At 42.0% G+C, this 121,896-nt stretch overlaps 3 protein-coding genes and 1 long non-coding RNA gene across 7 annotated transcripts; 3 read left to right on the top strand and 1 right to left on the bottom strand.

Moving 5' to 3' along the window:
* Positions 1–402: 402 nt before the first annotated feature.
* On the top strand, positions 403–46,012 carry nfat5b (nuclear factor of activated T cells 5b). Of its 3 annotated transcripts, none has more exons than XM_030078107.1 (14): positions 403–640; positions 18,799–18,924; positions 29,058–29,715; positions 30,718–30,907; positions 32,462–32,652; positions 32,759–32,931; positions 34,268–34,402; positions 34,494–34,546; positions 35,154–35,286; positions 36,489–36,563; positions 37,814–37,917; positions 38,408–40,268; positions 41,146–41,395; positions 41,581–46,012. In XM_030078107.1, exons 1-13 carry the CDS (start codon positions 568–570, stop codon positions 41,382–41,384), a joined length of 4,011 nt encoding a protein of 1,336 aa, XP_029933967.1. In that variant the 5' UTR covers positions 403–567; the 3' UTR covers positions 41,385–41,395; positions 41,581–46,012. The 3 variants fall into 3 exon arrangements, with proteins under 3 accessions (XP_029933967.1, XP_029933958.1, XP_029933976.1); XM_030078098.1 differs by having other exon boundaries at positions 38,405–40,268; XM_030078116.1 differs by lacking the exons at positions 403–640; positions 18,799–18,924 and adding exons at positions 27,630–27,756; positions 28,412–28,474 and having other exon boundaries at positions 38,405–40,268.
* Positions 33,152–53,049, bottom strand: LOC115378029 (uncharacterized). Its single transcript, XR_003930095.1, has 3 exons — positions 52,945–53,049; positions 48,869–48,875; positions 33,152–33,162 (listed from the first exon to the last, which is right to left on the bottom strand). It is a non-coding gene; the product is annotated as an uncharacterized LOC115378029 (long non-coding RNA).
* On the top strand, positions 47,679–55,449 carry kars1 (lysyl-tRNA synthetase 1). 2 transcript variants are annotated; one of them, XM_030078128.1, is made up of 15 exons: positions 47,721–47,782; positions 48,576–48,743; positions 49,047–49,191; positions 49,313–49,478; positions 49,591–49,684; positions 49,813–49,999; positions 50,855–50,980; positions 51,179–51,298; positions 51,666–51,828; positions 52,655–52,828; positions 52,964–53,049; positions 53,149–53,234; positions 53,581–53,707; positions 54,143–54,286; positions 54,734–55,449. In XM_030078128.1, the coding sequence occupies exons 2-15, from the start codon at positions 48,604–48,606 to the stop codon at positions 54,806–54,808; spliced, it is 1,833 nt and encodes a 610-aa protein (XP_029933988.1). In that variant the 5' UTR covers positions 47,721–47,782; positions 48,576–48,603; the 3' UTR covers positions 54,809–55,449. The 2 variants fall into 2 exon arrangements, with proteins under 2 accessions (XP_029933995.1, XP_029933988.1); XM_030078135.1 differs by lacking the exon at positions 48,576–48,743 and having other exon boundaries at positions 47,679–47,782.
* A 1,763-nt stretch (positions 55,450–57,212) lies between these two features.
* Positions 57,213–62,500, top strand: gcshb (glycine cleavage system protein H (aminomethyl carrier), b). Its single transcript, XM_030045604.1, has 5 exons — positions 57,213–57,430; positions 59,215–59,294; positions 61,224–61,287; positions 61,403–61,534; positions 62,072–62,500. The coding sequence occupies exons 1-5, from the start codon at positions 57,280–57,282 to the stop codon at positions 62,164–62,166; spliced, it is 522 nt and encodes a 173-aa protein (XP_029901464.1). The 5' UTR covers positions 57,213–57,279; the 3' UTR covers positions 62,167–62,500.
* Positions 62,501–121,896: the final 59,396 nt, after the last annotated feature.

The following is a 121,896-nucleotide window of genomic DNA, read 5'->3' as shown; positions in this document are numbered from 1 at the left end:
TTATGATGTGCATTACTATATGCATGTGTTATATGTTTGAAGGCTCCAGACGTTCAATAGCGAAGTTCCTTTAGCACACAAAATGCAACTTTTAAAACTTTTATTTATTTATTTATTTATTTTTTGCAACCAGAAATATATTTTGCATGCAGTAACATGTGTACAGGTCTCTGGACTGTTTATTATTTTATCTATATTTGTAACAATGCCTTCCACTTGCAGCTCTCCCTCTTGTCTTTCCTCCAAAAAAACTGTAAACTCATCCTTTTTTCTTTTTTCTTTTTTTCTTTTTTTTTTTTGACCATTGCGTCATGCGTGGGGGCGTGGCCCGCAGCGCGAGTTGTTTGGCAGTCCGCTCATAAACATGAGTCGCGGGGGGACGGAGGAGGGCCGACAGCGCGCGGTGACGTTGTACATGGTAATTCACTTTTAACGGACGCGTGTGGCATGTAACGGCAGTCGTTGACCAGAAGTTGAAACGGTGTGTGACAGAGAAAATAATCCCGCTGAGCGACGTCACGTTGTGTACCAGTGAAGGTGTCCGATTTCCCACTCAGAGGCACTGCGATGCCCTCTGACTTTATATCCCTTTTCAGCGGGGACCTCGACCTGAATTCTCCCAGATCCTTGTACTCCAAAGGTAACGCCGCTGCTTCACGTCACGCTGTCTTTCACCCCGTTTCACACTGAAGTTACTGCCCTTTTCTTTATTTCACTTTGTGACTTTGTTGTTCGTGCTTGCGTAGATAGCAGCTCATGCGTGTGCGCGCGCGCGTGACGTTCAGCCTCGTAGTGTCATTCATCCCACATGCTGTCACGCGCGTAGGCTGCTAACATGTCTGCTGAATCCAACTTAACTTTTGGGCTCTGTTTCCTCGGATGCGCTTCATCTTTTACTAGAGCACTTTGTTTTGTTTCCGCGGAGGAACACTCTGATTTCTCTCTCTCTCTCTCTCTCTCTCTCTCTCTCTCTCTCTCTCTCTCTCTCTCTCTCTCTCTCTCTCTATTTGCCTCAAAGCCCTCGGCGGGCACCGGTCAGACCAGTTTACTGATCTGCCGAGGAGCACTGCTGAACATTTACTGTGGATTTGTTTTCATGACTTATGCCCCCACACCCCCCTAGTCAGTCCTTATTACTGTACAGTGCTATTGCCAAGTGTTCCTGTTAGTGGCGCTAGTGAGCTCGTACACGTAACACAGTGTCGTCATCAATATGGGAGCCACAATCAGTCCTCTGGTGTAATAGCATCAATGTTTTATATACCTTTTTGAGTTAATGTAGTGGAGCCCCCTAGTGGTGACCCTGCCTGCAGACTGTTTGTTTACACGAGCTTCATAATGTTAGTTAAGTGTGTTAATCTACAAAAACCAGTCTGCAAACCTTAAAGCACCCACAAGCCACACAGACAAAAAAAAACCCTGAACTTTCCGCATACCAGTGTTTTTTCATGTGTTAAAGCATCTAATTAGCAAGACAAAGTGAACGCTGCACGCTACAGTGCTGTATGGCCTTTAAAAAGGCCTTGATGTGCAGCTAGATGATGAGGAAAATATCTTAGCATCAAGAAATCTGTTAGCGCACCACCAGTCAGAAAATTCTGTGTATCCATGAGTGCAGATATAAACCTATGTTGGAACGATTGTGCTTAGACAAAATTCAAATGCATTGAACTATCGTAAGGTACCTTATTAATCTTTGACAAGATTCTGGCACTAAATGTCAATGACAGTCGACAAGCTGGACCGCTTGGGATGTCCGCTGTTAGATCCTGATGTTAGATTGTAGATCAGATGAGGGTATTATGTGTGATGTGTCCCATTTTTACTTGAACATGTAGAAAAGCTGTGGCTATTTCAGAAATATAACTAAGGAAATGACCTTTGACCCTTTGTAGCAAATGTGACTTTTATTGATATCACTTTTATCCAGAAGACTCAGTCCTGGATTATGTCCAGTCCTGTGTCTCAGCCTGACTGGACTGGACGGAGACTTCCATGGTGCCTTTCGTTCTCCAGTGGTTTAGTGCTAGAGGCACCGACAGCGGGCATTTTGATCTGTCAATGAACCAAGAAGTAACAGCATCCATCATCCTAGATTGTCTTTATCCATTAGAGTTGTAAGAATTGCACAAAACAAAAACAATTGAAAAACTTTATTGCCACTGTGTGCTATTCATTGACCTCCCAGCCAAACCTGCAGTTCTCTTTCAAGACAGCAGAAGGCGCAGTGATCAGCTGTATCCTCACAGGAAGTTGTTTATTTTCGTGAATCGGTAGGCCTACTAATACTATTATTGTTAGTATTATTGGTGATTTTATTGTTAATATCAGCATTAAAAATAATATTTGTAGTAGTATTAAGTATAATTGGACTCGACAATCCATGTTTTGAAAATGAAAATGTAACAATAATTCACACATTGTGGGCAAAGAAAAGCTCTGCTGGGCTAAAAAAAAGAGACATATAGCTTAAAGTAAATATTATAATACACAAATGTAGATTGTTTTGGGAGAAAAATACTTGAGCCTCCCTGTGGTGGCAGCTAAGCATTGTTAAGGAACAGGTCTGGCAAGCACAGCCCTCGCTCTTCATCACTTTCGCTGATTTACTCACACACGCTGTTAGTTATGGGAAAGTGTTCACTTTTTTCCAGTGCAGTCTTCATTGCAAACCACGCAGGCCACAGCTGACTCATTTTCCCCACATCACACGAAACCATTTACAGTGGCTGGTATCAGATGCGTTGGAAAAAAAGAGAGAATTGGTTTGTATCACTTTTCACTGAAAGAGTACTTGAGCATAAAATGTAAGGATACAAATATTGATGTCATAATGTGACATAATACAATGTCATATTATCATTTATGTCATATCTGTCAATTTGGTGGTTAATCAATTAAATGTCTAGTTTACCAACAAAATATAGCCTGTCCTTCAGAAAAGTGCGCTTAAATTTGAAAGAATAAAAATGAGTTGATTTATTTATATATGTAACCATTGCTACATTTTTTGTATGTTGCATTTAGTTTATAGGCCACACCAAGTATTGCAGCACACCTGTAATTACCACAGAGCTGATTACTAAGACGTACTGGAAAACACAAGGCTTAATCTGTAGAAACGTTCACCCTTGAGCAACCATCGCTTTCAGAAGTTAAAGATAGTAATGTAGGTGAGGATGTAGCCTAGTCATTTTGCTGTTTTAACAACTTTGGCCTCCTTGCAGGATGAACAGTGGCTTAGCTCATTAGCCTGCGAGCTAACCTGTCTTGTGGGGCTATTACACTGTCGAACACATCAGCTTACATGACTGGGCAGTTTTCTGTTCAGCTGTTTGTGCAGATCAATCACTCCTACGTGTGCTGTTGCACCTTTGCACAATGAAGCACCGTGTTGCTGGGCTTCTGTTTACAGTGCTCTCATACTTTGGATGCTTTGAGGTGTTTGGTTTTTAACACACATGAGATCGAGCTCGCTGCAGCCAATATAAAATAATGCCATCACTGTGAATTTGCAAAATCAGTGAAGTTACATGATCAACAGAACCGATGATGTGTGTCAATCTTTGCATCCCTGCAGCTGAGTCAGATATCTATTGCTTATGTTTTTATTTATGTTGTGAGGCATTCATAACTGGGTTTAATAAGTGCTGTTTAAACCAGGTTTAAATGATATTGTACAATCAAACACCTCTTAATCTGCTTTTGGATTTTGTGCATATGTTTATTGAGGAACTATATTATTATAAAATACAGATTCTTACAGCATGATGACAAATGGGTCCCGTTTCAGAGGTGCTAAAAAGTATTTCAGAAAGGATTTGAATGTAGGTCATGGTGAGTCAGGTGACTGATTATCAGCGCAGAGTCCGCTTGATCATCTTGAGCACTGGTGTAAATTTGCCAATTCCTCAAAATTACCATTGGTCTATAGTCCCTCTTGTTTGCTTACTAATCACCCTATTGAGGTGTTATCAACCACCATTAATCAGTGTGATTTGGTTTGGCTATGGATAAGAGGTGAAATAGGTTTTTCTATCTCGACATGAACGCCGACTGTACCTTTGTTGTCTGGGATGCCTGTTTGGTTAAAAAGCTGAATCCCATTCATAATTTAATCCCTCAGATCCTCAGCATTGATAAGTGGTTTAGTGAAAAGAACAAGAGGACGCTGGCGTTTTTCTTGTTATATACCCAAAGCCAGCTGAATTTATAGACTTGATATAATCTGTCAAGACAGTCCGATCAGAGCCAGTATTGTTTTGTGTTTTTGTATTTTTCAGAATGTTACTTTGGCTGAAATTTAAGAAATTTTTTGCAAGTCCAAAGGCCATTCATTACCAAGGAAACTACATAACAGCAACAGGATAACAATACTACTCACACTACCTTTTGTGGTTAGGATGGCCTTGTGGGGTGATGGGTGTTAGACTGTCGTAAGACTTGTTCCCAGCAGGTTTACATCAAAGGTACAGAGTGTGATGGCTTTCCATCAGCTTTATCAGCCTTGGTTAAAAATTGCGGGACCACAGATCTCCACATAGTTTCGTTTTTTATATTGACACCCACCAAAGCCCAGTCAATCATTAACCATCTGGCTGCTCTGTGTGTAAACCTGGGCTTAAATAGCACTCTATTAATATTGACTCTGCTATGTTAAGCAAACTTAGCGGCATGTGCTTAAAAATACTTGATTGCCTTGAAAGCTCGTAGATTTCTGATGATGAAAGAGACAAGAGTGTAGAGGGAAAACAGGAGAATTCATCAGATGGACTCTGACATCAAATCCTGAGTGTATGAGGGGACAGTATGAAACTTTAGGCACACCTTGTTCTGAATGTTGACATAATTAGCCAGTGCTTCTGCGATGAAGATGCCACTTTTATCCAGAAGTTTGCTTCACTGTTGCTGAAGCAGAGCTGTGGTTTTGCAGTGTTCCACCAGTATGAAATCCTTGTTCACTTGCCTGTGTTTAATTTAAGGTCTCGCCCAGTATGACTGTTTGCATCTCAAACACCTGTCCACATTGGTTATAATAGTCCATGGTTGCCATACATGTCTAGTGTTGCCTAGAGGTTATTATGACCCTGACAGTAGTGAAATGACAGTGTGTGTGTGTCCTCCAGTGAAATATGGACTAGTCTTTGCATATGTTGCTAAAATATTCCATAAAAATATACGAATGTAGTTCTATGCATGTTCGCCAGTGTGAAAACTGACAAGAGCAACGGTTTTCCCGCTTGCCTTAGTAGAAATATTAATAACGCATTAATACAGCCACTCTATTGAAGCAATAATCCAAGAGCAATGTATTCTGACCATTTTGCCCAAGGTCAGTTTGAATTATGCTGTTAATCACACTGACAGTGTTACGTCTTTTTATGTGCGCCCCTTCATATCGCCGCTGCTGACTTCCACTATAATCACAACTGGCTGAGTCATTACGACACACGCTTGATCAAACATAAAAACGTTTGCACCGACCCCATGCAGCTGTAACACAGGTGAAGGGGGTTGTCTTCCTAATCAAATTAAAGTTTTTAAAGTATTGAGAAGAAAAAGCTTGGATATTATCTTAACACATCCTTTATTGACTGGAAATAAATTTTATTATTTAACAGTCAAAGAAGAAGTAGTGATAGTATTTGATATTGCATTTTATATTTCCTTCTTGAATCAGTTATAAATGTGTCACCGAACATTTTCATGACATACATTTGTATAAATTAATAAAGTATGAAGACATGTTTCCATCCATGAAACCTCAGTTCAAAATTTTCTAATTTTCTATGGCGCTTTTCAAGATGACTTGTTTTATCTTTGCACTCTTAAAGAAGAGTCAAATTTAACTTTATCTCCAAACAGGAAAAATTCCAAACTTGGTGTCAGTTTGCTTCCATAACTTCCTTTAAAACCTCTTTGGTTAATGGTTAACATTAACTAAACCTCAGTAAAAAGACTAATCAGTCCCCGGTCAAAACATCACCTCCTCCAGTATTTTTAGTGCACACTTGTGACTTTGTTTTGGCCGAGGCAACTCTATGCATGAGTGCTTTAACCTCTAGAAGCCCTAGCAACTGAACCTTATACTGAAACACGCTAATTGGATGCAGTTTTTCTCATCAGTGGTGCAATTTTGTCATATTAGTTTTATTTTAAAGGCGGTTTCTTCTTTGTACTTTTTGTTTTATTCTTATCCTTACAAATGACTTCCATAAAGATTGTCCCGCTGCCACTTTCATGACACTGCTGTAAATTGTATGCACTGCCAATTGTATGATCCCTCTGTTGTCTCCACTGTGATTTTACAAGGTTCTTTCTCGAAGCATCACTTTTTCCTCGTTACCAAAGTTGCACTTTGCAGCTCATGATAGCAAGTTTGTTTTTTCTCAGCGCCAAGTGAGAAAACCCTTAGCAAGCATGCAGTCAGTGGATTTTTATGTGACTCTAATTGACTACAAATGGCTTTATTCACACCCTGTCCTATAGAAACAGTCTATAGTTGCAGTCTGTTATCTTGGTTTAAAAACAACACAGTTTTGTGTGCAAAAGGATGTTCTGTTTACCTGCCAGATATAGTTTATCTGGAAGATTTTATGTATATAATGTTGTATTCATTCCACCCAATCTTTCATCCTGTGCCAAGAATTTTTTATTATGTTTATAAAGTTAGCCTTGGTATTTATAGGACAACCTCTGCTTCAGGTCACTGGGCTTGTGCGCAAAGCACAATAGTATTAGTAGTAGCTGCCAACGGCCTGCTTAAGGTGGTTATTTCATGTTTTATTATTGGAGGAAACCCTCTGCCAAGTCTCAGGTGTTAGAGGAAGTGGTGGAGGCCATGATGCCTAAAGCCCCTGACACACCAAGTCGACGTTCGACCTTTGGCTTCTGTCTGGCTGTCTTTGGTCATCTGTGGCCGAAGATTGTCTATACCCTGTGCGATGTGTCCCGCAACCTCAGGCCTTGTGGGCACTCCTCAGCGACATCCAGGCTCAGCAGCAGAGGCCATCAGAGATCAAGCTTTCTAATCAGCTGTTCAGTCTCAGTGAATCAAGGCACAAGAAGATAAACGGAAATCCAGTTTTCTTGATATTGGGCTAGCTAGCTAGTGTTATGTTATAAATGTATACACCATGGGTAAAGACTGTGATGGAATGCGACTGATTAATCCAGGCAGTGGCATTTCTTGACATACATCATGACTGCCAACACTGGCCTGGGTAGATCCAAAAACACTTTTTGGTCTTCAGCAATCTAGTGGTATCAACGACCTGGATAACGTTCCCACACAGGTTAAATAGCTGGGACTCCCCACCAGTCAGTCAGAGCTGAAGAAGCTCCTTGGGTGAGAAGTGAAAAATCTTCAAAATCTACAAACAAACCACTTGCCCTTGATTCAGCTCTCCTTGGATAACCCCTGTTATAGTGGCAACTTTCTATCAGTCATATTGCTGATTTGTGTGTAAAGAAACAGATTAATATTTAAATATATTCAGAGCGGTGTGATAATGACAGGCCAATGCTAATGGATGTTCATTTATCTCTGCAGTTCTGAGGCTTCTGGTTCACGTTTTTTAAGACTGCTGCCACGTCCTGGCATGGAGAGTCTCTGAGACTACATTTTCTTCTCTCATGCAGGAACAGTGCATGCATGACCATCAGCTGTAATCTGTGCAGTGTTCTCAAGGACAACTTTTAGTAGGTGACATGAAGCGACACAATGATCTGACTATATGCCTCGGTGGCCGCTGTTTGTTTGAAGTCAGCATAGCGCGCCCCGGGGCTTCATGTTGTGCCTCTCTGCCTCCTATCTGCTGGTGGATAATTTGTGACGCCCCTCTGTGAAAAGCCCAAAGCACCTGCAAGATCTAACATCCCCACACCCAGGATTATCCTGCAGAGCGAGATGCATTTGAAGAAAGACATTAAATATTAAAGGAGTTAAATCTTGGCGTCCAGGAGTCTTTCCACTGGCAGATGAGCAGCAGTGGTTTAGGTGTCAGGATAAGCTCACAACTAGTCTACACACACTGCAGATCCCACGTCAAAGAGCAAGGCACCTTATTCTGAATTTGTTTCTGTCCCACTGCCCCACTTACATTCATAGCTGTTGAATATTGTCTGTCAGCCATCACCACATGATATCTGCCTCACTTGTCTTCCCTCTCCTGCCGTGGATGTTTTCAGACACTGTAGCCGCACATGATAGTTTCAAAGACCTGACCCAGATTTATGAGTGGCGGAGCTCTGAAGAGGACAAAGCTGTTCTGGTTGACTCTGTTTCTGCCTTGGGTGTGAGACCCAATCACATCACAAGGTTTCCTAGCAGAGGCTCATACAGAGAGGCATGTCAAGTTCTTCAGAAATGCTGAGTATCTTTGGCATATAGGAGACAAACATTCAAACACCCTGCAGCCTTGTGGTTGCACTGTCTCAATTTCCTTTGTTTTCATTTCTTTTTCCTGAGTCATCTGTTGCTTCCTGGGCAGACTGGCAGGGGTGGAATGAATAACAGCATTGGATTGCCCTATTTTCTTCTGTATCCTGTCATTGTTGGTTTTCTTTCAAGCTGTTTGAACTGATACTTGAGTTAAGAGTTTGGACACCGAGAGAGCATCAGATGCCAGTTAGGGTCAAGGCAGGGAGGAAAAAATGATAGATCCTTTATACCTCTGAAATATTGTTAATGCTCCACAGAAGGCAGAAGGAACCCCAAGTCATGGGCCTTCATGACATGTTTGTGCGCTCGTTGTTTACTTGTTAGCTGATACATTTATCAAAATGATAGCATTTTGATGACAGCACATGTAGCAGTCAGGGAAACAAATTCAGCTAATCGACTGGACCCCAGCAAGACTAGCTCGTCCTACCTTTGTGACAGCTAATGGGGATCCTTTTAACAATAAACAATAAACTGACAGGCAGAGCCTTAGGTTTTCCGAACATGTATGACTCACAAAACATGACAGACATTGTGAAACAATATCTCTGTTGTACCACATGTACATGTTTAGTTTTGAGTGTCTCTCATTAGTTTTGAGTGTCTCATAGAATTTTGTCATGTTATTAATATGGGGCCCCTTTTGCTCTGCTGGCAATTTAGTTTAGATTTGAAGTGAGTGGACTGAAGACATGTTTCAACTCTCAAATTGACTGAATGTCTAAACAGGGACTGAACACAACAGAAAAATATGAAGATTACTGGTATTTTGAGACTATATTTGCACTGGCCTTAAGTGCCAAATTTGAAATCAGAGACTTATATTTTTAGTGTGTGTATGTGGGTTATAAAAGTCAGTTAAAGGTTTGTTTCCAAGTTAAAATTGAACTCATCAAGCATTTGCAAATATATGCCAACCTAAAGTGCACATTCATTCATTCATTCATTCATCTTCTAAACCGCTTATCCTCACTAGGGTTGCGGGGGGGTGCTGGAGCCTATCCCAGCGGTCACAGGGCGAAGGCCCTAAAGTGCACAGACATATGAATTCCTCATCTTTTAACAATGTCACTTCAAAATACATTTTCAGTGTAAATGTAAACTAGCAAGAAATGATAGAATAGGTATTTTGTAACTGTTCTATGCAGAATGACTGGGAACATGTTTTTGAATGACGCCCATTGTTGCCCTGTTTGTTGTGTAGTCTGACCAGCCTTACAGCCAGATGTGAAGCCTTTAGTCTGAACCGCCCTGGTGAGGCAAGACCGGAGCGCCCGTGTTATCTGTCGAGGCTTTTAGCCAGAGTGGCTCGAGTCATTCTTCAGTCTTGATGGTAAATGCGGGTTTGCAGCTCTTACACATAGATAGCATATTGTAAAACTTGACCGTCAGCTCATTTTATACCTACCAATGAAAATAACAGGTGTTTGATGAAACTGTTTAAGATTTTTCCTGTTGTTGTAAGGCACCGCGAGGTGTGTTTATCTTGTGACTACATCATAAAACATTTAACTCGACACAAGGTTGTCCTCATGTGAGGTTGTCCTGCCGAATGTGAGGTTGAAATCAAAGGCCCCCACACACTGGAATGTTCAAACAAGGCAAATCGCGGTTATTGGTTATTGTTAACAGTAATTATTAGGAGGTAATTCTTCTTTCTTCTTATTATTATAGGGCTGGGCGATATGGACAAACTCAAACATTACAACATATTTGACAGAATACGTATTGATATTGTGGTGATAACTACTGATGCTTTCATGAAATTTTTACAGACAAGATTTTTGATCAACAGATATTAGTGATGTGGATATCATGACCAAGCAGGTAGAGGCAAATAATAGAACAGCTACAACAGTCCAATAAGTTCAGAAAATTACAGCCTTTACTGTAATGCAGCCCTTAAAACCAGGAAAAGACAAGAGTTACGCCATACTGTGATATTATGATACTCAAAATCTCAGGTGATATTTAGTCTCGTATCACAATATTGTTAGAAATATCAGTATATTGCCCAGCCCTATATTATTATTTATTTATTAGTGTAGTACTTCATGCCACTGTATTTTTATTTCTTTGTTATCTTTCAAAAATTTCAACTCAGCATATTTCCACATGTTTTCAGATGTGTTCATCTTTAAACTGTTCAGGTGATTCTGGTTCTAGCCAAATGTATTTTTGATTTTATACCTTTTTAATACTAAGTGGAATCAAATAAATTATCAGTAGCTGCTGTAGTAGTACTGTGTCAGTTATCAGTGTTATTATTAGCATTATCAGGTCGTTAGGTATGGCTCACACCTGTATGTATCATAGATTGACTAAGAGGGAGTGTTAATGAGCTGGGAAAGGATCATCAGCAGATAATGACGGTGTTCCTCTGCCACTGTCTGAGCAAGCCTGAACCTGCTTGAATAGAAAGTTGACTGTTCATCTATATCTTAAAGTTTCTCTCAGTTTCTGCTTGATCACCTTGTATTCCCGTGTAAATCATTGTTCCCCCATTTGTTAGGATTTGGGTCAAAGTGGTTCTACGAGATTACTGTTGATCTTCATAGACAGAAGCAACAAACTGGCTCCTTATGGTTTCAGTTAAATTAACATAAATGATTAATTTAAGGGCATTTTCACTTGACCAGATGGCACACTGTAGAAAATGACAACCGAAACAGAGCATAAGAGCATTAGATATGACAAAGGTTGTGATCTTGATCCAAATCTGCAGAGCACGTTACATATTAATAATCTGGTACCCCTGGGGAAATTTAAAGCCATGTTAAAAGTCCATGTAATTTAGGAATGAAACTGCTTCATTTAAGCTGGATTTAGCCTCTTCTTCCTGTGTGTTTCATGTGTGCGTAACCTATCTGTTATGTTTGATTCTGTTTAAAGTGTAGCTGTTACCCTATCCTGGCCAGGTCTCCCTCTAAATAAAGATTTCAAAAAAATCTGTCTGTAGTCAAATCAAGGTTTATTTAAAGCACAATACTCACACCAAAGTGTCTCAGTACACATTACAGCAGTAAAACAATAAATAAGCATTGTGAGGAACACAATGTGATGATGCAATACATTTATAAAAAAATAATGAATGACCAAAAACATAAAAAAAAAAGTAGTAATGACACCAGGATGCCCTCAGATGACGTCCTCTTTATCTTAGCTCTGCTCCTTTTGCTGTAAAACAATAAAATAAAGAGCAGGTTAGTTGTGCTTGTGGTGGTGATGCTGGCTGGTTGTTGACCATCAGCTGATCCACATTCTGCTGTGGTTTTGCCTAATTAATCAGCAGACCTCCCAAATTCTTAATTAACAGCGTGCACCAAATCCTCTTAAGTGATTACTAATACTGAGGGTGCGGTCTCAGTCGGGCTCAGAGAGGTGAGGCTCAAGGGCAAATCAGCACAAATTTGGGCAACTGCAGGTCGTCATGGTAATCAAATTAGCCACGAGGAGAGGCTGTGTAATATCTCCAGGCTCAAAAGGACAGAGTCTGGATTTTGCTGCCAGGCCTGAGCAGACTTGCTGTTTTCTGCTGCTTTTTTGTTGCAGGAAGTGACGGTTTTAAAAAGGGCTTTTTAGTTTACAAAATGCAGGCGTTAGGTCTCTGGGCCTGAGTCAGGTCTGTGTGAGTCTTGAGAGCATCAGACCTTGCCAGTGCAGGCGAAATGTTGAGCTAATGCCACCTATTTTATCTGTTTGCTCCCACATTCTTATCAGTAGAGTCAACAGCTTGCATCAAAAATCAAAAGCAAATCCAAGGGGTTTCCAAATATGGAGCTCTGTGACACCGCAAGTTATTTTTAAATCATGTTAGCTAGCAATAACTCCACTGGGCTTTGTACTGTCGACGGATGGCTGGAGTGTTTCTCTCCCTCGCCTGCTTGAACGATGACGTCTGACTCTGGATTTCACGAGTTATTGGGTAAAGAGTTTGGGGACCTTGGCAGTTTTCTAGACACAAATGACTGGCATTGTTGCATCATTAACCGCAAACCATTTCTCCTCTAATAATCACTTGCATGAGCATGTTCTGCCTGTTGTTGTTTTTTTTTCCCCCCAGGTAAAGTGGTGTGAAATAATTTGTACATTCTCAGTTGCTTATATTATATAGCGATATACTTACTACACTATACTTCCTGTAGCTTACATTGTCGCTTCATTCATTCATCGTCAGTTCCAGGCAAATGGAGTTGGCGTGGCACTTGGCTGGTGATGTCACACCGCCAGTGAATGTGTGCGTGCTACATTGCTGCAGAGTTTCCTGTTGCTTCAGCATGGTTTTCCTGAAAATGCCTGTCTCGGCACACTAAACTAATTGTTGAGCAGTTTTCCTGTTCTGATTGGTTAATATTTGGGTGTGTATGTGTGTGTGGTGTTTTCTGATTAAAAACAGCACAGTCGGTCATGCAAGGTTCTCGTCAGTACCAGATAGACAGACTGTACCTGATTTCAATGATGATTTTGCCCAGGATGCTGTGCATTCCAATGTCTATGAGTAAGCATGGCTCTTTTTTGGTGCATGAGCATGTGTGTGCAAGTGCGTGTGCATGTGTGTGTGTGTGTGTGCGCTTGTCCTGTGTAAATACTTTGAATTCCAATGATTTCTGGGGTCTCGCTTCCATGTCAAGCCGAGTGTCTCCTTCTTCCTCCTCCTTTTTTAATCAATAAACACTTTGGAAAATTTCTGCATCGGCGAGAACCTGAGCATTGCAGAGCAAAAAAATTGCTTAGTGCTTTTCATACTCGAAGGATATATTAAATTCTGTCTTACAACAACATTGATTCTTTGTTGCTCTACTTTGTTCTGTGTTCTGAGAAGGAATGAAAGGAAAACTATGTGTGATATGTTTTTTTTTTTAAGGTCATTTGTTGGAACTTAGGTGGTTTGGCCCTGACGGGAGCTTCAGTGGGCTGTTTTGTAAATTCAGGATAGTGGTGGGTGTTTGTTGAAAGCAAGCCATGTAATCTGATGCCTGGAGGTGGTCCCTGGTCACTTCAGGATTAGCTGGACTGAAAGAGCTGCATGCCACAAAGCCTGAGCCCGGTGTGACACCAGTGACTGCCCTTAGCCTGATCCAAAGCCTGGCCGACTTTGACTTTTGAAAACGCCTCTGGAGGAGGAATGTAATGGTGTGAGACTGTTTTGATGAGCACTATTGTTACCGTACAATGTTAGAATGCTAAATTACAAAGGGAATGTAGGGATACTGCTCCCATTAGACTCTTTAGCCTCAACTGCAGATTTCCTGCTGACAAAAGTTGAAATATACAGTACTTTTTCTTCTTGTCAGCAAGCTTCAACTCCAGTTTTCTTCTTAGTTTTCCTGCAGTCCAAATGGTAGGCTGAAATGTAGGCTTTGATGAGCAGCTAGGCCAAGTAGACAGTACGTATCTCTGAATATACATGCATCCCTTGAGCATTTTTTTTCTCTTTTTGTTTATAAGGGCTCAAATGGATTCAGTGTTTCAGGTACATTGGTGATGGTGTTGTGGGCCACAGCGGTCTTTGCTGTGCAGTCTGTCTGGACAAAAGGTTGATCACGGTGCAAAAAGGGTGGCTCACTAATCATGCAAACCTACTAAACTCTAAGGACGGCATGTGGATAATGTTCATGCTTGATCGTTCTCAGTCTGGCTTTGGAGTTGCTCTGCACATCGTCCCCCCTGCCTGCCCTGTTTTCCTTTAGAGAGCTAAATAATGTGGCCTTTCAGAAGGGAGCTGTGGTACTCCTCACCTTTGCTGTCAAGCAGCCAAACATATTCAGTTGTGTCAGACTCGCCACAACAGACACAGGACATTTTCTATGAAAACCAGCTGTACACAAATACAGCCAAATTTCCCATGCAATATCTCCTCCCCTGGGAGTGTGGTAATTCTTGTTAGTTACATCACCAGGCAAACAGTTTGTCAAATACAGCGATGGCATCATGTTGTTGACGAGTTTCCTGAGTGCAGTGACTTAATGCAATTAAAATGCTTACACTAATAATGTTCACCTTTTGCAGACTGATCATTTCTGACAAAATCAGTCATCAGTGAAAATGCTTCTGCAGTGAGTCTTAATATCAAGACAGAAGCTGTATGTGACCAGTGCTCCACCAGTGGCTACTAGTAGTGTTATTATGTAATTTGTGGATTTATCCACATGTTGTTTGTGTCCTCTGGGCTCCCCTCTAGAGAAAATGTGATTTGAACCGGCCAAGTGACTGATAGACATTTCAGAAAAGATTTTGACATCTTTGAGGAGTATTGGTGGATGATTAGTGAGAAAAACACTTCACTCTTTGTGTGTGTGTGTGTGTGTGTGTGTGTGTGTGTGTGTGTGTGTGTGTGTGTGTGTGTGTGTGTGATTTACTAAGAGGATTCTGCCATAATGTTGTAACCGCTGATGAAATATCCTGCAATGTAAATGCACACTTCTTCATTTGAGCTAAGATAATGCTGCGTGTGTTTTTTTTTTTTTTTTTTTCTAATTTTCTCCACGTTATCTCATGAGAGGAGCGAAGTCTCTCAGAGTGGTCCCCTGGTCCGTGTTGCTATGGAGTCCTTGGCAGCCTTCATGTAGGCTTGGCTGTAAACATTTCAGGGTTGTTGTACATGGTTTGCTGCAGGTGCCACTCCATTCGTTGGAGTTTTTTTTTTTCCTCTGTGCTTGGGGTTCTCATCAAATGTACTGTCAAAGTGGGATTAAGTTAATCTTTCGTGTCATCTTTTGTGCGGCAGTGTTCTATGGAGTGCAGTTTTCCCACCCTGTGCATCTCTCCTCTACACCCTCAGCTTTTCAACATAGATAGTCTCTTTCAGTGACTTCATTTTGACTTAACAGGCTTCCTCATGACAATGCCACTAACCTGTTGAGCAAGTTGAGGTACGGAAAAGGGTCTACCAGCACTGTAAACAAGACCAAAGAGAGAGAGAGGGAGGTGGAGTGGAGGAAAGGGGACAGAGGGGAGTTAACAGTCACTCAGCCAAAAACCAGTGCCACGCCCCAGGTGCCAGGGCTAGTAAGAGCAAGCAGCAGGAATGTGAGGGAAATGAATGGGAGTGTAAGTCCTGCCATTCACATGGTGAGTGCTTTCTTTTTTCACCTTTAGTCTGCCTGCTTAGCGTGTAAACGTAACACAAGTTATGGTCAGTGTTGGAATAGCAAGCATATTTAGCTATGGACTCTAAAAATAGTTAACTTTATGTGGGATTTCTGGCACAAAGCTCACATTGTACATGTAGCTGTTTATCCCTGCGTTAACATGAGATTGGAAAATGACTCTCTTAATCTGGGAACATCATTAATAAGGATGAATGAGGAGCTTTTTAATTCAGTTACATTTTTTTTATCCACATTTACTTCATAAAACCCTCAGACCAGATGATAATGAATAATATGAGCTCAGTGTCCGTCTCTGTTAATGTTCTTGGTTAGGGTCTAATCTCTTTTTCAGATGATCATAGAATGTCAGAAAATCAAACGTTTCCTCTGTAGTGAGTGGTCAGCAAAAACACAACTACAGTCCTCAGTCTGTTCACATCAAAACATCACATGGCATGAGAGTCGGTGTGTTTAATTTCCCAGTTAACGATGTTGACCATATTTAAATTTTCCCCTGTGTGAAAGGGACTGTGTTTTGTAGCGTGTAAATAAAGAATTGCACTCTGTCCGCCAATGAGGATACACACATGCAGCAAAATAAGAATTTTCACTCTTTATAAAGTCCCGGGACTGTGGAAACACTTTGAACAGGCCAGCCAGTGATTCGAGACCAGCGCTGTGAGGGAAGAGTACATATTTTCTGTCTGTGCGGTTGGCAATCTGTTTACTGGAAGGGCTGCTCACTTGGAGCACATGTTCCTGCATGTGCAGTCAGTCAGTCAGCCCTGAATAGACTGCAGAGTTTAAGTGTAGATGAAGAGACAGAGAAACTGTTTTTTTGTGTTGTTTTTTGGGGTTTCTGGAGGGTGTGTGTGTGTGTGTGTGCATGAGTGCATGCGCATGTGCATGTGTGTTTGCGAGTTTCTTTGGAGAGCTTAGCAAATAACTAGCAAAACCACACTAGGATCCTTTGTGTGTGTGTGTTTGTGTGTGTGTGTGTGGATGGTACAGTAGGAGGTATAAGAGTTTACTGAGTCCACATTTAAGCTCCCTTTCTGGGAACCAGTGTCTGCTGCTCTTCCAAACTGAGCAGTAAGAGACTGGAGGGCTTTGGGACTGAAGAGGCATAGGCTGGTTTCAGTATGTCCCAGGTTTGTCTATTGTACACAGCCAGTGGTAACAATGGGAGGGTTAAGTATCCGATACACACACCAAACCCTGGGACTCAGCTGCAAGTAATTAAAGCTGGCAGTTGGCAGAGAAGAGAGTCAGGCGACTGTAATGGCCGCTGTAAGTTCATACCATAATATTTGGATGATGAATCAGGCTGCTAGTGAAAATGTTGTCATGTTGTTGACCTAAGGCTTTCTCCCTTCCCCATGTCCTGTTGGCCCCCGAGGGGAGGCAGCGAGAGGAGAGAGAAAGGCTTTTGTATGACCCTGCTCCCTATTCTGTAATGAGTTCTGCCGTTTATTTGGCATGCCACGACTTTTACCTTGCACCTTTTTTTACCTATGTCGTTTTTTCTTTCCCCCCAAATGTTCATGCGGACCTTATAGCTGCCCCTTTGAGTTGAATCAAATGGACAGTCCTGAGAGAGGATGTGCACAGTTTCAAGTTTGATGTACCTGCACTGGACACAGTGAGATATTGGAGTAGTCCATAAGGAGCTTGAATGTAAGGTTTTCCACCTCTTTGAGCTTTCATGGGTAAACGAGGACATCACTGATCTGCATAATGTCACGGACTCCAAATGATGCAGCGGCACGTTGTCAGTTTTAGCCTGCTGAAGGTCCATTTCAGCAGAAGGTCATCATGTACCACTGCTGCTTAATGTCATTTATCCCCTCCTCTGTCTACCCTGTGGTTCATAGTGTCACATTAGGGAACTAAACATATGCAGGGCATTGTGTTTTTTTTTTTTTGTTTGTTTGTTTTTTTTTTATTTGAATGTGATACTATTTCTCTTTCACCTCTTAGCTGTTATGTAGGACAGTAGTGGTGCTATCCTCCTCTCATTGTTACTGAGTGCTGGATACTGGCTAGATGCTCCAAATGCTTAGCCTCCTGCCATTGAGGTGAACTTCCCCTCAGCTAACATTCTTAAAATTAGCTACCTGTCAGCTGGAGGGGGGACATAATGTCATTTTTCAAACTGGGTGAACGGTCCCTTTAATGTCACCATCTTGTAGAGGAGGAGCACCGGTGTGGCTGGTGGCACATGCTGGGCCTGGCAGTGTTTGGCTGTAGCAGTGAAGTGTTGTGAGGCATGTTTAGCATCTGGACTCAGGCCAGATGCTAAACATGCCTGCCATTATTGTCATTATTATCATCGTTCACTGTTCACATGGACATGATTCTCTATAGATGGTATTTCTTTCTGTCTTTCTTTCTTTCTTTTTTGGCATTTTCTAGAACGATGGTGAAGCAGGTTGATACTCAGGCTTGATCCAGGCTCACCAGTCTCATTTTCATGAAGATCGTATTGTGAAATTGTTCCAGTAATCTAATTTGACTGTAAGGAAACACTGAAGTTAAAAATGTAAATCAGAGGAAACACACCATTTTCACTTTTGATCCATTGTTATTATTATTATTATTATGTAGTTTTATACATTTTATTTAACTCTTATAGGTGATGATAGTGATAACAGTATTATGTCTTATAAATAAATACAAAAAAAATTAAAAAAGACTTTCATTCATAATTCATAGTTAAATAGAGGGAATAAATATACAGAAAATTAAAAAAAAAAGAAAAAAGAAGTATAAAAACCAAAAAAAAAATGGAAAAATACATTACTCATAACAACAAAAAAAATATAAACACGAATTTATAAACTGGAGGTGAAAATACACCAATAATGTAAATCCCAGTACATACAAAATAAATAACAAAATGGGGAGAAAAAAATAAATTAATAGTGAATAAATAACCTGACACAGTAAATGTAAATCCACCCTTGTGTTCCCTTACTGGCTAATTTTATATATGAGCTTCTCCATATCTTTTATTCTCTCAATTAACTGCTGCCAATTACTAACAGAGGGGCTTGATTTGTGGAGCCACTTTTGTATAATAACTTTCAAAGCATTTATTCTTAATAATAATAATTTTAGACCCATTCTGCAACAGTTTTGGTTTGGTTTGGTTTGGTCAGACACATCTGAATCTCGTTTCTCATTTTCCTAAGCTATAAGAAAACTGACAGTTTCCATTAATGTCACCTCATTACGCTGTTTTCCTTTCTCCTCCCGCCACAGAATCAGTGTATGACCTTCTTCCCAGAGAGCTGCAGTTGCCGTCCTCCACTCAGCAGAACCCAGCAGCCATGAGTCAGAAGAGCGGTGGAGAGGCAGGGCCTCCCCCCTCAGCTGCTCTTGCATCAGGTAAGATCCTCCTCCTCATTTGCTTTGCCCCCTGCTCCCTTCTCCATGGTAATGGTGAGCAGCGCTGGGGGATATATCGATATTATGTCAGCATCATGATATGGATTTTGGATAGAGTTATATCATGATAAAGCATTGCCTTTTCCTGGTTTTAAAAGCTGCATTACAGTAAAGGGATCCAGTTTCCTGAACTTATTAGACTTTTCTAGATGTATTATTTTCCATTAAGTCTCTTGTGTGTAAATATCTTATGAAAGTACCAACAGTCGTCCTCACAGTATCGCCACAATGTCAATATAGTGGTATTTAGTTTAAGATGTTGTGATGTTTGATTTTGTCCAGTGAGGAGTGCTGGTCTTGTCTCGCCCCTCAAAATCACCCCCACTTTTTAGCGGTGGTTAGTCTGTAGCTGCGTCTGCACACCTTCATGCAAAATGAAAGCCAGCCAGGCAGTTATGTGCACAGTGCAGCCCTCACATGTTAAGCCAACAAGTTGCTGAAGAGTGGACTTATGAGGCTTTACTGCTCTCTCCCATGGGCAGCCCGTCGCCCTCACTGAGTCGCCTGTACATGCCAGCGAATCATAACGGCTCCACACACTCCACACTGAGAGCAGCCTGGTTAATGGGCCGCTCTATTCTCACTGACTGTGGGCGGTGCAGGAGGCTCTGATTACATCTGTGTTGTGGTCTCATGCAGCAATAAAGTTTTCAACTTGTGTTTTGCTGCTGTGGTGTATCGCTTTTCATGAAGTTATCATGTTGATGAATTAACATAGCTGGTGGTCATGAGCTAATTTGGTAGCATTAATGGAAAACAAGCAGAATAAAATCATTGGAGCTCACCATAGATGGATGCAGCTGTTTGGTGATGTTTGTTCCTGTAGGCGTTAAAGTGAAAGCTGTAATTTTCACTTGCCTTGTGAGCAAAATGATGTTTGTAGGTGAACAAGTAGGTGTGGAAATGTGATGATGACTGGCTGCTGCTGGCTGATGACTGTGAAATAGCCAGTTTTCTTTGTTGAAAAGCTTGATCGTCCCAACCTTGGCTGGTTTCCTCAGTTTTAGAAGTCACCCTTGGAAATCTGAGCAAATTGACTTGATTTCTTTCTAAAACATGGAAAAAAGGCAATGAGCAATTTAGCAATAAATTTTGCAGGAAAATTAGTGAAAGGTTACGAGAAAATTACCCAAAAATAGCACATAAAAAGGAAAGTAAAAAATAAAACAAATGAATGACCTGAAATTAATCAAGAAAAAAAATCCTGAAAAAAAAAAGTTCTCTTTATTCCCTAGTTTGTTTGTTTTTTTTTTTTTTGATTATTTTTTTGTCTCTTTTTTTGTTTCTCATGTCATTTTTTCTTGATTTCCTTCTTTAGTCTTTCTTTTTTCCCTTTTTTAAAAGCTACTTTCCAGGTCATTTTCTATTAACCTTTTACTTTTTTCTTTCCTTCAAATTTTTTAGGTCATTTCTTGCTAAGTTGCTCATGGCCTTTTTCCCATATTTCTGAAAGAAATCAAACCGTATTTGCTCGGGTTTCAAAGGGTGAAATGCTTGTGAAAGCTGTCTGAGCGCAGCCTCAGGCGTTTCATTCACATGCTGCGTCCAGCCAGGTTTCAAAGGGTCCGGTGCAGTTTAGATGAAAATGGATATTTTGTTGTGTGTATTCTGATTTAACGGATTGATTTTGTCAGTTTTTTTTTTGTTTTTTTTTGCTGAACTAAAGATGATTCATTCAAATGAGCAATACAGAGTTACTGGCTGGTTTTATGCTGACACCACAACTCTGTGTGAACGGACACAACACGAGGAGTGTACAGTACATACACCACACAAGACATGGAGGTTTTAAGTGTAATGGAGGGATCATCAAGTATCTCTTCAAAGCATTAAAAAAAAATCTCATGATAGCAGCTCTACAACTGCACTGCCAGTACCCTGCACTGGATTATGGGTTTTTTGGCTAAATGAAGCACAGATTGCATTTCCTTGCCGCCTCGCAATTGCAGCATAAGGAATCTCTGTGTGTTAAGTGTTCTTGGAAAAATATACCCCTTGTGCACATTGCATGATACTCTTAAGTATCCCTCATTTGGCTTCACATTTCTTTGGAAGGCAAACTGTGGTAAAGCCAGACACTTCATTATTTAATCCAGTCACCCAGTCAAGGGCAACAATACCAACCTCCTTTTCCACAGTGTAATTTGGTACAGTTTGCATTGAGGTATTGACTGAACTTTTCAGGCCTATTAAAAGGCATCCACAGCCTTTTTGGCACCGCTCACAAAAACAATGCATAACCTCTCTGCAGTGACACTGTGGTATTTTTCTCAAGTGCTTAAAAACATTTTTGCACCTAACAGTTAATCATTTCTTTGTTTTCTACCTCGAATTTTACTACCAGAGCTCTGGAATGTTTAAACTAACTTTTATGAAGCAAATCATTTACAGAATGGAGCTTGCATACAAAATGTACAGATGTGTCAGTAAATCCTGTATGTGTGCAGCTGTGAGCCTGAGTGTTTATTAACAAATATTGCTTTCCTTTTGTCCCTGTCTTCCACTGGGAATGACCTTCAAAGGACTAGTTTGGAAAAGAAAAACGTGTTCCCGGTCATATGTTAAACAACATGGAAGTTCGGAATGTACTTCACTTTTGCTGTTTTTCCACTCACTTACTCCTAAGAGTGAGTTTCAGGAGATCCGGAAGTCTGTTGCCTGTGGAAATCAGTGCCACATTACAGCAGTTTGCAATTTTCTGACCAAATGGGTCATGTTGGCTGTAGCAGCAGGAGGGTGTGTATTTGTATATTTGGAATTTGTGTTATTTATGTTCACCTGGAACTGAATACTGGTTATAACACCATCTGATTGTTCTGCAAACTTGACTTTTAAGTATGAAATAGTCATAATCAGGTCTGTTTTGTGTTTCAAACAGATTTGTTTTTAACAGACTGCCCAGCAGACTTTTTAGACTGGCCTGTTTAGCACAACAAGTCCGTCTTGTCACTTTTTTTTTTTTTTCACCCGCCACTTTTAGGGTTTTTCCTGTTTGTTTGTTTTTTTCCCTGGGTCTTTGGCAGTTCTCAGCTCTTGAGGGCCAAATGACATCATTTGCCAATTTGCACTTAAATGGCACAAGCCATGCAAATTTCAGGGTAAGGTACTTTTCAAGACATTTGTAATGCCAGTTAGAATGAAATGTAGGAGAAATTTGGCTGTTGAAAATTGAAATTAAAGACAACAAAAGCATTTGTCTGCATGTTCGGGCACATCTCTCCCTGGGAAAAGAGCACATCAAGAAGCTACATTTTTAAACCACTAAACCTAATTCAAGATTTAAAGTCTATATTTAACACTAATCAGGGATTTTGAGACCTTAAATATAGGCAATGAAATTTAAGACATTCTTAGCCTCTCAGGACTTGCAGATACTCTTGACTTTCCAAATGCTTTCTTTCCTGATGATCTGAACCCGTCACTATATTTGTTGCTAGCTGCTTTGGATAAATAAAGTTATGATCAGAAAAGTTCATTTTCACTTCCGCATTTTTTCACTTCAGTGTTAAGGAAAAGGTTTGGCATCCTTCAAAAAATTGCTAAGGCAGGAAAACCCCTCTGTTTCGGTTGATTTGCCAGTGCACATTTAAACCCCATTTGACGTCATTGCTTGCTCAACTGTTGTCTGAGTTTCATCCTTCAGCAGACTGGGCTACTTGTTACTGACTCATGCTGCGCTAGTGAATGCAGGATGCAATTTTACCATGAGATTAAGTTTGAGACAAAATTTGCTTAATTTCAGGCCTTTGACCCTTTATGCTGTCGCTTGTCATCTCTCATGTTAACGCAGCATAGCTGGTGATTGGCTCTCATTGGGCTGCACATATACAGTGTCCTCTACAAAATTACATGACATTTGTATTTCCTTTTTTTCTCTCCCCTTTCATCAATTAAGTTTTTTTATTGGTCGAATATCCAATGTAAGCATGAATTACCAGCTAAAACGTCTTTCTTACTTCTCAGTCTTTCTGGAAACAAAATGAGGATATGGGATGCTAGATTAAAGTTTATGTATGGCCTTTTCAAAAGCATTTTGTGCAACATCCTCATGAACTTTTAAATGAACAAAGGCCTGAACGCACTTCATGCAACAGTTTAAACAGTTTTAAGCCATAGTTTACAGTATGCTTTAGATTTTAGTAGTAAACCTTCTCATTGTCTCTGTGCTGGCTTCCTGTCGCCTACTTCTGCACAAGAGCGCCCTAACCCAAAGCATCCATGTCCCTTTGCCACGAAATATGACATCAATTACCATGGAGGCTCATGACAAAAAGCATTTCTGGTCCGGTGTTGATGCTCCAAAATAAAACCAAATTCAGAGCAGAGTGGAGTTAAGGACACACGACGTCTTAATGAAACAACTGCATTTTTCAATTAGTTCAGATTAGTGCCAGTGTGGATCCACAGATCAGCAGGTTCATACCGTCCCAGCCTTAAACATGTCTGTCATTCCTACTTGAGCTCACGTGGAGCCATGCTGGTCAAATCTTGGCGGGTACACCAGAAGACACCGGGCTAATATAGCATATCCACTCATAAAACAAGGATAGCAAAAGAGTTATGGCAGAGTTATATTTCCTGTTGCTCAGGGGCTTATTACTGAAGAGGAGCAAAGAAACATTTATTTCAGTGAACAATGGAAGAGCTTCTTTACTGAAATCCCAATGTTGACTCGTTTCAGACGGATTTATTTTTAATGAACGTAACCTGATTGTAGCTGGAGCCTAAAGGTGTCGTTTTGTGACCGTATCTTTTTAGGCCTAATTGTGGTGAAAACATTTCCTATGAGTTCACAAATCATCCAGAATCCACCCTGACCAGTTTTAGATTGTATTGCTGTAATTTCATTTACATTTGAGCTCAGGCAAGCAATTACCTTTGCCTGCCTGAGCTCAATGAAACATTACAAATGAATAAAGAAAAAGGTTATAAATACTCCTGTGTTACCTACCAATGAAAGTAAAATCTTCTATGGGAAAATATTAAAGCAGGTAATTTTAAGTCTGTTAAATGCTGACTTTTTAAGCACTGGATTAATCTATTCCTAGGCTTTTTTTCCTAGGCTTTTGATTGATTGATTTCAGATTAAAAACAAAAACATATCAAAATGACAATGAGCAGTGTAGCTTACTGAATACTGACGTCTTTTCTCACACAAAGCAGTTGAGCAAAGCCTATTGGGCTGAAGGTTGGTGCGTTTAAAAGGCTTAAAGCTGATTAAACATCCTAGTCTTTCCTTGGTTTCATTTCTTAGAACACGCACTTCAATCGAAGCAACCAGCAATTTCGTTTCCTTTTGAATGCTCAAAACCAAAACTCAGCCCCCCTGCCCTCGCCCAAACACACACACACACAAAACCATAACACAGGAACGAGATGGGATTGGAGTAATTCTTCCAGGATTGGGATGGGATGGATTTTTTTTTTGTTTGTTTGTTTGTTTGTTTTTTAATTCTCTCATGCAGTTGGGACAGGACAGGATAAATTCTGTGTGAGTGGGATGGGACAGGAGGGAGAATTCCCTCCCATGTCTCTATTTGGTAAGTGTGTGCCATGTGCAATTTACTGATGTTGTGTTACGTCACCTCTGGGTATTCAGATTCAGTTTTATTTGCCCACTTTTGCATGTTGAGGTTGGGTGCAGTAAAGAAGTAAGCGGCTTCATTCTTATCATGGACACAAGATTGCTAAAGTAAGGCAAGGTTTCTTTGCATCTTGAATATTTCATTATATTCTGGTATTCCCAAATTTTGGTCAGTGTAGTTTATGTGACACAGATACTGTGAATGATCATATCATGGTTATATGGAGGGAGCGATTGTCTTGTCTGCCTTCAGATACAGCTCTGTCCCTTCTCACGGTGCCAAAGAGTTTTCTCCTTTTTAAGAACTTGGTGTTTTTCTGTGCGACCCTCCCTCCATGTTTAGACTAGAAGGCCGTTGTGGGGCCTTGGCAACGGGAGAGACTGTGCGACTCTTGTCTGAAACTCTGTGAGTCTGACATGCCAGGCAGCCAGTGACTCTTGGTTTCTTATTTTCAAAACAATCTGGAATATAGCTGTGCATTTCGTCACAGCAGTATTTCTTTACAGTTCCTTCCCAGTTCTTTGTTTTAGTTTTTAGCCACCCCTGACAATGTTTGTCTGGGCATGTTGGAACTGATATTGTTGCTAACTGCTGGCTGAGCAACCTCACTGTGCACAAGTTTTACACCTGGGATTAACGGCATTCCCCCTGGGAGTAAGATTCACCATCTTCAAACCGAATCCTGTTTGATTTAGACGGCAGGTAATGATAGCAGTCCTGTGGGGTGTTCTTGCAGGATTGGCTTTTCATTGAAGACTTCATTAATCTCTGCAGATTCATAGAAACCTTTTTAGATGTAGGTTTGTCCTTAAAACTTCCCAGGCTTTATTGGCTAGAGTCAGGGGTTCCCAAACTTGTTCATGCAGGGCCCACATGTAAAAGTACTATTTCTCTCAAGATCTTTTAACTATTTTGTGATGTGAATTGTTGTCAAAAACGTTAGCTTTCAGTGCACTTACCATTGTGGTGAATACTGTATTTGAAATCTAGATTTTGTTGCAAAACAGTGATTCATGATCAATATTGGCAGATCCGTTGTGTTATTTGTGGACATTATACGTCGTCTAAATTTCCAGTGAATTCAGTGTTACCACGTGCCAGGCAATATGATATTCATCATACTTTGATGTGGTACATGTTTTGTTTTCACAGTATAATGCTTGTTGTTTCTAGACAGCACATCGGCCTCTTGGTTTTAACATTTTACCAGGTAGCTAAGAAGGCTTCTGCTATTCTTCAGTCTTGGTTGCTTAATAGGGTTTGATCATATTGCAGTTAACTTGACACATACTTCGATTGCAATGTAACACACAAGTTTACCATTTTTTCAATCTAATTGTAATTTTCACAGACAAAGCTACAGAAACGATAATGATGTGATGTTCGCTGGGGTCTGTACCGAACAAACATGTTTTCTTAAATCTGGAAAATACAGTTTGTAGGCCGGGACATCTCTGGAGCAACATAATACTTCATCTACAACAAGGTTTTATCACAGATTTTACATTCATCAAAAAAAAATGTAAGCTCCTGTGATTTGGCTTTTGTACTCGACCAAACTGTGATTGTGATCATCTTTCAAGTAACTGTTCAGCCCTATTGGTTATGCAGGGCATCAGGGTCAGTGGTACTTTGTAGGGCTTGATGGATGTAGAAATTGTGCCTATATTGCATGACATTCAAATTCTTCCTCCTTTGTCACTGAGAGAAAATTCACTGATGCAGCCGTTCGTTGTTTGAAAATCACTGGTCTAGAAGAAAGAAGCTCAAAGTGGCTACAAAAAAAAGATGCTTCCATTTTAAACAAACCTGGATGCTGTCATTTGTATGTGTGACACGTGAATTTATTTTCTCATATATCGTACGAAAGCAAATATTTATGAAATTGATAAAAAAAAAAGACTTCATTAAAGCATCTATACTTTCAAAGCAAAACAGCACCAACTTCGTTTTGCTTTCAACTTAAATTGTTTGCATTCTGTGCACCCTGAGCAAACTCCATGTGGGGTCTTCAGTGACGGATTAGCAGATTTGGATCAGTGCCGGTGTTTCAGCGGATCAGATGTATAAATTTAGTGCCCTCCACGATTGATTCTGGATTGTGACCCGGGCCGATGTGTAACGGGCACCGGGCATTTCTCAACCGACAATAAGGGATGTTGACATTCTGACACTGAGCTCTGTGGAACAGACGTGGAAAAAAGTGTAATGACGTCAAACCAGGAGGCTGCCACCTTTGTGCACCTGATCCCTCAGCCCCACATCATGTTTGTCTGTATTCTGTTGATTACTGCAAATGTCTCTTTACAAGATTATTTTATTATTATTGCTATTTTGATCCGTGTGTGTGCACAGGGACTTATTTGTTTCCATTTCTAGGACCTCCACAAGAATAGAATTGTACTTTGAAAATACTCTCGCTCATCAAAAGTGTTTCCATTGCCTCATCTATTCTCATTCATTATTCCATTCCAAATGTGTTAGGCATGCAACTTATACAACAATATAATCCTTTCATGTCTGCCACAGTCTTTAAATTGGATATCATTTCACTTTGCATGCAGTGAACTGTGCAACTGGAACTCATTAGAGAGGGAGAAAACAATGCAATGCATTGTCATTGTGTTTATATAAAGTCTTTGGAGTTATAGTAATCTGACAGAACCACTGTAAAATGAGTGAGGTAGACCTCAATACTAACCCGATCAGTCTTCAGTTTTGCTCAATACTAAATCCTACTCTCTCCCTTGATTAGTTCATCTCCATGGTCACACAGTGGATTATATCCTGTTCCCAACAGACAGTTGCAGCATTTCAGCAACTTCTTGTAATCACTTGTATTATAATTATCAGGACATTGTCTGTGCCACTCTTTCTCTCTGACTGTGTTTAGCGAACTAATGAGTCACCAAACAATCCAGAATGTCAACATCTAACTCCTTTTACAGTCTCTCACTTAACCACACTCTGCATCAGGGGCGTCGTCTGGCCTGGGCACTTGCGGCTAAAGTCCCAAATACTTTTTTTCCCCGGCCCCAAACCTTGTTTTTTTTGTTGTCGTTGTTGTTGTTTTTTTTTTCTTTCCCTCTTCCCAGCATGCAGCTGCATCTGGTCTGGTCTCCCTCCAGTGCCTTCTGCTGTCACTACTGCCCCTACCCACCCAGTGAGCAATGTACAAAGTTTACAGGTAGAGACAGAACACGCTGTGGAGAGCAAAACAATGGATATACGAAGGTTTTTCCTCAAAAACAGAAAAGCAGCGCCATCTGGTTAGCCTCAGCAGCCGGACGGTCCCGCTGAGCCAGACAAACCAGGTTTGTGACAGGGACAGGATAGCAGGTGGTGCTACTGCTAGGTTAGCTCAGGAATAACTTTAGTGTCAGACGACCAGAGACCTGGAGAGGAGGGGAGATGTTTTTTGGTTTTGTTTTAGTAATTGTTCCATTGTGGCATGTTTATGGTTCTCTTACAAGTGTTTGGTGTGTAGACCCTCACATTAAAACAAAAAATGCACAAAAATTGACGATTGTAGAGGTTAATTTTTCAAGTTTGTCCCAGGGGTTAATGCCCCCGGACGCCTCTACAAGAGTTTGGGCTCAGCCCCTGATACTAACAGGTCCAGCCAGCGCCCCTGCTCTGCGTCCAGTTCCTGATGATTATTTGAATTTGTGTTAGCATACCAGCACAACAGGGAGAGAACCTGAGTCACAGTTCCATTTTCAAATAGCATCCCCTGTTTTTTATTCTTTTTCTTTCCTTCTTTTTCTTTCTTTTTTTGTACATCTAAATAAATTTTAATGTTCAGCTCTTATTGCTCATTCGCTGTCTCGTTTTTATTCCAGGAAGTTCCCTCTGAAGCAGGGAGTGTCTGCATATAAAATGGTCTGCAGTTCTCTGCTTCATAGGTCAGAAGCTTGTTTATTTTGTCTCTGTGGCTACGTTCAGTCCCAACTAAATTATTTGAACCTGTAAAGCAAAAAAGACCCAATTGGCATGCATCATCTTACACACATAAAAAATAATTTTTGAGCTTCCCTCTCCATTTTGTTATATCAGTTAACTGTATAATCAATCAGTTGAAAATCAACAAAATGCTAATATTAATCATAGAGCCCCTCAATAATTGGATTATTCAGTTGCATGTTCTTCATTTATTTAGAAATATTTGTTCAGAGTTACCTCAAATGATTAATTAGCATTTCGGCCCTTTTTTAAGTCACATCCATATTCAAACAATACTTCACAATTCTCCTCACCTGCATCACACACACACACACACACACACCCACAGACACAAACATGCACACACACACACACACATTTACTCGATGCAGTAAAAAATTGAACTTTTAATTGGATGACCAAAGAAATATGAAAAACAGAAAATGAAAAGTCAACAATCATGGACAAATTTCGCTGCTTAAATGGGACTGCTAGCCAATGCTGGTTGAGACGCCTTTATTTACTGTCCAATTGTTTGCACTGTAGATGCCACCACCGTCTCCTCTTCTCTGACCGTGGGAGGCCCCCGCAGTGCTTTTCCCACCTCTTCCAGCTCCACCATGCATTCCACTTCTTCAGTCGATGACCAGAACCCAGCTCACGGCAGCAACGTCGACCCGGATGACACCAGGAGTAGCAGAGCGGTGCCAGAGGCTGTCGGGGCGGAGGGTGGGAATGGCAACAGTGGGAGCGCTGGTAGCTGCAGAGCTAGCAGTGACATGGGAGGAGGAGCTGGATCTGTCGGAGGTGGAAGAGCAGCAACATCGCAGGAGGTCCAGCAGCATCACCAGATGACCCCCTCTAAGCGCCGCACCGTACTGAACATCTCCCCGCCGCCAGAGGACCTGTTTGATGACAGCCGCATGTCCTGCCAGGATGAGGCCCCGGCGGACTCAGAGCAGAGCAACAGTATTTGGTTGGATGACTCGGTCTCCAACTTCAGTATCGTCAGTTCCAGCTCCTACAACGACAACACAGAGGTGCCACGAAAATCCCGCAAACGCACCCCTCGCCAGAGGCCTGGCCCTAAGTCTGTGCCTGCAGAGGAGGCCAGCATGGACGTGTTTGATGCAGACAGTGCCAAAGGCCCCCACTTTGTGCTCTCACAGTTAGGCCCTGACAACAAGGCCTGCCCAAAAGGAAGGTTTGTGTAGCCCGTATTTCTGGTTCGGGTGAAATATTCTTACCTGTTGATTTGTTAGCTCTTTTCTGATCAGAATATCCACTTGCTGTCCTTCCACATCCCATTAATTTACCCGGGGAGGCTGTAGCTATGTTTGTAGCCCGACTAACGAAAAAGTGAATGGACTCCACTATAGTTTACGGGAAGGGTTTACACATTTGTGACGACTGACGTTTAATACAGTCAGTATTCTCTTATTGCAAGTTGCACAATTGAGCAGCCCATTGATAGGCAGGCCGCCTCTATTAGAGGTTTCTTTCAGCTGAAATGCCTGTCATAACACCTACTCCTATCATCAGACCAAGTATCAGGAAATGAGACGTTGTACCACAGGTGGGAATCTTAGCAACAAACCACACCGGCTCTACTTTTCCCACTAGAATTTCACTGAAGAAGAGCGGTTAGATCAGAGGTAGGGAGGGGCAGGATACTGAAGTACAAACAATGGTCAGCCACAGTGAATCACAGAGCCTCTGTCAAAGACCTAGGATAAGCAGAGCAGATTAAATAAACAGATAAGTCTGAATGCTTTAAGAGCTTGGGATGGACTATGCTTGGTTGATAGAGGGCCTCTTAACTCTGCATTGCTCAGAGCACCATGGCAACTACAGAGTATTCTCACTGTTGCCACTATTAGAGCAATAGGCCTCACACTCATTTTCATCCATACACATACAGAGATATTTTTTTTTATTAGGGTCATGTCTTGGCTGGAGCTCGGACAATGAGTGGACAGATCCAAACAAAGTAAAGTTGCTGCCAGCAGGATTTAGCCTCAATATAGATGGCTGGCTGACAACGAGGCGCACAGTCTGTTAATGCAAATCAAGGGCAATGATGGAACACGCTCGGTAGGATTAAACAATAAACCCCACTGTGATGCAATTTTCAAATGCTGCTATAAAAGATGCATTATCGTCGTGCCTGTGTCAAGCTAACATAGCAAACGGGTTTCTGTTGCAGTTCTCCAGATGGGCCGCAGACAAATAATCAGAAAGGAGGAACTCTGTCGGTGCAGTATCCACAGAAGAGCGAGGGCAAAGAGCTGAAGATCCTCATCCAGCCGGAGACCCAGCACCGCGCCCGCTACCTGACCGAAGGCAGCAGAGGGTCGGTGAAGGACCGCGCGCAGCAGGGCTTCCCCACCGTCAAGGTAACTTTCAAAGCGTCACAACAGCCTCTCCTGCAGGTTCGGGCTTTGCTAATTGCTGTTTTGACTTTCACACCGCGCTAATGTGCCCTTGTCTCTCCTCCAACAAACGTCCCCATCAACGCTGCCTTCAAGCTCATAGTTACAAAACACTGCCTCACTGAGTGAAGCTAGTGATTCGGTGATTTTCAAAGGCTTTGCTGTGTTTGTATGGGTAACAGCTGATCTGCTTCAAGGTGTGTTTGATTCGTCAAGTGATGTATAGCCAGCATTTGCTGAACATCTGGTGAGGAGGCATAACCACAAAATCAAAGAAAGAAATAGCACTCAGTTTTATGGTTATTGTCTAAAGATCTCTGCACCAAGACGGAAAATACTAGACAGTATACACTCGGTGCATGCCACGTTAGGTTGCACACACACACAGACACACTCACATGCGCATGCACACCAGAGCCCTGCATTCTGCAACAGACAGACCTCAACCATGTTTTTTTTTTTTTTTTTTGATGTTTTTGTTTTTGGGATGGAATACATTTTTTTGAATCTGTGGTATCGTTTTGGAAATACATGCTGTGGAAGTGTTTTTTGTAATATTGATACCATATTTGATTTTGTTTACACTTATTTAGCTTTGTATACGCAGCCGACTTCTATAGCCTACTGTAAAAAAAAAAAAAAAAAATCCTTGTTTTGCATCGGTCTTGGGCTGATCTTTTTTTATTTATTTATTTTTTAAGTGCTCGAGCTCTAAAGCACACATACAGCGCAGCCCCCTAATGGTGCAAAACTTATTCTTTCAATCCCTGGTGCAGTGCATGAACTCTTATTATTTATTACTTATTTTTTATTCATATTTTGGGCATGATGGACATTATTACTCACATAAAAGAAGTGATTTTCATCAAATCCTAGCCCATGTATCAAATTCAGAGCTTGGTTTGCTGGCATGTGCACTAATGCAGTGGTTTTCAAAGTGGGGCCTGGGGACCCCCAGGGGTCCTTGAGGGGCTTTCAGGGGGCCCTCAGCAAATTTACTAGTTTAAATTCACTGTAATTCACTAATGATTGCTACAATGCAGACAATGCATGAGGGATCAATTTAATATTCTTTGTGGTTTAATCTGGCCACCATTTGTCAGCGCCTCAAGTAAGACATTTAAACAATTTAACTCTTTGAAACCTGCACAGATTCACTTGATTTCTTTCAAAAACCAATTACCGAAGACCAATTGCAAATAAACAAAAAATTACCAGGAACATCAATAAAAAAAATACAAGAAAATTACCAGAAGAATATATTTTTAAAATTGACAAGTTTATTTCAAATAAATTAGCAAAAACTAACTGGAAATGTTAGTAAAAAATAGAAAAAATACAACAAATACCAGAAAATTAGCACCAAAAAAGCCACCAGAAAATCAGCCGCCTTTCCCATGGGGCTCAACTTGAAGTCGGCAGCTTTTTGAAAGTCAACTTGAGGGTCTAGGACATGAAAAAGTTTGAAAACCCCTGTTCTAATGTCTCATGTTTCTCGACTTGTCTTCCCATACCCAGCTGGAGGGGGTGAATGAGCAGGTGGTTCTGCAGGTATTTGTGGGCAACGACGCCGGGCGTGTGAAGCCTCATGGATTTTACCAGGCTTGCAGGGTGACAGGCCGCAACACCACAGCCTGCAAAGAGGTGGACATCGAGGGCACGACCGTTATTGAGGTCTCCCTAGATCCCTCCACCAACATGACGCTAGCGTACGTACTTTATCTGAGTGTGCATACCGAAAGTGAACCGTTCATACGTTTGTCTTGTGAATACAACAGTCCAACAGCAAAACTCCCCTCCTCTGTCTTTGTGCAGGGTGGACTGCGTTGGCATCCTGAAGCTCCGTAACGCTGATGTAGAGGCTCGAATCGGTGTGGCCGGCTCCAAGAAGAAGAGCACCCGCGCCAGGCTGGTGTTTCGAGTCACCATCCCCCGTCCAGATGGATCGCTGCTCACACTGCAGACTCCATCGTCTCCAATCCTGTGCAGTAAGTCAATCTAGGTCACTCATATGTGAATTGAATGCGCTCTCTACAGGGTCTCTGTGGAAGAAAATAGATATCAGATAACTTGGCATGTTAGATGAACTGTAAAAAAAAATGTGTCAGAGCACAGGCACTATTAAAAACATATCTTCATGGAGACGGTATAAATTCTTTTCACTGTTTCATGTCAAAACCATTTCAAAAGAGCAAAAGAGATAGTTTACCTGTAACCTACTTTCTTAATAATTGCAAGCGTGAGTTGAACTGTTTTCCTTTGAAGGCAGAGCTTTTACTTGTACAGTTTAATTTAGCCTCAGGTCAGGAGACCATTGTCTTGAATGTCAGTATTAGGAGACAATGTGTAAAGAGACCCATCACATTCAAGAGCTCCTTCATAATAGGTATAAGGGTGTGGCCAGTTTCATAAACAGGAAAGACCGCTTAGGGCCATAAGAAACTGTGCAAGTGGATTGCAGAGAGCTGCCTTGAGAGAGAGAAAAAAGGAAAGGAAGAAATAATGCAGGTCCATGGGGCTCTATTGTTTACAGAGAGCCAGCGCGCAATCCAGGGAAATATCTTTCGACAAAATATAAATTTGTAATCTCCCTTGGCATGTGTTTGTGGTGTGTGTGTGGGTGTGTGAGTGGCTGCGGTGCCAAGCAGTGAGGGAGATTGTGAAATCTGTGAGAAGGAGAGAAGAGTAGGAGGAGCCTGGACTTGTTTGTAGCAACATTCGGAATGTCGAAGGCCCGTGAAAAATGGACAGTATTCGGGTAGTTTGCAATCACTGTACCTTTGTTACATGAGCTCCAGTTTGCACAAAAAACTCTTAATACATGAGCGTGGTTAAAGAAACATCTCCAGCTGGTTCAGACCTCCACTTTTATTGAAATAGTTAACAAATGATTGAATTTGGAATGACATGGCTTCAGTAGTTACATCCATAAAAAACATGGTGAGGCTGTCTGTAAGGCTCTGAAACACTGAGATGGTCCACTCATGCCTGCTTGGATGTTGATGTTATTTCTCCAGAAACATTTAATGGTGCAAATTGATTTGAATAGAATTTCCGGAGGTAAATCCAGAGAAAAATGTACAGTATGTAAGGTTCAGGCAAGAATAGGTGAGGTGACAAGGGGAATTTGCTAAGAGCTAAAGGGAGGTCACATGACCCCCTGGCGGACAATATGTACGGCCGTGTGTCCAGGTGAAATGTCCCTGAGCAAGATGCTGAAGTACCTTTTTGACTCGTTGGAATTCACTCCATGCAAACTTTGTCTCAGTGTTTAAATTTAAACTATGTTAACTGTGATTTTCTGTGCGTCCTCCGTGTCCACAGCCCAGCCTGCAGGCGTGCCCGAGATCCTGAAGAAGTCACTCCACACTTGTTCGGTGAGGGGCGGAGAAGAGGTCTTCATCATTGGCAAGAACTTTCTCAAAGACACCAAAGTTATATTTCAGGAGAATGTATCGGGTAAGCAATCAGTCTGTGTGGAATGCATTCGTTTGCAGAATTTGTAAAGAGTTTCCATTTTTAAACTGGTGTTTTAATTTGGTGCAACCAGATGAGAAATCGTGGAAGGCGGAGGCTGAAATCGACATGGAGCTGTTTCACCAGGTAAACTCGATTGTTTTGTTGTTATTTTTGTTACTTTTGTCCCAAACGATTAATGCCAGTGGCTAAGGAGGTGATTAGATACACACAGCCAGTTCAGATTTGTATGGGAGTTTAGATGTAATCATCTTAAACGGCTGCTGGTTCAAAGGTTTTGAGTGGCCTCATTGTGTTCTGACCTAATTAGACGGAGCTGCAGAGGCTGTGCTGAGTGTGTCCCAACACTTCACTTTAAACCTCTGCTGAGGGAACAAGGACCCAATGATTAATTTGTAGGGGGGCTGAATTCACTGAATGACTGTGATTGCGGTGTTTACTAGGACTGATAAGTGTTACACAGTAAATCAGTCAGCCCATGTTTTATTCATCAGAGCTGAAGATGTTCTGGTGTTTAAGTTACTAGTTGAGTAGTTGAGAGTCCGTGTCGGTCTATGTTGACTGTGTTTGCCTTAATTGTCTGGTTAACCGCTCATCAGCTCACCATGTTGGCTTTGCAGACTTCAGACAGGCATGTTTGTGCCCGTTACAGATTTAATCAGCAGGAACAGGCACACCATTCATTTACGTTTGCTAATTGTATTTCTCTTTTTTTATGCGATCACTCCCTAAGAACCATCTGATAGTGAAGGTTCCTCCATACCAGAACCAGGCCATCACCTCAGCGGTGTGTGTGGGAATCTATGTGGTGACGAACGCTGGAAGATCCCATGATGTACAACCTTTTACCTACACTCCAGACTTGGGTTTGTTGCAGTATATTTCAATTAAAGATCTTTTAATTTGTCTTTACAATGAAGACTAGTCTAAAAATGTAGTGTAGGCTCATTTCACATGTTACTTATTGGTCACTTAAGCCATCATTTACTGATTATGTTTTAAATCATTTGCTTTTAACGAAGGCCGGACTGCAGGATGGTTTAATGGTTAGTGAGGTTGTAAACCAACCACAGGACTCTAGCTTAACTCCCCCCAAGCAGGAGTGTCTGTCCCTGACACGGACACTTAACCCCTGCCTGCTTCAGGGTCGCCACACCAGCTAGGTGACTGCGTCCCAACCAGCGAGTCCCAGCACACCCCCACCTCTGGGAATGCATAACAAATATCAAACATTTGTTGTTAGGTGTCTATGTAAACATCCAGAAGTTGTATCTGGTAATAGAAAAAAAAAATGTTTCTTACAGAAACATGGCATCTTCCATCATGTGGTTTCCTGTGTCACAACAGAAACATATAAAATACACCGCAAAAAAGATCTGTATCATTCACTTCCGCAGTGGTTTCCCTGGCTTGATGCATAATAGACCTATTTTGGCACTGTAAAATAAAGTGATAAGAGAACAGTCGCATGTGTTTTTTACTTTTAACCTTTAAAGAAAAGACTGTGCTAGAGTTGTTCATCCCTTTTTCATATTTTACCATCCAAAAATATATTCATAATCAAATAAGTAATCCAAATTGAACCGTCATCCCTGCAAAGGCATTTTGCTTTTGTAATCCTACTACAGCCAGGCTTGCTCAACAACACCGCCTACAGTTCAGAAGACAGAAGGCAGTTCATGAGGATGATTACCATTCAGGAACAGCATGAACACCCTCTTCTGTCATTACTTGTATTCATTGCAAGGTCCTTGGTGCTAACTTTGAAAGATGAGATTAACAAAGAATGTAAAAATAAATCAAACAAACAATGGAAGTGCTGAAGGATCTAGCAGAAGAATCACACATCCCCTGTGAGCGTGACACCAGACTCCGTCATGCCCTTTACATCCCAGCTAGCCTCCCTCATTATAAAACAGAAACTTTCATTTTGTTTTCATAGCTTGTTTGGCCTGATGGAAAAGTATATACATTTTGTTAAATTCTGTAACCCCTAAAGGAGAATTTGTTTTGATATGTACATTTTTATTGGCATATGATAAAAAGTTGTTGATGCGTTCTTTTGCAGCAAAAGCTGATATTTCTGTGAAGACAGAGGCCCCGTCTCCTGGGAAGGCTTGTTCTTATGATGAGCGAATTAAAGGTACTCTTTTTTTCTGCATGACACTGCACTCTTGATTGTAACTTAAGCTCTAGATTTAAGATGGTCCAACATTCATAAAAGTATGATCCCTGTCATTTAAAACAAGATTCATAATAACAGAAGGCTTACACCCCATTCAGTTTTATCTGTTATTAAGACTGAATACCTAAAATGTGTTACTACATTCAGGAGTGTTTTGGAGAGGAGACGGCAGCCTTGCAATGACTTTATGACTTATTTCCTGTTTTTGCCTTTCTTTTGTCAGTAAAATTAGCTCCAACCGAGTGGCTCACAATACAGTTAAGATTTGGTCTGAGTTCAGGAGACACTTAAGCTTATTTCCTGATTAAAGAAAATGATTGATAACACTTTATATTATTGCTTGATTGTCACTGTTTAAATACTGTACATAGTTATGTACTTAATTAATACGCTGTTGAGTGATTAAACAGTGATTAATGAAGCGAGAACGACATTGTTAACTGAACTGACAGTTTAATTTATCATTATATCACAGGTTATGTATTAATTACCCCTCTGGTAGCAACTAGTAATTATAATGCTTGATGAATTAAGTAGCACAGATGCTTGTTTAAAAATGTCAGACACTGGAACATACCAGTAGGCATATGTTCTACTGCGCTGATCAGATGTGGTTAGATTTGCATTGCAACCTCTTAGGAAAGTCATCAAACATCCTCCATTGTGTGCAGATGTTTAGTCTTGATTATTATGCTCAACAACCATCTACATTTTTGAATTGTTAATGAATCATTACTGTGATCACATAAACAGTAAAGTGGAGATATTACATCACTTCTAATGCTGCCTCATGACTAAGAGATTATTAGTAAGTGATCTTAATATTTTGTGCTTTGAGGATTTCAGTGTTTGATGAAAGCGTGATCATTTGAACAAGACTTACACAGCACAAACACTATTTGCTGTCATCTTTTAAACTTGCTTTGCTTGCTTAAGGCTTATTGAGCAGCCCCTTTTAGCATGCTGGAAAGGTGGTGGATGGTTTGGGCTGCGGGGTGAGTCGGGTTTGGGATGGATGGAACATTGTGGTCATTTGAAGGCTGTTATTTGTCCTACATCTATCATTTGGGGCTACATTATTACATGAGAAGTTCACTGTGTCTTTGCTTGAGACTGATGATATCTGATCCTCTGCCATTGTACATTGCATGTTTTGTTTGAATAACTGGAAAAAAAATATAATAACTTCCTTGGTCTTGTTTGTACAGTTTTAGATAATACCATGATGCCTGCGATGTTGTCTCTAGTAAAGAGAGAAGAAGTCACTCCAATGGAGGTCTCCAGCAACCTGCAACCTGCTGGAGTATTCAAGGTGACACACTGCTCACTGACCTTGCTGATCACCTCTGTTTCACACAGTGAAAACATTTGAGCTGATCCAGAAGTGATTTTTTATACTGTTAACTCTATATATCAACATTCAATATTTCAGGTCAGTTCAGTTCATACTTTATTGTCCCGTGGAGGAAATGTGATTTGCAGCCAGGGTTAACAATAAAACGTAAAATAACAACACAATAAAACACATTATATAAAAGATAATAAAATACATAATAAATTGGCAGAGAAAATACCATCGGGACACAACTCAGCTGATAAATCCAATAACCTGGCAATAAAATGTTAATAAAACATCACTAATTAGCACAATAAAAAAAAATCTATAAAGACAAAGACTTCACATCATTTTATGTGCAAATTAAGCAAGCTAATTGCAGTAAAGATAAATGATTCCCTGGTTATTTGGCTCTTACCTTGTTTTTTCTCCTAGATCTTAACTGTTTTATTTTGTTTTGCAGCAGACGGCTGATGTCATCTGTCCAGCCCAACAGACCCTGGACTTGACTTCCAGCCGTCTTACTAACAGCAGACCATTCCCCAACAACCTGCCGCAGCCTGCAGGCGACCCTGACAAAGTCCCGGCTCCGGTCTTTTCCAACGCGGAGCCTCTAAGCACGATCCAGAAGCAAGACATTGCTGCCACCGGCTCCTTCCCTGGGCCTGCAGACTCTCTGCTCCCGCAAGGCTCTCGGCAGTTCCTCCTGGAGCCCAGAGAGGGCCTGGTGCAGGAGAGGCCAGGCAGTGGTTCTGGGGCTGTGGGCAGGTTGTGCGGAGAACCTGCCTCCCAGCAGCACCAGCTGCCTCTTTTCCCCCCAGATGAAGTGGCCCAGTTGGAGGAGGCGGTGCGACAGCTTCAGGCCAAGGGGTTCTGCAACTTGGCCCTACAGTCTGACAACTCAATTGCCAAGCAACAGCAATGTCAACAACACATCCAGCACCAACAGCAGATCCAAAAACAACAAATTCAACAACAACAGCAGCAGCAGCAACAAATTCAACAACAACAAATTCAACAGCAGCAACAACAGCAGGCTTTGGAGAACCTACAGCAGCAGTTGTTTCAGTCGCAAATCCCAATGCAGTGCAGCATGTTCCAGGGCACTTCCCAAGGAGAGAACGCAGAACAGCAGGGTTCGCCGCAAAGCGTTGTGTCAAACCAGGGGGCCCTCTTCCAGCAGGCCCAGCAGCAGCAGCAGCAGCAACAGCAAAAACAGCAGCAGCAACAAGCGGCTCTGTTTCAGCAGGCTAATGAACTTCTCTCCATTCAGACCAACTTCCTCCAGCAGACACCCTCACATCCTTCCCCACCGCTTTTCCACAATCCCAACTCTTTGGCTGAGGCACAAGATCCACAGGGGGCTTTGTTTCATACTCAGAAAGCCTCTCACACTCAAGAGCAAGTCCAGGCTGCTCTCTTCCAAAACACCCTGACAGTACTGAGCGGATCGAGTCTCTCCCCGGAGCAGCAGCCCTCAACCCCCACACTTTTCCTCTCCCAGAGCTCCGTGCCATCTCAGCTCACAGCTGGCAATACTCAGCAGCAGCAGCAGCAGCAACAGCAGCAGCAGCAGCTGGCCTTCCTCAGCGCACTGCAGACCTCTGCCCCTGAGCCACAGTCAGTGTTTCAGGCCCAGACCCAGCTCTCCCCCATTCAGCAGCGCACTCCCATGGAACAGCAGCAGTCCTCCCAAAGTCAGCCCCACACGCAGCCACCACAACAAGCCTCCCTTTTTCAAAACATCTCACCACATCCATCTGCAAACAGCCTTAATCCAAGCCAGCAGCAACAGCAGCAGGCTAGCCTCCTGTTCCGCAGCAGTCCCATGTCCAACCAGGAGCAGCCCTCCGGTCTCCTGTTCAGCAGCCAGGCCCAGATGCCTCCATTGAGCAGCAGCAGTCTGACCTCTCCAGAGCCCCAGAACCCCTCTCTGCTCTTTTCCCAAGCCGGCGTAGTGACAGTCAGCCAGCAGGATCGCTCCGAGCCCATGGCCTTAGGGAACCCCGCGGAGCCTCGTCAGCAAGTTCTGTTTGAGGAGCAGCAGCCCATGCAGCTGGGCCGCAGCTCAAACAATGGGCAGGAGCAGCCCGTGGGCCTCTTCATGCCTCAGTCTAACATGGCCTCCTTACAGGGAGGAATGGCTGCACAGGACCTTCCCCAGACAGCCATCTTTACCACGCAGAACGGGGTGGCAGGCCTCCAGACCACCACCTCTTCCCCTGTGCAGCAGCCAGGGACCCTGTTTCAGACCGCTGTCAGTGGGACCATCAGTCAGCCCAGCCAGCCACAGCAACCTGGCCTCTTCCTCTTTGGGATTCCCAACGGTGAGGAACTGAGGGAAATTGTAGTGTGGTTTTGGTAATTCTAAAGAGATAATCCAGCCTCACACACATAAGCATTGTGAGAGAAACAGGCCTTGGCGATTCAGACAGCGTTTCCGGCGCAGCTGCAGCATGCCACAATAGTGCCTGATTTCTCCTTGAATATTTGTTTAGCATTGTTATAAACCACTGAGTCTACAAAGAAGACCAGACAGTTATCGCTTCAGTTTTAGATGGTCGATTTGTTTTTTTTCCCTTATTAAATGCCGTTCTAGTTCTAATGCGCATTTTATAGTCAAATGTAATGGCCATAGCAGCGTCTGTGTGGAGGCTTTTATACTTGTGTGTTGATGTCAGTGTTGTTGGAATTACGATACGCCCCTATGATCAGCCAATCACTGTGTGTGACTTTGCACAGACGTGACACGAGGTTGAGATTCATGGGCAGGCAGACAACGCCTATGCAGACATCCTTTTCAATCATAGACACATGTCAAATAGAGGCAGCTTACATTCAGAGACATTGTTTTTACTGAAATCTGAAATGTGCTTTAGTGATGTAACTATGATGTAACCACAGTAGACAGGATTCGTCCTGTGTGGGTTATGAACATGCTCACCAAATTTCATGGCAATCTGCCCAGTAGGTTTTTCTGATATGTTACCATGGAGTGAAGTGTTGAATAGTCAGACATATAGACTAATGCATAGACCTACATGGCCTTCCCTGGGCCCCAAAATTACAACATCGACATCAACAAAATAGTACGAGAAATGCAATATAAATTGTCTATCCAGTTTGTACCCTCTATCATGACATAACAGATGAGCTTTTGTAAGATTTGTAGCCATATTTTGACTAACCTTTTCTGTCTTGCAGAGTGTGGGCAGCTGATAAACACTCCTGGAACCACGCTGTCGGATCAGATCATAGCTATCAGTCAGTCTGGCCAGAACCAGAGGGAGAGCGACGCTCACATCCAGTCCCTTCTCAATCAGTCTTTGTCAGAAAGTGGAAGTCTGCAGAACAGCATGACTGCCTCTCAGAACATGGAGAAGATTGATGACCTGTTGGTTAGCTTACAGGAGCCCAGCAGCAACTTAACTCGTTCCTACTAACCTTCAAACAGGTTCATGCACACCTGGCACTTATTTTATTGATTATATATTGAATAATTTCAAAATAGTCAAAATGCCGTCGATAATTAAGTGTAGCTTATGTCTCAAATTATCAGTTTTGTGTGGTAGCCCTGCAAAGTTTGAGTCATTCTGAGTGTTTTCATGCCATGCTAACACATGAATTGGTCTCCTTTAGGACCATTGAAGACTGACAAGGAAAGAGCAGTGAAAGTTGAACTGAACTAATGTGCTGCTGTCCTTGGTGAGCTAATCCCTTCTCAAAGAGAAGCCTTCATGAAGATACTCCTGAGTGGCAAGGATGCCAACCGTTATTTACTGGACAAGCGGATATCCAGACAAGGACCTGGGGATTCGATTGGGAAAACTCTTTTTGTGTGTGTGTTTGTCAGTACCTGTAATAATATATGTGTTGTCCCCCAGCAGCTGTCGGTGTGACCATCATAATGAAGAACGTCACCTCGAGCTGTGAATGAAACATCTCTATATCATATATTTAGCCATCTCCACAGTGCACAAGTAGCACTTTGCAACATGGTTTTAGCAAAGATGTCAGTACAAAGCAGCATATCATTCTGTATTCTCCAAAACCAGACTGTGTTAGTTTGCTATTGCTTTGAACACATTCTCCTTTTATACCTTACGAAGAGTTGACTATTTTAGGAACGTTAGATGGTAGAAATATAAACTATACTGGCAAAGAATATATTTTTTACATTTTTCCATTCAGCACTTTACAATGCTCTTCTTTGTGACCAGTTACTCATAAAAGGGTACAGTCCCACCAGTGGTGTTGTTTATTTAACAGTTGCCTGTTCCTCATTGTTTACAGTGGAAAAAGTCGCATTTTTTTAACACATTATGAAACATAAGGAGCTAGGAGGTGCACAGCACACGGATCAGAAACTGTTTTTCACTAATTTCTGGTCGCATAGCAACACTCAGCTAGTGATGCAAAGGGTCACAAAAATGTCTACTGGATTCATTCACTTTAAAGGAATGCTCATTTTCAGCAAAATATCCCTTTTCCAACTTATCCAACTTATTTTCACCTTTGTACAGCCAGTGGCTCACTTTCAGTGGGTAGCATTTCATGTTAGCTTAGCATAAAGACTTGAAGTCTATAGGAGTCATTAGCCTAGCTCCGTTACAGTGAAAAATTATACTTTAGCTTTCTTATTTAGACAATGCAATGTTATTTTTTCACTGTAACGGAGCTAGGCTAATGACTCCTATAGACTTCAAGTCTTTATGCTAAGCTAACATGAAATGCTACCCATAGGAACTGAACCTCTGGACATACAGAGGTGAAAATGGTATCCAACATCTTGTCTCAGCCTGAGTGAGTCGGAAAAAGGGTATTTCGCTCAAAACGTTGGCATATTCCTTTAAATCCGCCCCCAGATTACCTACACCCAAGTGTTAAAGTGTTGCTTGATTATTTTGGCAGCACATCTCATTGCCAGCCATCCTGCTACTACTACCCATTCCCAAAAAATAAATCTACATACCTTGAACATAATGTATATTTCTTCCTGAAAGCCAGCATAGAAAGCTGGGCGAATGAGGGCAAATGTGGAACAAGAGGAAAAAAAATCAGCCTTTACATCATGTAATTTTAGTTGGCATCAAACTTAAATCTTTGTGTTCTTTGATGTAGGTTCACGCACACCTATATGATAACCATTCTGTATGCATGTCCTGTGCACATGCGTAGAGTGTATATTATTGTTTTTGTCACTGAGGGTAGGTAGTTATGTGTTTTAGTGCCATTTTTCATGGCATGATACTGCGTCAGGCACGCGTAAACTGGAATAGTATTCGTAGACCAGCTGGAGCCTTTCCTCCAATTTTATCAATGTGATGGATTTAGTGAATGTCGCCATGTTATGGAGAAGCAGCAGCTCAGTCATTGGGTTTTATCTCATCCGGGTTGGTGTGCATGTGCAGGAAAAGAGCCCCGTCTTGCAGCCAGTTCAAGTTCGACAGAATCGATGTTCTTGCCTATAGTTGGCCACTGTTGGTCATCTCAGGACCCGAATTTGACTCAAGGCTTGTTTAACTTTCATCCTGATGACAGGCCAGTTTTATGGCTCACACGTTATTTTCCTAAATGTTCTTTCTGACTTGTCATAGGGCAAGGAGAAGGTAGCATGAATGACTGGATCTGGTTTTTTGTTTGTTTGTTTTTTGCCTCCAAAACGTAGATGTTTCAAAGTTTCTATCATCATTATGCATATCTTGCTGCCAAACTTTTTTTTTTTTCCTGTTATTTGTTAGTATTTTGATGGAAAGGAATCATAAATGTGTCATGTTTAATCTCAGTCTAAGTATTGCATGAACAAGGGGCTGGTCTCTGAAGATGGCGAGAATAGTTCAGCTGTTGTATATGTACTGTATGTTAGAAATGCTTCTGAACCCCATTACATTTTGTATACTTTACACAACACGGAGTGTGTTATGATGGAGATGATGTAAAATCTGTTTGGCAATGTGATTTGCGGAGGCGATGGTGTGTCTGTTATTGACTGCACCAGAGCTCGAGCAGAGTTCTTTTATTTTTTTTTTATTTTTTTGTTTTGTTTTGTTTTGTTTTGTTTTGTTTTGTTTTGTTTTGTTTTGTTTTGTTTTGTTTTGTTTTGTTTTGTTTTGTTTTTTGTTGTTGTTTTTAAAGGGACCCTACTCTTGAAGGCAACCTTTCTATGGAGAAAAGAGCTATCTGTGATTGGCTTTCTTCAATGTGTGAAATAGTAGAACTTCTGTTTCCAATAGAGACATGAGTATTTATGATTTTGTTTTTATTATCAGATTTACAAATACTTTATCATATTTTTTTATCGGTGTAATACCTGTATCTCTTTTCAGAGGAGCATATCTAATTTATTTGTGTGTTTGGTATTATCTAAATTGCATCCCATAACCGTACTTGTGTTCAAATTGATCTAAATGTACCAGCAATGTGATTTCTCCCTCCCCTGCCGCCTCCTCAAACTGTAACTGGCCATGCAATTTGAATGGGACTGAAAAGTGCGATGTTCACTCTGAAAAACATTCATTCCTGAGCGCAGTTTTTCCCTTTTGTGATTCTGGACAGGTTTAGCTGTATTAACACTCTACATTAGCATACATATCATGTGTTTTTTTTCCAAGGCTGAATATTGATTTCATTGCAAACATTGTCACAACGACCTTTTTCAACCTCTTGACCAAACGGATAACAGTTAGGGCAAAACACCAATGACAAAAAAAAAAAAAGTTTTTATTGTCAGAATAAAAAAAAAAAAAAAATCCTCCAAAATAGGACCAATTACTTTGATTCATTTATGTACAAGTATACTGTATATACATTTACAGTTTAGCTGTAAATAAATTTCACCTAAGTTCAGTTTTGTTTTGTTTTTTTTAATTATTATTAGCTGTTTTTGTGTTGTTTTTGTAACACAAGTGAGGTGTTTCCCCTTGGAGTGTTCCCACTATGTTCCTGCTGTACAGTGTAATTGGAGAGCAACAATATCTAACATGGTGAATTGTGACTCAGCTGCTGAGTCTATCCAAAAGAGGGATCTTTCCCCACAATGCAACACAATCAAACTTTTTCTAGCAGCAGAGCGAGCTGCGTCATTAGCATCGTTCTTACTTTTATTCCTTTTCGTTCCAACCCGTCATTGTCGTCAAGAGAAGGGACTACCGGACGTTCAGATGTTGCCTACAAATGTCACAAAGGCAAAGTGCAACCCGAGTTCACGGAAGACCTCCAAATGATCGTTTAGAGCTGTGAGTCCTCTGTCTGATTTCTTTTAGAAGTGTCGACCATTGGTAGATTCATGTGCCTTGAGGAACTTTTCTAGTAGAGACCAGATTTATGTTTGTACCATTGTTGCCTGTTTTGATTTGACCGCCGGTCCCCCCAGCCAGCGCCGACTGTCCCTCAGTAACTAGAGAAACGTTGCAAGCCATATCAGACTGAGTGTGCTTGAGCCGCTCTGCAACAGTGACCAGATAAATGTAGTGTTGTGCAATTTCTGTCTTGCATCTAACTTGTTTGTACTGAAGTATCCATTGCATTTATGTCGTATTACGTAGATGCAGACGATTTTTTTTTGTTTCCTGAAACTGCTATGCAGCTAATATAAATGTAGATCTGTTACTTTTTGAATATATATTTTTCTATATAGCCTCTCCCGTTTTTCACTTTAAAGGAGAAACCAAAATAGATATTCTAATTCTATCAATTATTTATGTCGCTAGTTTTTCTGATGCTTTGTGTGCCGCCTGAGATTGATTTTATTCTTCTTTTTTTTTTTTTTTTTCAGTTAAGAAAAATGCAGATTTCACTGTATCTAAACAACCATCCCAGACATGGGCTACTTTTTGTAACATTTTTGTGAGACAAGGGTCACTATTATAGTTGTTTTGTCACAGACTTCTTATCCTGTCTTGCTTGGGTTTTATATTGAGCCTTGCGTTCTACATTGGTTAAACTGTTTACTAGCGTGGTGGTTCCTGATCTTTGTGATTTCTCTCAGGGCCTCTCTCTCTACGTCACCAGGACTCCAAATGTTTCACACGTCACTTGTCATCCAGGCCAATAAACGTCAATACAAGCCAGATGAATGTTTGTTGTCGAGTCTATTCTTATTCATTTGCCTCATATCCAAGCCCCGTTCCCGGATCTTGAACGTTCCTTCCCCCCAGTGCGAGTGAACCACTCTGCTAGTAAACCTGTTGGCCTTTTTAAGGTCCTGGAAACGGCAAGGGGAAAGTTTATGTTTCTAACCATGTGAACAACTGTCAGATGATCACCCTTGGGAAAAAAAAAAAAAAAAAAGAACTCATGTATTTTGGGCTTTTGTTGGGGCATTTCCATGCTCTTGCAGTTATATTTCTGTAAACTTGCTGCTATCTGTATTAAAAACAAAACAAACAACAAAAAAAACATGCTCCTAAGCCTCTGAGCTTTAATTATGTTAACATTTGAGGATATTGAACATCTGACGATAATGATGAGCATTGATTTGATAACTGTTAGCCCTACGTGTTAATATGACAAAGTGGCTGCAAAGGGGAGAAACCTACGTGCCAAAAGCAACAGATATGGGAGTTTTTCACCCTGATTCAGAGGATTTACAGTGAACAGTGAGCAACACAAGTCCTGTCAGTTAAATGAAGTCATCGTTGTCACCACAGAGTCTCTCAAAGCAAACAATTTCATTGGGAAAGCATAAGACAAAATCTGAGTAGGCAGCACCGAAAGGAAATTAAAAACAAAAACCTCAGGCTTCACAGGGTGATGCAATGAGCCCTTATGCAACTTTGGGAAAGCACATAGGGGAAAAGTAGTCTGGGAAAAACGTGAGTGTGTGTTTGTGGGACAGGCCTGTTATGTTGGCACCTCCAATCACAGGTGGTTTTCATTGGATCAGGTCCATGATGACACACCCTGATGTCCCCACATGGCTTTTTGGCTTTTGGCATGAGACTGTCTCTTGTTTTTGTGGAGTTTGGTCCTCCAGAGTGGTGTGAGTTTATTCTGGGGCTTTCAACTCGTCTGTGCTGCTCTCACTGTGCAGTAGCAGTAATATTCACAATCTTTATTGATGTCAGAACCCTTTTCTTTCTTTACACTGGCCATAAAGAGTAGGAGGTTAGACAGTTTGGCCCAGTGGGTTGGGTAGACCTTAATATGCAGCCATCAACACCTTTTTCTCTATGTCAACACTGAAGGAGACTATGAAATTCCCAGATGACAGCCTGATGTGCAGCTCTTGTTCAACTCATGTCATGTTGCTCCATCAGTTATTTATGACTAAGTGGGGTGTGTCACATATTTACAGACTATCATAGAAGCTGCTGATCCAGTTGGCTCATCTTCAGAGTCTCTCCACAAATAAATACACAAATAAATACATAAATGAAAAGTAAACAAACCAACTGTATTAATTATGGATAATTTCACGTTGCTGCTACACCCTACAAAGTGGATGTCCATGGGACTAGTAGGGCGAGAGGATAACTGTGTAACTGCAGGTCGTTACTAGGACCTTAAACATTACACCGTTTTCCCTAAATCAAATAAGCCTCATGAAGAAAGACAGAAATTTGAAAGTTAGACATTGTCAAGGATAGCTCGGCTGAAAGAGGGAGTTCAGTCTGTCCGGTGCTATTTTTAGTGAAAACGAAGGTAATCGGTCTGTCTGTCTGCCTCAAATTGGCGAGCTGTTCAGTTGAGAAAATGCCCTGTTTTACCAGTTTCCGACAGGTACTGGAACGCACCATCGAGTCCTCGCCACTTTACATTGCGCATGCGTCGGTCTTTCTGCGCGCAGTGTCAAGAAGATGGCTGACGTGACAGCGGTGGACGGAGAGAAACTCAGCAAAAAGTGAGCTTGTTTCACTTCACTTCTCCGCTGTAGTTTATTTATCCAGTTCTGTACATTATAGTTCTCGTAAAGGCTGTACACGCACACCAGCTATTGCGCATTTACGCTTCTTACGTAATGTTGCACAGTATTACATCAGGTGAAAGCATGATAGTGAAGCGAAACCCCCATATGGGCCGGTGTACCTCAGGACTACATATCCCAGCAGTCAGTTCGGGTCGATACACTGTGTACGTTGTGTGGTAATTGTAGTTTTGAACCGGACGGTAGCGCCTGCTAGCATAGACTTTGTTTCTATGTTGTCGGCTAATAAAACTACAAGACCCACAATGCTGTTGTAGAAATGTCCGCCACCGATTAACCGTGTGTAGTTTCATTCCCCTGTATGTTAAATATAACCTAGCTAAGTGGTAAGGTGCTAATTTCCTCTAACGGCGACCTTCGGTGGTGTATATTTTACCTACTTAATGTATCACAGTAAGAAATAAACTAAATATTAAAGCGGTATCAGATGTTTTCTCTCGTGCATTCTGCCTTTCGTTTTTTCGACACCCACGTAATGAAACTAGCTAGCTGAAAATGAAACGTGAAGGTATGATACCATTTAAAAAAAAAAAAAAAAAAAAAATACTAGGTATGACTTCTCCTTTGTACTGACTGGTTCTCCTGTCATGTGTCACTATCAGGGCAGCAGAAATGTAGTGTTTTCTAAGCTGTGTTTATGTCTCCTGGGCCAAAAAGCAGCCTCTGGTGTTTGTGTCCAGTTTGTCTGTATATATGTGTGTCTCCTCAGGTCTGGCCACTGACTGCTGTAGCTCAGCATGCTGTGTCTGGTCAGGGCAGCCAGGCACCAGCTGTGCCAAGCCTTTGGGCTCAGGGGACAGTGGTTAAAATTTGCGCCCCCCTGTACAGCCGCAGTCCCAGCCCTAATTTACGGGCACCGCTGGAGAGGTGACAAAAGGTTGGTGGCTTTTCCATTCCAATGAGAAAAACAACCAACCTTTTGTCATCGTAACAAATGTGGTCCCTTCTCCGTCTCACTTGCATGGTTGTTGCGTTGTAGTGTTGTTAGTAGTGCAAACACACTGTCAGTCTTCTGTTTCCTACATCAGCTCAATAGAAGAAGATCCAGGTTATGTGGAAAATCATCTAATTGTGTGCAGTTGAACAATATGAACTTCTCCATGGTTTGTGGTGCAGTTGCAGCACGGACAGCCAAGCGGTCTAATCTGTGCCTCCACATTTCTTCTTTGTTTCTCTTTAGTGAGCTGAAGAGGCGAATGAAAGCTGAGAAGAAGGCTGCTGAGAAAGAAGCCAAAGTCAAAGAGACTGTGGAGAAGAAGAAGGAACCCAATGACCAAGGAGCGCAGAATGCCTACGGGGCGGATGAGGAGACGCTTGACCCCAACGTGAGCTTTTTGAATACCCGTACCCTTACGCTTCACTCATCCAGGCGTCGGTTTTCCCAAACTGCTGTCTGTATAAGCTTTTGAGGCTCTGTAATAACTTCTCGTGTGTTTTATATTGCAGCAATACTTCAAGATCCGCACCCAAGCCATCCAAGGGCTGAAGGGCACAGCAGAGGACCCTTACCCACATAAATATCATGTAGATATGTCACTCACAGAGTTCATTGAAAAATACAGCCATCTACAGCCTGGAGACCAGCTAACAGATGTTGTTCTCAATCTGTCAGGTACTCAGACGATTTTTCTATTTTTAGTATTTAAATTAAGCAACTGTAGTGAGTGTGTGTGTGATTCAGCAGTCATTTCTGACGAACAGACGTGCTTTAACTTTATTAATAGGCCGCGTCCATGCTAAGAGGGCCTCTGGTGCCAAGCTGCTTTTCTATGACCTGCGAGGGGAAGGCGTCAAGCTGCAAGTTATGGCAAACTCAAGGTACAGAGTGATGCGTCTGAAAGATATACACACTTGGTGGACTCAAGCTGCTTTTTGTTTTCTGAAAGGTAATATTTTTACAGTGAAGTTATTGTTTTCATTTCAATGTTTCCCTGCATCCCTCTCAGGAGCTACAAGTCTGAGGATGACTTTGTGGCCATCAACAACAAGCTGCGGCGCGGGGACATCATCGGTGTCCGTGGCAACCCAGGAAAGACAAAAAAGGGGGAGCTGAGCATTGTTCCCATAGAGATGACACTGCTGTCGCCTTGCTTGCACATGCTGCCCCACCTCCATTTTGGCCTCAAAGATAAGGTAATGTCCAGCAAGAAAAAATCCATACACACTCTTCCATTTGCTGCATTCATTTTCTTGGTTTTAGTTGATGGAAAATGTTAGTTTAGTGGGGATGGAAGGATAAAATGAAGAAAAAAAGGTGAGTTTTTGAATTTACCCAGTTTAGTGGACATGGCCTTAAAAAGTGAAGTCTAATGCAAAGTGTTTTTTTGTTTTTTTGTTTTTTTTATTACAAAGATTTCATTCACCTTACCATTTTTAATGTGTAACTTTAAGTTGAAAGGGTCTGAACTGTTGTCATTCCTCTGCTGCCACAACAGCACCAGGAAGTCACCTCAGATGCAGTTCAGGCTTTATCAGGCTTAATAATCAGAAACAGAAATTCCATTCTGTGTCACCCTTGAAAAGCAAATAGTTTTGCAAACTGGAAAAAAACTGGGGAAAAAAAAAAAACACACACACACACACAACTGGACAAACATACAGCAGAAATACACTGTGATAACTCAGGCAATGGCTTTGTTTCTCACAGGTACATTTTAGTGTTTTGCATAAACTGTTGATTAAAAATCTCTGTTAATTCCATTTTTAATTCAGCCTGCAATGTTACAAAATCTGGAAAAGGTCAAAGGAGTTTTAAGATTTTCTCAAAGTGCTGTAATTGACATGATCTTAATTATTGATTAAAAACATGTCAGTTATGAACAGATTATTTGGAGCCGATTGGCCGGCCAGTATCATTGGCCTATCACAGAGCCGTCTGTATTGGTGCACATGTAGGTTCATATGAGTTTCGAGTTAAAATCAAAATCGTGACTCCCCCTAAGTGATGCCTCAGCTGTTCCTCACTGTTGTCTCTTCTTCCCTCCAAAGGAGACACGATTCCGTCAGCGCTACTTGGATCTTATTCTCAACGACTACGTGAGGCAGAAGTTTATAACACGCTCCAAAATTATCACCTACCTGCGCAGCTTCCTGGACCAGCTGGGATTTTTGGAGGTAAGAATTAGGGGTCAGTGTGGCATTCAGACATAACAAAACTGGCAAAATAAACAGTATAGGCAATAGGTTGTGTTAAATGCCTGTTTACACATATTTGTTTTTTTTATTTATTTATGAGGAAACATTTTATTTAAGGACACTGTTCCTCCTGTTCTGTACATGTGTTGCACGCTGAAACTTGTGTTGTCTATTAAGATCGAGACACCAATGATGAACGTTATTCCTGGTGGAGCCGTGGCCCGTCCATTTGTTACTTACCACAATGAGCTAGACATGAACCTCTTCATGAGAATCGCTCCTGAGCTCTACCACAAGGTAATGTGCCTCTTAGATTAGTAACTCAGTAGTCAAAGATCAGCATTGAAATGAATATTTTAGACTGTGGTTACATTTAAAATATCTGTAATCACTTACAGGTAGTTCCATGGACATTTAAACTGATGTCACAGGGATTTATTTATTATTAGTTGGATGTAACTGTAAAGTGATTGTAAGTTTGATTTGAGAGCATCTAGAGCAAATCAAAACAGCAGCTATAGAACAGGTGTTTATGAAAAGACTGTGGTTAATGTCTTCTGAAAATACTCTCAAATTAAAGCTGACCAATTGCTGTGTTATTTGGGCTTCAGAGTGATGAATACATACTTTTAGTTTAGCGTGTATCATGATGTTTCATCCCCAGATGCTTGTGGTTGGTGGGATAGACAGAGTGTATGAGATCGGGCGTCAGTTCAGGAACGAGGGCATCGATATGACTCATAATCCAGAGTTCACCACCTGTGAGTTCTACATGGCGTATGCAGATTACAACGACCTGATGGAAATCACAGAGAAACTCCTCTCAGGTAAGTGAAGACAGTCCATGAGTAGTTGACACCATCGGTTTGATTTGTATTGTGCTGTGTTGAAGTGGAATTTGTTTAAAAATTCAATTGTAAGTCTCCGTAGACTGAATAGAGACTTATTAATCTAACTTAGGAACGTCTATCCAAGATGAGTGATCTATTTGTAAAATCTTGGAAACTACAAAGTGACTTGCTGTCAGATGTCTGGGGGGGAATTGCCATTTATGAAACAGCGCAATGAAGTTGAAATAATTTTTGATAAGGATGTTACTTTGTGACTTAATGTGGTTTAAGTTGGTTACACTATTTCATAGACAGACAGGTTGGTAGACTGAGTTTACCCTCCACTCTATCCTACTCTATGCTGAAGTGTACTTCAGCAGCCTAATAAAAAGCAACCGAGCTGAATCACATTCACTTCAACCTCAGCATTCAGTTTGTGGTATGTGATGGTTATCTGATTGAGACAAACACTGATCCATATCTAAATAGCAGCAATGGTGTGTAACAACCAGCGGCATAACTACATGGCTATCTGAACAAAAATAACAACATACTAGCTACATAACCAGTATATAGCCCTGCCCCACCACCCAGTATGCACTGAGGGCTTGTGGGATGTCATTGCCCAAATTCATCTGCTATTCAGATTGTCATCTTTTCATTATGTCAAAGTGTGTCTAGCACTTGATGATTCGAGTCCTTACTGGTGGTACAGGCTTACTCCTGGGATGCACTGTATTAGCATGTAATGAACAAATGAGAGGGTAATAATTGTCTAATTCTGACTCTTGAACTCAGCGGCTCTGTCTCTCGCCCTCTTCAGGAATGGTGAAACACATCACTGGAGGGTACAAGGTGACGTATCACCCTGACGGTCCAGAGGGACAGGCCTATGAGATTGACTTCACTCCACCTTTCAGAAGAGTCAGCATGACACACGACCTGGAGAAGGAAATGGGCGTCAAATTCCCATCTCCGGAAACTTACAACAGCGACGGTACGAAGCTATAATAATATATAGGTATACATGTGAATATTTTGTGAGATGTGCGATGAAGTGGAATGCAGTGGCTTGCAATTCTAAAACGAGTTGCTGGTTGTTGTCCCATTCACGATTCCTGTTCCTCATCAGAGACACGTAAATTCTTTGATGACCTGTGTGCCCAGAGAGGAGTGGAGTGTCCTGCACCCAGAACCACTGCCCGCCTCCTCGACAAGGTACTCTGCTGAGGAGCCATCTGATGTGTTTTGCAGTCTGTTCCTAAGTTATTTAGATTTCATTTTGAGGTCACTACTCATCAGTTTACTTTCTTGCAGTTGGTGGGTGATTTCCTTGAAGTCACTTGTATCAACCCCACGTTCATCTGTGATCACCCTCAAATCATGAGCCCCTTAGCAAAATGGTGAGGAACGCTTGATTTCACTTTAATTATCCATCAGAAAGCTCCTACACAGCTACTTTGCACTTAAAATGAAGTATTGCTACTATTAGCCAATACAGTACTAGTAAAGGCTTCCTGCTTGAACATCAAAATATGTGCTATGTGAAGTCACTGTTGGGTTTCCTGGCCTGCACGCCTGCCTGTTGGTCATAAACATGTATATAGAGTCAACTGCATCAGCAAACAAACTCACAGACAAAGTGTTGTATAAAGTTACCCAGAGCTCTTGAATTGAAGCTGTATTTTCACTTGGACCTGAGGTGATGCTGATCTCCATGTCAACACTGAACCTCCTTGCTTGTTACAGGCACAGATCGCAGAAAGGCCTAACAGAGCGTTTTGAGCTCTTTGTGATGAAGAAGGAGGTCTGCAACGCCTACACTGAGCTGAATGATCCAATCAGACAGAGGGAGCTGTTTGAGCAGCAGGCCAAGGTCTGTGTCACTTCTTCTCTACGTGTTATTATGTGGCGCCCTCATGATGACACATGGTGAGGGACGTCATGTGGTTATGGTGGTGGCGGTCTATATGTCTGTGTGCACACATCCTATTGTGAACTGTTGTGAATAGTACATGACAGAAACTTCACACATTCGCTAAAATAATCCCCCCATAGTGAAGGTGATCTAGTTAGACAAGGGGGCACTTGGCTGTACATTTACATATTAATAAGGAGAAACTGCTGGAGCTCATGAGTACTGCTTGATTTGCAAAGAATATGTTGACATGGATATATTTGCTAATTTATGGCCTCATGAGCTTAACTAATTTTTAAATATATATAACATCTCTAATCGGTATCTCGGTGACTGACGATGCACGCTGATCATTTAGGTTGAACCCTCATAAATTAAACTGTTTGGTTTCAGGCCAAAGCTGAGGGTGATGATGAGGCCATGTTCGTTGATGAGACCTTCTGCACAGCACTCGAATACGGTCTGCCACCAACAGCCGGCTGGGGTATGGGCATCGATCGTCTCACCATGTTCCTCACAGACTCCAACAACATCAAGGTAAAGCTGCCATCAAAAGTGCATCCAGGTTTTTGGAAAGTTCTCTCATGCAAATGTATTAATTTTATTAGCAGGCCTGTATGCATTTTGTGTAGAAAGCTCATGCGCATTTCATCATAAAGTACGTGGCCTCTAATACATTAGCAATGCACAGCTTGTATTCCAATGTATTGTGTTTGAGGAGAGCACATCTTCCTGAACACCGTGTCACGACAGCTTCTGGTGTTGTCGTGTCGTCAGATTTTAATGGACTGCAGTACAGATTTGAAGATTGTGGAGGAGAGGCTTGTTTGAGAGACAAGGTTTTTTTCGGGTTGGTTCAGTTCATAATTGTGAGGAAAAACATGGGTGGCATGCAGTCAACATGGTGCTCCAAAATGAAGTAGAAGCTCCACCCTGACAGATAGAAAAGTTGTCCGCTCAGCTGATGATTATGTTGTTTCACAGGAGGTGCTGCTCTTCCCCGCCATGAAGCCTGATGACAATAAGACATCTGCACCCACAGAGGGCACCTCTGTCTAACAGCCTGACCTCCGGCCTCGCCCGCCGACAGATCTCTCCAGGAGTCAACATGGAGTTGGCCCTGCCCCCACTGTGGCTGTCGGTGGACTTTGCTGGTTTTATGTCCTGTCCCGTCAGCCTGTTAGTAAGGTTTGATCCTTGCAGTCCACCACGTTAAGGGAACTTTTCTAAGAATTACATGGCTGAATGATAACCAATGATGAATACTCTTTGTATTTCTTATGCTCTTGTGATCATATTTTCTGTGTCCTCCTCAGTTGAGTGCCGGGGGACATTTTAACCCACAATCTCATCCACACAGTGAATGGAGGGTACTTGATCAGGAATTCATGTGTGTTTCACTGTTCTGTGTAGACCTGGATAAAATACCTTTTGAATATGCTTTCTAATATTTGAGCTCGTTTAGGCGTGCTTGATTCTCAGCACACAGACAAAAAATTTCAGAAAAAGATGCATCACTCTCAAAATTCACAAAAGTCGAGCACACCTAACGTTCTAAGTATTCCAAACGTATTCAATTATTTTTCCCAGGCCTGATTGTATTCATTGTATGAGAAGTTTCAACATGGAGTGCAGAAATGCAATGTTACTCTGCCAAGAACTTTAAACATGGGAACATAAGAATAAAGATTAAAAATGACGTTTTTTTTTTTTTTTAATGTGTGTGCCATATGTGTCTCCATGTTACACACACACACAGTGGGATAAACAGCTGATGAATTAAATGTTTGTAAAGGCTTCAAGAGTTGCATGACAAAGGAAAATAAAAGGATAGACACATATACAGATACATTTACCTTAGATTAGACATGCCAGTTACTTGGATATCTCAGGTATATATTTGATGGTGGGTGGAGGTCTTTTTGGACATGCCTCAAAAGTTGCTCAAAACAAACATTTGTTACCTACTGTACCGTAAGCCATCTTTGGGAGCTATTGTTTCAACAGCCCTTTGAATAGTTATAATATGAAATAAATCACTGATGTAGTCTTAGGTTTTGAAATCAGTTAATACAACTTTACCAATGATACTTGATTGTACAAAAGAAAACTACATGAATATGGTAGCTGATTCAGTGCTGAAAGTCATTAAAAGATCTGTGGTGAATTTTGACTCACTGATATAAAATGTAAATTTCCCTTATTTTTGACCAGTTTGCCACCTCAACCTTGTGATACATGAAGAGGTCACGTCCTGTTGCCTGAATATTTGAATAATAAACTACACAAATTTAAAATAATATGGTGCCTTATAGGGGCTAACTTCAAAAAGCATGGTCAGTTAAAACAACCATGCCCTTACAGCTGATAAACAATCAACCAATGCCCTGCTCAAGGGCTGTGGAGCAGTGTTGCTTGTTGTCATGGGGTCATGAACTTGGATGGCTGAGGGGGTTGACCCTGGGGGTGGTCTCACCACTCCACTACCAGACCCGGCCACCAAAAAAGGAGTCAGAGAAATGGGAGGCAAGCACATCAAAAAGAGGAGGGGTCCTGCTGGCAGACAGTCCAAAGGTCACCTGTGCAGGGGGAGAGGGCAGCTGATGAGATTTCTTTGTAACTGCATCATGCCATAACAATAGCCTTTAAGTGGACCCCAGTACAGATCTGAATAGTTTGGTGCAGAATTCCTTGTCTTTTTTTTTTTTTTAATTCCACAGAGAAAAACGTCAAGAGAAATGTGCTAGCCAGGCATGTATGAGGGGGCAGCCATAAATGTTGCGGGGGCATTGTGCTCCAGCACCTTTTACCATGTCTAACTGAATATATTTTGGGGGATTTAGTTTGAGGGGGCCAGGCTCCCTCTTGCCCCTGCGTAGACCCGGCCCTGTTTTGGACAAAGATTCCCTTCATTGCTCTTGTAGTTTGGGAAAGGAGATCCATGACTTGGCCACTTGTGGGGCAAAAAGCATGATTTCCTGAAAAAAATGGCAAAATAAAGTAACACTGGAAAATAAATCATATATATTAAAGATACTATTTTTTGAAACCCCATGGCTTAACGTCAGTGGGGTCTTTCTTACCTTTTTCATGCATGTACAATAAGACAGTCATGTCTGTAGAGATTATTAGACCATGACATTTTCACATGCATAAATATTTCAATTTTCTATTTTGCTTATTTCCATATTTTTCCTTAGCCCTGATTCTCTTCACAGTGTAGTTTTGAACTTGGGAACTGATTTGCGCACAGCGGCCTCAGTAGCCCACCAAAGAAATAAAAAGTCGTTTTAACACAGAATACCCACTAACATCGTGTAGACACACACACACACACACACACACACACACACACACACACACACACACACACACACACACAGTGCACTGGGAGCACTTGGACCTGAACTATCGCACCCACCCACCTCCCCCTCTTGTCGGCCTTGGGAGCGCGCACCATCCCCCTTTTTGCGCGCTCCCGTCGCGGTCAAGTGTCTGTGCACTCGATTAAGGGTCGACACTCAGTGAAGATGGCGATGAGAGTAGCGCTCCGGTGCTTCTCTGCAAACTTTTCCCCCAGACTGCCTCATCTGTCGCGGGCGGCGCAGGGCTCGGCGACTCGGCTGCTGTGGAGGAGCGACGCCTCTCGGACACTGAGCACCGCCTCGCCGCTGTCCGCAGGTAAAAAACACGGCACGGCTTTGGCTACACCAAGTTTAGACCTACATGCGGGCTGGCCACACATTCCTGTGTGCGGTGGGCAAAAAAAAAAAAAAAAAAAAAAGACTCACGCAGTTGTTGTCACTTTCCCACGGTTAATTCACGACCTGTTAAAAACAGAGGAGCACCGAAATTGCTGGAAACATGCCTCAAGTTTAATGCCACTTCACTTGCATTTGCGCTGGGGGCGAAAGTTGATACAGAAAATTCATTTATAGTTACATTATTTCAGTGTACAACGGTGCAACGTTTTTGATGGCTGTCACGTAAATGCCCATGTCTACAGTCAAATCCTGATTTCCAAAATTAGCTTGCTAATAAGTGGCGTTAACTAGCAAGTTATGGCTTGTTAAAGCGCACCCGCTGTCTCGTGCCACACGTAGTAGCTCATTAAAAGTCACGCATGATCTTGGGCACGAGCCATCCGGAGCAGCGGTGATGGGTGTTCCAGCAACATTTGAATGTTCATTCGCTGTCTTATGTAGAGCTCCCTCCGTGTCTCTGTTTTCGCTTGATAATTGCATATTTTCTCCCAGTACATGTCGACACATTTTTGCAGATCGTTTAAAGCAGCAAACAGAAGCGTTTTCCAGCAGGGACGTTGAGCTTTCCGGGACAAAAAGCTCTCTCTCCTGAGTAACACAGTCCAGCCATGCATCAGCATCCCGCACAGTTCACAATCTGGTTCAAACCTGTATTTTTCTGCATGGTCTGATGCTGTCACTGGAAACTGTTGAGGCATTGCTGTTGCTCCCCCAGGGTATCGGAAATGTGACTGCATTTAGATTTAGTGAGCTTGGAAATATAAGGGTCTCTCTGAGAAAAAAAAAAATAATACAATTGCATATTCATGATATTGAATTGCTCTATGCTATACAGTCTATAGTATGTTGCCTGCTAGAGCCTCAAACCTTTGATGCTCATTATCTCTGAACTCCACCCTGGGAGATATCTGTAATTCTAAGCTCAGGATTAGACAAATCACATTCTGACGTTGCTCTGCTGCACTGAATAAACTGAATATATGAGGAAATCAGCTGCCCATTATGTTAATTTAGATGAAATGGTGCTTTTTTTTTTTTTTTTTTGCTTAAGTTTGATATCAAATGCAGAAACAGTGAACAATACTGCAGCACCGTGCAACCTCATAGTTTAAGCACCACATTGTATTTATCAGGTGTTCATATGGAAAGGCACTGACATGTTTCACACATCAGATACAGTTTTCAGATATAAGTCATGAATCCAGCCATACTACACTAGAAACCGTTGCACAAGTAACAGCCTGCTCTTCAGCTCTGGTCCATAGTACACTAAGATGTTCTTTGGACATACAAATACAATAACCAGATGGTGTGTTTTGAGACTGCGAAGGTCTCTTTCTGGTCTTATGACAAGAATGTCGTCCTGTCTGTCTCACGAGGTCGAGCGTGGCACTGACAATGCCACCGTTTGGTGTCCAGCTCCCTGCCAGAGCCACCCACGCTAAAATTTGTGCACTCTGTAAGGAACATTGTGGGGAGATATGGCAATATGACCACAATTATTAGAAGTGAATGCTCCATGTTTTTGTATCGCCTAGGAAGCCTAAATCAAAAAGTGCATCATCAGTCAGTACGTTGAAAATTTTGATATAGTGTGTATTTTATTTCTGGCTGTAATTTCAGGTTTGCCACTTACAAAAATGTTGTACCCACATCATTCCATCTCCTGTAAACTAATTTAGTCCCTTGTTCTCTCTGCAGCCCTAAAGTTCACAGATAAGCACGAGTGGGTACGAGTAGAGGGAGGAATTGGCACAGTTGGTATCAGCAGTTTTGCTCAGGTAGGTTGCTGGGGTCTGTATTCATATTAATCTTTGATTTACGATGCACTTGGGTCAGAGGTATACTGATGGCAATCTGAGGAGGTGATATGCTTAATACTTGAAGTGTGCGTTCAGGTTCTGCCCTTTGCCCACAGTTGAAAGAATTGTAGCACAACAAGCTGATTTACTCTTTTATGACTATTGTTTGAGAAAATGGATGGTTACAGCAGGCTGCAGAGGCTCTGAAGGGCAAGCACTTACTCATTTACCTCATGCATGTGTTAACCTTTGAATGAAAGAATGTTTTATCATTAGCTTAATGCTCACACTCCTACTTGTTAGACTGTTAGATATCATCTGTCTGGGAAGTTTGGTGCATTGTGGGAGTTGTTTTACTTTTAAGGTTTCTATTTTTATTTTATGGTGTGAGGACTTTCCCTCAACCTGCATCATCTACTTCAGTTAGTCTTTTCCACTGTTTCTCAGAATGACTTTACACAATCCCCAGCAAGTGGGTGTGAACCTGTTGCATTCAATCAAAAGTCGCCCAGTGGAGCAGTTAATACAGTTTGTTAACGTTAAAGCCAGGGTGGGAAATTAACTTTTTAAAATAAGAACATCTATCAGCCACTGACAGATAAATGTTCAAATTTACTAGACATTTAGTAGCAAATCATTATTTTGTGTCTGAAATCTACCAGCCACTTTGATATTTTCTCAGTATTTGGCTGCTGGCTGGTGCTAATTTCCCACCATGATTAAGGCATGTCTGTGGTCATGGACTCTGGCTTATACAAAACACATCATGTGGCTTTCTTCTGGTCTATTGAGGCCTCTGCAGCTCATCCATTGCGATGATTCTGTGGGGCCAGTGGACACTCCAAAGACACTCCAAAACACACGGCTCCCTCTCCCTGTACCGAGACATGTTGGGAAAAGAGTCTTGATTTTCATAAGTCCTACCTTTGTTGTACGGTTGTGATGCTCCTTGGCCACCGCTTCAGCACTTCCTTATTCCTGTCTTTTTGCAAATGCAATGCAAAAGACATCAGCTTATGGATGGAGTTGAAATTGAAAATTGAAATTGTTGAGTGAATTTAATTATGCTGAAAATTTATTTATTTATTTATTTATTTTCCTTTTTGTAGTGTCCATTAGTCCATAACTTCCTGAGTACAGGTAAAAATGACCAGAGGTTTGCTTGGTTGGGAAACTGGTAACACATTTGATGTAGAATCCATGGATTTTATGGATATATCTCCTTTCTGTCCATTTTAAATATTTTTATTTTGATTTCAAGCTTGCACAATTAAACCCAAAGCGTGTAGTCAAACTTTACAACATATAGGCTGATGTGGCCTTAAATTTGACCCTGCAGTCAGTCACAGTTGGGGTTTGAGGACTTTAATATTCAGTGAAGTCCTTACAACCTTGATGTGCAGCATATATAACTTGTAACTTCCCAAGAATAGAGTGTGTTAAGAAGTTATGTCTGGTGGCCTAGGACAGTGAATTTAGTCTTTGCAAACAAACTGTCTCCCAGTACCAAAACCAAGGCCACCAAGGAAAACACACACACACACACACACACACACACACACACACACACACACACACACACACACATTGGTCTAATCCAGTCCAGCTGGGTGCTTCCTTTTCGATTCATTGTCCGTGGAGCAGGTCAAGGCCTTGGTGACAAATAGTTATAGTCTAATCTCTTAAAACTGAATTCCTGAACAGAACTATCTTCCTGTGTTTGCGTCTTTATTGGCACAGTTTCAGAACATGCAGTGTGAGATGTCACCTCGGTGCTTGGATTTGCCTTAACGTGGTATTTCTCCATGCTAACTTAACCTTGTTTGTCTTTGGCTGTGTCTTAAATCTAAAATGTCTATTTTTGCTCTTTAATGTGTAGGGTGTAATCCAAATAATTTGTCATTGTAGGAGGCACTAGGTGATGTGGTATACTGTGGACTCCCAGAAGTCGGCCAAAAACTTGAACAAATGGGTGAGACTAAGGGATAGATACTTTTTCTTTCTTTCTTTCTTTTTTTCAAGTATTTGAGTCCAGTGGTGAGAAAGGATGGGTCACTCATGGTGCTCCCTTTGTGTTTGTGTTGCAGAGGAATTTGGTGCTTTGGAAAGTGTAAAGGCTGCCAGTGAGCTATACTCTCCTCTGACGGGGGAAGTGACTGAAATCAACACAGAGCTGGCAGACAATCCTGGACTTGTGAATAAATCCTGCTATGAGGAGGGTGAGCACAGGCGTCCGAGTTTTGTTCTGTGAAGCAGGGAGGATGGGGGATGGGGATCAGTGTCAGCACTGCCAGCCCTCAGGGAAAAAAAAAACAAAACAACATTATTAAAAAGGAAATAAATGAATGCTTTAACCCTTTGAAAGCTGAGCAAATCTATTGGAATTCTTTCAAAAATGTGGGAGAAAGGGTGATGAGAAAATTAGCAAAATATGAGAATAAGAAGAAAATTAGAGGTTAAAAAAAAAAAAAAAAAAAAATTGCAAGGAAATTACCAGAAAATAAGAGAAAAACCCACAAAATTACCAGAAAATTATGGGAAAACAATTACCTGAAATATAGCTAAATAAACAAATACAAATATGTCAGATGCATGAAGGAATGAATTCTCAGTGCTAATGTCGTCAGACAAAGTGACAGTGGTAAAATAGAACAATCTCACAACCTTGTATTCACAAAATACAACATGTTAATATATGAAGTTCATATTTATGAATTCATTAATTTTGGCTTTTAACACCTGCTCTTGTGTTTCAGGGTGGTTGATCAAGATGACAATTGAAAACCCCGGAGAACTTGACGGCCTCATGGATGAAGCTGCATACGAGAAATTTGTTAAATCTCTTGAGTAAACCATCCTGCCACGTCTTTTTGTAATGTAACTGCAGTCAAATTAGCGGGCATGCTCACTAACATCTGGTCTGACACTGTCCTGTGATATTTATTTTGATACTGGAATTGTGCCATCAAAGTAACCAAAATCGTAACGCCTCATTAACAACTCTCACCTAGATGGTTAGTATTTACATGAGCCAACCTAAAGGGCTGTTAATCTCAAGACCTGACCACGTCATGGGGTCTTGGCTCGGGTGCTTTGCTGCATTTTTAAAAGTACAGAGAAGTGGCAGAAGCTCGGAAAGTGATTGTAAATGTGTCACGTTTAATAAATTACATCCTTTGGTTTGAGGTCATGGAGTTTTTCTTCTGCATATCGTGCCGTAATTATAACAGTAAAAATGTCATTCTTTGCTAAACTTACTAACAGGTTGTTTGGAGTGACATTCTTATACATTAATAGTAAATAAATACTTTGTGGACTGATACAGGGATGGGAACATCTTGTTTGCACAAAGTCAGATGTTCTGCTACAGAGACTGAGAGGCCACTCACACTGGCAAGTTTGATCCGCGCCCAAGCACGATTGCCCTTAAAATCCGGATTCTTTGACCAGTGTGATCGCTCCGTATCGTGCTTGAATACAGTACACTTCCCCCGCTCTGGCACGGTTGGAAGGGGTGTGCTTCTGCACGGTACGGGCGCGTACATGAGCACATGCACGGTCACGCACGCAGTGCGCGGATGTAAATCATGCAACTTTCCTCCTGCCTCTGCAAAACTGTTTAATGTGCACAGCGCGATTACCGGCGAATGGCCGCATTGCGCAATCAATAATCAACCATGTTGTCTGTGTCATTGTCCGTTGTGCTGCTGCAACCGCGTATAAACAAAAGTCGGTTTATAATGAAAGCACAGCAGTCTGTGTGCGGCGATCCGGCAGACCTGGTGCTGGCCGGCACCGCGTCGGCACCGGCCGGCACTGGCCGCGGCACCGCGCGGTGTGCGGTCACCCGGTCACCCGGTCTGCCGGATCTGCCAGGTGCCGCTCCGGCTGTCAGTTGGACCTTTCTGAAGAAGGAGGAAGTTACCTCCGAAACTGTCAAGGTAAATAAACATCCCATATCTGATTAAAAGGACCAAAAACGTTTTTTAGTTAAAAGGAAGACATGATGTATTTGAACTACATTTATTTATAATGACGTCGGGCCATGCCTGTTGTTGTCGTATTTCAACGTGATGACGTGCACACCGGGGGCAATCGTGCTTGGGCGCGTTTGGGAAAAAGGTAATGTGAGTGCAGGCCAGCCGGGGACTGGGGAGGGGGGGATTTTGACTTTAGCACGATACGGGCTCAAACTTGCCAATGTGAGTGGGCCCTTAGGGCCCACTCACATTGGCAAGTTGAAATACGACAACAACAGGCATGGCCCGACGTCATTATAAATAAATGTAGTTCAAATACATCATGTCTTCCTTTTAACTAAAAAACGTTTTTGGTCCTTTTAATCAGATATGGGATGTTTATTTACCTTGACAGTTTCGGAGGTAACTTCCTCCTTCTTCAGAAAGGTCCAACTGACAGCCGGAGCGGCACCTGGCAGATCCGGCAGACCGGGTGACCGGGTGACCGCACACCGCGCGGTGCCGCGGCCAGTGCCGGCCGGTGCCGACGCGGTGCCGGCCAGCACCAGGTCTGCCGGATCTCCGCTGCTGTACTTTCATTATAAACCGACTTTTGTTTATACACAACGGACAATGACACAGACAACATGGTTGATTATTGATTGCGCAACGCGGCCATTCGCCGGTAATCGCGCTGTGCACATTAAACAGTTTTGCAGAGGCAGGAGGAAAGTTGCATGATTTACATCCGCGCACTGCGTGCGTGACCGTGCATGTGCTCGTGTACGCGCCCGTACCGTGCAGAAGCACACCCCTTCCAACCCTGCCAGAGCGGGGGAAGTGTACTGTATTCAAGCACGATACGGAGCGATCACGCTGGTCAAAGAATCCGGATTTTAAGGGCAATCGTGCTTGGGCGCGGATCAAACTTGCCAGTGTGAGTGGCCTCTTAATATCTCTCCAATTTGATCTGAACTTACAACCATCAGTGCTTATATTTTATTAGAAATGATGCACTGCCAAAATACAAACCCTTTGGCTGAGGGTTAACATAACAAAAGCTGACAATACTTTGTCTTTTTACAATGCAGTAATTCGTTTTGATGGTGTTAGTGTGGAGACAGCGCATATTGAAATTCAGTGCAAGGATGAAATGAAAGTGGGTCATGCACAATATGATCCAGACAGCAGATAATAGTAAACATGTCAGTCCTCAGCATTTCAACTGCTTTATACATTCAAGGAATTAAATCATGAACATAATTATTGATGCTGAGAAGTGGCCAATAACACGTGGGCAGTAATAAATACTAACAGCTGAAGGTTTGGAGATGAGATGTTTTAAGGACAATTTATTTTTTACAAGTAGTGTGTTACAGTGGAAACATGTTACAGTATATTTGTGGAGCTGCATGTTTTCTCATTATGGCATGTCCTGTCAGTTCTAGTAGTAGATGACACTGCTGAAGTACATGTGTTAACAGGGCAAGGTGCTTGCTGTCGCCATATTATGGTTCAGCACGCCTTGACCTTTGCCCTTTGCCTTGGAGCTGATAGACAGAGATTGCAGAAGCTTGCCGATCAATGATTAATGAAACGACCCATTTTAGAATCAGTGAAGTCGACGGAGCAACACACTGTAGAAGATCACTTAAAATATTAGTGGTATCCAGAAATGTTGCAGCAACTATCACTGCTTTTTTTTTTTTTTAACTTTAAACTTTCCTTCTCCTTCCATGGCACAGTACATGATTATAGCTCATTTTCACAGCAGTCGTTTGGACATGAAATCGTAGGACAAAAACGGGTGTTATTAATGTTGTGTATTAATGTGTAAAGTTTCTGTTCCATTTAGGTGGAGCAGAGACTTTCCATTGAACCAGCACTAACAATAGCAGGACCCTGCCTCTGTTAGACCTGAATGCAGCAGAGCCTTCATTAATGTCATTAATAACACCTGGATTTACCAGCTAGTTCACATCAAAATGACTGCTGTGAGAAAGGGCTGTTGTGATTATGTCAGGAATCTTATACCAACCTTTTTGAACCTTGGATTGCTTTTGTTCTCAGGGCAAATACCGCCTCATCATTGCCAACACAAAAATCCTAAGGCTAAATTTAAAATACTACATGCAAAAATAAAGTAGTCTAAATACTGTGGTTGCTTATTTATTTAATTTTATTTATTTATTTATTTTCAAATTTCAGTCATCATTTACAGTGTCCACTTTATTAGGTCCACCTGTATAATCTAATGAAGTTCAATGCAAAAGCTCTGCCATAAATTCTACCCAAGTTTATAATGTTCCGTTTTTGTTGACATTGTGGAGAATGTAAATTTAATTCTGTTTATTATCAAGGTTGTAGTTTGCAGAGATCTTGTTCTGAACTACATTATATTCAAAGGTGTTCCTAATTTTCGTTCCTCCCTATTTATATATACTTGAGCGGGACAGAATATTAGTAAAAAGTAAAAATCAATCCAGTACAACAGCAGCACCAACTATTAGCTCAATGCCAAACATGGAACTGAATGAACACCTCTATTACTGTGACAAAAAGAAAACCTGAGCATTATAGGCAGCAGAAAAGGAAACTTTATGGCACAACAGTTAGATTGGATTAGATTAGATTGTACAGGTGGACTTAATGAAATGACCGCCGAGTATATGTAGCACTGTGGAGATATTCTGTGTCACACCGGCAGAGAAAGTGAAGTGTACATGCACACACACACAGACACACACACTTGGTAACTAATCTCTGCTTCCTCCACTCTCTGCTGACACCTCTCTGTGGAAGATGAGGTTTTCTCCTCCCTCCCTCCTTTAATAAAAGAAAAACACATTACATGGTGAGACAAATGAAAGAGGATCAACAGCCCTTTCTCACAGCAGCCATTTTGACATGAAACAGCAGGTAAACCCAGGAGTTAATAACAATATTAATTCAAGTTCAAGTCCATTCAGGTCTAACAGAGCCCTGCTGTTGTTCATGGGAAACACTCTGGTCCACTTAACCCTCCTATTATGTTTGGGGTCAGTTTGACCCCAGCCAATGTTTAACATCTTTAAATAAATGATTGACATCATTTATTTTGCTTCATATTTAATGAGTTTTCCTAATGTAATGGGTACTACCAGGTAAACATGAAATTCACATGATATGTTTTCAATGTCCTGTGCACACTTTGTAATGCATATTTGCATATTTTTCCATAGTTGCGCAATAGGAATACTGGATGTATAAGTGGGGGGTGGGTGGAGAGTTATGTTTTATTCAAAGGGCTATTTAGGTCGTCAACAAAGAAACATAAAGTACTTGACATATAAACTTTGGTAACAATTTTAATTATAATAATTTTGTGGAGGTTTAAACTGCTTGGGTCAAATTGACACCAAACATAAAAAGACGCTCGTAAATATGAACATAACTGGAGGTTTAAAGAAAACTGGACCTTAACTAATGATATCCGTAACACCTGTGTTTACCTGCTATGTCATGTCAACATGGCTGCTGTGAAAACGGACTAATAAAACACTCTGGAAACATCAGTCAGATTTTGTATTGAAAGTTAATGAGGTTATGAATCGGACACCTGGCCTGACTCACGACATCCTAAGTATCAGCGTAGGTATCAAGTAGTTTCTAAAGCTAAAAACTGTCTTTCTCCGCTCAGTGCTGATAATAATTGTAGCATTTGGGGGCTTAAGAGAAGAGGTTGGCTCCACAATCCTCTGTCCACAGAACATGAGGAGACCAGCCTTGTTTTGATACAAAAAGCCCTCTACATCTTCCTCAGGATCTGCTGAGGTTAAAAAAGACAAGATTAATGGCCTTGGTGGTCTATAAAAATTCAAAACCATCAGCTTGAAACAAGCTCAAGTTGAATTCAGCTCAATTCAGCTTCACTGTCAATTAAGGACAACAAAACACAATCATGTTGTGCCAAAGTTAGTAAGTGACATTAATAAATAACATTCTTTCAAATAAAAAGGAAAAGGTGCAAGACAGTAGTACAACAATGTAAAATGAAAGCTACTTTTGTCTCACTAAGATCCACTAATATTTTCTGTTTTAATATTTCAACAGGCACATACATTTGAAAGCACATGCCCTGTTGGGCCTGCTGGTGGCGCTAGAGGGAAGGTCACTTACAGGGAGAGAAGGTGACATACAGGCCCCTCTTCTGAGGGGGAAAAACAACTCTGACTCTCCCAAGGAGGAGCTGCAGAGGGACGACAACTTATCATCAGTGTCTAGGAGAATCAAATCTAATAAGTGCACTCACTCAAGAACTTTGACTTTCCTTTAGTCAAATGCTTCCTCAGCCTATCAAGATGAAAAGGTCTCCTGAAAGAGCTGCAGAGTCACACGCTTTCTCACTCTAGCCTGTCACTTTCTCCCAGGAAAGAGAAAGGTCTCTTTACTCTTAACAGACACCACCCCAAATCCCATTTGTTCCAACATGAATCCTACGATTCCATCACGTGTCTCATCTCAGCAGGGGTGCTGGCAGAGAGCTTGATGTTGTGTAGATGGTGGACTTGTGAGTGACAGTGGAGAAACTGCAGTGGCACCAGAGGAAAACATCCCTCATCAGGGGAATCTGAGTCTTTCTGAATGGAACAGGAGACTGCACAGCTACACATACCTATGATCAGTTCACTGTAGTCTGCCCAGGGGAAATCACTGTGCTCAGTTACAGCAACACACACAGTTACAGGAAACACACTGCACATCATTGGAAACATCATGAACTCAAGCAAGGAGCACAAGTGACAAAACAAAAGGTCCATACACTCTACAGTTACAGTTGGTTGTCTCCAATTTTATTCTGGATCACCTCATAACAATGTTAATCTTAATCGCACACAGACTATTTCATCATCATTTCAGCATCAACTGAGGCTGAGAACAAATTTCAAACTCTAGCCCCATAGCCTGTTTTGAAATTTTGAAGCATAACTGAGCGGATGTGTTACCTGCATACCCAGTGTCCGTGGACACAAACAAAAAACAATCAACAATGCAGAATGTAGAGCTGTAGCCATTGTGACGTCATGCCGTTCGTCACAAGCAAGTATCTGTGCAGGTGTAAAGTACTGAGCACTGTCTCAGGTGTTGTCTATGCTGCGCGTGTGTCGTCATCATCTGGTTGACTGGTGACGTCACTGGCCGGAGCAGCAGAGAGCATAAAATGCCAGCTCGGCAGCAGGTGAGTGTCACACCTGCTGGAGTTGGTCTTAGGCTTGTCTCAGACCTGATTAGGCTCGCCTGTATCGGGCTATAGTGTGTGTCCGCTCTCCAAGTTCAGCGGGGGGGTGTCCACACATCTGCTGGATCTTCTCTCAGACTGAGCAAAGACCAAGCGAGTCTCGTCCTTCCCAGGCGGGCTCTCCAGCTGGCTCTTCTAGCTGCACAGCAGGTGTGCCCCTCAGGCCGGTCTCCGGTGGTCGGTGCAGCCTGCGCAGAGACTAGAGGCTACAGAGTGGTGTTGCTGACGGATGCAGGCGCGCTCCTAGGATGAGCCAAATCCTGCATCACGGTTGTCACGGAGACGGTCCATTGGCCTGCTGAACATCTGGTCGCAAGGACCGTGCTGCTGTCCAGACTGCGCCACCATGATGTGCCAAGAGCTGCTCCGTGGCTTCTGGTCAGGGTCACCCAAATGAAGACCTCGGGTCTTTGCCATTATAACCATACCGCCTGCGCCTGCTCCTTGATACGGGGACGACGGTACCTGGGGTGTGTGTGTGTGTGTGTGTGTCTCTCTGTGTGTGTGTGTGTGTGTGTGTGTGTGTGTGTGTCTCTCTGTGTGTGTGTGTGTGTGTGTGTGTGTGTGTACGTGTGTGTGTCTTGTCCTTTCCAATTTTGGTTTTTCAGTTTCAGCTTTTAATTTAAAATGCTCCAATTCAAGATCCATTTAGGGCTACTGTACCTGTTGCCCAAAGATAAATAAGAAAAAAAAGGGGAAAAAAATGAATTAATGTATAAAAAAAAAAAAAGTCTTCTATTCTTTGTGGCTGCAGTGAACCAGTTTTCCTTCCAGTTCATTTGTCTCATTTCTTTGTCAGTAATTGGAAATAACAGCACCGTCCCCTGATGCCCCTATGTTTGACACAGCATCTCTAAAGTATCCTGTACAGAGCCAACAACCACAGGAAGAAGTGGCCCATTGTCTGCCCTTCACATAGGAAAAAAAGATCGAATGCCCCCTAGGGTGCCCCTTCATGCAATAAATAAATATTAATAATAAGTGATGATAAATTAGGTGCTCCTCTGATGGAGAAGCGCCCTCCAGTGGATAAACTGTGCTGCAGTGCCATGAAGCTGTCCCTACATGTGTGAGCATGTGGAAGTTTCTTCATGGAAAAGCCTCCAGTAATAATAATAAATCATAAAACTGTATTTGTATAGCACCTTTCATACAAGAATTGCAGCTCAACGTGCTTTACAATAAAAAGAAGAACATCTGAAAACACATTCAATAAAATATTAGAATAAAACAAAAACAGTAGAGAAAAAGTGATGTGCTGCTACAGCACAGGAGCCCTGACAATGGGAGAAATGGGAGGCTCCCCAGGTGTCTTTCTTTGAGATGCCCTCCCAAGTGACAAAACACCATCAAGTGTCCTTGCAGTGGAGAGAAAAAAATGCCAGTGGAAATAAAGAGCCGCAGCGCTTTGTAGTCTCCATTCCAGGTGTCACGTAGGGCCGGCTTTCCCAAAGTGAGGCTGGGACAACAGGCTAGGGCTGTGTTTTTTCAAAGGGCCAGTAAGCTGGGCTAATATCTTGTGGGCATTTTGATGTAATCGCTGCTGTAATCTGCGCTGTCCCTGTTGTTTTCTTTTTCAAAGCAGCCTTAGGTCACTTGTTAAAATCTCCATCCACTCCACCTGTACAGGTGTTCAGTTTCAGCCTCAGCCCCTTTCCAGTGTCCGGCTGTCAGAGGGGCTCCCACAGTCTTCATCAGACATGATGCATCGCAGCTTTTTGCGTGCTGGTGGGACTGCCTGTCCTGCAGCAGGTGTCCTTTTTACTTTTTCGCCCCTGCCCTTCAAACAGCCTGAGTCCGCCTCCGCTTCTGAGGTGATGATATTTTGCAGCTTGTTCCATGCCCATGGTGCACAAAAGGAGCTCTGAGTGCACCCTGGTGGCGGTATGTGTTTGCCGTTGTGATACAGTGTGTCAGAAAGCATTTTTTAACTGTTTACACACCATTTAAACATGCTTAATGTTCTCTATTCTGGGATATTGATATTATGTATGTGTTTTTGTGACTATCGCAGGCTCAATTTAGTCATCTATATCTAATAAGAATTGTCTCCCATCTGTCAATATAAGACTAAACGAGATAAAAGCTCTCACATGATTCTACTCGGCTCGACTCGGTTTCAGGTGTTTTCCATTACAATAGAGTACCACCTCATCGTGGGTGGAGTAGTCACAGCAAGGCAGCCCGCCACCAAGCACAGAAACATCTCCACCTCTTCATTTGACCATGGTACCGGTTTGCTTGCCATTCTCCAACTTTGCCAAATTCAGTGATTCAGTGATGATAAATGCACACGGTCGCTGTTGCCGTTTTTTTTTTTTTTTTTTTGTTGCTGTTGTTTGTTTTTAAATGGCGGGTTTGGTTTTCGTGAAGGAGTCGCTCTCATGCATGGTCGCTCCCTGTACAATCGGTGGCCTGCACTCTGTTTACATCACATTTTCGGCTCGACTCAGCTCGCTTGGAACCCCGGCCGAGTAGGTACTAAAATAGTAACTGGGACCAGGTACTACCACCTATGCCGCTTTTCCTCCAGCACCTACTCGGCTCAACTCGGCTCGACTCTACTGTGTTTGTAAGGTTTTCCATTAGGTGGTAGTACCTGATACCTGTTACTATTTTAGTACCTACTCGGCCGGGGTTCCAAGCGAGCTGAGATTCTGATTCTGTCTATCGGTGCTTCAACTGGCCAGAAGCAGAAACTGCAGCATTTGTAAATCTCACATTGTGGTAAGAATGACTCCTTTTTAAGTCTCTGGTCCTCAGGATCCAGTTCTGTTGGTTTTTAGTCTAGCGATCCTAAAGGGGATGGACCTACATCTTTGAACACCAGGAGACTGTAATTAATTATCTGATCAGATAGAACACCGAGGGAAGTTTGCAGTCGAGGCTGATGGACAGGACAGACGAAATGTAAATGCAACAAGTGTCTTGAGACTTGAAGTTCAGTGACTGGGCAGAGACTACGATCTGGTGATGTGGAGATGGGTGACTGGTTATAGTGTAGGTGTGCTTGACTGCAGTATTGGGTGGGGCTATGCTCTGACTCCAGCACACCTGTCTCACTCAGACAATCATGCATTCAAACACACACACACATGTGCACACACACACACACACACACACACACACACACACACACACACACACACACACACTTGGGTGAGAGAGGGAGAGAGTCACTGGGGGAGGAGCACACTATATGGGATGTTGAGTGTCAGTGGAGACAGGAGCAGATGTAAAACTAGATCATTCTCCATCTCTGGATGGTGGCACTAATCCCGATGTCCAGTAGCAAGACAAATATGGACCAGATGTTGTCTGAAACCAGTCTGCTGTGTTCTTCTCGGTCCAACAACTCAAAAATGTTCAAACCTTTCAGACACACGTGGCTAAGGAAAATAAAAAGGGTCAGGGTGAAGGCTGAAAAAGACATCGCCATGGCCAAAAGAGTGCAACGGTGAGAAAACTTCATCCTGTAGATTGTAGTTTACGTTAGTTCAACATCCTGAAAGTACATCTGCAGAAGACAAGACTCTCTTGACATTATCAGAGATCACATGCCATAGACACACACCCATTGATCTGCTGTCATTATTAATGAAAAAGCAACAACAGCCGATACAGTAATCACACATTCAGGGTAAAGTGTTACTTAAAGGAAGATTCAAATGTGAAACACATTAATATACTGTTTAAAATGCTGCTGCCTTTGTTCTCTTTATTTAGTCTGCTAGGGTGTTTTCTTCTGTAATAAATTCTGTAGAAAATGTTGTCCTGTGGTGGTTTACCTCTGCAGGTCAGTGGAGTTAGCAGAGGCATCAAGGGCAGGGAAGGAGAGGCCTGCCTCTGCTGTAGATGACAGTCCAGGTAAATGTTCATGTTATCTCACATTATTATTTTGCCCTGTTCAGGTGTTTAGATAGTGAGTCTGCACATGGAAAAATGATGTCCCTGTTTGCAATAACCCAAACAGCCTGAAGATGCCGCTGCAATTCTTACTAGCATATTGAAGTGGAACCAAACATACACTGTAAAAGAAAATCTCTAAGAGTTTCACTTGTTTCAGGATTTTGTTCTGGAAACAAGTATAAATATGTGGAAACAAAGCAGAAAAAGGCAGATCGGCCCACTAGGATCAAGAAAATTATGTGTGTGTGTGTGTGTGTGTGTGTGTGTGTGTGTGAGAGAGAGAGAGAGAGAGAGAGACTTTTTGACACTTTTTGAGACTTTTTTTCACAAACCATTTTATTTATCTTTATCTTTTTTCTTTTTTCAGTTATTTTTAACACACAATCCAATCAAAAGTCAATTTTTCGCAGCAACAGACTTACAGTAAAATATTATGTAACACCACAGATAAAAACATAAAATAAATAAATAAATAAGTGAATAAATCTATAAATACATATGCTCAAAGCACTTTCACCTAAAAACCAGTCCAAACCTCAACTCCTCCTCCTCTACTGAACAGATGACATCATTAAAACACCACCGTTGGACAAAATAATGCAAACTCTTCATTTCTTTGTGGAATCTGAACTCCACCCAGACCCTCGCTCTCACCAGAGAGACAAACATATGAACCAGGTCTTGAACCACTCCCCTTTCCATCTTATTTTTTCTTGTAAAGTAAATTGAGAGTTTTGCCTCACCCAAAAGAAAATTTAACAGTTGCCATTTAGCAGCATTGTTTTTTCTATAACCAGCCCCAAATATAAAAGCACTTTTTGACCATTTTTCTCCAAAAAATAAAAACAGACTCTCCATTGTGGAAAACAAACCATCAAATCTTTCACACTCTAAAAAACAATGAAAAATGTTCTCTACCTCTCTGCAAAAAGGACATTCATTTGAAACATTAGGATTCATTTGAGACACAAGATCATTAACGGCTATTGCGCCATGGAGAATTCTCCACTGCAGGTCACCAGTCAATTTTTTTGAGGGGAGTTTATAAAAAACTCTCCACTGTGGATTCTCTGCATCAGTTACATTCAACCTCTTTCTCCAAACGGAGTCCTCTCTGTCCTTTAATTTACTTTTATTTAAGTGCTTTAACACAGCATCTATACCATACTTTACCCTTTGCACTGTACAAATCAACCTTTTCAACCTCTTTTATATCAAGCAGCCATACAGAGCAGCCTTCCAAGTTAGGACTAAGTTCTAATTCAGGAAAAGGGTCATCCTCATCAGGGGTCTCATCTCCTTCCCTATACATTCTCAGGAGTTTACTGTCTTCTCTGGACAATTTGTTACACCATCGCCTAAGAATGTGTTCTACATAGCGAACTGATCTTATCCCCAGCAGATCAGCTGTAGCCTGTGCATCTGTTAGGTTTGGCCCTGCCACATCAACTATCTTCCTCAAAGTAACCACTCAGCAAGGAGAACGCGTGGCAAAGTGTTGGCAACAAACTTAATGCATAAGTCGTCCAAAAATATATATATTAGCCTATTTATATTATTATTATTTAGTCCATAAATGTATAGGCTAAGCAGTTGTCAACCTACTAATCTCCAATGCTATAGGCCTATTATATGCACTCTATCTATCACTCTATCTATCTGCAGTGCCGTGCAATGTCACGATTGCAGGGCAATACCGATTAAATGTGTTCTTCCATAATTATGAGAGACTGAGAGTGACAATGATTATATCACATGAGCCATTGTGAAACAACTATGATTCATGGTCACACACTATTAGAGTAGTATAATTAAACTGATTATATCTTAATGCTTTTATTTTCATTTTTTTTTTAATGTAGCATAATTTGAAATTAGTCCATATACTAACAGGTGTTGAATTAACAAAGTCATTGGTTTACGATTGGAGTCATTGACTAATAGTAATTTCACAAAGTTGAACAACAGGGCACTGGATTAATTTAAGCTTGACTTCTCGCCTGGTCCGGAGCAGGCTAAGGCTTAGGGTAAGTTTCCATGGTAATTAAGGTGGGATTACTTTCATGAAACCGAGTTCAGGCTCATTATAGCCAGGTTTACTGGCCAGGTTAATCTTGCAGGATAATGCACCTTTCATGAAACCCATTAATCCCTAATCCTGGCTAAATTAAGACAGGATAGCTGCTAAATCCAGGTTTAAAGCCTAATCTAGGTTTCGTGAAATAGGCCCCTGAATGATTGTATTTTAATTTGTTTATCAATATCAATATTACAGGTGATGTTATCATTCAGCAGTTTGCATTCTTGGCCTCTGTGGAAGCAAGAGATTAGCGTTTCCTGTCCTTTAAACCAATGAAGGATCACCTTGATGTGTTTCTTTACACATCTCTCAGCACACCTTACCCTGAGTTGATACGATTTTGCAAGAGTCTCCTTCTTCTGTCCCATGGACAAGCCACCGTTGAAAGAGGATTTTCAATTAACAAAGAGGTGGAAACATGTAACCTCCAGGATGAATCTCTGGAATCACTGCGATTAGTCTGTGACCAGATCAGCAGTTGTGGGGGTGTTTTAAAAGTGCCTCTCACAAAGGAGCTCCTTGCCTCTGCCTCATCTGCAAGATCTCAGTACAGACTGCACCTGGAAAGTGAAAGAAAAAAGAAGGAGAGTGCTGCACATACTTTGAAGAGGAAGACAGCAGAGAAGGAGCTGTTGGACCTCAGAACCCAGTGTGGGGTACTAAGCAGCGTCTGTGAGTCACTTGAAAATGATGCAAACCGGTTGGCCAAGCAGGCTGAGGGAAAGGCTGGGTCCAAAATGGCTGAACTTATCACCAAGTCCAACACACTTCGAAGAAGGCACAAAGAAAAAAAAGAAGAGCTCCGCCATTTGGAGGAAAGGATTGAAGAGAAGGCCTCACAACTGAGAGTCTTATAACTGTGCATCTCTCTCTCTCTCTCTCTCTCTCTCTCTCTCTCCCCCTTCTCTCCTCTGCTCACACACACATACACACAGAGTCTAAAGCACTGCTGGCTGCATCTCATTATTGGCTATTGGCTTTAATCTGAGCACTCTCCACAAATGAGACCTTCTTGCAAAGAAGACCCAAGGAGCTGTAAATCAAAGTGAATTTAATTCCTCAATGTAGAAAACAGGCAATGATTGGCACATTGTTCTCCACTCATGTTAAAGAATGAATGCCATGAGAAAGATATTCATATCATCATTTATGCTGAATGGTAAATAATGGTGTATTTGAAGCTCACAGGTGCTGGACAGCTGTTTTAGTGAGGCAAAAAGTTGGCACGGTTGATTAGTTAGTCAGTCAGTGAAATTATCTCCGACTAAACTTCCACCCTCTACAAAACATTCACAAAGTGCATCTTCAGCCCGCAACTGCTGTGAAAAACCTAAATATTTTTTCCTATTTATTTTAATTACAAATGTGGCAAAAAGATAACAAATGACAGTTGGTGGCAGTTATTAAAATGTAGTCCACTACTGCTCTGTAAGGGTTAAGCCTGCACTATCTGTTTTTCTCGTGGGTTACAACATGGGGGGTTCAGATCCCTTACATTTAACAAGGTCCAACTGTGGTAGCCAATCAGATGTTAACATAGACTACATGGGCCCCTTACCATTTTTGCAGGGGGGTGTCAGTAGGGCTACATATGACAACTTTTTATAAATAGCTGCAGTATGCCTCAACCCCCACCCCCCCACCCCAAAAAAGAGCTGCTCAATGCCGTGTTGGTAGTAAAAGATATTTGAAAGGTAGTAAAAAAGATAGTAAAAGGTAGTAAATTCAACTTGAGGATTCCTGTATAAACCCTGTACAACGAACTGGCGACGAGACAAGACACAAAGGGGGAATATAAGCAGGACTAATGGGGAGTGATTAGACACAGGTGCAGGAGACACAATCAGGGAACAGGTGAACACAGATGGGGGGGCGGGGCAGACAGGAACCTGGAACAGAGACAGGGGTGAGTGATCACAAAATAAAACAGGATGTACAAGACATGAAACATGAGGGAGAAAATAAAATGCTAAAAAGACCGTGAAACATGACAGTTCTTTTAAATGAGTAAATTTTAACTAATAAACGTTAGTATTTTGGGAAGTCTATCTCCCGTCTTATCTATTTGGTGTAACAAATCTGTGTGACCTTCAGTTAGTAAGGGTCCTGCTGAGTGTACTGTACTTCCTGGGGTGCAATTCCCCAGGTGGCGTTGTCGGGCAATTTCCTTCTGTACCCTCCATTTGGCCACACCTGTAAAACAAAAACAAAAAAATAAGCAACACAATGTCTCTGGTAAAATATAAAAATATGAAAGACTAATGGAGGGAGAGAAAGAAACATAAGAATGGGGAGAGAAAAAGGGGCAGAGCAATAAACTGTTCAAGGGAGAGAGAAAATGGTTAAAGACAAGACAAAAGGTGCAAAGAAGAGAGAACAGCAAGAGACAGAAAGGAGAGAGGGTGGTTAGTTGGTTGTTATAGTTTAGAGAGGGAGGTTACCTCATAAGTGGGCTAAGTCAGTAGAGTAGTATGTTGTAATGTTAAGAAGGGCTAGTGGGAGGAATGGAGTCAAGGAGAAACTAGAAACGTCTACATTTTCAGAATACAAACTGTGTGCTAGCTTCCATTTGAAAAAGTAGATAGTTTTAAGTATTGTAAGCAGCCCGTGATGTAGTTGAAGCAGTAGTTAAACAAGCTGATGCAGTAGCCTACTTCATGTATTTTAAGAAGTTTAAAGCGCAGGCAAAACAATGCACTGATTTGAAATCAGACGGTTCCTCTGATCAATGATAAAACCAGATGAAATTATTTGCACCCGTTCCTGCTGCTCTTCTCAACCAAGCGCAGTCATCCTGCCGAGACTGCAGTATTCTAGGGTGTTGCTTTGGCAAATTTATCAAGTTTATAGTTTATAAGCAAAGAAGTGTGTTCAGTATGCCGTCTTACTGGAGCTGAAGTAAGCAAATAATAAAGAGTGACAAGACATCTGTGACCTACCTAGACAAAGTCCCACTCAAAGTCCAATAAGTTCAATAGTGTGGCAACGTGGGGGTTGACACTTTCAGCCCTTTTCGGAACCACCTTGCCGGCAAAGGCAAAAAAGCTTTCTCTCTTTGAACGCGGTTGGATTGTTGAGCTGCATAAGCAAGGCCCAACAACAAGGCCCTCACAGCGTGCCATTGCTGCTGAGGTTGGACGCAGTAAGACAGTCATTTTTAACTTCCTAAAAGATCCTGAGGGTTATGGAACAAAAAAGTCAAGTGGTAAACCCAAAAAAATTTCACCGGCCCTGAGCCGGAGGATCCAACTGGCTGTCCATCAAGACACGGGACGATCCTCGGCCCAAATTAAGCTTGTCACTGGTGCCAACTGCAGTCCCATAACCATCAGACGGCATCTGCGAGAGAAGGGCTTTAAGAACAAAAAACGTCTTCAAAGGTCTCGTCTCCTTCAACGGCACAAAATTGCCCGTTTGGAGTTTGCACGAGAGCACCAAACATGGGACACTGAAAGGTGGAAGAAAGTTGTATTCTCTGATGAGAAAAAATTTAACCTTGACAGTCCTGATAGCTTCCAACGTTACTGGCATGACAAGGAGATCTCACCTGAGATGTTTTCTATACGGCACAGTGGAGGGGGCACCATCATGATCTGGGGGGCTTTTTCCTTCAGTGGAACAATGGAGCTTCAGGTTGTGCAGAGGCGTCAAACGGCAGCTGGCTATGTGGAGATGTTGCAGGGGGCATCCCTCATGACTGAAGGCCATCGTCTGTGTGGTAATAACTAGGTTTTTCAACAGGCCAACGCTGCAGTTCACAATGCCCGCCTGACAAAAGACTTCTTCCAGAGAGATAACATCACTCTTTTGAACCATCCTGCGTGTTCCCCTGATCTAAATCCAATTGAGAACATTTGGGGTTGGATGGCAAGTTTACAGAAATGGACACCAGTTCCAGAAAATGACACTGAATCCACATTTGGGCTTTTAAAGGCAGTGGTCTTAAATTTCCGATCAGCTGATGAACAGCCTATTTCAGTTTAATGGTTGTTTGCAATAAATTGAAGCTCTACTTAGAACCTTCTTAAGATCCAACAGTGCAAAATGTAAATTCTTGCAATTTCTCAACTGGTCTTAAGATTTTGATCAGGAGTGTACAACAGCGCTGAGCTTAATATATTACCTGTGTCATTTACACAGTATTAGCTGAATGAATTCCAGGGTTTGGGAGGCCGCGTCCGGATACTGGGGGTTGAAAATGTAGAACACCGAAAACAGTGCAGTCAATCCGGATACAAAGGTTGGCTGAATGCCCTCACAGACCACGTGCCCCTTGATGCTGATCATCCACTGGCTGTTTGTCCTGGGCTCATTTCCTATGAAATATAGACAGAATTAGGTAGAATCTCCAGTTCCAAAAGTATTTACCTTGACCAGTGCCATCTGACATCATTTTGATTGATGACTGCTGTATTTCTAAAAAACAGGAAAATGGCCATTGCCAGGATTGTCAGATGGACAGAAAATACTTCTGGGATTGGAGACTTCCCGCACTTTTCAACTCTATTGCAGTAATTTCAGTTTCAGTTGAGCAAATTCTATCTTAATTAAAAATACAATTACTGTACAATTATTGTACTGTTTTTCTGTATGACATGCCATTACACTGATGGACATGGAATCTGCACAAGCACTTTATATACAGTAGTTACCTCATTCTCATTAGAAAATAAAGTTCTTTAAAAAGTACACCAAAATACATACCGAGCAAAATGAGCCGAGGACTGGCTGGTAAAGTGAAGCTTTTCTCAACATCAGTGGCAGTGGCAGACGCCTGAAAAGTTCAGAGAAGGTACAACAAAATACAGTTTAGAAGATGAATGAATGAATGAATGAATGATGAATACGCCGAACTACCTGGAGAGTCAAATTCCCATCCAAACCCTGGGAAACAATAGCTTGGACATCACGGTGGTTTGATTTGGTCCTGAAGTACTCCACAATTGCTCCTCCACATTCCTCCATGGAAAGTTCCAAAACTTGCAGGACTTTGATATCCGTCAGCAGCTGAAAATGAGCATAGATGCCCCTCTGAGTAAAAAGGTAAGGCCATTTCATCCTTAGATCCTCAATGGAGGATGCTGGCATCTGATTTATGTGGGTACGCTGAAGGCTGTATGTAGTCTCCGTGAGATGTACCACTTCCGCCCTCTGTCCTCCATTCAAGCCTTCCTGTTTGTAAATGTTTTCCATTTGGTACCGTTTCTCTTCCAACGTGTCAGCAGTCTCCCCTGATGGGGGTGAGTGAGGATGAGGTGGATGAGAATGAGAATGAGGAGTTAGGATGAGTAGAAGCAGTTGAACCTGATGAATCATCGTGAAGAACTTGGAGATCCAAAGTGATGGTCTTGGTTTCTGAAACAACAAAGACTTCAACATGAATGAATGTTAAAGGGGGACTATTTTGCTAATTTTATATTTACTTATATTTCTATTCTTAGACTCCACTACAGTAGCTTTGCATGAATCACAGTTTTTTTTTCTCTGTCTGAAACGAGCCGTTTTAGCTCCCGGTGACCCTGCTCTGTTCTGACTGGTCAGCTTCTGGATGCTTCGTTCCAGAGCTACACAAACAAACTATAGTAATCCAGTGCTTGTGACCATATGAAATATGGAATATGTCACTAGCTGACATCAGCTTGGGCTGAAAGTAGAAAAAAAACCCACTGGAAACCTAGTGTTCAGAACAGTCTAGGGCCAGTGCTTTTTGCTCATAGTTACGTTTACCTCATTATTTGAAACCCTGGCCACATTTAATATGAACACCTGACATTGTAACATTATAACATTATATATATATATACACATCATGTGCATATATATATATATATCAATATATATATCTATATATATAGATAGATATATAGATAGATATATAGATATATACAGATATATATATATCAATATATCTATATCTATATATAGATATATATATATATATATATGTATACAGTACAGGCCAAAAGTTTGGACACACCTTCTCATTCGATGCGTTTTCTTTATTTTCATGACTGTTTACATTGTAGATTCTCACTGAAGGCATCAAAACTATGAATGAACACATGTGGAGTTATGTACTTAACAAAAAAAGGTGAAATAACTGAAAACATGTTTTATATTCTAGTTTCTTCAAAATAGCCACCCTTTGCTCTGATTACTGCTTTGCACACTCTTGGCATTCTCTCCATGAGCTTCAAGAGGTAGTCACCTGAAATGGTTTTCCAACAGTCTTGAAGGAGTTCCCAGAGGTGTTTAGCACTTGTTGACCCCTTTGCCTTCACTCTGCGGTCCAGCTCACCCCAAACCATCTGGATTGGGTTCAGGTCCGGTGACTGTGGAGGCCAGGTCATCTGCCGCAGCACTCCATCACTCTCCTTCTTGGTCAAATGGCCCTTACACAGCCTGGAGGTGTGTTTGGGGTCATTGTCATTGAAAAATAAATGATGGTCCAACTAAACACAAACCGGATGGGATGGCATGTCGCTGCAGGATGCTGTGGTAGCCATACTGGTTCAGTGTGCCTTCAATTTTGAATAAATCCCCAACAGTGTCACCAGCAAAGCACACCCACACCATCACACCTCCTCCTCCATGCTTCACAGTGGGAACCAGGCATGTGGAATCCCTCCGTTCACCTTTTCTGCGTCTAACAAAGACACGGTGGTTGGAACCAAAGATCTCAAATTTGGACTCATCAGACCAAAGCACAGATTTCCACTGGTCTAATGTCCATTCCTTGTGTTTCTTGGCCCAAACAAATCTCTTCTGCTTGTTGCCTCTCCTTAGCAGTGGTTTCCTAGCAGCTATTTGACCATGAAGGCCTGATTCGCTCAGTCTCCTCTTAACAGTTGTTCTAGAGATGGGTCTGCTGCTAGAACTCTGTGTGGCATTTATCTGGTCTCTGATCTGAGCTGCTGTTAACTTGCCATTTCTGAGGCCGGTGACTCTGATGAACTTGTCCTCAGAAGCAGAGGTGACTCTTGGTCTTCCTTTCCTGGGTCGATCCTCATGTGTGCCAGTTTTGTTGTAGCGCTTGATGGTTTTTGCGACTCCACTTGGGGACACATTTAAAGTTTTTGCAATTTTCCGGACTGACTGACCTTCATTTCTTAAAGTAATGATGGCCACTCGTTTTTCTTTAGTTAGCTGATTGGTTCTTGCCATAATATGAATTTTAACAGTTGTCCAATAGGGCTGTCAGCTGTGTAGTAACCTGATATCTGTACAACACAACTGATGGTCCCAACCCCATTGATAAAGCAAGAGATTCCACTAATTAACCCTGATAAGGCACACCTGTGAAGTGAAAACCATTTCAGGTGACTACCTCTTGAAGCTCCTCAAGAGAATGCCAAGAGTGTGCAAAGCAGTAATCAGAGCAAAGGGAGGCTATTTTGAAGAAACTAGAATATAAAGCATGTTTTCAGTTATTTCACCTTTTTTTGTTAAGTACATAACTCCACATGTGTTCATTCATAGTTTTGATTCCTTCAGTGAGAATGTACAATGTAAATAGTCATGAAAATAAAGAAAATGCATTGAATGAGAAGGTGTGTCCAAACTTTTGGCCTGTACTGTATATTTAGAGAGAGAGAGAGAGAGAGAGAGAGAGAGAGAGAGGAAAAAAAAATAAGCATAATAGGTACCCTTTAAAGAAGAAAATAAATATTCTCAGTACTTATCTATTGAAATGTACAGTCATTATTTGCATGCACCTTATGCAGCAATGATTATACTGAATTAAAATAAAATGCGCATAACAATCTATGGCTTGGTAATTATTAATTACCTAATCTGAAGGCCTCCAGTAATTTTCTCTGCTGTATAACAGGTAGCAGGCCTTTGAGGTCCTCCTGTTGGTCACCCACAGACTCGACACCAGCTGTCTGAAGTGTGGAAACTATCTCTAATTGTGTCTCCACAGAGAGTTAAGGATAATCCTCTTGATACTCTCTTCCAGTGAAGACATTCTTCTAAAAGGTTGGGATAGAATGATGAAGAATTAGGAGTGACATTCCCCAAACAGTGTATTCGGTCAATGGATAATAGTCAAGTAGCTCATGAGTAACACAGCAGTATTCTCTCTGCACTTGTGTAATGTAATAAACACCAAATTCTGGCAGACGCAAAGTTTGATACTGTTCAGCGATGAAGAAAACACAAGAACTCTTATGAATAAGAGCCTGTTTAATTTTCAATAAGTCCAAATAATAAGGCCATCGTCATTATGAGCTATCACAACAAACATTTTGCTCCTGTACTCAGTGCCCTTTACTGACACATCATGGGTAACCAGAGTGTTCAGAGAATCAAAGTTGTATTGTGCAACTGATAGTGTAATGTTGTCATTGTGGTCTTCCAAGACAAACTCTGTGCATCTTTCCACCACAACATCTGGTGGGAAACAGGGGCCAGCACCTAGAAGAGCTTGCAAAAGTTAATGTCTCTCCACTAAGGTACCACACAAGTTTTTAAAGTTTTGCAGTTTTCTTGCACATCGCTTGAAGTCCGGGGCGAGCGGTCATAATAAGCTATAAATGCCCAAGCCCTTCAATTAAAATCTTTAAAATGTTGGTCTCCTAGTGTGTCCTTTTATAATATACCTTATTTCTATCATTTTGATTGCAAACCACTGCCTATATACACGTATCTATCTCAATTTGTTAGCCAAATGCTGGAAAGTTGACAGCTTGACGCGCGCATGCGCTCTGTGATACCGAGTATTTACAGTAGTTTTGTAGCCGGTGTTTCCTGTACGTGGGCGTTTTCAAAAGAAAGTACGCTGTCTGCGAATCAGCTTTTCAGAAGACGCATGTGCAACACGAGTAGCTATGTAACAAGCTCGCTTGAAATGTTCAGCAGCAACTGCAAGTCATTCACTTGACAGCTAGCTACCGTTAACGTCGTTAGCTAGCTAGCTAGTACGGGAACGTTAACATCAGTTTGTTCTTTCATCTGCATCGTGCCAATCAAAATGGGTGAAAATACAACTTCAATTGAGTAACTTGGCATGTTTAATCGATTTAGGCTATTGCAGGTGTTATGAAAAAGAGGTGTTCTCTGACGTTTATCACTTTGGTGCGTAGCCTGATGGGCAGTTGGGCATTTCATTGACCATGTAGGCTAGCTGGTGACATTGCTGTGTGTTTGCACCCCGTGGCACGTCCCAATAGTTCCAATCTCATGGTAAATTCCAACATTTTGTTGGTAACATTGTGAGCATGTTCATGTGTCATTTGCTTGACTCTGTAACTGGTTATTACTGCATCATCTGTCCGTTCTAATAATTTCCGCTTTCATTTACACTGTAAATTGCAACACATTGTTGTTGGTAACATTGGGGCAAAATGCACACGCGTGTCTATCAAAATCAAGTTGTCAAGTTGATATAGTATAGTTAAAAACCATATTATGCGTTTTCATTAATAAATAAATGGCCAAAAATTTGGGACCACAGCATGACTACACAAAAACATCACCGCTCACCATTGCTTGAAGTATGTATGTTTACTTTCGAACCTTAATGTCCACAACTGGATGAGTGCTCCAAAGTGAAAGATGAGTTCAGGATAATGCAGGATATAGTGGTGCTTGGGCTTAAGTGGGTGATTGGGGAAAATTTGTCTTCTAGAATCCAAATACTCCTTTATTAGGACACTTAAATAGGCTACCTGACCTGTGAAAATAGCTGGAGCAGTGATAAGATCCACAATCTCCCTGAGCTGTAAAATTAGCTGCCATACCTCACTGTCAAATAGGTTTACCATTTTGTCACCGATCAACACAGGTAACATCCTGAGAAAACACCAGTTCTGAACTGCATGTCCAGACAGTTTTTCCACTCCCGGGTTCACCTCACAGGGTTTATTGGTTGCATCACTACCAAGATATTTGAACTGAGTAATGAGGCGATTCAAATCAAGGTATGTGAAATGTTTCTCCACCATGACAAGATGTTTAATGTAGAGTGCCAAATCAGAGGAAACTCTACCCTCAAAAAGGTCATGGCCAAGGCAGGGGAGGTAACTAAGGCTGGCAAACATGAAAATAAGTCAACTCATTGAAATCTGAGTCAAATTGGACTCCTACACTTTGAGCCTGGACATGTTCCTGATATGACTTTTTTGTACGCTCTTGGCCCTTGGCAAGAGGATCTTCCAGAAATGTCTTACAGTCAATCTCACAATATCTACAGAAGTGTATGCTCTTGCTGAAATTCACAGTAAAGCCTCCAATACAGTGTGACCCTAAGTTGTTACCTGCAATGGCGCATACAGTTCCTTTGAAGATCTTAAGGCCAACACACACTGGCGGCGCAGTGCCACGGTGCGTCAGGTGACGCGCGCCCTGCTGACCTACTGTGCCAGTTGTGGACGTCTATAATTAAGGATATATGATAAGGATCCAACGCCCAGTTTTCCTTGTATCACCTTGAGTTCAACATGTTTTATCTTTAAAAAATTATATGACCAACATAATTCATTACATTTCATTTATTTATTGTACGTGAAAATAATTAAACAACGTTTTAGTTATATGTAAAACTGCCATGACTCATTTAAAAACTGATTTACAGCAAAGTGAAGACAGTAACGTCACGCACCCAACACAAACTGGAAGCATCGCGCTGTAGAACGTCAATCAGCGTCAACTGGAAAAAAAAACAAAAAAAAACTACATACCACAGAAAAAAGACGAAGCGACATGGGTAAGTTGCCTATTTTTTATTAATAACTTGGAATATAGTGTTTTGAAAGCAGCAGATCAACCAGCTTTGTCTGACAGGCTACATAACGTTATATCCAGTAATGGGCAGTAGCTTATTGATCAAGTAGTGCGCTAGTTTCAGTTATGTTTAAAGTGGGGGGAAAACGGTGCAAATAACGGACGTTTACCACAATATATCCTTCAAACCAGAAGAGCGCTTATTTGTAATGTAAACTAGATCTGTTTGACTGACAATTTTATTGATTTTAATCTAACACAAACAGTTTTAAATTTTAATCAGCTTTTTTTATTTATTTCAATTGAAGAAGAAATGGACAAACAGAAGGCTGCTGCCCTTTTGCTGCTGCGACGTTGGGTGCAGAGGAAGAAACGGAGAGTTTGGGTGCACCCCATCAATTTACGCCGACAGGAACAGGGGACATATCACAATCTAGTCCAGGAGCTCCAGGCAGACACTGAAAGGCACCACAAGTACTTCAGAATGAGTGCAACTGAGATGGATCGAATACTATCGATAATTGCACCTGACATCACTAAGATGGACACAAATTACAGAAGTCTCATCGAGCCACAACAGAAGCTTGCGGTCACATTAAGGTAAGACTTTAAAACAATACAATAGAGAAATAATATGGCCAGGTCTCCCTCGAAAAAATGATCAAACAGAACAAAAAAATAAAAAATATTATTTGTGTAAAGTTTAGGCACACCCATGCTACTGTGACTTGATGACTGTGACCTTATTTATTTCAAATAACACAAACTTACTTTATTATTATTATCATTTTATTTAGGCCTATTTAAATTTTTGGAAAACACATCAAAGGAGAACTATTTACAATGGTGCTGAGGTACAGACACAATAGGAAAAAACACAACAAGAACAAATGCTACATCAATTAAGTACTGTAAAATAAACAATGGTAAACATGCAAGTACATTACCAACAAACCCGAACATCTGAACATTGTACTCAAATTGACATTAAACCATTAGCCTACAGCTGATAATGTCTATCCTGCTCTGCAGTTGACCCTCCCAGAGACCCATGATAGGGACCATAATCAGACACATATGGTGATTCCCACTGCTCTGGCATGACAGACCTACATCTGTCATATGAGTGGGATGTGGCAGGATGTGCTGTCTGTCCACCACCGTCTTGTGCCATTTCCAGCTCCTCCAAAATTTGCAGGAACCTCAGCTTGGCCCTGGTCTTATTCCTGTTGTTGAGTCTATCCATCTGAGGGGCCAAACTCAACAAGAAGTGCTCTGATTCTGATTTCGGATTTGATAGATTTGTAATATACTCCATCAGCTTTTCATTCAGAACTGTGTTGGGGCTTCTGCCTCTGCTTCTGCCGCTGCTGGATAGGACAGATATATAGCGACAGGAGACTCCATAACCAGCCTGGCATTCAACTACCGGTTAGGAGAGACCACTGTTTCCTGCGCAGTCAGGGATACCTGTGATGCCATCAATCGGAGGATGATTGGAGGATACATGCCACAGCCAACAGAGGATGACTGGAGAGAAATAGCAAAGAAGTTCTTCGAGAAGTGGAACTTTCCAAATTGCATCGGTGCAATCGATGGAAAGCACATTTGCATACAGGCACACCCCAACTCTGGCAGCCTGTATTACAATTATAAGAAAACCTTTTCTGTTGTCCTGATGGCCCTGGTGGATGCAGAATATCATTTCAGAGTGGTCCATGTTGGGGACTTTGGTAGGTCCAGTGATGGAGGGGTCTTTGCTGGATCAGCGCTGGGCAGGGGTCTGGAGGCTGGAACCCTCAATGTACCTGGAGATGCTGTCATACCTGGGGCTGAACATCTGGGTAACATGCCCTTCACGGGGGTCGGAGATGCAGCATTCCCTTTGAAGACCCATCTGATGAGGCCCTATCCTGGACGTGACATCTCCCAGGAGAGGCGCATTTTCAACTACAGACTCTCGCGGTCGAGAAATGTTGTGTTGTGCCTTTGGCATCTTGTCATCCAGGTGGCGGATCTTCCACAGAAGGATCAACCTCCATCCAAAGAAGTTGGATGCCATTGTGCTGACTGCTTGCATTCTGAACAACTTTCTCCTCGAACCGACGGAGAATCAGAGATGGCTGGAAGAGTAGGAAGGGAACCAACTGGAGGATGTGGAGAGGATGGGGGTCAACAGAGGTGGGCAGGGGGCATATGCAGTGAGGGACAAGCTGTGTCAGTATTTCAGCTCACCAGAAGGAAGTGTGCCATGGCAGGACCGTATGGTGTAATAAGTAGGGCTGGGTGAAGTATTCACAGCACTTCAAAATTGTGTGTTAATAACCTTCCTTATGTGATAACTCCCCTGCTGATCTACTGTGCCAGTTGTGGACATCTATAATTGAGGATATATGATAAGGATCCAACGCCCAGTTTTCATTGTATCACCTTGAGTTCAACACGTTTAATCTTTGAAAAATTATATGACCAACATAATTCATTACATTTCATTTATTTATTGTACATGAAAATAATTAAACACAACGTTTTAGTTATATGTAAAACTGCCATGACTAATTTAAAAACTGATTTACAGCAAAGTGAAGACAGTAATGTTTTAAAATCATGTGTTGACACCCAGTAACGTTACTGAAACTGGATTTCTCACCTGAAGAGCCAATCTCCAGAGCTATAGCTCGCCAAGCAAACTCTTTTTTGCCATTGTCTTTATAATGACGGGATTGTGGGTTATATAGTTCAGGAAATTTCTCAATCTCAATGATCAATCGTTCCTCATCCATTGCTAACGACAGACGGCAACACAGAGCAAAAAGGAGGGAAAATACAGGAAAGTGCCACAGAAGCAGAGAAGAAGAGCAGATACGGAAGCTGGGATGGACATCTGGAAGGGAGAAAATACGCTTTTTCAGGCGCGGTGACACTGGAAATAGGACAGTGGCGTGAAAGGTAGTGGCGTGGCACGTTGACACGCGTCTAGCCACCACCGGTGTGTGGACATAGAAAATAATGGGGGCGGCTGTTTGACGCGCGTCATACGCCGCCGGTGTGTGTTGGGCTTTACCATCAGGTGATGCCACTTGTCTCAAGATCTTTTAGATCCTTCATCAGAGAGCCAAATACTAGGTCTTGGCCAAAATACTTAAAGTCCTGCTCTTTACATAGTAACACCAGTTGCATGTGGTCAGTGTTTGACCTATTGTGGGGTAAAACAACCTCAAAGGCATCCTGATAGAGAATTAAGCCTAAGGAGGAGTTTTTCACCTCAAACATCTTGTTTTCAGTGTTTGTGCCATCCCACACATCTCTGAGCACCTGCTCTGAGTTGACACTGGTGTTTGAATGCCAAAACATTACACTGCAGAAGAGATGCAACAGTCTCTTTGATAGGGATATATTTCGCAAAACACTCCTTGCCTGACTCGTTCTGGCCCAGACAAATGGGCTTTGGCTCAACATCCCTGATAGCATTGACTTTTGGGCCACATGTGGCATCTAGCTGGTACCTCTGGCTGAGTTGTGATCCGGCAAAACACATGAGGGCCACATCATAACCACATTGGTTTGGCCATGCCTTCAAAAATGGAGGGGATTTCTCCTCTGGGACAGTTCTGTAATTGAAGCGCTTGGCCCAGATTATAGATTTTACTTTTGGGCCACACCTGATTTGTAACTGGCAAATGTGATATGGCAAAACACATGTGGGACACATCCTAACCACTTCAGTTTGGCCATACACTCTGACACCTGCGCAGGTGGCAGAGTGAAGTCAATTGCAGCACGTGACCAGGACCTTATTTGCCTAATTTTTCACCTGGCTCCTCTCATCTTTCAACTGGCTTGGTAAGTGAATTTTAAACCTTTTAAATTTTGTTGAACTAATGATAATAAATGGCGATTTTATTCTCGCTAAGTTTTGGTGCCACAAAACCTAGGTCTTTGGAGGAGAAAACTATAAGATGATTTGCCAAACAGAAGTCTGTTTTTCTTTAAGACGTGTGAAGGCGGTGACTAGACACAGGCTTATGGCTGCGTTAGCATCCTCGCTAAGCCTGCTGCTTTTCAGATGAAAATGTTTGATTAAACTTTAATGATCTCCAATGTTTGATTTTGCTAAAAGCGGTCGCTAACTTTAAGCGCTACTAACATTGGCTGCTAACACAGCACCTGTGTCTATATGAAGCGATATGAAGCACGGTATATAAATTATATTAGCAGGTAACGCAGCTCACGGGAGCTAACGCCCAGTGTAAATTAAGTGTAAATTATATTAGCTGCTAACGTTGGGTGCTAACGCAGCTGCGGCATGTCAGTGGTGATTAGCTGCTAACGTTAGCGAGTAACAAAGCCAGAGATCTATGCGCGGTGCCTCTGCCCGTCCACCAACATGAATATATGGTTGAGTGGCCATCTTTCAGTTTCTATGTGCTTCTCTTAGTGTAAACATTTCACTCATCTTTGCCCTCAAAAGTGTGTGTGCGGACCGGGAGACTGGTTTAGCGAGTAACCTAGCTTAACTGCGGTCTTTCAGGAACTAAAAATCCCACAATCCCCTGGCCACAACGAACCAATCACAGTACTTTTCTGTAGTGATGCAACCAGTGTCACGTGAGAGGTGACGCTCCTTTGCCTGTCTCCTCCCTCTCTATGCATCTGAAAAGTGACTGACTGATTCAACTGAAAGTCATACATACAGTTTATGAAATATAAAAACTTATAAAAATTTGCAGTGCATTACATAATATCAAAAGCTACAATAACACTACTCTTTCTATTGTTCTGCATTCTGAAGGTGCTGTTAGAAGAAACCCAATGACTTCCTCAGTCTCAGACATGGCTTCATCTGGCTGGTGACAGAGATGGTGGGAGAAAAGAGAGAAAAAACTGCTAATGAAAAGAAAAGAGCTGGAGCTGACAGTTAAGCTAAATTTAAACTGTTCATTTATAGTTACATACTGTTCATATTTTTTGTACTGTTCATTTTTGTTTGCACTACATTTTGTGAAATAAAACTGAAGCAAAACTTGTGTTTCATTTTCATACATATCATGGATGGTTAAAGTGATCCATATACAGGGCAACTTAATCACTGCTCATATTGCACTAAATTGTTGTTATTTGGTGCCAGCTAGATCTAGTCATTCACTTCAAGTAATGTCACTCTGTCAACGATATGAAGGCCACATAAGGGCCATATTTAGTTTACTCCTGGTAGAAGTCTGGTTTTGTTATGGTTCAGTTAAAGCTAATACACCCTAGGGCCAGAAAGTGAGCCAGGTAAAAGGTTTGGTGTAAATTAGTTTAGCTTCTGGGTAAAATCTGGATTTTGGTCTGTCAGCCACATGTGGGCCACATAAGAGCCATTAGGCTTTACCAGTACTCAGCCATACAGGCGTGCCGTATGAGGCCCAGCTGTAAGCCATATGATCTTTTGGTGTTGGTACAGCTGTGGCAGAGGTCTGGCTATGTTATGGTTCAAACACAGCTTTCATATACCTGGGCCAGATATGGGCCGTCATTCACTTCCGTAACTGGGCCACATCTTTGCTGTTCATTTGGGCCACATCCAAGCCAAAGGAAATTTGCTATTGGTAGATAATGGAAGCTAGTCTTGAAGACAGTTTTTCTCCTCTGGTCAGTTTTCAGTGTTTGGGCATTGCATTTTCTGAAAAGATCTTCACATTTCAGTGTATCAATTACATTCTCTGTCAGTTTCTGCAAAACCAAGATTTATCAGTTTTTCCTTGATTTTGAAAAGCAGGTCTGACTGATTACCACAACAGCAGGGGAATAATAATATAAAAAAAGGGAGAAGGTCCAGAAATCATCCACCCGTGTCACTGCACACCAACCAAAAAGGGAACGTGAAGAAAACACCACCACCAGGAAACCGGACTGCTGCCAGAAGCCTCAGCACCTGTCCAGAGAGAGGAGGAGAAAATTAAAACCCTACCAGCCCCTTACCCTGGTGCATTTAAACTAATCAAAATTATACATCTAATTTAGAAAACAAACAAACAAACAAACCAAAACAAACAAACAATTCACTTAAACTAAAGAAGAAAGAAAAATAAACAGACAAAAGAACCCAACACTAAGCAATAACATTATAGAGGCAGGTCCCGTGTCCAGGCGCTCCTTCTACGGCCAGTCTCCACGGTGTGGGGTCCAGCCTCACACTGACGGTGGGGACGGAGCCGGTCCTCGCCAGAGGGGGGAAAAGGCCTGCAGTACAAGCAGTCAGCAGGCGACGTGACCTCGCGAGAGGGAAGCACAACAAACAACAGAGCCAAAGCAGCAGCCGGTCTTGGAGCAGTGGCTAAAAACAAGCCAAAAAAATAAACCAATGGAATCAATCAATACACCAATAAACAATAATGATTACATAATAAATTTGGTGTTGTACATACCTTTGAACTTTTCGACAGTACAGCCTCGCCTTGGAGGGCGGTAGCAATAAACACAAACAAATGCTGCAGCAGGAAAAATACATTATAAATATTTTTCAACAGGGAGCTCAGTGATAGCGGCAAGAAAGCGGACAAATGATGACTCACCAAGCCGACAGACAACCACGCACAGCGGGCCTCCAGCAGAGCAGTCCTCTGCTCCTGGACCAGTGGTCAGCCACACTACAACCAGGTAGAAACTGTCACCGAAACGCCTGCGGTGCATTCATTTACAAAACAGCAACAGTCCATCAAACCCTCTTCTGAGGACTTTTTATGTTTCCTTGAAATATGTGATGTGAATGAAGACTGCACTTTAAATCTCTTGTCACAGTTTCTGAAAGGACATGCCACCTCTTTCCCCTCTCTGATATGCACTTCCAAATGTGAGAAAAAAAACTCTGAGAATTTTCACATTTAGTACTGCACAAGCCAACATGGCAAGTTAAATCAACGACACCATACAGTGTAGACCTAGACGGGCCACAACAGTGGCGGTAGCTGTGAGATTTAAATGTTCTAAACTTTTGGAAAGTTCTATGACATCCAGGAAAAACACACTTAAAAGAAGTAATGGGTGTGCAACTGTGGGTACGCATGTGCCTCACATATGTTAACATATCAGTGCATGTCTTAGCACACATGTCACTCAGTAGGGGAGAGTGGGGTAAGTAGTGCCAATTTTTACTTAAAGTGCCTTTAAAGCGAGGGGATTACAGTAATGCTTCCAACTAAAATATGCACATATAGTTTAGGATGTTGTGCATCCCTGGGAACAATCACTTTGGATTTTATATAAACTGTTTGAGAAATATAGCTTTTGAAAAAAAAGTGGTTTTGTGGCACAACTTGCCCCGGTGCGGGGTAAATTGTGCCATTAGAGAGAATACACTGGGGTAAATTGTGCCATTGATAATTGAAGTAAAACAGATCATTTTAATCTCACAAATGATAATGCTATATAAAAGCAAAGCAAATTCAATACAAAATTATTTAACATTTATTTATTATTTTAACAAGATCACAGGCCACTTTTCTATAACGAGGCCTAGCGCCACATGAACACATACCCAGAACAAAATAAAAATTCCAAAATGAGCACCTGCAAATCATCTTCATCTGAATCTGAATAGTTTTAGTGATCAAAGGTAAGAAGACAATGTACAATAACAATAAAATACAATAAAGTAATATAAAGTATATAATCACAAGTTGTGCCACTGGCACAATTTACCCCAGGCCCTTTGGCACAAATTACCCCAAGCCCACCATTTTGAAAAAAATAAATCCCCCAGCTGTTTTGAGCTAACATCATGCTAACTCCATAGACTCATGGTGTAGCTTACTAAAGTACTAAAACCTGTGTGAACTGTTTTCAAAGTTTTCTGTAATTGTTCAAACACAGCAATCAAAAAACCTTGATCCTAGAAATTTTACTTTGGAGGGCAAAACAAGGTTTTTTGAATTGAAATGTGCTTACCTCTCAAGCCATGTGTCTCCCTTCTTTGCAGGATGAGTGAAATGGATGCCTCTTCAAAAATATGTGGTCACATGACCAACTTCTTCTATGGTTTTCTAGATAACAGGGGTGGCACTACTTGCCCCTTGGCACAAATTACCCCACTCTCCCCTATCATCTTGCTTTAGTTAAATGTCTGTCTTTGACAACAAAAATGTATTTTCAGCTTTAGGATAAAAGGATAACTTCTGGCATTTAGGAAAAACAAAGTACTGTATGTTAGCCAAACGCTGCAATACTCGGCTAATATGACAATATCATGCAGTTTAAATGTACAGACTTGCCAAAATGATGAAATGATTAAGTAAAGTTAAGGAAGCTGATTTTTTTTTTCTTCTTCAGTTTCTATACTGATTATGAAAGACAGACATTACTACAACAGCGTACATAATAAAATGTGTTTGATATGGTTTTAATGTTGCTCCTGGGAGGAACACAGCAACACACCTTACTTGCTGAGAGACTGGCGATTGCAGGTCCTCACTCACTCCCTTTGGAAAATCCTCCCGTTCCTTCCTGTTTGTGGTTGCACAGTCAGCTCTATAATGCTCCTTTTCCACCAAAAAGAACCTGGTGCTAGTTCGGTGCTTCTGCTAGAGCCAGTGGTTAACTGGTTCCAACAAAGAACCGGTTTGCTTTTCCATTGGCCAAGTTCCCATTTGGGTCTGTAACCCCACCAATGATGTGGTGGGTCGCGTCATCGGTTCTTTCTCTGGCCCCTGTTTAGCCCCTGCTCGAAGTTGGTGCTTGCCTGGAACCAGTGTGGAACCAGTTTGGCTGGTGCTTGGGCGGTGGAAAAACAAAGAACCGGTGCTAAGTCAGGCACTGGTTCCGAACCAGCCCTGAACCGCTTTGGTGGAAAAGAGGTCATTTGAAATTTGCTAACCAGGACAATCACCTCGTTGAGAAATTCTATTTTGAATTTTGCTGAGCAGAAGTGGGCCAATATCCCCTCCTAATTACAACTGAAAAAGAGCCATTCAATTCAATAAGCACCTGAAACCAAATAATCCTCCACCACAATAACAAAGCACTAAACTCCCTAGAAGCAAGGCCGTAACGCCCATATACATTGAGAGGTACAAGTTAGCTAGCAAACACAACAGAAGCAGCGGCAACTACAACCATAGATATCTATAATAAAGGCTAGATGTCTTTCGGCGGAGTCTGTAACGTCATCACCGGGCGGCCATCTTACCACAGGCAAGCTCTCTGGCAGAATCTATGGTAACAGACGGAAGGTGAGCGATCTGCACAAACGTAAATACTCTTATCTCGCTGAAATCTTGACGGATTTACAAACGGTCTGGTTTCTTACAAACGTTATTAACGTGGCTACAATTCTGAATGTTTGACCAGAAGTGTAACATAATTATTAATCAAGTGCAGTATTATAACTACACCTCTGACGTTTATAAAAAACCACACCGTTTGAAAATCGGTAGAAAATTGAGCAAGTTATGGTTGTTAAAAAGTACATGCACCACTACCACACAACGTTATGGGTGAGCAAGCTGACTGTGGCAAGATGGCCGCCATGTGCGGACGTGCGACTCCATTGGCCGGCAGCGGCCATGAGACATCTAGCCTTTATTATAGATATCTATGACTACAACAGTGAAAAGGTATCTAACGTTAGGTTAGGTATCTAATGTTAAGTTATGAATGAATGATGAATCTGTTGACAGACAGACTGAGACAGTGTCTTTCAGATCTCCACACACATCCAGTTAATATTGATTATGTGATCAGATGATTGATTTGTGATGACGTTAGCTAGCTACGTTAGCCAGCTAGCATTTCACCAATGTTTAGCTAACTAGCTAGCTAGCTAAATGGACTGACTGAAATGTGTTAGACGAGCTAGCTAGCCGGCTCGTATTTACAGTAATGTTGTTTCAATAGTCAAGCTGTTTAGCTAGCTTACCAGCTAGCTAGCTGCTACGTTATCTAGCTAGCGTTAGCTAACGTAATCTAACCAGCTAACTAACTTAGCTAGCTACACATTGGCTGTGTCCGAAATCACTCACTCACTCCCTACTCCCTACATATCTTCAATGTAGTGGACTATATAGTGAACTCAATAATGGACCGTTTCAGACACTACTTCGCTCGTTGTTCGGCGCCGTTAATTACGTCACTGCTGTCGCATAAATAAAACGTTATGTAAACAAAACAGTGGAGTTATGCTTGTCAGTCCCTTTTAACTAATAAATCTGCCTTGTATTTTCCATGTTGTGTGTTGTCACCAAAGCTTACATCTTTACAGTACATTTACATTACATTTACATTACGAGCACTTGATGTCTTGTTGATGTATCCTATATAATAAACGGGTCTCCGCGTTGTACTGTTTATTAAACTTTTCCTGCCACAACTCGCGCACACAAAGGAAAAACAAACAGACGAGCTTTAGGGTGCAGTGTTGAAAGCTGGAGAAATGCCGCAGAACATCAATTTTACACTGTTCAAAATCACAGTAATCCAATTACTGTTGATGAAGAGGAGGATCAGGCTTGCCAGACTTGCCAGGCAGAGAAGGCTGAGGCATTCAGCTCTTGCCTGGCTCAGAAGACATCGTCCAATTGTACGTAGAAAGATAATGCTAGACCTGCACATTCTAGATATAGATCATAGATTCTGTCACAGATCTGTCACTGTCCATTTATTAGTCAGATTTATAAGATCCCCCCCCCCCCCCCCCCCCCCCCCCCAGAGTAACTTAGGAATTACATAATTTTGTTTTCACATCACATAGCTGTTGTACATAGCTATCAAATAACTACCATCCACACATTTCATTACACTTACCATTTTTATTACTATTTATTATATACACATTGTTCTTTATTTACAGCATGGTCAAAGATCACAGTACTGTGTGTTGAACCACCATGTTCCAGTGCTGACCCTCTACTTTGATGGTCAAAGTGACCTGCGGCCAGACTTCCGCCTCTCCAGGCCCACACTTACCAACCTCATCAACATCCTCCGCTCCCCGTTTGACCACGGCTGGGGTCATGACCTTCAGGTGCTGGTATTTGTTTTCTGGTTGGCAAGTGGTACCTCTTACCGCGTTGTCTCCCGGGCATTTGGCATCCCACGCTCTACGGTACATGATATCATTCACCGGGTGTCAGACAAAATTATCAGGCTCAAAAACACCGTCATCTGTTTTCCTCCACATGCCGACCTTCATGACATCAGCGCTGGCTTTGAGCGTCTGGCAGGATCCTCAGCGTTAGCTCGGGTTGTCGGCAGCATTGATGGCTGCCACATCAGAGTCAAGCCTAAAAGTGAGAATGCCCAATGCTATTTTAACAGAAAGCCATTTCACTCCATCCAGATGCAGGCAGTGTGTGACCACCAGTGTCAATTTCTGGACATATTTGTAGGCTACCCTGGCTCAGTACACGATGCACGTGCTCTTAAAAACAGCCCCCTCTACGTCAACAGTTTACACCCACCTGAAGGCTACTGCATTCTGGGGGATGGTGGATACCCCTGCTTATCGCAGCCCATCACCCTCATCACGCCTTACAGGGAGCCAGTGAGGAATGTGGTGGAAGCCAGATTCAACCGCCACCATGCCCAGGCCCGTTCAGTCATTGAACGAGCCTTCGGCATTATGAAGACCAGGTGGCGATCCATCTTTTTTAAGGCCCTTGAGGTGCACCCGTCGTTTGCCGTCAAGGTTATTGCCTGCTGTGCAATTTTGCACAACCTGTGTGTCAGGGATGGGGACATCATCGAGCCGGTGGAGGAACAACAGAGGCCGGATGATGGAGATGGAGGTGGAGAGCTTCACCCCGAGCTGCAGTGTGGGGAGCGAGTACGCAGTCGCATGGCTGCTGCTCTTTCAGCGCCACACGATACTCCTCTTGCTCTTCAGGAGCATGAGGACAAAATACAAACCCAATTAATGTAAATAGTTAGTTAATTATCAATCCAAGTTAATGTAAATAGTTAGTTAATTATCAGTCCAAGTTAATGTAAATAGTTAGTTAATTATCAATCCAAGTTAATGTAAATAGTTAGTTAATTATCAATCCAAGTTAATGTAAATAGTTAATTATAAATGTGGCCTTATCTGTTGTATGCATAATGTGAAATTGTTAGAATTTTCTATTTTTAAATATTAGTAAATGTAAATAGTTAATTATAGAAGACACGTTCAAATTTACACATGTATATAAACTCATTTCTTAGACAGTTTTATTTTATGTGTTTATTTTCCTTCACATTTTTTCTACAATTTTTTCCAGTAACGCAATCAATCTGTCCTCCCTGGCCTCTTCTCTCCTTTCCCTTTCCTCTGCTCTCTTCTCCTCCCTCTCCAGAAAATCTCCTCTTTGCTGGGCCTGGCCCTGGCTCTGGCTCCTCCATGTCTATCTCTGACTCAGATGGCACTGAATCAGGGGAGACTGAAACAGAAGGGTTCTCTGGCCAGGCTGAGGCAATGAGGCAGGGAGGCTCAATAGATGGCCCCCCACCTATTGCCTCATCCATGGCAGAGAACCACTTCCAATTTGCAGCGGTTGGCTCCCCTGATTCAGTACCAGATCCTGTGGGTGGCTTCCTCAGCTCCTGCACACATAGCAACTCCGTATCATTACTGATGTCCATGTAGTGTGCATATAAAAAGAAAATTGTTAAATATATAGCACAGCAAATGTCCAATGCATACACCGCCTGTGATAATGTATGATTCCTCTATTTATGGTCATGATACAGCAGAATTCAAAAAGAAAAAATGTGTGTGTGTGAGAGAGAGAGAGAGAGAGAGAGAGAGAGTCTACACAAACCTTGTAGGTCTTCTTCAAATTTTCCCACTTCTTTGCTGCCCTGGCAGGGCTCACCAGCCCGGACAGGCCCATGTCCTTCAGGACAGCTCTACAAAATGTGCAAAAGTTATTAGTGCATTGTATAACGTGTGTGTGTGTGTGTGTGTGTGTGTGTGACCGATGTTATCTGACTATACCCGCAGACCTCCGTTACGTGTGTGGGTGCGTGTGGGTGTAATCAGACTCAGGTACAAGATACAAGACATACAACACAGGGAAAGTCAACATATTACACATAATAAAAGATGATACCAAAGCTAAAAGTTCAAGTAACTCACTCCCATCCAGCAGCGGAGGCAAACCTCTTGCCTGAGAAGAGAGCCTCTTTGTCTCTTCTCAGGCGAATTAGTTTGGCCACATCGTCGTCGGTCCCTGAGGAGATTACAATAATTAACAATCGATAACAATACTTTCTCTAAAGGTCTTGTGAAACTAAAATCTGAGTTTGAGCTGAGCTAAAAACTAGCATATCCTGCCATTAGCTTTACGGTATCTTAACTTTGCTCACTTGCATTACAGGAGAAAGCGACCGGGCTCACTAGCCGTAATTTGTACCGTAATTAAACTCAAAATTCAACACATACTAATATTATTGCACGGATAAGAGTCCGCAAACAAACTTCAGTATATCAACAGCATTAAGTAAAAAAGGCTTACATTTGTAAGAAAGGTCGGCTCTCGGCTCTCGTCCCTCCATTTTTCCTTCACGATTGCTTGTCCGCAATGCATGATGGGATATATTGCCTGGTTAGTGACCATCGGATGTCCACTACATTTCGCGGTGGATTGTGGGATACATCTAGTGGACTATAGAGTGGTGAAGTCCCGCCCCTTCCGGTGGACCCCCATGGGACCTTTCGGAGCGAAAAAAATGAATGGTGTTCAATGGACAGAAAATAATTATTTTCTGGTCCCCCTGTCGTTATGCCATGGATTACACAAATGTTGTTTATAGACTTAAATAACAAATTTTCATGTCAAGAGTTTGACCGTTTATTGCGCCATTGTTCAGTTAAATGCTGTTGAGAAAACACAATTAGAAAGACTACATACTGTGTCGCATATGTGACGTCACGTCATCGCCGTTTCCCTCCATCCAGATTCAAGTCAAGATGCCAGTGTGTTTTGTTCCCGATTGTCCGCGTCTCCGAGGGCCGACGGAGCGCCGGGCCGGGCGGGAGGGCGAGCGGACCCCGCCGCCGGGCGGAAAAACTCAGAACCTCAAAAACTCAGCGCGGAGCAGAGAAATCGCCATGTCTGTTGTAGGCTTCCAGTGCGGGTGGTGACGTATATCATTCGCACCGAGAGCAGTGAAGAGTTGTAGTTCGAGCGGGCTCACACAAAACCTAACATTATTAATATTCTTCGCGCTAAATTGTAGTCTTCTTTGCGTGAAAAATTATCTTTAAATATCGCAAACAACATATGTGAAATCCATGGCACAATTCAAACGGGACCAGAAACTAATTTTTATCTACCCATTGGATCGCATTCATAATTTTTTGCTTTTGAGGACCCATGTACCGGAAGTGGGTGGGCGGGACTTCACCACTCTATATAGTGACATTCGGACACCCCTACAAAATGGCGTAACCACTATATAGTGCACTATATAGTGGTTAGGGAGTGATTTCGGACACAGCCATTATCTAGCTAGCTAACATTTGCTTGCTGGTGAACTCAGCTGCGTAGCTAGCTAATGACTACGGCTTGTCTTCCAGCTAAAGTTTAGCCACGTTAGATTTTAGCTAGCTAGATACCTAGTGCTAGCTAGTATCCCAGCCATTAATGTCAGCAAGTCAGCAATCCATTAGGAACCGTCAATGATGGCTAATGTTACATGATTAGCCCGCTTGAAGTTTTAGCTAGATAACCTCTCATAAGTCCAGTGCTAGCTAGCCTAATGTTACATGTTTTATTTCACAGTGAGTCGACTCGTCTCTCGTCATGAGTAAGAGGAAGAACGATGGGTGCAAGGATATCCGTGGGTTTTTTCATAAAAGAAGCAGAGTAAGTAACAGTTAACAGTAGTGAGAATATGAGCTACTCAGTGAAAATGAACGCTAGTCATAACCACAGCTCCCTGGTCATAACATTACAGGAGAGTCGATAAGCTGCAAAAACTAGTCAAGTGTTTCTCAATAGAATTGTGAGTCAGTCTGACATAATCGTGTTATTAGAGCAAAATCCTGTGGGCATGTATGTAGTGTGTATCAGTGGTACTGGTAAATAGCTTGCTGACATCAGTGGCTGTGTTTACATGGGCACCAATATTCTGATTATCTGTTTCCATGTAACCAAATGGAATAATCTGATTTCTCGGTGCATGTGCCAGAATTCTGGTCAGAAATCTGATTATAATCAGAATATTGGTGTCCATGCAGCCACTGATAATATTTCTTTCATGTTCCCTCTACTGTCTTCAGAGTGGAGGGAGTGAGGCAAAGGGAGAGAGAGAGGAGAGAGAAAGTTTGGAGGATGAAGGTGCAGGGAGACTGTGTGACATACATGACATTTATACAGCATTTAATGTCGCAATGTTCAGAGACACGTCGCATATTCTTCATGGCAATAATCAATTGAGGGGAGCCGAAGTTTACACAAGGAAAGATCCTTTCAATCGGCAGGGATGATAGCCTAATTTGAGGTTATTTATGTGAGGCACCAAAATGTCCCCATGGAGATCAATAAAGTATTCATTGAATTGAATTGAACTCAGTTAGGCTATTATTGGTGACTGCTGACTTATTACAATAAATCTGTGCAGGCTATAGCCCAATAACTTATGCCTAATATGAATTTCCTTAAATGCGTCCATTTTATATTACAGCTTACATTACAGTCATGTAGCTGATGTTGTTTTCCAAAGCGATTATAATCACATTTTACATAAGATAAAATGTGTTGCAATGACGTCAAAACTAGAGCGTCGGCTTTAAAAGTGTTAAGTGGCAGTCTTTAAATCAGGTCTAAGAAAAGAGTAAATATTACCCTTTAAGACATAGTCCTGTGTGTATCAGTGGTCTACTGGTAAATAGTTGCTGAGATCAGTGATAATATTTCTACTATCTTCCCTCTGGTGTGTTCAGGATAGAGCAAGTGAGGCAGAGGAAGAGAGAGAACATCTGGAGGTTGGAAGCATAGGAGAAATTAGGAGTGCGCCCAAATCAGCCAGATATTAGGGTCATACCAAATCAAATATTGGCCAACAAAACACTCCGCTTTCAGGAGAAGTGGTACAGAAACTATACATGGATCCATTACTCCCCGTCCCGAAAAGGCATCCTTTGTTTCTACTGCGCTAAATACTTTGCTGCACACAAAGTCGAGGCTAGCATCAAAAGCAGACCCGACATTCATCACAACAGGCTTCTGTAATTGGAAAAGGGCAGTTGAGAAATTTAACGTGCATCAAGCAAGCCAGTGTCACAAATTAGCAATAATGACTAAAGTTCAAGAGCCAAACCCTGTACATGTACAACTTGACAGGCAAATCGACAGACAGCAGCAACAAGCAAGACGAAATCTGCTGAAAATAGTTGAAAGCATGAAGTTTTTGGTGCAACAAGGCTTCGCATTTCGAGGTGCTGAGAAAGACACAGGGAACTTCTTTCAACTTATGAAGTTCAAGGCGAAGGGAGACGCAGAGCTAACTACCTGGCTTGATGGTCACATCGACTTCACCAGTCCCAAGATACAGAATGAACTGTTGAAGCTAATGGCCAATACAATCATGAAAGAAATAGTGGCTGAAGTAACATCAAGCCCAGTGGTCGAGTTCGCACTCATCATCGATGGCACCCAGGATATCGCAGGAGCTGAGCAGGAGTCAGTCTGTGCACTGCTAAATCAGAGCAGGGTGGCTTCACCACCTTAAAGTCCCTTTGTCCCACCAGGTGGACTGTCCGTATTCCTGCCATCCGTTCAGTTCTCAGCCAATATGAATCCATGCTGACAGCGCTTGAAGATATGGCTTCAGAAAGCTCAGCTGAAACCTCTGCAAAAGCCAGTGGTCTGCATGCATCATTTCTAATAGGGAACACTGTGCTTGGCCTTGTAATGGCTGAAGACCTGATGGGGGACCTGGAGTGCCTGAACACCTCTCTGCAGCTCCGGAAACAAACCGCTTCAGGCATGTTGGAAGCTGTGGACCATGCCAAAACTAGCATGCAAGACAGGCAGTCAGAGGAGCACTTTGATTTGTTGTTCTCAACCGCACAGGCAGTGGTGACAAAGTTTGACCTACAAGCCATACAGATGCTTCATGTCCGCAGACCTCCAAAATGGTACACCTGTCAGGCTGAAGCCTATACCCATCCTGATGCCCAGTCCTTCTACCGAGCCCAGTTCTTCACTGTTCTTGATACTGCAAATTCACAGTTCACTGAAAGATTCGACCAAGCTGGATTCCTGAAGCTTCAGGCCCTCGAAGGTGTACTTCTCAGTGGACAAGTACATAAATAAGTGGACGAGTACCCTGAAGTGAACTCAGACCTTCTTCAAGTGCAGCTAGCCATGTTTAGGGCCAATTACAATTACACAACCAGCACAGAAGTGGCAGGCATTATCCAGGACATGGTGCCAGAGGTGAGGGGGCTCTTCAGTCAGGTGGAGACTTTAGTAAGGTTGCTTTTTGTCGTTCCTGCTTCCTCTGCAGAGGCTGAGAGATCTTTTAGTGCCCTGCGGAGGCTAAAGACATGGCTAAGAGCGTCAATGACTCAGACCAGGCTGAATAGTGTGGCCGTATGTCACGTACACCAGACATATCTGGATAGACTAAACTTGAGGAAATATGCAAGTCCTTTATAAGTGCCACTGCTCAGCGCATAAATACCTTTGGGTCCTTTTCTTGAGGAGAGAGTGAAGGGGTCTGGAAGGAGAGAGACCTGGAAAGAAACAAGAGAGTTGAGGAGGTCTGGAAGGAGAGAGACCTGGAAAGAAACAAGAAAGTGATGAGGTCTGGAGAGGGAGGGAGACCTGGAAAGAAACGAGAGAGTGAGGAGGTCTGGAAGGAGAGAGACCTGGAAAGAAACGAGAGAGTGAGGAGGTCTGAAAGGAGAGAGACCTGGAAAGAAACAAGTGAGTGAGGAGGTCTGGAAGGAGAGAGAGAGAGAGAGTGAGAGGAAGAGAGAGGAGGTCTGGAAGGAGAGAGAGAGACCTGGAAAGGAACATAGAGTGAGGAGGTCTGGAGAGAGAGAGAGACCTGGAAAGGAACAAGAGAGTGAGGAGATCTGGAGAAGGAGAGAGACCAGGAAAGAAATGAGAGTGAGGAGGTCTGGAGAGAGAGAAGCTGTGTCCCAATTCAGGGTCTGCATCCTTCGAAGTCCGCATTTGAAGGCCAGTTACGTCACAACACTGCGCGAAGGCCTGTCCCAATTCATCCAAAGCCGAAGGATCCTTCAAATGCGCACTTCAAATGCGGCCTCCTTTTCAGCCACTGGTAGCCGACTCGGAGGCTGCAACGCGACTATCCTTCTCGGCCTCCCATATCCCAAAATGCTTTGCATGCTGCTGCTCAGTCGGAGAAAGGTTCAGATTTCACATTATAAATATTCGTTTTTTACTCATTTGAACATCCAACGCCATATATGTTAAACCAAAACCCCTGTTCCGTCTTGTCTGACAGAAAGAAACGTTATATTTCGGTCTCCGGAGTTTGTTGTCATGGAAACGGCGGTAACGGCGGTTACGCAACCAGGAAATACTCCGAAGGCTAGACCGTCCCATTTCGTTGCCGTTAGTTGACGGGGGAGGATGCTTCGGTTGAAGTCCGGGTCCTCCGAAGGACCCAGACTTTGAAGGATGCAGACCCTGTGTAGGAGCAGTTTAATTTAGTGTTGGCATATTATTGTTTTTTATTATGTTTTATCTTTAGACTTAGCATTCACTATTATTTCTAACACATGGTGGCAGTGATTAGAGACAGGATATATGTTGGGCATAGGTAACAGGAAGGGGTTGGCACAGGAAGGTGGAGGGCACACAAGTTTTCACCAGACCTGAGGCAGGGAGGATGGACAAGAGCTGGTATGTCAGAATTTTGTTTCTTCAATAAAACAAGTAAAGATACGAAGATTGTCTGGACCTGCTGTCTTTTGGGTCTGCGTAAAGATCACTAATGCTCCTCCTGTGTATGTAATGGCAAGAGTGAAAATGTTTGAAGGAAAAGGAGAAATTGCCATTACACCCTGAATTGGGACACAGCTAGAGAATCGAGAGAAAAGAACTTTCAACAAGAGAGGCTGCAGCAAAAATGAGCTCCTGAATACATCTCAAACTTTGACCTAAAAAATGAGACATTTTGCAAAATAACCTTCATATAATCTTCAGAAAGGACTCTACAGAAGAGGTGACAACTTTAATCAGCAAGAACTGAAAAGGAAATATCATCTTTGGATACATTTTTAAATCAAAGCAGCTAGCTAAAAACAGCTAACTGCCACCAACTGCTACTGTTACCAAGATTCCAAAGGAGAAACTGCACCAAAGAAGCTGACAGAGGTGTTATTTTATGAACAATAAAAGAAAACTATTGGACTAAAGGATCCTTGCTGGTAACATTAATCTGTTAAATTGTATCCAGTTTACTTCCTTGCTAGTGTCTGCAGGCTTGGAAAAAAAAAAAAATAGCAAAGTTAACAGTCATGCTGCGTTCCAGGCCACCCGTAACTGGCGATTTACCAGTTAAAAGGGGGCGGGGCTATAGCCAAACCTGTGAATTCACGCCTGTGAACTCAATTGTGCTCAACACACTCCAACTTCCTCGTTCGACGTCACGCAGTTTATGTTTTGTAGACAAGAATGGCGGCCCGACTGGAGACGGTTGTTCTTATCAGTTATGCCTGGAACGGTTTGAAGTCGTGACTCGTGACTTTGAAGTCGTGATTCACAGGTACAATTCCCCGCTGGAACGCAGCATTCGCCCAGCTCACCCTGAAGTAAAAACAGTTGCCATGGAAACTGGTCAGCAGGCAGCTAAACACAGCACAGCTCTCAGAGCAGAGAGCAGGGAAATTGAGTACCCTGCTAAATGTAAGAGTGTAACGGCTATAAAGAGAAACACAAGGAGAAGACACTACATGAAAACCCAGAGGACAAAGAGAAGGAAACAAGAAGAATAACTTTATATTCTTCACTGACTCCATCTACATTTGGAAGGATACTCTGTGCAGTCATTATGAATACGTATCCAGTGAGGGCATCGGCTCAGGAGGCAGATGGCAAATCTGTAAAGATGAACACCTTGACAAGGATGACCCTCTGCTTACTATAACATACTACACCAAAGGAAAGGTCATGGTCCAAGGAAGTGAAGCCAACATGGAGTCCTTTGAAGAAGCATTCTCACTGTTAAAAGCTGAGGTGGACACCAAGAGGATCACTGTCGCCTCCTACAGTGAAAATGATGAGAGCCCAGCAGAAAACCCCACCACCTTGTCCATCTCTGCCCCTCCTACACCCGTCAGCTCCACCAACCACCTGAAGGAGAGTATGGCCCTACTAGAGCTGGACTTTGCTGAATTCAAAGAGCTGACCCAGGCCAGGCTGTCTGACCCTCCAGACAACACTCTGCAACAACTTAAAGAGGAGCTCCAGCAGCCCAAGAGAGACAACCAGGCCTTGGCATTTGACCTGAGAAGAAGAGAACAATGAGCTGCGTGCTCAGTTAGCCAAAGTGAACAATGATGCTGAGAAGAGAGAAAAGAGCCTCACCAGACAAATCCAACACCTGGCAGACCAACTCTCATCAGCCCCTAAAATGACAAGTGCAGAGACACAGACTCCCCCTGCCAGTGCCCCAAACCTCTGCCTTGTCTCTGACCCACCCTCTCTGCTCTGCACCCAGCTGAACAGCACCCCAGCACCTCCTGATACATCCATAGAGCCAGCTACCAACAGCTCTACCCATCCCAGCTTCCCTCCACCCAGCCTGAAGAACAAGCCCCACAAGTGGTCCTGCTGACTGACTCAAATGGGAAATTCCACAAGCAAACTATTTCCAGGAAAGAAAGTGCTGTCCAAACACTGCAGCTCCACAGGTCAGGCCATGAAGCTGTTGAAAAAGGAGACCCTCAAAAGCCCTCAATGCCTAGTGATCCACACATGAACAAATGACCTGCACAAACTCCGTAACAACAACACAGGAAGATGGCGGAACAGGCCAGTAGGGAGTTCCCTGACACCCGCATTGTGGTCACAATAATCAACTCACTCACTGTCCTCCAGGATATAATGAAGTCATGGTGCCCTCGATAAAATTAAAAAACATACGCAAGGGAAGAACATCGGGAGGGATCTTGGTGTGGTATAAAGGAAATCTTTGCCATCAGATCTCACCAGTAAAACAGGGTAAATCACATTTACAAGCCCCAATTTTGTTTGTTAATAATAATGAGAAGCGCACAATAACAAAGGTTTTATTTTGAAAGCTCAGACCGGAAGCCGCCACAGCTCTATTAGTTTAACAGAAGCTGAAACACAGCAAAATGTATTTAACTGTAAATAAAAGTGCACATTTTCCAACCTGTGTCAGACAATGCCGAGTATACTGACTATTAAAAACCTGGATGTGTTGTAAATCTTAACCCGCTCGGCAGGCACTAATATCCTCTTTTCCTCATGCTCATTTCCAGGCCCAAGGAAACATACTCTTGACTGGAGACCTGAATGGACGAACAGGAATTGAACCTGATATCATCGACCCACAAGGCAACAACCATGTGTTTGGTCAATCTGCCCCATTCGCCACACCAACTATCACACGTCGGAGCAACTTCGACTGTCAAATTAGGCCTGTACATAGTTAATGGTAGGTTCAGAGGAGACTCCTTAGGGAGATTTACGTTCTCCTCAGCCCTTGGATCTAGTGTCGTGGACTATGCAATCACTGACATGGACCCCGCCACTATCAGTGCATTCACTGTCAGACAGCAATCCCCCCTCTCAGACCACAACCAAATACACGTGTCGCTTAAACTTTGTTTGTTTGTTTGTTTTATTTAGATCCCCAATTAGCTTTTGCAAGCAGCAGCTATTCTTCCTGGGGTCTATACTCATTCATAATGACAATACAACATCAATACACAGATAGACATGAGAGATGTGCACACATGTGCGTACATGACACAACATACCTGACACAACATACGCTACATTATATAATGACAGCACACAGACATTACATAATAATCATATATCATGTAAAACAAGATCACAAGACAAACACAAACAAAACATAAGACAGACACTGCAATTATAACCAACTGAAAAAAAAAAAAAAAAACACAGAATATATTTTAACACAAATTTTACACAAATAAACAAACGAGGACTCACACATCAACAATGTCCAGCTGCTCACCCATGCTGACCCGCGCCCACCCCAACAGCAGGGGCCCTGGCAGCAGCAGCCCTAATACCTGTGCACCCGTGAATCAAGCTCAGGCAACCAAGCATGAGCAGCCAGGCAGTGCACAAACAAAACATCCACTGTTCATCTAACTCTGATATCATAAGGAGCATCAGTGACCAAAATTCATGTTTTGAAAATAAATTTTTAGTTTTTTCAAGCTGCTAAGATTTAATTGAGTCAGAGAATAGGGAAGCAAATTCCACTGTTGCATTGCTCTATATGTCACTGTACGTTGAGTCAAGGTCTTAGATTTTGGTAGGGTAAAACGACCTTCAACAGCATGTCTAGTTGAATAACTGCGTGCCTCAGACCTAAGAGACAATTTTTCATGAATAATGACAGGAAATTTTGAAGTAATGACATTCTTGATAAAAAATTATTAATAAATACAATAATCTATTTTTCACATCTAACCAACGTAACGATTCATGCATTTTGGATTTCAGGTCACATAAGTGACACTAAAAGGGAACCCAATGAACTGTACAAATTAAATCCTATGTATAGATGGGGCCCAGATAGTGGAGACAAATTTCTTATGGCCTTGAACTCACCTGATCTAATGAATGGCATAACAATATATAACAATAATCAATATATCCATACCAGAAATGGTGTAAACAAGGCCGTAGGTGATATTAAAATGCTATTCCAAAAGGCAGCTATTACAGTTTTTCTCAATTGCTAAAACACTAAACCCTATTGTCTGAACCAAATGTTCCATTGCCTGAACCCACTGATTGAATCAGTCACTCTTTTGGCAAAACCATAAGCACTTTTTAGACACAACTTACCAACACATTTTCATTGTGATGCACCTGTGTTGCATAATGGTGAGCACTGGTGGCAAAAGTCAAACACAAGTAAAGCACTGGTGTCAGTGGTCACTGGTGGTTGAACACAACAACTCAAAATTGATCACACTTGTGGCTAATGATGTGAGGGAACATATATAAGCCAGTTCAGAGAGCACTGCTTTGTGAGGCACTACAATGGATAGAAATCTGAGAGGAGGAGTTTGTGTGAGAGGTGGTCGAGGTGGTTGAGGAGGTCGACCCAATACGGAGAAATGATGCTGTGGCTGAGTAATGCACTTCTCATTTGTATATTTTTGTACTTTATTTTTATGTAGGCTTACTGTATGTAAGTGCTAAATGCACAAGATTTCTGTTTGTTTTTGTACTGTGCAAGTGCTATGTGTAAATGCACAAGATTTCTGGTTTTTGTATTTTTTTTTTTTTTTTTTTTTTTTTTTTTTACTATATACAAGTGCTAAATGCACAGGTTTTTTGTTTTGCATGCATTTAGCCTGCAGTGAACAATAAACATTTATTTCTACAGCTTCATGTCCTGAGCATTGTGTTTTCTATTTTTCTATGTAGTGTTTTTAATTTTGATTGACTCGGGGCACAATTTGACAACATAGTTCAGTTTTGAGCACACTGTTTTGAGGTGAAAGTTTGGTTTTGCAAGAGGAGTCTGAGGTTTTGTGAATGTAGCTTGAAAATTGGGTTTTGTGTTCACAGTTTAGAGAAAAGGAGAGCAACTTGCGAAATGTGTCTTAGCAATCAAGAAAAACGGTAAAGCTGACCTTAAACAAAAAAGGAAGCCTGTTAAAAGGCAAAACACAGAAAAATGGTTTGATCAAGAGTGCAAGACGATCAGAAAGGACCTGAGAAAAATAGCAAATGAAAAATATCGGCAACCAAACAACCCAGCCCTGCGCATTAGGTATAACGAAATTTTAAGCAAATACAAACGTACAATTAGGAACAAAAAATAAATTTATACCCACATGAAACTTGAAGATATTGAGAATGCCATAAATCAGAATCAATTCTGGGATATGTGAAACAACTTCAACACAAAGCAACCACAAGCACTACCTATCTAAAATGGTGACACCTGGAGAGCACATTTTGAAAATCTGTACAAAGACATACCAATGAATCAAATTAACTCAGATCAATGCATCATGAAAGAAAAAGATGTAAGATGAGCCATTTTTCATATTTAGGATCACTACATCAAGGCAATCATAGTTTTGTCGCTAACTAATATATCTGCATATATTTCAGGATGTTGTGCATCTCTTCAAACAAGCAGAATGAGTGTAAACATAACTGTTTCCATAATATAGCATGTCCAAAAAAAGTGGTCTCGTGGCACAACTTACCCCATGTATGGGGTAAGTTGAGCATAGGAGTGGGGTAAGTTGAGCCGTATCCCTACTCGCCCCCCACCTTCGCCCCCCACCTTCCTCCCCACCTCCATCCCACCCCTCTCTCACCTTCCCCCTCCCTAAATAACAATCACTTCTTCACATTCATATGTATTTTTATTTATTAAACACAATTCAACAGGTACAATAAACAGCTGTTTTAGCATGCCTTAAAGTGCGCTTGGGAGGAGAACATTAACAGCTGTGTTTTTGGAAAGAAAACACTAGAACACTAGACACCACCACTTCATAGACTTAAAGATTTGAGTCTTACACCCTCATACACTCACACATTTATGTGACATTGCCAGTCCAACTGTCTACATCGAGGGCTGACGGGGGCAGACTAGGACAGACTCAGTCCAACTGTGAGTTACAGTGGAATCTGGGTTGCAAAGTCTTGTAGTGTATACCAGCCTTGAATAGACTACATAATGAGTTGCTTACTACAAAATGTGTTCAAGACATGATGGTAAATAATAACTGTCAAGACATGATGTTGTTAGTTCCTAAGCATGGATTGATCTTTGTCTGTAGACAAAGATCAAGTCTGCCGCATGCCGAACCACTACGAGATTCGGTACTACGAGCTCAACTTTTTCAAGGAAGGTCGGACGTCAGACTGAACTCTCTCTCTCTCTCTCTCTCTCTCTCTCTCTCTCTCTCTCTCTCTCTCTCTCTCTCTCTCTCACTCTCTTCACATAATCTCAGCCTGTAAACTGTAACATTACACAAAGCATCAGCTTCTGTATACACAAATAGACACACTCTCAGTCTCTGTACACACACACTCAGCCTATAACTTTAGACACACTGTCTCAGCCATATTAAGAATGTATGATTCAAATCAATAAATGATGTTAAATAATATTTTGATTCTTTATTGCTATCTAGGCTACTATTTTTAGTCATCAAAAACCTTAGTCTTAAAATCCAACCATCCAATTTTAGTTTAGTTTTATTGTTTAGCTAGCACATATAAATCTGCGCACAAATCTGTGCAGGCTGTTTACGAAGCCTTTTTTGGGGTACAGAGTTCCATATTGTTAGGTCTAAAAATGTCATAAATTTCTGTTTTAGGTCTAAAAATGAGGCGCTATGTAATGACATTTTGGAAATGTTCACATTTTAGATGTTTCATTAGGTCTGTTTCATTAGATCAGGTTGCTAAATAGGGCTAAACGAAGCAAGCTCTGTAGCTAGCTTGAGCTCAATTAGCAGTAGGTGTTGCTGACCTTCATAAAGTTTGTTTTATTGTAAAGTTTATGTCATTATCTTATCATTTATTAACTTCATTTAAAAATTCTTACAAATACAGGCCAGTGTATTAACAGCACACTAGGTTTCCAGCCTAAACCGAGTGTATATCTGGATCGGGACTACAGCTACTTTTGCTGCTGTGGTGGTTTGCCTACTTCCTTGTTGAATTGGTTACATTTTGTAATATTTTTTAACATCTTTATTTAGTCCTGCACCTTGCATCCACACACACGCACACACGCACACACCAGTTTTGTTCTTTTTCAGAGTGGGTAAAAAAGGATGAGGTAGTGTCATGCACAAGGTTGGTTCTACGAGGTACAAGGTTATGCCAGGGCTGGTTCGGAGCCAGTGCCTGACTTAGCACCGGTTCTTTGTTTTTCCACCGCCCAAGCACCGGCCAAACTGGTTCCAAATCGGTTTCAGGCAAGCACCAACTCTGAGCAGGGGCTAAACAGGGGCCAGAGAAAGATCCGATGATGCGACCCACCACGTCATTGGTGGGCGGGGTTACAGACCCAAACGGGAACAGCGAATGAACGTATAGCTAAACGTAGTCGCTGTTTGTTCCAACCACAAATACGACGGGTAGCCAGCAATATTTGCGTTTTTCGCCTCTGGATCGCAATGTAGGCCTGTAAAGACACGAGCAGTATTTGCATCGCTACGATGGGTCGCCCATTTGTCGCCCATGTTGGTTATTGTGATTCCAAGCGAGCAACTCGCACACCCACGCCCACGTCATCACGTTTTACGCTGACGTAATGACGTGGCTCTGACTTGGCTCCGCTTGGCTCTTGGCCGATGGAAAAGCAAACCGGTTCTTTGTTGGAACCAGTTAAACACCGGCTCTAGCACCAGCACCGAACTAGCACCAGGTTCTTTTTGGTGGAAGAGGGGCATGAGTAGGCACTATATGCTATACCACTGTTATATACAGCAATGAGTTTGATGTTTCTTTTAATTGCATAAAATGTCTGCCTTGATTTGTCTCTCAGCTCATTCACTGCCATAAATATGTGTAGCCTAGTTTTTTGCATGTTGTAATTTAACTGTGCCCAGATAGAACTGATGTTTAAGGTTGTGATTCCCAGACCTCTTCTGGGGGGAAAAAAAAAAAAAAAAATCGGTATCTTGGTATCGTTTTGGTTGGCAATCAGGGCCCGGGTTTCACAGAGACTGTGCAGGAGACCCAGGTGTTGCTGTAGGCCTTCCTTGGTAGGAGACAGCAGAACTAAATTAGATCATCAGCATATAGCAGACACTTGACTTCATTTTTTGCTGGGTGATACCAGGGGATACAGAATGTGCCTGTTTTTTGGTGAATTCATTTATAAATGTTGAAAAAAGTAGGAAAAATTCTGCATTGTGTGTTTGATAAATGTGGAATGAACTGCAGTGTGTCAATTCATTTTCAAAGGGCAACAGCAAATAGGTAAAGTCCAACACATGACTGACAAATGGCAGTCATGTTGGCTGCCGATCCTGGTTAAATAAATTAAAATTTAGAGATTTAAAACAAAATTCAACCAAGATGATGCTCGCCTACCCCCAACTCCCCAAATTAACCAGTTGATTCAATCAATTAATTGATTAAAAATGTGGGCCTTAGGCCTAATCAGATGAGAATTCATCTGCATGTCAGAAAGCTAGCCTTTTTTTCCGAATCCATCCCAAAAAGGCAGCCATTTTAAAAGTTAATGGAATAATTCAGAGGTGGTGTTGTTCTCTTCATAAAACTGGGAGGTCTATGGAGTAGAAAGGGGCAAATATTTTTGAAACTGATACTACATGACCAGAAAAAAATTGGCTGCGGTATTCCCTTTAGCTCAAAACATAGAAAACCTACAACAATGGGCACCACCCAAGTGTGTGGCCACAGAGGGCGCTGTTTCACGTTTTTACATGAATAATTCTGTGCAAATGAATGTGATAGGATGATACCACCTGAAAACATTTTCACATATTCTGAGAACAGCCATCAGAAATGGCTGTAATTTTGTGTATTTTGGTGTATTACAATAGAAACAATAAAATGTGAATGTGTACCATTCGTATGGCCACACAGTGTTGATACACATGCATGTGTGTATTTTTGTGGGTGTGTATTGGCATATTTTCCTCTGTCTGTATGACAGATGATGAAGCCCCCGCCAGTCTGCAGGATAAGGACCCGCCACAGCCACCCACCTCACCTTGCCTTGTCATTCTTGGAGCATTGGAATAATGTCAGGGTGCTGTTGCCCTTGTGCCATCTCACACCTGAAACTCTTCCTTGTTGTTGTCTCTCAACAAATGAGCCAAAGTTAATCTAATATTTGGTACAACTCTCTGAAAAGAATCCAGACTTTGTCATGTTACTTTTTATGTCACTGCATTGAGGGTGAGAGATTCATTCGAGGATAAAAAGTAGAGCATCAAACTTTTTTTTTAGCTAAATGTTTGAAGTAGTTGTTTCCATACTGATGGAGCAAGGACGCAAATCACTTGTTCTTGGGACAGTATGATTAGCCGTGAGGTGGACCAGTTTCCATGTAACTGCTCTTCCTGAGATGTGCCAGTGCCTTTTTTGTTTGTTTGTTTGTTTGTTAATTTTTCCACTTTGAGCAGCTCTGTGAATGTTAATTTCAGCAGATCATCAGCGGCTGATGCTCCTGACAGAAATGGAGGGTACAACTGAGAGTTAAAAGGTGAACCTACGACAAGTATTTGCCTCTGGAATTAGTCTGAAATGTGTTTTACATGTGAAAAAGTTTTCTTTACATGTGTTGACAACCTTTGGGCTAAGTTGATCATATTTTTACTACCATTGTTGGCTGCAGTACATGCATAAATAGCGATGAAGTCATGAACTGATTGTCCCCAGCATGAGATCCTCCTCTACACAAGGTGCAGGCTGCTCGTGCTTGAACCATACAAACTAACCTGTTGATTGAGTAGAACCACTGGATTTGACATATGTGAGAATCTAAATGTGTGCAGACGTTTAGAGGCTCAGTAACGGCTGAAAGCTATAGCACATGTTCAACAATTGACCTGTAGTCACTCACTGCTTCTCACAGTTCTGTTGAATATCCTAAATAACAACGGCGCTTGCAGCCCCTACCACTCAGACACACAGGCTGCAGGTGAGCTCTCAGAGGAAGGTAGACGTGTGTCCAAGCAGGACGTCTCTGTAAAGTCAGTAGTGGATCGTACTGTAAGGAGTAGCTAGGTTTGTCTTTCCTCTGAGACCCATGCAAAAGCCAAACCCCAGCAGAGTGTGATTTTAGGATTCATGTTTTCTTGCACTTTTTTTTTTTTTTTTTTTTTGTTTTTGCACTGATAATATGCCACATATTTAAAATGCAGTGCAATGCCTGTACAAGCCAGCTCACTGCAAAATGAATAGAACATTTGTCTGTCTTAGGAAGACCTATTGTATTTATTATTTTATGTATTGGTGTGGATCAAGTTTTTCCAACTGCTTGTTCTGTTTCTGTTCAAAGTTTTGTATTTCCAGCCTGTGAATTTCTGATAAAGCTGTAATATTTATCTTGTTTAGAATTAGCATTGTTTTAACTGACAATATCACATTGTGAGCACAACTTGTGTTGCATTTAAGCTGTCAAAACTGTTAGCTCTAGAAACTGTACTGTTCATTTCCCTGACAGAAAATTCCTTAACAAATAAATACAGTTGTATTCATTTGGTTTGTTTGCTAAAGAATTCCAGTTTATTATTATGTACAAGTCAGTGGCTACACTTGATGGTGTTGCACTCAGATTTGTCGCTACAGCTTTGCTGACCTGTGTTATTATATTCCACATATAAGCTTTTTGCCAAAAATAACATTTAATCAGAGGTAACCCATTTGTAATCACCAACAGTTTGATTTGTCACTGTAGTTTAATTACTTTTTCTCACTAACTGAAACATATTACAATTACAATTAATTTGTAAGTTAATTACATATAATTAGTTAATCCTCTACACTTCCTGTAATTTCATGACAATCACATGAGATCCGCCTGTCAACTGGTTTAGCAGTCTCTTAACTACAAGTAAAATGGCAAAAACTGAAGTAAGATGAACAAGTCAACATCATGCTGAGGATACTAAATTTCTTCTTTATTTTATCTATTATAATGGGCATGTCACGCCATTCCTTTTTACTCTTGGCAACAAAAACACCTAAATATGTAACTTTTTTTCTATACAAATGCCATTCTTTTTGATAATCAACATTTCTTAAGAAACACTAATACAGTTGTGTTCACACTTTTTTTCCACCATGGACACCAATGACAGTTCATTCACACATTACACTGCTTTAGCAATCTCTGTTATGCATGTTGTGTCATCTGCCAGTTGGCACAATGTGAACTCTTTTTCTAGAACCAGTACGCCTTGAAAATGAGCTCATTTTGTAAGATAATGATTTGGATCATAACTAAAAAATGAGAAGGCACTTATTGGGCAGCCCTGTGGTATCCCACAGCTCAGCAGAAATCTGGGAGTGGTGCCTTACCCTCATTTCAGCAAGCAGCCTGCTTTACCTGTTTTACTTTCAGCTTGGCACCACTTTCCACATCCTGGTTGCTAGTTGAACATGGCTGAAGTATCTACTTGGTTATCACTGTAATGATGTCCCCCTCCCCTCTTCAGTTTCTCTTCCACTTTACTCCTTGGATATTATCCATCAACATCATCTATTCCTCGTAAATGATTCATCCCAACATATTCACATGACGTTGTGCTGTTCTTAGAGCTCAAACTGTACACCTCAGCATGTTGTCAGTGTACATTCACATCCACATTCAGGAGTCTTCCCATGTTCTCCGGCTCCTAAGTTCTCCAGATTTATATGGTAATAATGGGAACATGATAAAGGGTCCCGTGCTCCAGGTTCAATGTTCAGTTCACCCAGACTGAAAAAGGGCTAGTGAGTTATGGATCAATAGGTGATTGAGGAGAGGAGCAGGTGATGGCCACGGGTCAGGCTGCCCAGTGAAGGATGAGGCGGAGACAGAACTGAGTCTGACCACTGGGTGGCGTTGTACTGAAAGGTCCAGCTGTGCTGAACAGAGGAAACAGAAATAAGCAATGCATCACTCCAGCTCCATAAATAAATCAATGATGGACAATAACAGAATGAATGTATGATGTGATCACCAATCAAAGTTATCAATAATTTAATATCCAGGATGGAATTAACTGAGAGGAAATTGTTAACTCAAAGCTCAATAATACCCTGCAATTGGAATATCAAATTCAACAGGAAGTAAATACGGATGGCCGTTGACGTTGATAAGACCAAACAGTTCTCTGCGGTTCATAAACATAAACTTTGCTCATTGTCTCTGTGTGCTGAGCGAGCGCGCTTGCCAAGACAACCCGATGGAGAAGCGCTGCGCTCTGCGGCGCGCAGGACAACTGCAGGCATCCAAGCTCCACGAGACTGGTGGAGATCTGCGGATCAGGCTGTGTTCTTGGACGCACACAGTCCCCATGTTTGCAGTGCAGAGACACCGGGATGTTTCAGGAGGGGCTGCTTGACTGAACTGATCGGCGAACATGGCGGGCGCCTCTCCAAATAACCTCGTCCAGCGGTGCCAAACATTTACGCGCAAAATGACGAGTAATAAATGAAGTTCAGTGGGCCTTTTAACCTGCATGAGCCACACCTCCCAGAATACAGAGCTGGGAGCTTCTTTTCCATGCTCTCATGGTGTGCTGCGGAGCTGCGGACCTGCGCGCCATTTAACACTGGTCTCAAATGATCTGAGACCAGCTCGCAGCTCTCTCCACTTGAGAGGATCATTCCAAAATGAAAGCTGACTTTGCACTAACTAATTCTGCAAAAACTGCCGATTCTTCATCAGCAGTTTAAAGCCATCAGAGAATCTCTCCCCACCTCTTGTGCAGAATATAGGATTATGCGATGTTAATTTCATTGAATTCAGTTGTATTTGCTCTCGGTTTCCATGTGGTCGTTCCTCATTTACGCTGAGAATCTCTTATGGTGTTAACCATCCACCACCACCCCCACCACCCAGCACACACACACACACACACACAAATTCAACAATGCAGAATGTGGACCTGTAGCCATTGTGACGTCCTGCCGTCCGTCACAAACCAGTGCAGGTGATTGTAAAGTATTGAGCAGTGTTCCAGGTGTTGTCTGTGCTGCGCGTGCGATGTCATCATTTAGTTGACTGTGACGTCAGTCAGAGTCTTTAAAAGGCCAGGTCGGCAGCAGGTGTGTGTCACATACCTGTTGCTGGTCAGCAGGTGTGTGTCCAGCACACATGCTGGTGTTGGTCTTTGACTGGTCTATCAACCGGTTTGAGTCGCCTTGTCAAAGTGTGGCCCAACATAGTATGTGTAAGCTCTCCATTGGAGAACCTACACATACACATGTGTAAACTCTCCATTGGAGAGCTTACACATAGGAGAGTCTCCAAGTTCAGCTGTTGAGTGTTTCACTCTCTTCAGTCCGGTCTTAGACTGAGCAAAGACCAAGCGAGTCTCCGCTTTACCAGACGGGCTCTCCAGCTGGCTCTGCCAGCTGCACAGCAGGTGTGTCCTCAGGCCGGTCTCCGGTGGTCGGTGCAGCCTGCGCAGAGACTAGAGGCCACAGACTGGTGATCCTGAGTGATGCAGGCGCTCTCTGCTGCTACGAGGAGACGGCGCCTGCGTCACGGATGTCATGGAGACGTGGCATTGGCCTGCTGAACATCTGGTCGCAAGGACCGTGCTGCTGTCCGGACTGCGCCGCCATGATGCGCCAATGACTGCTCCGTGGCTTCTCAACAGGGGATGAATACCGTCTTTTGGACCACGGGTCGTTGCCGTTACAGCCATACCGCCTGCGCCTGCTCCTTGATACGGAGACGGGACCTGAGGTCAGTTCCATCAGCTGAGGTTCACGCTGGACCTGCTCTTTCACTGCTCTGAGATCAGGTTAGACTGGTCCAGCTGAGCCTGGCTGGTGGACAAATCTCTGTACAGGATACAGCTGTATCCAGGTGTACCCTGTGTACATATACATGTACATACATATGTATGTATATGTATATACATATGTCTATATCTGTATAGGTCTATATAGATATAGATATAGATATAGATACAGAGAGAAAGAGAGAGAGAGAGAGAGAGGGAGAGAGAGGGGGGGGAGAGAGAGAGAGAGAGAGAGAGAGAGAGAGAAACTGGCATCCAATTCTCAGTCTACAAACTGTCCTCATTTGGTTTTGGTATTATTGTCCTTGGCAGAGGCTTGCAGGTAGTGGTATATTATCTATGACTTCTTCAAACATAAGAACTGATAAAAGGAGTTAACTGATCTCTGAAGTGATCTCTGCCAGGGCACTGCGCTCTCAAAACACAGGTTTACTGGTGGTTCCCCAAATTTCCAAGACTGGAACAGGAGGCAGATCCTTCCAATTCCAGGCTCCACGTTTGTGGAACAAACTTGCGGTCTCGGTTTGGAGGGCAGATTCTCTCTCTGCCTTTAAGAGTAGACTTAAAACCTTCCTCTTTGACAAAGCGTATAGTTAGGGTCGGCCCAGGTTGCCCTGGACCAGCTCTTAGTTATGCTGCTATAGGCCTGGACTGTCGGGGGACTCCATATCATGCTCTGAGCACTTTCCTCTTTCCCCATCTTCTTCTTCCCTCTTCTTCTCTTTTCTTCTTTTCTCTTCCTCTCCCCCTCTAAACCCCTCCACCCCCGCCCCCACCCCTCCGATTCCAACTCCTCTCCTTTTTACTCGGTGCATGTTATTGTTGTCCTCGGCCCCTTTGCTTTCGTTGTGCTTTCTGTGTCTTGTCTAGGTCATATTGTCCTGCTCATCCTGGAAGGTCATCCAGCTGCAGACCAGAAGGCTGGATGCTGCGTGTCACTACCATCTAGATTACCTGTCAGGATACTCTGGTCTTCTGTTGTTGTCATTTGTCCCATTTTGCCCTCATTTCCCTGTCTCTCTCTCTTTGTCTCTCTCTCTCCCCTCTCCACCCAACCGGTCAAGGTAGATGACCGCCCGCCCTGAGTCTGGTTCTACCTGAGGGTTCTTCCCGTTAAAGGGGAGTTTTACCTTGCCACTGTCGCCAAGAGCATGCTCAGGAGGGAATCTGTTGGCTTTCTTTGTTTGTTTTCTTCTGTAATTTGTAGAGCGTGGTCTTTACCTGCTCTTCCTGTAAAGCATCATGAGATAACCTTTGTTGTGATTTGACACTATATAAATAAAGATTGGTTGATTGATTGAAAGTCTTAAATAACATTGTTTCCAGGAGATTTAGCGTCTTAAAGACCCACAATGCAATCAGTCTTTTCTTCATATTTTTATGTTGCTCTGGGGTATATATATTCTGGTAGAATTCTGTTATTTTATTGGGAGCAAAAAAAAATGAGATTTTTTGAAAATACATCCAAATATACAAACATTTCAGACATGTTAAATATAATGTACAAAGAAACAAGAGTATGCATTAAAAAAAAATAAAATGAAAAATCATCAGGAAAAATAGATTCCATTAATATAAAATCATTAGAGAATAAAAGACATCATTCATTACTTTGTAAAGAGTTCACAGCACAGGCTGACAGTTTTATGACTTTATCTCATGTTTAGAAGTTTGATAGACTTTATATATATTCTTTAAATCCCCCTTAAAAAAGCAAAGAAATTGGCATCCAAAACTTTCTGCCTGTCTCTAGTTTTCTAATGTGACGTCACGTTTTAGTGTTTGTAGCATGTGACCTCGGAAACAGGAAAACAATGAATGTCTACAATTGTTTCAATGTCTTTAACTGAGTTTACTGTAATACACTCGCATTTTTGGTCTATTATTATTATTGGTTATAATAGTAGTAGTTCTAGTAGTAGTAATAGTTGTAATAGTAGTAGTAGTAGTAGTATCAGTAATATTGGTAGTAGTAGTACAGATGTTTCCACCCGCCTGTCACACACACTCACTTCACTGAGCGACCTGGCTCCTGCTGGATAAATGGGACAAACATATAGAAGCTTATCAACGTACGTCATTTATATGTTAACATGAACACCAGCCGCCAAATTCACAGCTGAATCAGAATGATTTGAACTTGACAGCAAAGCAGTAAAATCTCCTCCATCGTCAGTGGACAGTGAAGGGAAGCTCCCACGGTGGATTTGTGTTTGCATGATGTTTACAGTATAGTGGTGTTATGAACAAACAACAACGCTGAGCTCCTTATTAACAGGGTCGTGTCTACATGGTAACCCTACATTTGTGAAACTGTAGCCAGATTGTTTACGCGACAGTTGTTTGTTCTTGTGTACTGTGTTGTTAACCTTAAGCTTATGCAATCAGCCCAAATAGTGACCACCCAAAATGTGACACGTTCCTTTACGTACAGAGTTTTGTTTCCTAGCAAGGTGAGGGAATTTCTAATTGACTTGCATTCATTCGTCACAGCCTTTTTTAATGTTAACAGCAGGGCTGGGGCGTTTTGTTTATCTCCATATTCCATACTGTCTTGATACTTGGCTTGGTGATTCGATATGTGTTGTGATTCTGAACTATTGCCATTCTACAAGTATTGCAATGTGATATTGTGATCTTTGTCTTTTGAATTCTCCTCTAGTTTGTGGATGTAAAGTTTGAAGTTTGTGAAGCTGTGATTATCCTAGAGGTCACTATAGGTCATTTTATACAGTGACATCCACATGAATCCAATGTGGCTCATTGAATCCACAAGAGTCTCCGTTTTCCAGTCAAAGCCAATTCATACAAGACTGTTTTGGCCCCAGTCTGCACAAATACACCATTTTAATACAGGCCAAAACAACACATTCATACTTGAGGTCAGAGGTCAAAGACCCCTTTGAAAAAGGCCATGCCAATTTTTCCCTCACCAAAATGTAGCCTAACTTTGAAGCAGTATTTAGCCTGTATGCCAACTTCTAAGCATGAAATGCCTGGTGCCAACAAATTCCTTAGGTCATCTAGTTTCATATGACAATAATGTATTTACTTTAATTCAGTAATTTAAAAAAAAAAAAAAATTGCAAAAAAGAATTGTGAAACTTGAGTGAATCTGTTTTTTTCGCCACCCCTAATGTTAACCATAAGCAGCTAATGCCTAACCCTAACCTTAACTAATAAGCCAAAATGACCATCAAAAATGTGAAAAAGTCCATGACCTTCAAACTTAATGAGACCAGAATATTTGAAGCAGGCAGAGTAAAGTGCTAGTGCTGTGCTGAATCAAGTGCACACATGCAAGAGTGTGCTAGAGTTGTGTGAATCTAGGGTTACCGTCTAGACACAAGCCCTGAGCTCATGATTCCAGGTGTAGGCAACAGTGCTCATTGATTTCAGTTGATAAATTCACTTCATTAAGTGTGGAAGAAAGTGCTGCTGGGTGTTGCCAAGCTCAGCTGTTTTCTCTGTGTATGAAAGATGGTGCACAGGGTCAGTGGTCCAAAATGTGACAAAAGGGAGTGACTAGTGGCTGCAATCGTGCATAACAACAGCCAGGCGAGGCAGCTGACAGTCCACGGCGCTGGTGCTGAAAGATCCAACTCTCAACTGGCAGTGCATGGTGTCCACCAGCGCTTCACTTCTTCCATCCCTCCAGTAGAGTCCAGAGACTTGAGGAAACTATGCCAAGGCACACTGAAGCTGCTCTGGGGGCTCGTGGAGCTCCAACACCTTCCTGTAACTGCTCTTCCTGACATGTGCCAGTGCCTTGTTTGTTTGTTTGTTTGTTTGTTTGTTAATTTTTCCACTTTGAGCAGCTCTGTGAATGTTAATTTCAGCAGATCATCAGCGGCTGATGCTCCTGACAGAAATGGAGGGTACAATTGAGAGTTAAAAGGTGATCCTACGACAAGTATTTGCCTCTGGAATTAGTCTGAAATGTGTTTTACATGTGAAAAAGGTTTGTTTACATGTGT

The sequence above is a fragment of the Myripristis murdjan genome, chromosome 3, assembly GCF_902150065.1.
Source record: "Myripristis murdjan chromosome 3, fMyrMur1.1, whole genome shotgun sequence".
NCBI classification, from domain to species: domain Eukaryota; kingdom Metazoa; phylum Chordata; class Actinopteri; order Holocentriformes; family Holocentridae; genus Myripristis; species Myripristis murdjan.
The sequence above is the reverse complement of the archived record's forward strand: the minus strand, read 5'-3'. Positions and strand labels throughout refer to the sequence as shown.

Bases quoted from the DNA above. Each gene is read 5' to 3' on its own strand.
- kars1 (XM_030078128.1), top strand. From the start codon at position 48,604: ATGCTGTGTCTGGTCAGGGCAGCCAGGCACCAGCTGTGCCAAGCCTTT. The intron at 50,000-50,854 runs GTAATGTCCAGC...TTCCCTCCAAAG, and splicing joins ATTTTGGCCTCAAAGATAAG to GAGACACGATTCCGTCAGCG. The intron at 52,829-52,963 runs GTACGAAGCTAT...GTTCCTCATCAG, and splicing joins GGAAACTTACAACAGCGACG to AGACACGTAAATTCTTTGAT.
- gcshb (XM_030045604.1), top strand. From the start codon at position 57,280: ATGGCGATGAGAGTAGCGCTCCGGTGCTTCTCTGCAAACTTTTCCCCC. The intron at 61,288-61,402 runs GTGAGACTAAGG...TTTGTGTTGCAG, and splicing joins CCAAAAACTTGAACAAATGG to AGGAATTTGGTGCTTTGGAA. The intron at 61,535-62,071 runs GTGAGCACAGGC...CTTGTGTTTCAG, and splicing joins TAAATCCTGCTATGAGGAGG to GGTGGTTGATCAAGATGACA.
- nfat5b (XM_030078098.1), top strand. From the start codon at position 568: ATGCCCTCTGACTTTATATCCCTTTTCAGCGGGGACCTCGACCTGAAT. The intron at 32,932-34,267 runs GTAAGTCAATCT...CCGTGTCCACAG, and splicing joins ATCGTCTCCAATCCTGTGCA to CCCAGCCTGCAGGCGTGCCC. The intron at 35,287-36,488 runs GTTTGTTGCAGT...GTTCTTTTGCAG, and splicing joins TACCTACACTCCAGACTTGG to CAAAAGCTGATATTTCTGTG.